This window comes from Gouania willdenowi, chromosome 7 (genome assembly GCF_900634775.1).
Source record: "Gouania willdenowi chromosome 7, fGouWil2.1, whole genome shotgun sequence".
NCBI lineage: Eukaryota > Metazoa > Chordata > Actinopteri > Blenniiformes > Gobiesocidae > Gouania > Gouania willdenowi.
The window spans coordinates 18532860-18677038 of record NC_041050.1 but is presented as its reverse complement, the minus strand read 5'-3'; the positions used below and the strand labels follow the sequence as shown (position 1 = coordinate 18677038).

Below are 144179 nucleotides of genomic sequence, written 5' to 3'. Positions count from 1 at the left end.
AACAGCGTATGGATTTTAATGGACTGTGACTGTTATCCAGGGACAGGTCAGAAAAGCTATTGCACGGTATGTTCTTGTAAATAAGAAGCCTGTCGCCACTACTGCTGAGTCACTGCTAACAGCAGCTTGTTAGCCTGATATGTTTAGCATTGTGTAGCTGAGAAACATGCTGTGAAATTGTTTTTCCACATTCATTTCTATAAGCATTTTCAACAGCAGAATGTGCACCTGGAATACACACAGCTTACTTTACATTACTGTGCTAAGACTGAAAAATTGGACGCTTTAAACAATCGTAGACTGTATAACTATCTCTTGACTCTTTTCTTAAACAATCGGATTATTTGTAATGTTGACACAATCCTCATTTAATAGTTTGTTACCGTTAGCGGTGTTGCATGGCTAACTGTAGCTAACCGTTAGCCTTGCCAGCACTATTCATCAACTTTTTAGTCTTTATTATTCAAATTGATGAATAGTAAAATAACAAAGTTAGCATTGTGTTGGTCTTATATATTAGCACAATAGAAAGAATTTCAACCAAGTAAAATTAAGTAATACTTACTGCCACATTGCGCCCATGAGTGGACCTTTCACTGTATGCTTCAGCACTTCTATTTGACTTTGATGGATGTCAAGTAGCGGAAATTATATTTTTTCAAACCCTTTCTGATTGGTTGGTGAAAAGGTACCGCAAATCCCACTAAGGCAGTTTTGTAGCGCATCTGAAACACCCTCACAGCTGGCCCGACCCTGCTTGGCAGGTCAGCAGAAAGCAAGGGTTCAGTTAATCTTTATGTAGTTAACCAGGAGATGGATGCAAAACAACAACAAAGAAAAACAAAACAGTATTAGTGAGGTCATCACTGCATACAAAAAGGAAATCACTGGCCTGGGTAGATTTAGACCCCAAATATACCCACAGAGCAGCCATTTACCAAATAAAAATTGTATTCATAGCAATAGATTTCATCTAATATTGTTTTATAGTAATTATATTAAAGTTTTGTGAACTTTTGAAAAGCTGTGTTGTATCTCACACATTGTTAATGTGTATGACGTAGCAGGAGAAAGAGACACTGGACACAAATTTGATGGTCAACAGCCATGTGCTACTTTGTGGTATCAGATAAGTGTTATGTAAGAGTGTACAACTCTAAGCCAAGTCCAGAGCCTTCATGTGGACTGAATAAAATGCTAATAGGACAACAACATAAAAAAAAAAAAAACTTTGTTCCAAATACAGTAAATATCAACTCCATGCGAACTGATTTAGCAAGAAAGACACAAATCAAATTAATGTGCAGTTACTTTATGAACATTATTTATTTTATTTGCGTGGAACCATGTGGTAGAATAAAGAACATATGACCAGTTTTGGCATTTGGTCCCTCCATAGCCATTTTTTGGACATTTCTTAAAAACCAGTGTGAACAAAACTCCAGGAATCTTGAGTATATAATATATTTTTGGCAATCCTAGTAATGCGACTATATTAGCTTTTGGCTTGTGCACTTTTTTTTTACTAGCTTATGAGGGGGACGTACTTTGCATAGAAATGTAATGTTTCACCCATAACATTACCTATAATTGGTGAAAAATGTAGGTTTGTCTGATGATTGCATCATTTTTTTTTTTGTAAATTTTATGATTTTTTTTTTGTCAGCTGTTAAAACCATTTGAAGATACAATCAATGAACTTTTGTTTATATACATTGGGTGGAATTTTGCTGCCAATTTGGAGGTTTGGCAAAATGCCAACAGCTTGTAGCAATGTAGAAATGATGAATAAAGGTTTTTCCAAAGTTCCAATGAATGTTTTCTTTGTTTTCTCATTTTTCCAGCTCTTTCTTGGTCCATGCAATCCATACCAATGATGTTACTGGTTTTTTTTTTTTTTCTTTTTATTATTTTGCTAAGAAACAAGTCGTTTGACATTTGTCTAGTTAGGCGAGTGACATTATTGTAATTTTTTCCCTAGTGACTCTTTGTCTGTGCATCTCTCCTGCTCATTAAACATTCCTCCCTTGTTGCACCTGTACTCCCGCTCCAGGTGTGCTGCATCTGCAATGAGTTATTGTTTCTTATACTTCTCTTTTAGAGCGTTAGAGAGAGCATTTATATGCCTCACCTATCACATTTACCACATCATTTGAAGATTTCCTGATAACATGGTGCTTTACAAATCATTTGAAAAAGTTCAAACTCTGTTTGACCAAAATTGGAACCCAAAGAATTTTGCTCAAGGCCCTGCAAACCGCTTGAAATGGACTTGGGTGAACGTATTGGTCTAACCTCAGCTGAAACATTTGAAATTAAGAAACTGTAAGATGGTTCTGACAGTTGTTTGTTCTGAAAAGAATGGGCTTGTAAAAAGCATTTTGCTGCCAAGAGTTAAAATATAAAGACATTTTACTTGTGATATAATTCACATTGAGGAAAAACACAACTTCGGACTTGGCTTGACTGTACAGGTTTCTGAAGCTAGATGCTAATGTAAATGTAAACAGGTTAATTAACAGTGTGCTGAGATTGGATGCCTTACTCCAACCAAAGGGCAACAGTTCATTTCATTCAGTTTCAGTAAAATGTCCCGTTCCGTAACTGGTCACATTTGGCAAACAGAAACCACATTGCAACTATGAGATGACATAAAAAGACCAAACTGTACACTGTGTGCATTTTGCACACTAAACACAAGTTGTTAAATGAACACAGATGTAAGTACATCCAGAATTACGTTGGAGCAGTTCCAAAGTTGTATGTCAACAATGGGAAGCTAACCAGATCTTTGTGTTCCTGTCTAATGGCATAAGGACGGGTTTTCTCCTGTAATTAGGCAAACCTTACAAAGAGCCTACATGTCTTATGCAATCCTCACAGGATACGGTACCAAAGCTTTTCTCAGCGTGAAACCGCTGTAGCTGACGAGATACTTGCTGTGGCATTTTCATAACCGACTTCATCCCTGTGGATTCCTTTTCGTCTGCTGAGCACAAGCATCACAAATATTTCTGCAAATCATCCTGACACAACAGTCAGCGCTTTGTCGTTCTGCTAAGACTGGGCATCAGAGAAAGTCTCTGCTGGACACATGTTTAGCTCTGCTTTGGAAACGCTGCACACAAACCTTGGCTTTGGTCTCAATAAAGCCAACATAGCATCAAGCACATCACGAATTACACTGTGCTTGTTCATAGGCAGAGTGACCTCATTTAAAACAGCAGCAGTGTACTTTATACAGTGAAGACATGGAACACTGCCCAAGGGTAATGTTTTCAACAGCTTCTGCTGTCAAATACATTTTTTCTTCAATGACGTGAAAGAAGTAAAACTGAAAAACAAGTTCATGCTCAAGTTCCTTAAATATTTGAGTGGTTGTATCTTCCTTTTTCCTTTGAAGAATACTTCAATTTTTTTGGCATTCAAAAACTTGGATGGTGTTAAATCCTAGGTGCTCATTACTTGTCGAATTGTTCCTGAAAAATGTATCACACATTATCCCTCTTAATCCAGTGGGTGCTTCTTGCGCAGGTGCTGGGTAGATGTTTTTCTGAGAATCATTTCCAAATCACGTTTTTGCTACTGTATGTTCCATGTCGTTGAAGGTTGAAGGTTCCTCTTTCAGTCATTTTAGTTAGCTAAAGACTCTTTGACATGAATATGGCCTTTCTTTAATCCATTCCACCTGTTGTGATGTTTGACACTGTGCTAATGTCATGCAGGGAAATTAACATTGTAGACTGAAGAACTTGAGTGCTTTTCTTTAGTTTTCATCACTTACCTTTCAGATGAGGAGAACAGAAGCATTTGGTTCACATAGAGTAGTTAACTATATTTCCCGTCCAGTCGTGATTGAAATATTTTTACTGTTCCTAATTGTGCTTGACAAAGTACTTAAAAAAATGCCAATTTACAGTAGATCCAATGCATTTTCCTTTTTTCTAAAAAATTACACTAATGACCAGCAAATCTGTTGTGATTGTGGTGTTAAACATTTTTTAGGTGAAAAAGAAAAGTTCCATATCAGAGCATTTTGTTGTCAAACCTAACAAAAAGACTTTCCACTGTCAAATAAAAAATACTGATTTCTATTAACCCTGCCCCTTTTATTTGAATGTGTGTTTTTCTTTGCTGGACCTGTTGAAAACAAAAAAAACAATCTAATTGGAATTGAAAAGTAAAAAAAAATGTTTTTTCCCCTCAATCGGAGATTACAATGTAAGTGCTGTGAAATTAGTTTTGGAGTTGTTTGACAACCTCAGACTTTAACAGAAGTCAACCTGGATAAAATTCTGCATTAACAGTAAAGAAAAAAAAAAAAGCTCAGCCCTTAACTTACCTTTCCAGACAAGTCTGCCCACATCAGCTGGTTTAGCACCTTATTATTATAACTCCTTAAACGGGCGTAATATTCAGTAACAACAAGTGTCACAATGTGTATTACATTCTGTGTGATTTACTTTCCTTCTACAGTCTGTCAGCCACCTGTTTCACATTTTTTGTCTCTACAAAAGATGGAGAGATTTGTCATTTTTGCCTTTCCTTCTCTTCGCAGTCGTGCCTTTGTTTGTGTGTCTTTTTTGTTCTGCTCCATTAACTGTTGGAGTGAGGCTGGGAAGAAGGCCAGAGAGGCCAGGCCTTCATGAGGTTGTGATTTGAGCGTGACTGTCCCACTCAGTCCTGGGACTTTCGAAGCATTTTTACTGCTGTTGCACACTGCAAAGCCATCACTGTGAAGCATAAATTCCAGTTTTTACTTTGGCCTTACGAAAACCTGAAACAGCTTTATTCAAAAATATTGAGTCTATCTTTGATCTGTTGTTTATTTAACACTAGGTACCATAACGTTACTGATAATCATGCCTTTGTATGATATTATTTGTATCTACTATATTCAGTTTGGCTCATTTATACCAGTATGACACTTAAAGCTGAGTTGATAGAAACTCTTTATGTATTTGAAAAATGACAATATCCTATAATGGGAAATTTGTAGCTAAAATTAGCCTTAACTTGAAATGTATTAAAGCAATTTCCCATTTCAGCATGGCAGAAGCAAAACTCTTTGTGTGATGATGATGAGCAGCTTATTTCCAACAGAATCTCAGATCTTTTGTAGGAACAAGCAGAAAAAGTCAGGGCCTTATGGAGGTAATGCAGTTTCTTTAATTCCTGTGGTGACAGGTAACAGAGGTAACTGCAAAATCGGTTTCCCCTACTTATCTCAAGATTGTGTCTTAAGAAAAGGTACATAAATGACAACACATGCACATTTTATGAAAGCCATAGCAATGACGCCAACATTGAGTGCTGGGATAGTTGATGAGTTTAATACAAAAGTCTGTAATGTCATTGATGAAGTGGCTCCAATCAAAACTAAGACAAAACCAAACACACAGAAAACACATTGGAAGAAGATTGGGATCATGCAGAATTTGAAATCTGATTGAAGAAGAGCTGAGCGTAAATGGAGAAAAACAAAACTCCAAATTCATCTAGAACTGTACAAAATAAGTCTGCGTAAATTCAATGATAGCTTGTTCAAAGCGAGGCAGCAATACTTTTCTGAAATTATTTCTAAAAACATCCCTCACACATTGTTTTCTGTAATTGAAAAGCTCACACCTCTGCTATCCCTTTGCTTCCACACTCCTCCCAATGACTGAGGTTACCCCTGGTAGATGAAAACACTGACTTCCTGGGTCCCTGTTGGGTAAACGCAGCTTTAGCCAATCAGGACGCAGAAGACAATGCACTTTCATACGCTATAAAAAAAATGCATCCAAAATTGCACTGTAAAAAAAATCAGCAAAGCACAGAGGCCGCCAAAAGTGAACCGCGATATAGCGAGGGACTACTGTATTTAGTGTTTTCAATGAGTTTACACCTCTTGACATTTGACCTCATTTTCCCTCCACGATCAGACATCGTCCTGCATACAAACCATGATTCCTCCGTCCTGTTATTCAAGCTGTGAGAGCATCACTTTCCCCACATTATCCAAAGCTCGTTTCTGAACTTTCAGTTCTCCGTGATGTTCAGTGGCTGTTACAGTTAATTCATTCCGCTGTAGGGGTGACTGTCAGTATTATTCTACCTCCTGACACCTGCTTTCACTGGAATCAAGAATCAATTCTCATTTACAGTGAAAACCTGGCCAAGACGCAGATTCAGGGCAAATACAAAATAACAACTGGACATATGATAAACATCATAATAACAAAAAGAGTGATGTATTTTGATTTATTTCTTGTAACTAACTATTCTTTCAGATACCGTAAAACTGAGTATGAGAGGATTTATAGCATCAAAAATTTATGACAACGGAACTTTTTCTTTCACCATCATGGGCCTATTCTGGGGTGTTCTATAATTGCTGCCTTATCCCTAAGAAAGTGTGACTGACAGCAGTAGAGGGGAGTAACACGAGAATGGGCCTCATGGCAGTTATTATTTTATTACCTAATCTGAACCTGGAAGGAGGCCTGGGTGGTTGGATAGGACAAACTCTTCTATCGAGCTCCAGCTGTAGGTTGATTATTACAGTTTGCCCTGTGTTTGTTTTTGAACTGTCGCCGTAACGATAGCTTTTTGTAGTTTCAATTGTATACTTAAAGCTGCTATCGGGAGTTTCTGAGAAATGTCTCAATGTCCCGCCCTAAACAGCCTCACTTCCTCCCACTGCCTCTGCCAATCTACAAGAAGCCACGCCTCTTCTTTTATGCACGCGCATCTCGGAACATAACAAGGTCGCATCGGGTCACATTGATATAGGTCTATGGGTGAGGTAAGAGCCAAAATCATGTTTACCTGTTTGCTGTTGTGACGCACGGCCTTGTTTTTGTGCACAGTTCCACATTCACTTTGATTGACAGTCTGAAAAACAGGGAGTCAAAGCCTATTGGCTGGGCGCAGTTGGCGATTGTTTCCATTTGTATAGAGGTCTATTGGATGAAGGAGGGGCTTGCTGTATATACATTAATATATATGAATGACCATCGGCAGTAGACGATAGTAAATGACTAGTAAGGTTTTTTTTTTTTTTCGCATTTCAAAGGAATCATACATAAACATAGATTTCTCAGGATATCAGCTTTAAGTTTTTAACATACTTTAACTGTTGAATTATTTTAAAATATCTTGTTTTGTTTTGCCTGTATCCCTTGTGGCTTTGTTTACCGAGACAGAGAGAAGTCTAACTTGACTTTTTATGGAAGCTAGTGCATTCGTCACATAAGGGAAACTATATTTCTGAACAAAGGATTATCTTGTCAGAGCAAGTGGTCTGCTGGCACTGACGTAGCGTTTTAGCGTAACTTCATCAGGTTTGCTTAATGAGTCATTTCTCCCTTAGGGAAGAACATAACAATAATCTATCCAAAGTAGTAACTGTAAGGAGTCCCAATGTGTCTGTGCTTGTGCAGTAATGTGTGGCCGGCTTTGAGTTTCTACATGCGTTTACACGTTAGCATGCCCCAGGGTCTCTGTAGTGTTATCATTTATTGTGTAACCGCACAGAAAGCGTGACTGTAAGTGACTCAGCAGAAATACTCACCTCCAGCTTGAGCTACTATAAAATTTTATGTTTTTTTTTTTTTTTTTTAATAGGCCGGAGGGTGTAAATGATGATACACCCTCCGGGGGGTGGCATGTTGAGATGTGATTAAAATTGGAGGGATTAGTAGGGCAACTAGAGGTGGGAGTGCCGCCCCCACGCCACTACATAGTAACACAGGTGGCGGCCCCCTCCACCCCCAGCCCCACCATCCAGCCCCCCAAGGGTTGGGTATGGGTGTGTGGTGCATTTTGTGAGTGAGCCAGACCAGCTGGGAGTGGGGTGAAGTGAACATGTAGGAGGCCTGTCCGGTGTGAGCCGGGCCCGTCCGCATGGCGGGCCACGCGAGAGGGTAGATGGTGCAGACGGGCAAGTGGCACTGCGGGCCCCGGAGCAGCACAGCCGGAGACCCCCCCCCCACGGCACCCCCCAGACCGCGTAACATAAAATTTTATGTTAATGTTTTTGATTAGTTCATTGTTAAACTGCTGAGTGATTCACAGAAAGTAATTCAGAGCTTATCGCACTCTCTCATTCAAACTGTTGGCGTGTGGCGTTCTATATCAAAGTGAGAAGATATAATAGGAAGAAGATATTGCTAGATAGATAGACATGCAATCTAAATATACTATCTAATATTTTGCCTAATTTACAATTTTACGTCATCTTCCAAGAAATGAAAGATTCAAAAACAGAACTGTCCAAAATGAGAATCATCTTTATTTAAAATCAGTATGTGTAATAACAGTGAACAAAAACTGACAAGAGCTTCATATTTGCTGCAAACTTCCATCCACCTTTGAGATCTGCATAGCTTAAATTATATCCCAGCTGAATCAGATCAAGGCAGGGTGCATCTACACAGTTAGAATAAATTAGTGTTGTTCAGATGGCCCCGATACCCAGTATCGGCCAATACGTATACATGCTGATATCGCTCTGTTTAAAAAAAGATATGACCTGTTTTTCTTCTTTATACTCACTTGGATGTAAAAATGACTGCTATCATGACTGATTAAACCTTTGTGAAACAGGAAAAAAATACCAGCGCAGAGTAAATACAGGATAACTTTTTTCGTTTTTTTTTTAATTGTCTACCTGGTCATTGCCCGATACTGTATCTCTGAAGCTAAGCAGGTGTGGGCCTGGTTAGTAGTTGGATGGGAGACCACTGAGAATTCCTGGTGCCACAGTGGGGGACAGTCGCTCCAGAGGTATCTGTCATTGTGTCCTTGGCAAAACACTTCACCCACATTGCCTAGTATGAATATAGTGTGTGAGTGAGTGTTGGTGGTGGTCTGAGGGGCTGATGACGCACTTAGGCAGCCATCATTGCAGCTGTGGCTACAATAGTAGCTTACCACCACTAAGTGTGGAAGGAAAAAATACTGCCTTAATTCTGTAAAGCACTTTGAGTGTCTATGATAAAAATATATAATAAAATCCAATGCATTATTATTATTATGGGTGACAAATGAACACACTTTTCTGAAACCTGAATTTTGGCTCTTAAATGCCAACCCGTAACCATACGTGTTTCTGTGATCAGGAGTCAGGGCAGCAGTGAGAGTCGGAGGAGGGTTGGACGTCAATTGAATTTGAACGATTCTTATAAGAGAAAAAAAAAGTTGAGCTAACCATTGTTAAAATTGACTATCATTCATGGTTTCTTTATAAGATACTATTATTAAATGTCTTCATATTAAAAAATTTGATTCATAAAATATATTCAGGTCAACTTGTCAGCTGCCTGGACAAATCGTTTCAGAACATCTAATTACAATTTAATCTAAATCTAACAACAACACAAGCAAGTACGTAAGTGATGAGACAAATCAGATATAAATAAAACTGGGACACTCACATTAACACTAAAAAAGACAGTTTGACCAAAATGCACAATTTCTAAATCATTAACAAATAAGAATAATTCTATTTTACATATTAAACATAATACACATTAAACAATTCATATACATATACCTAATAAATCAAATAAAGCAGACACAATAGACCCCTAAATGATAAATAATAATGACTCAATCAGTATTCTTGAACATAATTTGTATTGCTTTATATCAACAGTAAATGTTATCTTTAACTAACATTTACCAATCACTGATCGATTAATTTCTAAATGTTGACCCTGACGCCCACAGCTTTAGGGTCTGTTATATCCTATTGACTTGATATTGTTGTTGATTAATTTTCTGTTCATCTGTAATAAATTGATTGATTGATTCAGCAAAGCACGCTGAAATCTCTGTAATCTCATGTACTGAATACGAGAGTATCTAAAAACTCTAACACCATGAACCTCTCCATTAATTTTAATCCTATGAACTTTACTAGGAATTTCTCACAGGGTGGTTTTCAACTCGTATATGAATTTGAATATCAATATTATATATTTTCTTTTCAAAACCTGAGTGTGTGACGCTGCAGCTACTTGAACATGTTACTGTGCTCCCAGTGGTGTTAACCTGGTGCACAATATCAAACAAACAATACGGAACAATTTCTAGAACCCAGTACAAAATAGCAGCAGTATTATATTAGTAACAGTTCATGGTCCTAATAATAATAATAATAATAATAATAATAATGATAATAATAAAAACTCAATTGATTACATCACAGAAAAATTATTTCCTCTGTGTAGCAGAGAGTAGGGAGCTCCCTTTTCTCAATTAACTAGGTAAGGCCACTTCCTGCCTAGTGGAGACTCTGAGACCTAAAAGACCTCAGTAACATGTCTCTGCTGTATCTAGTTTACTAAAAGAAGAACAGCAACATATCATAATCTAAAGGGAATGACACATGGTACAACACAGAATCCTGACGATTCATCTTGTGACATTCTAATATCATGAGATATTGTGTGTGTGTGTGTGTGTGTGTGTGTGTGTGTGTGTGTGTGTGTGTGTCCATAGCTATGGCTTGAAATACATTGTTTCATAGATAAATATGAATACTATAATTTGTCATGCATGTGTCACACTAATGTTCGTTTATCAAATCAGATGACTTTTGAACCATACACAATCATAATGGAATTGAATTGACACTTTAATAGCGTGTCACCATTTCAAACCTTAGCAACAAAGTTGATATTTTAAAAGCAATGCAGAGATCTCTAAAGGCTCACTTGGAAACATTATGTTGCTTTGGTCTCTTTAAATTCCTAGAAATAGTCATTTTGAAGTAAGAAATGCTCAGTGACTGGATCTAACACTGCAACTAATGGCTAACAACCCTCAAAGACATGAAAAATCAGACCCTAGATATATGTAGTAATAGTGATAGAGCTTTGCAGGCAGAAATGCAAATAAACAAAGCCTTAGTTTGTATAACGTAAAAAAGAAGAACGCTAACTCAGGCAAAACTTCAAAATAAAAAGTGAGATACACTCACTTACCTGATGAGATCATACACTATGTCTTATTACTGATACCATGAGGAAGAAAGTTTTCTAAGGAAATATTGAAAATACACATTGCATTACACAGCAATGTGGGGTTTTACACAATAAAAGAGAAGTGGTCATTGTTTAATGTGTGGTAGTCTACAAAGACAATAATGTTCTTTTACTGTCATCGGCTTCACCAATGCTAATGTTTTAGGGAGGAGTGTATTACTATTTTTGTTTCAGGAACAATGTCTTTGTGTGTTTTAGGTCTGTGAATGCAGTCTCTCTAACCTCCGGATTAATAGATTTCTATTTTTTAGAGCTTCACAGGCAGTAAAGGACAGACCCCTCATGCAACATTGAAAGGTGACATTCAGTTTCTGTAACCCTACATGCAGCAACCAGCCATGTGTTTGTGTTTGTGTGTGTAGGTTTAGGCTATACTTTGTGGGCATCAGCTGTACATTGAGTAGCTGTACATTGGTGCCTCAACAGAGCTGCCAAGCCTCACGCTTTGAGTGTGACAGTCACGCAATTTGACGCATTCTCACACCACACGCCACACTTGACATTTCTCACACCCTCATTCAGTACTCTTTTTTTTTCATGATAATGAACTTCGGTCCTCATGGCTTGACGTAGCTCGAGTAACTCTGATTGACTGACCGAGATAACCAATCCCAGACCAATCTATCTCCTTGTGCCTAAATCTAACCAACCACGGCAGGCATCACACAATAATAAACCAATCAGAAGCAACGTAAGGCGGGTCTTGACAAGCCATCACATCTCTCACAACAAACACCGACTCGTTGACATGCTTTGTCTATGTCTAAACAAAAAAGCAATGACTTGTTTGCTTTCTTTAGTTGTGTCACAAAATGAGCAGCGTTGAAAATGAAAATGCAATTTTGATTATTTATTACCAATTTTATTTATGAGTCAAATAATGCAGCTACAACCTCCAATGCATTCGCCTTCCTGCTAATGAATTTTAATTTTAAAATTTTTCATTTCAAATTGAATTTTGATACCTATTTGCTGGGCCATCTTTTGAAAATTAAAATGCAGTTTGCTTTATTTATTATTAATTTTATCTATGAGTTTAATATTCTGAAAATGAATAAGCATTTCTGTTCGTCCATTTTAAAATGAATTATGGTACAGATATGCTTCCATAGGATGGTTGAAACAACATGTCCATCCCCTATCTGGTAATACCTGGTGACTACTTAATTAGGGGCCAGGCATCATATCATCTACTGGGAACCCATTGTCATCCTGCATACTCTTTGATGATATCATACTTCACCAGATTTTGCACAAAGGTCCAGTCTAATGCCAGGAGCCAATAGTCGTAAAGGTGACACAACAGCAAGCCTCTAAAGTTCAAATGTTTGAAAATTCACAACACATTAACCAAATGTGCTACAGATTGGCAGCTTTCACAAAAAAGTAGAGCCAACTGTGTGGAAACCTTTGCACATTTAAACCTTTTGCACATTTTGAAGTCCATTGCCAAGTTAGGTTTCTCTAAAACTGTGAAACTTATTGAATCCATCTCCTTTCACAGTTTGTGATCAATTGACACTAAACCTATGACAGCATATCTTCAGACTGTCTAACACAAATGGTTCACAGATTTTTGCACAGTGCATTCAAAATATTTGACAAGAAATGGCAATGTAAACCTATGCAAAACAATGTAGAGTCATGATAGATTATGAATTTGATCCAAAAACAGATTTTTATTGTTTATTTTTACAGCGTTTTGAATTTGACTTTAGAGGTGCATTCTCACTCCTCCCTGCTCCCTTCCCCCTCCCCCTCCACCTAGGTGTAACACTGCTCTCCCTTTTTATATCCTCCCTATAATAAAATGTTTTTTTACCCTTCCATAGGGAGGGCTGGTGATGGTCACAATTAAGCAATAAAATAAATGTATTTATTTCATTGCAATAACAAAACATGCATTGCTGTCTCATAATGATTGCACTTCTTGTAGTGTTGACCTTTGACAGCATGTGCAGACAAGTGAAAAAAAAAAAGGTGCGTTCACGCCGAACGCGACTGAAGTGACTGAAGCGACTAGATTACATTAAAATCAATGTATATGAAGCAACCTCAAGTTATCCCCCCACAAGCAACATGACTGATTGGAGCAACTAGGTCGAGTGCGACCTCTGTCATGTTCTGTTAATTATTTAACCTTTGGGGTCCAAGTTCAGTTATTCTGTGTCTTTGTTTATTTTGAGTCTAGTCTTGCGTTAACTCTTGTCTGTGTTTCAGGGATTCCTGTTTGTGGCTCCACCCCCCAGTGATGTCTGTGTGCTTGGTTGGTGAGTGATTAGCTCCCTCATGTTTTCACCCAGGTGTGGCCCATTCCCAATCAGGCCTCCTCCACTATTTAACTGAGTGCTTGGTCACAGTATGACTGCGGGATCATTGTTAATGTTAAGGTGTGTGTATGCTGTCTTCCCTCCTCGTGTCCTGCTGCATCTGGTCTTTGCTCCCTGTTCCTCCTGCCCTTTTGGATTTAAGTTTTGTTTTTGGATTTTGCTTTGAAGAATAAAAACATGGACTAGTTCCAGGAACGTTATGCTTCTATCCTGCCTCCATCTCTCTCTGCATTTGGGTCCACACCCACACCGGACCGTAACAACCTCGTCGCTCATAGTTGAAAAATCTGAACTTTTTAAGCAACTTCAAGTGACAATCCCTCGTCTTTCACTGTGTGTAGAGCAGACCAACGTTGAAACAACGTTGAAATGACGTGATGGCCTGGCGTTGAGAAGACGTCTTTGGCGGGTGCAGAATGAAAGTTTTTACGTCGTTTTCGGACGTCGTCTATTCTAGACATCCCAAAAATACGGGTAAGAAAGATGGCCCATTGTGGCTTCGATCCCCAGACCTCATGCTTTAAGGCGCAATTCCTTACCGATTCAGCTTCCGTAACTGCAAAAACTAATGGGATCACAGCATATGAACATCGGAATGACCAAGGTGTGCTGCACCGTCGATTAATCTTTTCTATCCACATAATTTTTTAGTTTACCAAATTAATTTTCTGAAACACTATGACAAAATACAGCCTTAAAATACATTTTAATAACTGTTTTGCACTGTAAGAGCATACAATACCATTAATTTTGGGGGTATTGTAATGTTTATATTCAATTTTGACGTTCATGTTCAGTGCGCATTTGTTAAATTAACTCAACGACCTCCGAAAAAGCATAAATGTTAAAGTACACTTGGATATATACTTAGTGACTGTGGATAATACTGAATAATAATTTTCAATAAACGGAAGCACATACATGTGTCTGTGACTGAGTGTGGAATTGCAAGGCTGTTTAAACTTCATTTGTGAAATTGCCTCAAACGTTGAATGTGATATCAAGGTCCGGATGAGGTCGTGGTCGTGACGTCAGATGCCGACCTATTTTGGACGTCATATAGACGTGCAGGTGAGGTCCAGACCGACCGACGCGTTATGAACGTGATCTGAAGGTCCGTGGACGTTGAATGTTTAGTGGGGAGGCTGCAGCCCCTCCCTGCTCCCTCCCGTTTCAGTGCAGAGGGCTGTACAACTTCCTCAATTTATCGGGGCAAAATTAAAGGTTAACTTCTTGAAAACCACAGTAGCTAATGATCATAACACATTCTGAGTGAACTCATCCTTTAATATCTCCGTAAGTTGATCATTTAAACCGTGAAAGTGGAGCAAACAGGAACAGAAGTGATCAACCCTCTCTCTGTTTCTCTCTCTTCCCTGTGAAGTGATGGAGTGACCAAAAAGCACCACTATGTGCAAGCAACTCATCAGGGTTGATTGAAGTGACTGCAGTCGCTACAATCGCGTTTGGCATGAACGCACCATTATGCTAACAATTATCATCAGTCAATGCAAAAATGGCATTTTAAACATCCGTGTTTTTTTTATTTATGGAGCCAATAAATTATTGGTTAAAACCAATTACATCTCCATGCAGTCTAGATGCAATTTTCTTTTTTTAAAAAAATTTGTCTAAATAAATTATTTTTTGACAGGCATTTGAAATCTTCCTTTAAACAAAAACATCTGCTGTCTTGCCCACAGGTGATTGGCTTAGTCAAATAGTGAAGCTACAGGTGACATTTCCATGTATAGCTCAGTGACATACAGGAATAAGAAAATGAAACTGCAACAATTGAAAGTAATCAGGCTTTAAATGGCAAAACTCTACTAGGTATGGTAAATCTATTGGGATTAATGGTTTTTTTGCGTGATTAGAAGTTATAATAATTGACACTTTTATTGTTGCATTTATTTCATAGTTGTTATGAGGAGGAAGAGATCCCAATAAAGATTTTATGAGAACTCATTTTAATGCTTCACATGTAGCTGCAAAGCGAAGCGCAGTACCCACATTTGGCAACCTGACAAGGGTACAAATGTACAAGTGTTGCACAAGTGTTTGCTGTATTTCAGTGTCTGTCAGTGTCAATAATTTATAAGCTGAGCTGAATTGTGTTGAAAAATCGGAAACTTTGTCAGCACGTACCTGCAGAGTCTAAACCAGCTAAAAGTTGCTCTTATGTAATCGTGTGCATGTGTACAGGGTGTGCGGGCAGAATGTGTGCTGGTGTGGCTTGGCTACATGTATACATGTGTCTCTTGCTGCACATGGAAGCCATATAAGAAGCAATACATTCACACCCCCCTCACTACCCCAGGCACCTTTTACCACACGTTATTTACAGCCACATAGGAACTCTGTGGCTACATTATGCTTATTTACACTCACTCTAGCAGCACTTTAAGAAAAGAAGCCATGCATCACATGCACACACACACTTCTAAAAGGCGCAAGAGAGTGCTGTAAAAGAGAGAACAGGGGGATACATAACACACTTGTGTTGAGCGTCCTCATTTTGAGTTGCCCTTAGGTCTTGTGAATGTAAGGAATTCACAGCAAGGGGTGGAGGGGAAATAAAGACTGTTTGCAAGCGCAGCAATTGCTGTTGTACAGATGGAGAGACGTGTGATACACACACAGCAGGAGACGTCTCTGAACCAAACTTAAACATCCTCACAACTGCTGCATAGTGAGAGTACAGTGTACACAAACACACACACACCCAAAACCTTTTATCTCATGTTTATCAACACCAGATCATTCGTATGCTGGGATTGGTCAAACACAAATGTTTCATAAATCAAATGCTGGTCATGACGTACTAGCAAATGTGCACTCAAATTTGCATCTGTTTTCATGCAAGTTTGATAAATGAGGGCTGATGAGTTCTGCAATAGCATGACTTCTACTCTTCACCCTATTTCCAAAATGAAGAGTGGCTTTTTCAAAAAATGCACATATCAACATAATAATTTAATAATCTAGGAAAATGTAGAAAATGTATATTTATTGAAATTTAAAGTTTTATATTTAACAGTCGACATAACATGCTGTTACAACAATCATACGCACACACAGACTTGTACTTATATCCATGGAACATTTTTGGTTAAACTTAATATTGACATGTTTTGTGACATTTTAGATCTTATCAAAAGAAAAACCTACTGAAACTGCCCCGTTAAAGGGAAAAAAAAAAACATTAAAAATAAAAAAAATAAAAAAATTGAACTACACTTTTTCTCTAGTCAGAAACTGTACGTAATTTGTTAAACTACAACAATATTTTCATACAACGAAAGAAAAAAATACATGTAATCAGATTCAAAACACAGCTGTTCAATAGGAACCATTGGGAGAGGTTTACACATCTCTAGATCTGACTTGTTGACACTGGAACGACATTAAGCCCCACTTAATGCAGTCAACAAACATACCCCAGTCAACACCCATACGGTGGCAAGTCTCTTTCAAAACTCTAATACAGTTATGACCATTTCATGCACTGAAGAGCCAATGTAAACAAAGCCAGTGTAAGAGGCTGCTAATAAAATCAGGTCATTAAACATAATCTCCACTGACTTCCAATGTCCTTTTGGAAGGGAAAAGTAACAGTGAGAAGATAAATAGCCTGTAAGGATCAATAAAATATAGTATAATTGAGGTTTGGGGCTCGTGTTTTTCCTTCAAGTTTCTTCCTTTCCTTGCATGCTGGCTTGTGTTCAGTGAAAAAGTGTGGTGGAAAATCAAATGAAAACACAAGGCTCTTTCATAGAACACCTCGGGAAGTTTACTTTTCCTGTGTGTGTGTGTGTCTGCATGTGTGCGTGCGTCTCCAAGTGGGCAGTTCAGAGTACATTTCTACGGAAACTTTGCAGGGGGTAAAAGAAAGGAGCGTTTTACCTCATAAATCTCATCTTTTCTGCAGTGCTTTAAATTACACAGCACAGTTGTTTTGCAATCTTGACAGGAACCAGGAGACGGGATTGACACTAATGACTTACACTAAAACATAGTGAAGAAACTATCTCATATGTAGTGTGTGTGTGGTGTATAATAGAAAAGCTACTTTAAGGAAGATTGAACTGGAAACTGTGTTAAAGAGTTATTTATGTAATTACTATATACATTTATACTGTACTCTGCTAGCCTGTGGACAACCAAGTGCCTTGCCTGTGCTTAGACATATTATCAGTAGAAACAGTGACGTGCCATGAGCACTAGGGTTGGGTAGGCAGGGCGTTGCAAATCAAGACCACCAATGTCAACACCAATGACATTTCCATATGTTTCTGCTGGCAAGTGTTAATCTAACAAAATCAACATCTTAAAACACCATTAAAGAAACATAAACAATTATTTAATATAGCCTCCATACTCTCCCAACAAGATATATCTCATGACACGGCAGCGCATCCATTGTTTGTGTTGGAAACACAGAAACACGGAGAAAATGACAACAACAACAACAACTCGGAACAACCTCTGTGAGGAGCATCCACAAAGACAATCCTTCCTTTTGTACCGTTCACTGTGGAAAGTACGAATCATTTTCTGACCTTACCTTTGCTGAAGGTCTGGTAGCTCAGGTGTTTGCCTCCCATCTTTTAAAAGCTGTTGATTTTCCTCAAAAGAAAGTTTCTTTATCATCTCTAGCGCTGTCATCCTCCCTGTAGTGTTATCCCGCCCACTAGCTTGGGAACGTAGCTGCGGCCACATTGTATCAATTCACTAATGCACTGTGAACTTGCGTATAGCATTTAGCATAGCGCGGTTTGGTCCAAAGGCAGCATAGAGAGCTGCCTTTTTACGTAAATGGTTTTCATCTTGGAGAACTGACTGCGCATGCGCAAACACATAAAAACACTCTATGGGGCCTAATGTGCTTTTGGGAGGGGGTGTGGCCTCCTCCTGCCTTACAGCGGAGTGAGACTGTTCAGCGTCTCTGCCGTACCAGGAAATAGCGATGTTTAGTCATTTAGACTATGAAAAGCACAAAATGCTGACACTTTCAAACTTATAGGTACTGTAGGCTATTGGAAATAGAAAAATAAATAATATACAATTATATTATAATTAAAGCAAATAATCAAAATATCAATTCAAACTTGGGTAGGCACTGCCTACCTTGCCTAACCTGACTGCACGTCACTGAGTAGAATATTCACAATACTGTTAAGTGCTTGCATTACCACCTTCATTTCTAATGGAGCAGAGCATCAGAGTAGGATAGTATTTCTTGTCAGTGTTACTCACTATGCATTGTACTCTTGTTTCTTTGTCTACTGTGACAATTTCAAAAAAATGTATGTGAAAATGTTCGACCACGTAACTAAAACTAATAACCAAAATAGCAATGTAATCCTAGTAAGAGACCCCATCGTATAGAAATTACAATAGTTATCAAGGTTACGTGGAGGTTAAACTGTTAAACATCATCTTCTACAGTTAAAGCATGGAAAAATGATATTGCATATGAACACTTGGCTGCCACAACAAGCCAATTATCCCTGTAGTCTAGGGATGTAACGATTCACTCGACTCCCGATATGATTCGATTCATGATACTGGGTTCACGATACAATTATCTAATGATTTATTTTACAAAATGGGACTGTAGACAAATGATGACTGAAATACTGTACTATTTTCCTTTTATATTTCATTGTCAAAAGAATCCCTTGATAAACTAACAATGCATTTTAACTAAAAATAAATCTTGAATGAAATAAATAAAGGAGCAATAGAACTGAAGAAGAAGCCTATTAATTTAAATTCTGGTTGTATAGTAAACAATGCAAAACTACATAATAGTTCCTTTTATTTTTAAAAGTGCAACTGAAAATGTATTTTTTGCCTTAACAATTGGACTTTAAAAAAAAAAGAAAAAAACAAAAACAGTCTGCACTGTATTTACGTCAGATATTCGTTTGGACCAGCAGAGGGCGCTGGTACCCCAGTGGTCGGTTGGCATGCAGCTAATCTCGCAGGGAAGAAGAGATGCTATGCTAGCAGACAGAGCTAATAGAAAAACGTGACTTTTACAGATATACACATAATATTACAGATATTCTTTTGGTGCTAAAGGGGTAAGGAATCATTTATGAACATGTTTAAGAGTAGAGGGTGGCCAGAAAGAAAGTAGTAGCAGATTCTGCCCACCGCCAACACTTTTGGATGAGAAGGATAAATATATAGCTGTTTAAAAAAAGTACTGCGATTCAATTTTAAGAGTATCGATGTGAACCGTGATACCTATGAATTGATTTTTAACTGCCTTACGATTAATCGTTACATCCCTACTGTAGTCACTTTTTTAAATCTTATGCTTGTAACCCAGAAAAGTCAGAATAATCTTGAGGCCCCGCTTTCACATTCTATGTTTGTTCTAAAAATCAAGATGGAGTTATTGCCCTTCTGCTCCTCCTCTGATAAGTAGAAAGTCCAGTCTTCCACATCCTGCCTATTTCAGACCATCGACTCTGTGGTATTAAAGTGTACACCAAAGACGAAGAAAGATCACCCTATTTAGACCTATTAAATCAGATGCATTAACTATTGAAATTGTGGTTCTTATAGCTCATGGTACGGCTGACTACTTTTGGAACTTTAACTACTATTCTGCTGGGGAAGTTATAAAAAAAAAAAAAACTGGTTGGTCCTTTTAATGAATAACAAATGAAGATGAACCAATCCAATCCACTTTATTCATAAAGCACATTTAAACAACAAATCATTTAAAAAGTGCTGCACATGAGATCATAGTCACAGAGCTTTAACAATATCAGTTCATTGACCCTTTCACAAACCATTGGCACTAGTCAAATATCAAATTGGTGACCAATTATGCTGATCAAAAAGACAAGACAACATAGAATAGAGCAGATTACATGTTTCTCTAATTTCTAAGGGAATGAGGAGAATTACAGAGCCGACAGTTTGCTCTGTGTGCTTTCTTAGACCATTAAATCAGAATGGGTTTGGTAGTGTGAGAAAGCATGTTTTAGATTCCTCTTGCTCCACCACAGATGATTGTAACTGGTAGCTTGTTATCAGACTTTTTGCAGGACTGTATGATGACACATTGCTTAGAAACTGTTATTTTGGAGCAGGACTATCAGATATAATTGCTACAGCCAGTTATTTTATATCCTGTAGACTGCCAAACTGCCAGGGGCAGGAACACTGTGTGATGTCAGTTTTTTTCAGAAGTCTTTTATCCAATCAAGACCAATGGCAAAACATCTTTATGAGTCTCTGTGGACTCCCGTGTCCCTGTCACTCATCAGATTGATTTGTTATTTCCTTTTAACAGTTTTGTTTTTACTACTGTTGTGCTCTGGAACCGATTGACTTTAAGATGTATTTTGGCCTTTTCATTTTTATATTATATTCATTTCAGGACATTAAAATGTGTTAACATTAATATGGTATATATCATCGTTGGTCTTACAATATCCTACAACTATTGAGGTTGGTATATTGACTTTAAAATGGTGTTTGTTGTTTAGTGTAAAGGCTTTCGTGCTTCTGCTTGGACACACCCTAAGGACTGAACGCTGCTTAGCAGAGGTGTTAATTGTGCTGAATGAATACCATCTGTACCAAAAAAACAAAAACAAATAAGAACAAACATTATGCTTTCTCCCTTCCATATCTAAAAATCAAATATTTTACCTAACATTTCTATTATCATACATTTCTTAAATACTTTTACAAATAACAACAACTTTGTCGTGTTGTTTTGTTCTTGTTTTAAATGCTGTAAAGTTAATTTTATCCACATATAGGGCAAAGTATAGCAATGTATGATATGTAGGTTGTTTAATGCATCGAGACTATTGCATTTATAATGTTTATAAAACAATCTACTTGCTCAGTGTTTATAGGAGAAAAAAAAAAGTTGTTTATTGTTGGCCACTACCTTGGTAAGCTGCAGTAAGAAAAACACAATCCATAGAAAAATATGTGCATATTTTACACAGAACATAAACTAATTTGAAGTACTTTTTTGAGCAATTTTATACCTAAAAATAGATTTGATTGGTAGCAGCCATGTTCGGCAGGATGTTACGTGACGTCGTTGATTCTGGTACAATGTTTACATTGGCTGATGCCTTTGATCTTTCTCTTTAGTTTAACATTGTGTTTTTATGTGTACAGATGACATAAGGATCCGTGTTGGAGCAAATTTTGATGTGTCTGGAGTTGTTTTTGGGAGCTCATCGCAGCAGCCACAGCTGGCAGTCAGCTGCACTGTTTACATAGGACACACGATGGAGATGATTCTGCATGACATGAATCAAAGGGAGAGAGAGAGTGAACTTACGGAGGATGAGTATGGGAGGACAGTGAAGTAATTTAGTCAAGGAAAATCTGCGGCAACTGCCAGCCCTCATTGCAACGGTTTGACGTCAAAACAAGCGTCTGAGGTAAGCTTAGTAGCTGCCACCATGTCTCATGGATGACAAGGTGTTTTCTACTCTTGTCTGTTCTAGAAGGACTTTTAAAGAATGTTACCTGACTAAATATCTAGTACTATTGTCAAACAAGCCTGGTAAAAGCAATTGTTCAATAAATCCATCACAATGCAGCCAAGTAGCCAAGTATGAAATTGATTTAATTCTTCTGGACAGTTATGATTTTTAACAGGAAGCACAATTTTCATTGTCTGTGAATGCCTCAGCAGTCAGAAGTAATACAGTGTGTTTGTCAAGCTGGATGACAAGTTGTGAGGTCAGACCTTTAACTGGATAATGTGGTAAAGTTCCGCTCAGAAAACAAAAGCTTTCTGTACACAGTGTTTTCTCATTGTTCTATTCCAGAAGCTGCTATAGAACACTGAATGTAATTATGCTATGGGCATGCTATCAGCAGGGCACTCCAACCAATAAGCATCAAACAAACAAGGAAAGTAACTCCAGCAAGATGCACAAACACTTCCACTCAAGTGTTGACATATGGACAGGTATGCATCACACACACACTTACATCTGACTAACACCCTCAGCTAACAATATTTATTTTTTTACCAATCTAGTCTCTGAACATTGTAGCCTCTTGTAGTCCAATTCATTTATAATTTATATAAAACACAATTTTCATGCCAAAACTGTGTGCAGTTAGTGCAGTGTCGGTGTCATATTGAACGTACCCTAAAGCTGTTGTTAGGATCAGCCAATAGAATGTGTATATGTCTATGGCCTGCTCCAGAGCTCTGTTGATTCACATGACATCACTCACATTGCTGCATCACGACAAAGCGAGAGCGCTAATTTCAGATGGAGGGCCAGAAGTGAAGCTTGAGAATCTGCCGTCTGAAATCATCAAAATGCCCATGTTTTGTGGAGTTTACAGCTGCTCCAATCGTTCTAACGGAGAAAAAGAAAAGAGATTTTATAGAGTACTGAATATTGCCATTCACAAAGGTGAGAAATGTAAAAAGCTCATAGAACAACGCAGTAAAAAGTAGATTTTAAACCTACGTCTGCGGTCGGGAGGAGCAGAGTCTGCTGATGCCCGTGTCTGTAGAGACCACTTGGTCAGCGGTATATTAGCAAGCTAACTTTGTTTTTGTGGCTGTGTTTATATAGCATTAGGTTGTCGTTAAATGCTCATTTACTATTATTTACCTTCTTTCTTTCACCCCTACTGCACACTGCGCACATAAAGCTGAACACCCTAATGTTATTTCAATACATGTCATAAAGTGTTATTGAGTAGTAGTATATATGTACGTGACAAACAAACCTCATGTATCCTTGACTTTCAGGCTAACGTCGTCGTTAAGATGTTTAGCATGTTTGTTTACATTATGGCCGTCACTGCTGAGGAGGTTGTGGACCCACCTGCTCACTAAAAAGTTATATGCCTCCATATATGCTGTTTGGTGTAGTAGGATCATCTTTAAATGTTGAGTGGTGTTTTATTTATCTGTTGTAAATGTTGGTGTGCAGACTTTGGTGAGGGGGGAGTTTGTGCCCCCCGCAGTTTTCTTAATGCCCCGCCATTTAATACTGCCTGGCGCCAACTCTGAGATAGTGGCTAATGGTTACCTACAATGGCAAGTTAGAAGAGCAACTTTCAGGACAGTCAAAAGTGACATTTCCTACTGAGGAGTTGCAACACTGGCCCTGGGCCTCATCATATTATCAGTGAAGGTCTTTATGGCATTTTGGTCCTAATTTTGGTTAAAATTAAAAGATGCAGCAATATTTAAAGTCATTATTGTTTTTCTTACTTACATCAACAGAAGAATGCAGCTGACTTTTGTCATGCAAGTGATTGTGCAGCATTTATTTATTTATTTATTTAAAACAACTGATTTTATAAGCCAAATAGTGTTTATAATTTATAAATCAGTCAATAAAAAAAGACATTGACAAACTAGTGTTAATGCACAAAAGATACTGAAAATCTGCTTATTCAAATTGATATTCAATTTGTTTTGTTTTATGTGCTGCTGTTGATGTGGATGACAACAAAAAAAACTGTTTATTCAGTGGAATATCAACCCTTTAGTTTAGAGTCAATTAAATTTATTTTCATAGGGTTTCTTCCCGCAGCATCTTGTTTGTAAGTGTGCTTCTGTTTCAATTTAATTGAGCTGACCAACTCCTGTGAAAATACACCTCAACCTATGGTATGTAAAAATAATGATCACAATATCCTTTATGGCCCATGGTTTTGGCTCTGATAACGAACAAAATGCCTTATGTAACACAGAAAACCCTTTATAAAAAAGTCCATATTGGTTTTCACACATTTTTACGAGTGTAATGTAACTCATTCTTTTTTTCCTAGTTTGAATGGAGTTTGCTTTTGTAATTAAAATTTGTTGGCTAGGCTCAGGAGGTTTATGCAGCAATGTTGATGCTACAAGGTTGCTGTTTTAGCTTTGGGACTGGCAAATATTTAGTTTGTTTATAGATTTGTGTTTCTTATGTCCGTGATCAATAGGTTAATAGATTATTTATTTGAATCCTGAAATGAATACAAGCATGTGCGCTGGCTGGGTCACTATCTGTACAGATTAATTTATTTTTGACCCATTAGAGTGTATTTTCTTCTGCCTTTAATGAGCTCATATTGTAGTTGTGGGTTTAGGAAGTGTCGGAGTGTGGTTTAGGACAGCTGGTCAAGTGGTCATGTGACAGTTACTGAAGAAAGAGGAAGAAAGAAGCAAAAATGGGTAAGAAGACGTGAGAAAAAGGAGAAGTAAAATAAGAGAAATGCAAAGTTTGTCCCACTCCATGGGACAAACAGAGGGACTCATGATCATGATTATTGGTCAAATATTTTCAAAGTATGAAAACCCAGTTATGAAGAGTTTTAACATAATACTAACATTAAAAAAAACTATTAAGCTAACATTTGGCTATTGATACAATTTGAAGTTGGTTTTCCTAACACGTTTTTTGAAAACCACTGACATGTTTTACAAACCCATATAGAGAATTTTTTAAATTTCTAGCAAAGTAAAGCTAAAGTTGTTGGGTTTTTTTTAGCTTTGTTCCAGCCTTACTTTCAAGCTAAAAGTTATTTGTTGAATTGGCAAAGGGTCATGTTGAATGTAGTTAGTTACTCATGCCTATAGGTCCTCCACTAATAAATACTCAGACACTGTATAGACAAGAAATAACATTTTATTCACAAGACTGATTATTTTTCAAATTTAAATGAACACACACACAAGGAAGCACAATGTTTATTGGACAGTGATTATGGGTTACAAAGCAGTGGATGCACTCAGGCAGCAGCGGGGGCAGCTACCTGTAAGTGGCGGCAGCGGTTGTCAGGGTCCTCAAGTGAAGACGGGAGCATCCGAGCAAATGGCCTGAATTAAATAGATGGTGCGGCTAATGTCTGTGTTTCTGGGTTATTCAGATTAAAGAGAGTTAAAACAACCTGTGCATGCCTGGAAGTCCCTTTTGTGTCCAAGTGTGCAACAATTATTACAACTGCACTGATTAAAAAAGGAAAAAAAAAACAACAGAAAACCCCCCCAACGCTGCTGAAAACACAACGTATAGGGTGACATCAATCCGTAGGGGATCAAAATTACAATGTTGGGGGCCCCTACGCTCAACAGCGCTGGCGGGGACTCTGGTCCTAATGCTTGGCCACCCCAATTCTAGTGGAAAAGGGAACCTGGCTGATTTAGTCACAGTGTGGGAACAACTTACTCAGCCTCACTCTTCCTGAAAGAGATGTACGACAAGCCAACACATTCCACACAACAAATATATTTTATTGCAGTCCTTTACGACAAAGATGGTACAAGTGGGCCATGCAATGTAAATAGTCAAAAACTTAAAACAAAACAAAGAGGCCTTTAAGGCACACAAACACAGAATGTAGCAGAGAGGAGTGAGCCAGAGAGTAAGAGACCACAAGTCAGACTGATGCCAAGTTTAAATAGTGTCCACTTACGAGACCTGTAGCGAAGAAACAGGTGTAGTAGTAGACAAACACCTACATATCTGCATGAGTTTAACCTCAAACTTTTGAACTAACCAAATTATCCATGGAAATTTTAAGTAATTATAAATTCTATCTCCAACTACGGGTATTTGGATCTTATTTTTGCTTCTTTTTTGGGGGTTGACAAATGATTATTCCAGTTTTGTAGACATGTTTTTGGTTTATATGATGTCTTAACTTAAAGGAGCATAGGGCAGGATCTAGAAATCAGACTCCATAGTGACACCACGGTGGTTAGTGTAACTGCAGCCATCAGCCAAGCTGCCGCGAGGGCGCACATCAATTGTTTGTTTATCACCGAAGCACAACTGATACTGTGGATAGAGGATGGACACCCGACCAAACCCTTAAGGGACCCAACGGCACCGAACGAGTCGAGTTCGAACAGATATTTTATAACTGGTTTCCAGGTTTGGTCACATAGTGTCGTTTGTGCACAGCGTTCTTCCATTCCTGCTGCAGCAGCTGTAGCCATGAAGAATGCAACCTTATCTGTAACAGTGAGAGCTGTGATCCGTGGTGCAGGGAGAATGGAGCAGAGGACAGTTATAAACAAATACATTGTTGAAAAATTCCTTTTTCTGCACAATAACATGGATTATCCTTATCTTTGATACATGGGTTATGTAAATACACTGACTTTAAGTATGTTGAGAGAAAAAGTTTGGAATAGGATGTAGCTCTCCAAAATGGTTCAATGTTTTGTTCTGAAAATACAATTATCAATGGTAACTTACTTGCTTACTGAATCCTATTAGTCTGCATGCTTTATTGCAATGCCCCGTGTTTGTACTAACTTCTGGACATAGCTTTGGCTGAATAAGTCTGTCCCAGAAAATAACATTTCCCTTGGGCAAAGAAAAGAAACAAGTGTATGAAAAAAGAGGATTAAGTTAATGTACATTTGCAGGGTTAAGTTATTTATTTTTGCACTGAGCAGTGTGCACTACCCAGAGCTACGGTAGCTGGTGAGGGATCGACAGGGCTGGACATCAACGCCACTGGCAGGGAAAAGTTGTCATGTGGCAAGTTAATACATAATATTTTTTTATGAAAACAAATCACAGACGCCAGGTTACCAATGGCAACTTGCCGGTGAGTGAGCGTGATCATTTCCTTGTTAATCCTCACTCTGCCTTAGTTTAGATGCACCTCACTCCTGATGCTGCACATCATGTAACAAAGTTGGCCAAGGCATACATGATTAGGAGGTCATTGCTCATTGCTCACAAAAGCTAGAAAGCAAACAATCTAAGGAATGACTCTTCTCCTGTTGAGTAAGATGCCATCAAAATGTAAATATTTTCCAAACAATAGTTTTATATTGTTCCTACGTATCTGATTTAGTCATTATATACATGAATTTTGAAGCTTTTTAAAGACCTGTTCTATTTAATAAATGTATTCATTTAATTGATTAAAGAAACCAGGTTCATGTTGATGTTTTATACCAAGTTTCTGCCAAGTTCTTGATTTAACTTTTTGTTCTTTTTATTTTTTCAGAACGAGGCCTGTTCCGCCTTAGTTTAGTGTTTTAAATGTTTAATATAAGACGTCTGGTGCAAATAACACAACTACTATTACTACAGCGGCTAATGAGTGCAACATTTATATGTAACTTGATAGCATTGCTAATGCTTGTGCTTAGATAAGATTGAGGTGGTATGAGGGGCCCCAAAACTAAATTTACTGAGGGCCCCTTCAGAGGCTTGGGCCAGCTCTGCAAAGCACAAATGCAAGCATATTTCCTTTTATAAATCACAGTCCACCTGGAATTTTGTGCATGTGAATTTATTTAGTATATCACTGCCTCAACAAACTCACATTCTACCATATACAGCCAATGGAAATTATTGAATGGATTTTGCATATAAATAAGCCTGCAGACAAATGACCTTTTACACTTCATCACAATCCATCCATCCAATTTCCGACCCGTTTGCTCCTTTTCAGGGTTGCAGGGGTCTGCTAGTGCCAATCCCAGCTGTTAATGGGTGCTAGGCAGGGGTACACCCTGGACAGGGATGTAGATGTGCTTGTATATTATTTGGTGGTCACATTAGTGGCATCTAGTGTCACAGAGCAATATCTGGCAGAGATAAAGAAAAAAGTGGTATTGAACTGTTAGAATGTGTCTGCAGTGAGTAGATGCAGGGCACACAACACTGCCTCCATTCTGAGGATGGCCAGTATGTGTGGCGTAGGATCTTGTCAAATATTGAAAATACCGGCTGTCTTACTTGAAATTAATAACTTCATGGAGCATATTGCTTCCTCTTGAATTTCTTCATATGACTGTGGGTCTATAATGGTGTTCACAAATGCAGGCCACAATAAAGTGCAGGTATTCTATGCTCTGTGGGTTGGTGGAGGAAGTGCCCAAGGGATTAGCCACCTGTGAGGTATAACAGAAGAGTAATAATGAATCAGGGTTTTAGGGTTGACATTTTTAACAAGTGGATGGCAATACAATAAAAAGCAGAAGCTGTTTATAAGAATGCCTTAAGTTTTAAGGGAAAACTATGAGAAAATGAGGCAAACCTGTGTAGAGACAAGTGGGAAGTTGGAATTCATACTCATTCACTCTGCACTTACGCACTGAGAAAACAAAGGATGCAGTAAAAAAAGAAAGGACTAAGACACAGGGTGAAACAGGTCACATACTAACTGGCAAACAATATAATTAGACTACTAAAACAAGACCAACTGAAGCTAAACTGAACTGAAAATAAACAGAAAAACCCAACCCAATAACCTTGACATTATTTTTGTTTTATCCAATCCAAGGTTTAGGACTGTTTCTATTTCCTACCTCACCATGGGTTGCATAGTGCTGAAGCTTGGACTGCTGTTCCCTTCAGATCTGGGGATTAGGTTAGAGTTCAATCCCGATTATCTTTCTCCGAAGTCAGGTTTATTGCTTTGCTCTGTTGTCATTAGTAAGTGTGTACATAAATGTGACCATCAAACTATTTTCTGAATATTTCCGTCTCAGCCTGTATCATGGCTTCGACTATTGCATGGCTGGGCCAATATCAGGGCTGAATGAGCTGCTTTGTGTAAAGCAGAAGATATTCCACACAATTTCAATCAAACCAGCCCGTTGGCAGGAGACCACCCCCAAAACTCCCATGCAGCGCTGTCGTTGGAAATGTTTCCTGATCTCAAGCTTGTGGAAACAGCTTTCCTCAGAGATAATTGAGCTATTATTTTTGGCCGCTGTGAGATTTGGATATGCAATACCCAGAGGTCTTCAAGCCAGAGACCAGAAGTGTAACTACATCCATTTTGCACGTGTTTTTACTTTATCACAAACTCCATGAAATACACACATAAGAACATCCCTGTATTTGCATTAATGGCGGCAGCACCCGAGCCCGATGGGTTCTACAAGTTTCTTTCAACCATTGTTTACTCACTTTTCTGGTTTAAGTGGTACCGGTGATGAATTTCCATTGCAAGCTCTATCATAATATGCAAGATCATATTCAATATTGGATGTTTTGTGGGGGTATTTTAGCCAGGAGGTAATTAAACCAGCTCACCACCATGCTGCAGAACAGACCTGTCAGAGTAGTTGTGACACAATTCATGACCTGACTACATGGTGATTCTGGTTGCGTCCGTGAATGCCAACTTCAGTGGCTGAAGTTTAAGAGTAAATACAAAGTTCAGCCATGGGAAACAAAACTTGTAGTTCACAATACACAATCTTTTAATGGAGCTTGCAATCAAAAACCACAACAGGTATCCTTTAAAGGCGGACATACACTGCGCTGTTTTTGGCCCATTTTTAGACAATTTTTCAGTCGTGCATCTATTTTTGGGATCGGGCCGAGTTTCGGCCAAATTGTGTTGTGCATTGTGTAGTATACATGGGGTCACGAGAAGCAATTAACACCTCGCCACCAGCTCCCAATCAGAAATTGTATGGTCGCAAGAAAGTCAAACCTGTGAAGGGTATCGCATTGTTGAAGCAGTGCCACAGACCGGCTTACCTCAAACTCTCACACTGCACACTACTCTACACCGCAGGGCCACTGTAGAATTGACGGACCGTACAGCTCACCAATATCCAGCCAGTTCCTGGTCCATCACATTGACGTCTTTTTTTTTTTTTTTTTTTTTTTTTGAAGCTCTTTTTGCCGAGATGTTTAAGTGTCTATCCACATCTGGGTTCTTCTTCGGTTTTAATGGCGATACTTCAGAGTTCTTCTTTTTTTTCTAATTTTTATGTTGCATTTCCGGAAAACAAGACCCGGCCCCTGTGTATGAACGTATAGTGTGAGCAGTCAGATCACCTCAGAGTGTTGGTCCATATAGTGAGAACCATAATTTGAGTTGGAGCTTAATGCAAAAATTGAAAAAAATGACACAGTGTACGCCCGCCTTAAGGTTTGAAATGCTCAGGATCTCATTCCCATTATCTTCACCCAGTTGTTTGAGGATTATTTTGGTGAATGTATCCAATTTCGGATATTAAGCAATTTCCCCCTGGTGTTAATAAAGGTTTTCTGATTCTGAAACATAAAACTTTAGGTTATTTGCTTAACCCTGGTTTTATGAGTAATGTCTCACTATGGGATGCACCCTCCATCTGCAGCCCTCAGAAGCATTTTTTTTCGATCTGCCAATCCTGATTGGCCGGTGAAACGTGTCCATGCCAGGGAAAGTCCTACCTCCTATAAAAAGAGGAGGCGGACAGACACCCTCCATTCAAAATAAGCACCTCTTCTCACTCATTCGAGCAAAAAGGGTTGTCTGGTGAGACATCTCAATCATATTACTAACGTAAAGTGGCGCTGTGCCGCACTGCACTCTAACCAACACTGTCCGTGCGCCATGACGCACAGGACTCCATGTGAGACTACCCACAGCTGGAATTCCCTCATGTGGAGGTGTCCATGGTGGATCACGAGGATAGCCGAAGCCATCAACGCGAGTAAGCGAAGACATAAGCTGAACTGAACAGATTTGCCTGGTTGATACAGTGTGGGGAATGTCCTGAACGTCTTCACCCGCTCCCCTAAAAGGCGCACGCTGAAAGGCATTGAGCCAGGAAAACTATTTCTTGTGCAGGGGACAACATGCTCTTTTCTGCATTTATCACGAACCCCAAATCGGATAGGTAAAGAAAGACAATACACGTGTGCATTCTGGCCTCCTTCTCCGATTGTGCCAAAAGCAGCCAATCGTCCAGATATGTGACCAGGTGAATGCCCCACCTTCTCAGAGGGGCTACCGCGGCTTCTGTGCATTGTACGAACACCCTCAGGCTCAGAAAGAGGCTGAAAGGGAGGACGGAGTATTCGTAACATCTTCCCCGGAAAGCGAACCTTAAGTACTTTCTGTGGGGAATATATAACGTTGAAATACGCGTCCTTGAGATTGACGTGATGTGAACCAATCGCATGTCGGAGTAACCCCGGCGGACAGAAACATTTCACCAGCCAATCAGGTATGGCAGATGAGAAAAATGCTTCTGAGGGCTACAGATGGAGGGTGCATCCCATAGTGAGACATCTCACAAAATAGAACATAAATTTGTTCTGGTGAGTTAAGGAAGTCATAACCATGTTTGCTTATGATGATGGAATACTTTGCAATGAATCTTGAAGTTTTGACATACCATGCATTGTTTTTATTATGCTTCAAACAAGTGGTTCTTAAACTTTGTGGGCTTGGGTCCCAAATGTCCACGTACAAAGTCGCCCATCCATTAATGCTATAAGTGATATCTGTGGTGTTCTCAGTTGAAGTCCCGCGGCCCTTGAAGAAAAAAAAAAAGCTTTTGTTGCCCATTAGGTGGCACTGTTTTAACTTCATTTTGTATTTTGTAAAATACAAAATAACATTGGGCAAAATTTGTTGTTTACATTTTCAGTGCAAATATTAACCAATGTCAACCTGTCCACAGATAACAGCACATAGAGCTGTTTTACACAGCGGTGCTGTGGCCTTGGTTCCATTATTATAAGTTTTACAGCCACTGGAGAGCACATAGGTTCCTCAGTAAAACCCACACAACAAGAATGCTCTTTATTTGCAGATGCACGTGTTCAGCTGAGTGGTTCAGGGTTCACTGTTGCATTATGCACCGACATGCACATAGAAAACATTGCCCAAAACAGACTGGCATTAAAGTTATTGGCTCCACGTGTTATACTCCACTGTGGTGGAGTTACTTGGCTGTATCCCTGTGCACACGGAGCACATAGTTATACAATTTGCACAAAGCTACAGATATGTTTAAAGCAAAAACAGCACTTTTTGGATTGATAGAGGGCAATTTTGTCACGCACATCTCACTCGACATGGTATACTGAAGTCATGCAGCGTCCCGTAAATCCAAAACAAGATTTGGTCTATTCTATGCCTCAGGTTAATGGTTTGACTTGGGAGGTTTATGATGCCCGGCCTCCCACGTTGATTTTAATAGACTTTATCTTTCGCTTTGGCTAAAACTGCAGTTAAAGGTGTTAAAAATGCTTGAAAACATTGACGAAGAGCGGTACAGCTTATGTGGAGGAATATAGCATAATCATCTTTCAGTTGGTACATTTAAATTCTCTAGTGAATAATAATTATAAGTAATAAATGTAATATATTTCTACAATTTTATTAATTCAGAGTAAGAGCTAGCCAAGCATCATATTTTCCAGATTTCCAGAAGTATAAGATTTTCACAGGGCAATCCAGTAAAGTCGCTTTGGAATATGAGTTGCATATTTGGCTGTCTTTATTTGTCTCAGTTTGCATCAAGGCTTTGCTTTTCAAAGCTCCAAAGTGACAGGAAAAACAGAGTCAATATAAAAACTATATTTGATGAGCATGAATTTTTCTCTGGCTCACACGTCAGCGAATCACTTACCTTCCATTGTCACAGATTTATGTCTTTGCGAGGCTCGGTTCCTTCAAGCTAGCAGATGCACTGCCACCTTTTCCCTGTTGAACATGTGAAAGTCCTCTATATTCTGCTCCACCTCTGCTTAGCAATCATTTTACAACTTTTAGGGTAATTTCTTTATTGTAATCTCGCTGCTGCTCCATAATCGTGCAAATAATAATATTACCTCCCAATTACAGAATAACTCTATTGTAATGTGCAAAGTTGTGTACAGTATATGACACTACTTACATAGTGACACTTTTAACTGTTTTACAAAGTGAAAGCAACTTGGTGTCTAGTGTTGGCAACTCCCAATAAGAGGTCATTGGCTGTTCCAAAAATAGTTTAGTTGCTAGATGACTTCATTGCTTAATTTGATCATTTGCATGTTGCCAATTAATGACCAGTGGAGCAAAGAAGAGCCAAGATGGAGGTGAGACAAAATAAATAAATCAAAATTAAACAAACCCTAAAATGTTAAAAACTACAAATATACACTTATTTGTCATTTTCATGTCATGGTAATAATACTCCTTCAGTGGATTGTCAGGTCCATGGTTATTTTTCGTTTATTGTCCTTTTTTATGGTATTGAATTGGGCAATGATTGCCCAATTCAATACCATAAAAAAGGACAATAAACGAAAAGTCCTCAACTACACTAGAAAAGGTCGCTTTAATTATTGCTAGTTTTTTTTTTTTTTAAAATGAGGTGCTAGATGGGCCTGAAAAAGTTGCTAAATATAGTAACAACAAAAAAATGCTAAGTTGGCAACATTGAGGGAAGCCTATCACCCTAGTCTTCTTTTTACAACATTAATGCTGCAGTAACAACGAGCAACGCTATCAGTCATCACTTACTGTACACCATATTGCTGGTTAGTAACCCAGAGTCTGGTTTTGCAATCGGTCCTACTTTAATGTCTTTTTAAAATACATCTTTTAGTAAGGCACTTACAAAATAATTCTATCCTTCACAGGGACATACAATTCATGTTTTACACGCTAGATCGTACAGGCTAAAAATCTAAAAATCCGCACAATGCATGGCTTAACGCTAATCGATGCAGAATCACACATAAAAAAAAAATAACAAAATCCCTATAACTATAAAGTCAAGGTTCTCATCAGGATTTTTTCACAGCATAGGGGGATCACGTGCCATGCGAGCGAGTGCTGTTGTCGCAGAAAATTTTGAAATGCATAACTCTCAGAGGGCCAAATTTAGTGAAGTAAGGCTAAAGTTGTTTTGTTTTTTTTGCTTTGTTTATTTTTTTCTTTGTTCCAGCCTTACTTTAAAGCTAAAAGTGATTTGTTGAATTGGTGAAGGTCATGATGAATGTAGTTATGGAGTTATTCATGCTTGGTATAGGTCTTCCACTAATAAATACTCACACACTGCATCGACAAGAAATAGCAGTAATATTTGAACACACACACACACACAGAAGATGCGCGCACGCAAAGACACACACGGAGGATGTACAAAGTAGAGCTTTAATTGGGGAAAAAAAAAAAAAAAACCTGGTCCGAGAGAACACGGCCGCGAACCTGTTCGACAAGAATGAAGCCGATGTCTCTTTAAGCCTGAGCACGTTTCAACCGGATGGTATTCACATCCGTGCACGTGCATGTGGAATGATCTGTTGCAGGCAACATGTGGGGCAGCTAAGTGGCTGCAGTTGTCCTTGGGGTCTTCAGGTAAAGACAGGGGCATCCGAGCCGATCGCCTGTATTAAATAGACGGTGCGGCTGATGTAGTTGTTTCTCGGTAATGCAGATTAAAAAGAGAGTTAAAACAACCCGTGCACGCCTGGAAGTTCCTTTTGTGTCCCAGTGTGCAACAATTATTACGACGGTACCGATTAAAAAGGGAAAAACAACAGAAATTCCTCCCTACGTTCAGATTTCAGTGACGCCATTCCGTAGGGGAGCCAAATTACAACGTCGGAGGCCCTTACGCTCGACAGCGCTTGCAAGAACCCTGCATGTTAAAGTAAGCAGACACATTTGTAAAACATATGCAAAGTTGGTTAGGTTATAAAATATACATTTAGACTGCAGGAAATGAAACCCTTATTCGATTATATTTGTTTATTGCCCATATGCAATCTGTATCCAATCCATTAAAGACCTTAAGGTTATCAACATGCAATAAATGTCACAATTCTGCATTCCAGGTGTAATGCATTTATTGTGAAATATGAACAAGCACACAAACAAATTATCTTTTTGTAAAGACCTACTGTCTAAGTGTTGCCTATGTTAACCAAAGTGTTCAGTGTAGATTTGAATTGTTTATCACAATGTGTGTCACAGTTTTTTTAACAAACAAAAGCCTCTAGAATATTGTCATCAAACGTCACCGTGCAAAGACTATCAAAGAAACAACTAAATACATATTTGTCTGCATTATTTTTGGTATTTTTCTCAAATCATTTGTCCAAAAATCAAGTTAAATCACAAGGCAATGTGATAATTTCACTCAATTTTATGTCTAAACACTGTTAACTAGTCTTTAATTTGAAGATAGCTTCAATAAAAAAAAGGTCAGCAGTTAATGAACATTTACTCCTGTTCCATCTCAAGACCTAATATTTTTTTAATACTTTTTAATACTCCTCCTCTAGTGTGTGTGTGTATTTTTTTAAAATTTATTTTATGGTCCAAAAGTTTGTTGCTTATTCTCTGAAATATGTCATTTCTACCAAAGTAAGTACTAAGTACAAACTCAAGTGAAAGTCAAAAGTGGTGAATAAACTCCTCCATTTACGACGTAACACAAGCTCAACTACTGCAGTCATTGACAGAGCTTGAGTAAATTACATCCTGAAATGCTGCCACTGCGGCAACATTTTCCCCTTTCTTCTTTTTCATACAAAGATCCTGACTTTATTATACTATATACATTCAGCATCTGCTTTCCATTTGCATTATGGGGAGATGATGGTGACCGTGGTTATTGTCAGCAAAGCTTCTCGCTCTGCATTTCAATTTAGTTTCCATTTAGTAGAAATGCATTCACTCCATACTTTAGTCAAATTTTTTCTGCATCTGATTGAGTTTGATCCTAAAGGATAACAGATCTGGTAGAAGCAAAAGTTTCTACTTGGGAGAATGTCAACATCAAAGAGACCATAATGGCCACGTTTACATGGGAGCTTTAGTTCCTCTTTAAAGCGGAATAAAAGTTAATTCCTATTTACCGTGACCTTGTAAACACTTAATTCCTAATGCTAATTTAATTCAGAATTAAACTTAATCCTGAATTAGGTGGATGGTTTATTCCGTTTTTTAATTCCGAATTAAATAATTCCTCTTTCTTGTAAACAGTTAACAAACCCTTAAAGCTGCTTTAACTTCATTCCGGTCATTCTGCGCATGTGCGACTTGCGGTAATGACGCGCTGGGTGATGACATAATCCAACATGGCGGCCCGGAGTAGAGCCGACACTATTTAATGAGCCTTAAGACATGAATATAATGAAAAAAGGGAATGGACCGAGGCATAAACATGCACACATTCACACGGACACATGGACTTATGACACACATGAAGATCAGCAAACGGAACAGGCTTCATCGGACGGGTGATAGACCCGCAGACATACAGTAGTAAATGCGTCCCCATACTGCTGCACAGGCTGTAATATCACCAAGTTTATCATTGTAACAGTTGTTAGAGCTACAATCTTTACCAGGAAGCAACTATTTATTCCTGGTTATTGTTTTCCAGAGTTTTACTGGGATTTTGTGTGCTTTTCCGTGGACCACAGTGTGTTATTGTTGAGCTGCTGCTTTAAAACTACAATTAAAAATAAAGGTGAAAACAGTTCTCATGTGTGGTGTTCTGTGTTACTGCCGTGGTGTTGTGGTGTTGTGTGTTTTTTCCGATAGACGTGAATGACGTGATCCGCCCCGTGTCCAATCAGAGCCTTCCCAACCCCCAGACCTAAAGTGGAATTAACTAAAGCCAAATAAACCGGTTTTCCATGTAAACCTCAATACGGGAATTACTATTACTATGTAAACACGAAGCAGAACACTTTATTTATGAATGATTTAATCTTTGTGTTCCCAGGTATTCCTGCTCGTGATGTCAGTGTGTTTAGGGTGTTTTGCACCCAGATGTGGCCCCTTCCCAATCAAGCGTCCTTCACTATTTATGAGTATTTGGACACTGGATATTTGCTGTGTCATTGTTGATGGTGTCTTGCTCCTGCTTCAGTCCTGTGGTGTTTTTCACCTGTGCCTGCCTAGTTTTTGTCCTTTTTTTTTAGTTTTATGAATTGAATTACCATTATATTCCTGCTTCTGCCTACTGGCCTCTCCAAAATACACCTCAACCTTTACACATATCTTCTATAAATACATATTTTCATGTGTATGACATCATTGGAATACTTAAAAATCACACGTTCCGAATCTGTAAATAACTCAAAACACCATCGGTAAGACTAATTCCTCGTTTTGTTGCGAAATAATTCAGGTTCACTAATATATGATAGGCCCCCATTATCGAGTGTTTATATATATACAGCCAGGTTTAAGATCTTTATACCTTTGATAATTTTGATACTACTCTCTCTTTCTTTCTGTTTATGCATTAGTTTTCAGTGGTAGGTGTGAGTGGACTTTTGATATGAACATATGGCTTTATTGATAAAGGGGTTTATGCTGTCACTTGTGGTGCGTTCGGTCTTATCTCACCTGTGAGCCATGGATGATCAGGTAGGATATTTTACCAGGGACAGCCACCAGAAAGCTGTCTGTCTGGACGGGTGCTCCCTTGCTGACACCATCAAACATGTTGGGATTTAAAAAGCCAGATGCTAAGTGCATTCTTTTTCAAATATATTATGTCATGGGATTCTTTCTGCGAGGAGTTTGCATGTTCTCTCAGTGCTTGCATGGGTTTTTCTCAGGGTACTCCGGCTTTCTCCCACAATCCAAAAACATGACTGTTAGGTTGATCTTTAAGTTGCCCGTAAGAGTGAATGGGAGTGTGAGTGGTTGTCTGTATGTGTTGCCCTGCGATGGAGCCCCGCCTGGTGCCCAATGAGAGCTGGAGATAGGCACCAGCAGACCCCCTTGACCCCTGAAAAGGAGCAAGCGGGTCAGAAAATGGATGGATGGATGGAGTCTATTCTTAAAAGTAGATAGTCAGGTTTGGAAGTGTACTTACATGAAATAATCTTTTAAATGTGTTAAAGCTTGATCACTAAAAGCTGCGCAAGTTATCAGAATAGTTTTAAAGTCTATTCTATATTTCACAGGAACCCAGTTAAGAGAAGCCAATGCTGGAGAAATTTCTCTAGTGCCTAAACCTGTTAGAACTCTTGCTGCTGCATTTCAGACTAACTGGAAATTTCTCAATGAAAATAACCTCTTGATTTTTAAAACAATAAATACAAGGATACAAGTTTATTGTTCATTACCATATGGCATTGTCTTTACTTTAACCTGTGTGATCTGTGTATGGTGGACAAAGTTTGTAAGGGGTGTGTGTTTTTTTAACCTTGTAAAAGCACATTGAGCTGTATTTTATGTATGAAAAGTGCTTTTTATAAATAAAGATTGATTAGAAAAATTAATTTGGTCATTCCAAGGCATCCTTCCTTTGTAACAGAGCAACTAATACTGTATGTACTAATCATGTGGAACTCAATCACAACAGCACAATTTTCTCAATGATGACTGTGTAACTGTACCTCAGACTCTTAAAAACCTGTGGGGGTAATTTTCTGTGAACTCTGCTCCAGAGGAAGCCAAAGAAGATCACAGCTCATCTGAACCCCCCCCCAACCCCCACCCCACACACTCCCCCCTCCCGGCAGGTCCTGGATTATGTGAGCTGATGATTTCAACATTCTCCGATGTCTGTTACAGTTTAACAGCCAAGCCGTCTGGTTACTATATAGTAGAAAATACCCACTGAGTACAACGTAAACCTTGTGGCCAATAATAAAACTGAAGCCAAGTTAAAATAAAACACTGTGGTTTGTCTCTGAATTCATTGTGGCTCTAAATCTCAAGGACGTAAAAAAAGGAATTTGTCATTTCTACAAAAAGTAGAACATTATTACTTTTTGAATATAATGTTTGAAAACCTTTAATCTAAGTCAGGGGTTCAGAAGCTTTTTTTTTTTTACTATATATTGAACATTCATGTGAAATCATGTTTGTGTTTAGCAGTGTTTGGAATAACAACGTTAGGTAACAGCGTTTTTTTTTTTTTTCAGGAATGGGGTAATCTAACTAATTACTTTTTATGCCGTTAACGTTACTGAACGTTAAATGCGATGCGTCACATGCATTGATTGAATAAACTGTTAACCGAAAGCACCCCTGGCTTCATACGCAGCTGTAGTGAGGAGGTGGGTTAAAAAAGAGGTGAGCAATAATGATTGGCTAAGGCGGGTCATGTTTCATGGTAGCCAATCAGAGCCAGTGTTTTTACACATGTGCCAGCACACGCGCCACACACACACAACCACTACATATTTGATGAAGCAGCAGAGATGGCGAGCATTGAGCAATCTGATGAAAAGTTGGCATTTTTAAGGTGACGATACAAACTCTACTTTAAATTAATTGTGGTCAAAGGCAAGAACGTGTATGTGAAGTGTTCATTATATCCAGGAGTGAAGACTTTGTCGACATCCATTGTAAGCAACTCAAATTTAATGAAGCACCTCACAACGACACACGCATCTAAAAAAATCTGAATTCTTTGACCTATAGCAACTTTTTTTTTTTTTAACAGTAACGCAAACAGTTACTTTCCTTGGTAATGAGTTACTTTTATTATTGAGTAATTCAGTTACTAACTCAGTTACTTTTTGGATCAAGTAGTAACTATAACTAATTACTTTTTTAAAGTAACCTTCCCAACAATGGCGTTTAGCATGCGTTTGTACCATTTTTCCAGGTTTTACTGAAGTTTTAGTTTTTAATTAGTTGTTTTGTTTGTACATGGTTGGTAGTGAAACACGTGGCCTTAGCTAACCCAAAAATAAAACAATCACACAGTCCTGACAACCATTGTAGGATTTCAAAAACGGAAAACTTCTCTCCATCAAACAAAATGTGAAATTCACTTAAAAATGACAGTCTGTACTTTTTACACTTGGGATCTACTTTTTAAACAGCCGACTCATCGAGATGTACGATTGCGAATGAGTATCACAAAATTATTTTGAAAAAGACACATATAGAATATTGTCTATTTAAAAACATGTCATTTGTTTATAATTTCAATTAAAATTTAAACGGAAATTGAGAAAACACTGTAAATGTTTATAAGGTAGCTTTGCATTGTGCATTTATCAGTTTAGAACACTCACAGTGGAACTTGGCTTATCTTTGTTACATTTGTTTGTTGTCTGTGGAATACATAAACCATATCTGAGATAATTGCAAAAAATTATTACACTGATTACAGTATATTGCATAATTGTGGCCATCACCAGCCTTCCTAAGGAAGGGTATGGAAAACAAAAAAAACAGTGTCAGTTGTACTCCTAGAGTAATACGTGTTTCTATTATTGTGCAGTAGAATGAAATTTGCTGTGACAGTGTAACAGCATATATGTTTATAGAGAATAACGTAGAGAAATATCCCCCATACTCAGAAACTATTAGAATGAGAGTGAAAAGAGGGAGTAGATGTGTGCTTCAAAGTTTGACAGAGCTTTTTGCTGGGAGCAAACAGTTGTAGAACACAACAAGAGCTGAGAAAGAGCTGTGAAGAGAAAAGGATGTAGAGTCACTGAATACACAGGATAGTCTCTTAAAGCAGATCATTTTTACAGCAGGTACTTTAACTATACAAAGCAATGATGCTGTGTCCCTGTTGTCGGTGAGCAGAGCTTGTATGTTGTGGAGTAAAACGATTTGGTAAAGTGTAAATAAAAGGGCACAGAGGTGTGATCCACACCCACTACTTCAGTGATTGACCGGTTGGTGCGAAATTGGGTCCACTGAGGTTTTATGGGAACGCTTCCATTGTATGGACAGAAAAATAAATCCTTCTATAACAAAAGATCCTGCCTATAGATTATTTATTTATTTGATTCATTTGAGAAGCATATCAATAAAACAAAGATTACAGAAGGAAAATAATACAAAGTTGCCACTCAAAAGGAGGAGGTGGAAGTTCAAAGAACTTATAAGAAATCCTACCCCTCTTTCCTCATTTTACAGTGCTGTATTTAAACAATTCATATCCACAAAACAAAAACAAAAAAACTGAGAAGCATAACACAAATATTTTATCGTTTGTGGTATTTACAAAATAAAATATATAAAAGGAAACTGGAGGACAAGAGTACAACGTATTATACTCTAGTTGTGTTATCATTTAGGGAAAGTAAGGTTAAAATTCCTTAAAGTTGCCATATGGTGCACAAAATAATCTACTGTATGAAAATTCCTATTGGTTAAATAAATTATACCTCAACTGTATAAAATATAAAATATATTGATATTTTTATTATGGATGTAGGCATTTAACTGAACCAAAGTTTCCATCTTTCAGTCTAAAAATGTAATCTTGTGGTTTCCATTGATATGTTGAGTATATCACTCTATATACAGTACAGTATACTTACTATACTTAACACTGTAAACACTTAGTCAACATTGCTTTTCGAGAGGCGGACTCCGAGAAAACTCTCTGCCATGAGCTGCATTCTTGCTTTGAATACTTTCTGGTGTGCCTTTGTTTGCTCATGTAGGACCTTCAAGTTAAGGTTTTCTTGTCTTGCAAGTGAGGACTTCATCAATCATTCATCAGCCTGGTGTTTCATGACACCAACGCGGTGGTCGAGGGAGAATGTGAGAAGTTGCAGAGATAGGAAATGGGTCATTTCAGCCTCGCGCTGTCATGTTTGTTGTGAAATCAGAAAATTGATCTTATGGAAGTTTTTCACTCTATTGGAAGATGGATAGACCTGTGATGTGACTCAAGATAAAGACCAAGTATGGGACATATAACCTAGGGCTTAAAGTTTCTAAGAGACAATGATTTCATAGTTAAAAAGGTTTTAAAGTTTTACAAGCTTCAAGCTATACCTCAACCAGACAGTGAAAGATTAGAACGTCAGTCTTTAGCCTTCATGCTTCAACAAAGGTTGATATTTCATATCAACCTTTCCTACATTTCACCATTTCAAAACAAATTGAAACGGAGGGCTATACTGACAGAAAAAAGACTCCACCCCAAAAATATTAAAACCTATATTTTGATTCATTATGAAGCCCAACAAGGAAACCAAGAGATAGGAAACAAATTAGACGATAGATACCCTGTATTTGTTTTTAGTGTATTTTGCAGGTGATTTAGGACCCATTATTATAAAAGATGCCAACAGAAAGCTAACACAAGAGGAAGGTTAACTTTTATTAGGTTATTTATTTCAGACTCAGTAATTGTGATTAATTGTAATTGAACTTTTTAATTGAGATTGTATCTGAGGACAAAAAAGAATTGTAATTTAATTGTAATTGAACATGGATAATTGAAAATAATTGTAACTGAAAATTACAACCCTGGTGCTAGTTATACAGGTATGTTGAAGATGTAGCCTAATGAACTATTGCGGATTATGGTTCTGGAGTTTGACAGACGTTTGTTAGGGTCACTGGCACTTTGATTTCTACTAGTGGGAGCCATTGAAACTAAATATTATTGATTCATTTTAATTGAATTGGACTTTATTTATATAGCGTCAATCACAACAACTCCCTCGTTTTTCCTTTGTGGACTGTTGCTAATATTTCCTGAGCCATTGTGTCTACTAGTTCAGGTGTTTTGTTTCGAATTTCCATGTACAGCTTAAGTCCTGGGCTTCTGGATTTCTGGTTTGGATTATTCAACAGATTGTCTGCATGTCTAACTGTTGTCTGCATCAAATGCTAGGTTTTGGATCCCAGAAGCATATTGAGGTCTGTTAAAATTTGCATGAACCATTCAAATACATAACAACTTCAACTTGTGCAAATTTGTGAAAGCCACGGCGTATAATATAATAAACATCTTGGCAGAAAGTCACGCTGGCTAATTTCATAGAATGCAACACCGCTCCAGACAATTGCAGTGAGGCAACAAGTCTGTGCGCCTTTCTCTATATTTGGACGAGAAATACTCATCTTTAGACATATTTTCAGGGTTAGGGTTAGCATATTTTATCATCATTTTGTTTTATTTTTCTTGCCATGATGAGAGGTGGGGATCTCTCTAATCTGCCTCCCCTGCACGTTCCTGCTATGGTAGTTTATTGGAATCCAATAACAAGCACTCTTTATGTTGTTTCCGTGCACAGTTACGCATTCACTTTGATTGGCAGTCTCAAAAACAGGAAGTCGAAGCCTATTGGCTGGCCGCACTCGGCGTTTATTTCCATTTGTATAAGGGTCTATAGAATGAATACATTAATGTATATGAATGACCACTGGCAGTAGACCATAGTAAAAGACTAGTTTGGTATTTTTTCACATTTCAAAAGAATCATACATACACATGGATTTATCAGAAACTCCGGATATCAGCTTTAACTGCAAAAGGGTCAGAAAGATCTAGAAGCGATCCTATGAGACGTAACCCATGTAAAACCTTGCATTATTTATTCACATTTACAATGATGTTTGAATAAGCAAAAAACAACGTTGTTCGAGTGGTTGGGTTTCAGTGACATTGCACACGTTCCCGTAACTATGTTTGTTGTGTAGGTTTGCTAATAGCTTTCAAACCCAGGTTGTGCTTCTTATCTTTTGCTGTTTTGTTAATTGATTTGGGTTGTGTTGCTCTGGTGACCCCAGTGCAACTTTTAATTCACAAGTGCTTTTTCTCAGTTAATTTGCTTCCATGAGTGTCTCTTAGAGTGGAAATAAAAAATTCCCTCCATGTGTTTTTCACAGATGGTGCACCATTTTTGTTTTATATCGAGCATAATAATCAGTGTTAATTTCGTCGACTACATTTTTTTTAAGTGACCACAGACTGTGACTAATTTAAAATAAATACATGCGGATGAAAACTATATCAACATTGATTGATATTTTCATCAACAAATAAAAACAAAACTATAATTTTGTCATGAGGTGAAATCCAGTCATAAATCATGTTTTTTAAATGGAATATTAAAAAAAAAAAAAAAAAAAAAATGGATCATCTCTTATCCTGTATATATTAGTCGACTGTACCTGTAACAGATTTAGTTTACTAAAATCTTAATACTATTTAGTTGACTGATATAGTCCCCCTGACTAAATTTTGACAAAAACTAACTTGCATTTCAATGACGAGTTTGACTAAAACTAAACCAAAATTTCCTGTCAAAATGAACACTGATCAATAATATAATGCAGCATGTTTTAGGTGTTTTTCCAAAAATTTTAGGTTAGCATGTTAGATTACATAGTGTTCTACCAACGTCATGCAGCGTCTCTGGTTTACCTCAGTTTTGTTGGGAACATGAGATATAGTATGTAACTGCCTTTATTCTATCACTGGTACAAAACATACCCTTGTAACACATTTATAGAAGGCCTGCTGTGCATTTTAGCTTTTCTTTTCACACGATCCTTTCTCAGGGATAATTTAAACATATCTTACTATACACTTTTGATTGCCTCCACTACACATTGCTCACTGCAGAGGCACCCTGCAGGTCATCACTGCGGGTGAGAGAACCACAAGCAGTCTTGCCAAGCCATTGTAATCTTAAAACAACTTCTGCATTCCTCTCACTGTCGAACGTGTTCTGAGCCAGACTTGGAAAGTTACCAACCTGAGGCCCATGATATCCCAAAATCTTCTTGAAGTTGAGATAGCAGCAGCTCTACTGTCATCCTAAATGTAAAGAGCAGCACAGACTACACCTGGAAGCATTTAGAAATATGCTACATTACTGACAACAAGCAGATTGAGATGCAAAAAAGTTTTTGGCAAGTAAAATGAGGTTTGGCCAGTAGTTTTAGACAGGGTTCTGTGAACTGTCCATTATTTCTAGGAATGAGCACACATCAGCAATGACTCTAAGGTTGAAACCACTGTAGCAAAACCAGAAGGCTTTATTCCAAAAAATATGAAAGTAATCATCACCTCAGCGCTTGCTGTAATCTAATTTTTTCCAACCTTTTGCAGTCACAGCACATGATAAAACCAATTTACATAGAATCACAATCCTCAATACACACTACTACCAGTGGGATTATTGTGCTACACACTGCTCCCTAGTGACAGGGAGGACAGTGTGCATATCATGCCTACAATCAGGAAATTGAAAAAAAGAAATTCAGGATGAATATTTTTCAGGGGTATCATGCAATATATGATAGACATATTGTTAGGGTTGTTAAGTTGGACCCATAAACAAACACAACACCCAAAGTGTGGGTCGACGTGAATTTATTTAACAAAAAGTGTCCTCTTGGCTTGGCTTGATCCTGGGAGTGGCTCCAGAGCAGGCTCGGGTACTAGAGGAATAAAAGTCCAGAATCAAAAATAAAACTTGGCAAAAGGCATAGACTTCAGGATATCTCTAGAGCAGAAGTACCGCAGCATAGACGGAACAATCCAACGATGAGTGGAGGTGAGTCTGAGACTTTTGTATTGCAGTGATGAGTAATTGGAACCAGGTGTGCCTGCTCGGAGTCCACGCCCCACCAGGACCAAGCCTAAAAGAAAAACAAAGAGCCACAAGAGGGAGACAAAAACAGGCACATATGGCCAAAAACATAACAGGACCCCCCCCCCCCCTCAACGGACGCCTCCTGGCGTCCTACCAGGCCTGTCAGGGAACCGGCGATAGAAGTCCCTCAGTAGACCAGGGTCCAGGATAAGGCGACGAGAAACCCACGACCGCTCCTCAGGGCCATAACCTTCCCAATCAACAAGAAATTGGAATCCACGCCCCCGGCGACGCACATCCAGGATCCGACCAACCGTGAAGGCAGGGTGACCCTCAACGAGCCGGGAGGGAGGCGGGGGGACAAGGACTGGACATGACGTGCTTGATCAAGGAAACGTGGAACACAGGATGAACTCGTAGAGCAGCGGGCAATTTAAGTTTGACAGAGACGGGGTTCACAATCTTCTCAATCTCGTATGGTCCCACATACCTCGGAGCCAGTTTCTTGCAGTCCACTTGGAGGGGCAGATCACGGGAAGAGAGCCACACCCTCTGTCCCGTTTGGTAGACCGGTGCTGCCGTGCGACGGCGGTTGGCAGTTTGCTGGCTACGAGCTGCAGAACGTGTGAGGGCAGAACGGACGGTATTCCAAACGGCTCGGCACCGACGAAGATGGGCCTGAACAGATGGGACAGCCACCTCCCGTTCTTGTGCAGGAAACAGAGGCGGCTGGAAACCAAGAGAAGCCATGAAAGGAGAGAGTCCAGTAGCAGAACTTGACATGGAATTGTGTGCATATTCAACCCAAGGAAGAAAAGTGGACCAAGCAGTAGGATGGCGGGCTGTCACACAACGAAGGGCAGTTTCGAGACATTGGTTTGCCCTCTCTGCCTGACCGTTTGACTGTGGATGAAAACCTGAGGAAAGGCTGGCTGATGCTCCAATGGCCTGACAGAATGCTCTCCATACTTGTGAAGAGAATTGAGGTCCACGATCCGATACGATGTCCACAGGGATCCCGTGTAAACGAAAAACATGTTGGACTAACAAGTTAGCCGTCTCCAAGGCAGATGGGAGTTTGGGAAGGGGGACAAAATGGACTCCCTTGGAGAAACGATCGATAATGGTTAGGATGCTGACCGGAGGTAAGAAAGGTTCTTGTGGTCAGTCCAAATGATAAAAAGGATTGCTGCGCCCCCTCCAACCAGTGTCTCCATTCTTGGGGGGCTGAAACTACAGCCAATAGCTCACGGTTACCTATGTCATAGTTTATCTCCGCCTCAGAAAGCCTCTTCGAAAAAAAAGCACATGGGTGTAGCTTGTTGGTCTCAGCAGAGCGTTGGGACAGAATGGCACCCACACCTAGATCGGATGCATCCACCTCCAGAACAAACTGTCGACTGGGGTCTGGATGGATGAGTACAGGTGCAGTGGTGAACCTCCGTTTGAGCAGGTCAAACGCACTCTGAGCATCAGAGGTCCAGATGAAGGGAATGGAGCTTGAGGTAAGGCGAGTGAGTGGGGTGGCAACTCTCCTGAAATCCTTGATAAATCGCATATAAAAATTAGCAAAGCCCAAGAATCTTTGTAAGTTCTTTCGGGATGTGGGGGTAGGCCACTCAGCCACAGCCTGAATCTTGGCTGGATCCGCTCTCAATTTGCCCTGTTCAATAATGAAGCCCAGAAAACTAACAGTGGGTCTGTGAAACTCACACTTCTCCGCCTTGACAAATAATTTGTTCTCCAAAAGTCTTCTCAGAACAAGACGGACATGCTGAATGTGCTCCTGGATGTCCCGGGAGAATATGAGGATGTCATCGATGTATACAAAAATGAATTTGTTCAGCATGTCACGCAAAACTTCGTTGACCAGGGCCTGGAAGACAGCGGGAGCATTAGTAAGCCCGAAAGGCATTACCTGGTATTCAAAATGTCCCAATGGCGTATTGAAGGCAGTCTTCCATTCATCGCCACTCCTGATACGCACCAGATGATAGGCGTTGCGTAGATCCAGCTTGGAAAAAACAGTGGCCCTGTGCAGAGGCTCAAAAGCAGAATCAATTAAAGGCAGTGGGTACTTGTTCTTTATCGTAACATCATTAAGCCCTCGGTAATCGATGCAAGGGCGCAAGGTCTTATCCCTCTTTCCTACAAAGAAAAAGCCAGCAGCAACAGGTGAGGAGGGCCGAATAAGACCGTTGGCTAATGAGTCATGAATGTATCTCTCCATAGCCTCCCGCTCAGGTCCAGACAGCTTGTATAAACGACTAGAGGGTAAAGGAGCACCAGGGAGAAGATCAATAGCACAATCATATGGTCTGTGTGGAGGAAGTGAAAGTGCCTAATCTTTACAGAAAACCTCAGCCAAATCATGGTATTCAGATGGTACATTGGAAAGATCAGGGGGTTGTGTCACATTTGTGATATGGGTATGCACAGGAGAGATAGCTGAACGCAGACAGTTGGAGTGACAAAACACGCTCCAGGTAATTGAGCCCGTAGACCACTCAAACTGTGGATTATGCAAGGATAGCCATGGTATTCCAAGAACAATAGGAGCTAGAGGAGAAGGGAGAACATAGAGCCTAATAGTCTCCTTGTGATTTCCTGACAGAATGAGCATAATAGGGATTGTGCAATGAGTAACATGAGCTATTAGATGCCCATCCACAGCCTTAATTGTCCTGGGTTTGTCTATGGGCTCGGTGGGAATGCCAGTCTGTTTCACAAAATCTGCATCAACAAAATTCTCATCAGATCCGGAGTCTATTAAGGATATCACAGAAAATGGCTCACCATTGTACAAGACTGAAGAATGCAGCTGGATACGTTGTGGTGGGGGTTTCACGGAGGTGTTATGGCTCATCAGGACCCCCTGACTCACTGATGAGCCACATCTTTTGGCAGAAGGCTACATTGGCTCCGAACGTGATCCGAGCCCCCACAGTAGAAGCACAAACGGGACTGCAGGCGACGCTGACGTTCGGCAGGATCAAGACGCAGACGTCCCAGCTGCATTGGTTCCTCAGTGGTGGAAGATTGCGCCTTGCTTGATTCCATCTCAAACTTAGGGGAAGCGGGTGATTGGGGATGAAAACTACTACGGGAACTTGACGCTCTCTCCCTACGTCTCTCTCTCAAACGATTGTCCAGGCGAACAGCTAAAGAGATTAATGACTCCAAGTCTGAGCATTCATCTCGAGCTGCCAGTTCATCCTTAACGCTCTCACATAGCCCATAAAAAAATGCCCCCTGAAGTGCTGTGTCGTCCCACCCACTAGCTGCTGCCACAATCCTAAAATTCAATGAATACTGTGCCACAGAGGAAGTTCCCTGCTTGAGAGAAAATAGGCGCTGGCTTCTCTCTTTACTTTGGATTGGATGGTCAAAATATGTTTCATTTCGGTTATAAACTGCTGATACGACTGCAAAATCTCAGATTCGCTGTTCCATATAGCTGTAGCCTTTCCGGATAGTAACCCAATTACATAAGCAATACGTGATCTATCAGAAGCATAGGTCTGGTGCTGCTGTTCGAAGACTAGATCACACTTTAACAAAAAGCTCCCACAGGAACCAAGTTCCCCAGAGTATGGTTGAGGTGTAGGAATATATGGCTCACGTGCTGTTCGGAGAGTAGCAGGTTGAGGTGAGTCAGAGGCCTGAGCAGGTGGATTAGAGGTGGTCGGTGTGGCAGCAGGTGAGGCCAAATGAGCAGTGACTTGGATCAGCTGGGTTTGCAATTGCGTTACTCGGAAAGTTCTCCTAACGCATCAATCACCTCCTTCAATCCCTGGTCATGGCCTCCAAGAGTCTGTCCATGCACAGTAAGGACCTTGACAATGGATGCTGGGTTGGTTGGATCCATAGTGGTTGGATTGTTCTGTTAGGGTTGTTAAGTTGGACCCATAAACAAACACAACACCCAAAGTGTGGGTCAACGTGAATTTATTTAACAAAAATTGTCCTCTTGGCTTGGCTTGATCCTGGGAGTGGCTCCAGAGCAGGCTCGGGTACTAGAGGAATAAAAGTCCAGAATCAAAAATAAAACTTGGCAAAAGGCATAGACTTCAGGATATCTCTAGAGCAGAAGTACCACAGCATAGACGGAACAATCCAACGACGAGTGGAGGTGAGTCTGAGGCTTTTGTATTGCAGTGATGAGTAATTGGAACCAGGTGTGCCTGCTCGGAGTCCACGCCCCACCAGGACCAAGCCTAAAAGAAAAACAAAGAGCCACAAGAGGGAGACAAAAACAGGCACATATGGCCAAAAACACAACACATATACTGAATTTACAGTTTAATGAGAAATAGTAAGCATTGTGTATAAAATCTGTGTATTGTTTGCACTTGGGATATTCAAATTCAAAACCAAATGAACCCAATCCTCATAGAAGAAGTATTTAATCTAATAAACAGCTTCTCTAAAATATCAGACTTTGCCATTAACTGGTCAAAAATCACCAATCCTCCCTTTAACAAAAAATGAATGGAACCCTGCACGGCAAAACCCACAATACTCCTCCCCCACAAATACAATTAAATATCTAGGCTTAAATATATCACCAAACTTAAATTAATTAATTAAACTAAACTTGGATCCGCTGTTGGATAAAGTCACAGAAGATCTGCGGAGATGGAACAATCTCACCATCTCACTTCTTGGCAGAATAGCCTCAGTTAAAATGAAAATCTTACCTAAAATAAACTATCTGTTCTCTATGATCCCACTGAAACCACCAACGCAATGGTTCCAAAGATTAGATTCTGCAATTACAAAATTCTATGCCAGGAATCAAAAACCCAAAATAAGCCTTTCAACCCTACAAAAAAATAAAAGCGAGGGTGGTTTAGAAGCCCCTAATTTCATGCATTAATACTTAGCAAACCAAATATTACATTTAACAGAATGGCTAAAACCAGAGAGGGCTGGTGATTGTCACAGTTAGGCAATAAAATAAATTCATTTTTTGAATTGCAATAACAAAACATGCATTGCTGTCCTAAAAAGATTGCACTTCTTGTTGTGTTGACCTTTGACAGCATGTGCAAACAAAGAAAAAAACAAAAAACAAATGAATAAACAAATAAATAAACGGTGTGGTTATTATCATTATTTTTTTCACTGATTTAAAACCAAAACAGAAATATTAATTGAAAATTATTGTTCTGTTTGTCTGATATTTGAATATTTACGGGGGAAATCAGGGCAATATCTGTTTTTTTGTTTTTTTCTGTATTTTCCGTTTTTTGTTTTAAATGAGAGAAAAAAACACAATTTATTTGGTTTTTTGATTGGTCGAAGGCAGATCACATGCCAGTTTTCAACCGCTTAATCAGGTTTTAAAACATCTGTATTTTTTACCACAGTAATTCCAATAATTCCACCGGTGGCTCATGGCAGGTGTTGGCCTGTAAAGTTTCACCTCTCAGCCGATACTCACAGATTATTGTTTTTTTTTTTAATGATTTCATTAAGTTTAACACAAACGGAATAGCAGACGGAATCACTGAATCGACCAATGAAAACGGAATCCACTGTTGAACAAGAAAGTCACATAATGTGAATAAAATGCCACGATCATGAGGCAAAGGACATTTGTTATGGGGAAATGTTTCCGGGGACCGCTCATTCGGTGCACCACCCGCACCTCTCTTGGTCCCGAGCTTAACAAGATGTCAAACCGTCCACCCTAAACACTGTCTAACACTGGCAAAGAACTAGGAAACTCATCACTCACTCCAAAATACAGAGCTGACCAGTTTCCGCTTTTATGTGTCTGTGAAGCTATGCCCGTTTCTCGTGAAGCGCTCAGTGTTTAAGCAACATCTCATCAGTGCTACAGAAGATCTGTGGAAAAAGTTGTTTGTTGTTGTGGATGATTCCACGGATGACGGGGATTATAGAGTCTTAAACATCATAGGTTAATGATAACTAGGTATATCTTCTAATACTGTGAAATAATCTGGCCCCTAGTGGTGAAATAACTGATAATTTCATGTTTCCATTTATTTTTGTCTAATCATTACGGTTTGAAATGATGTCATCAGGATAATATAAATGAGGTTAATTTAAATTAAGTTGATCAATACTTAATCAATAATATATATTTAATCAACAATACCCCCTCAAGGGTTGTGTCAAAATTGTATAATAGTTTACAGAACCAGTGATTGTAATTCACTCTATGTAAAAGCCAAATGGGAATTTGAACTTGGTATAACTGTGTCAGAGAGTGATTGTTATTATATGTGTAAATCACAACACACATCTTCAAGCTCCAGAAGGTGGAGAGAATTTGGGTGGAAGAATTTGATGCATTCTTTCGTTACTCCACAGATTAAAAACAAACTTTTAAGTTCACCTCAAAGCTGTTGGAGGCAACATGGAACTCCGAATGCTAACCACTCACATATTTTCTGGCTCTGCACAAAGATATAAACTTTCCGGGACAAAGGTATTCAGACTCTTAATGAGATTTTAAACTGCAATATTCCCAAAGACCATCGGATAGTTTACTTAGGCCTGATTCCTGAAGGCATCATTCAAAAGAAGGACGTCTATCTGCTTAAAATCCTGATTCTGGCTGGCAAAAAGGCTATCACCATGAACTGGCTGAGAAGTGACCCCCCCTACAGAAGCAAACTGGTTGGTTATAGCAGGAGAGATTCTTTCTATGGAAAAATTGACTCATTATTCAACGAACAAAGCAAAGACTTATAATCAGTGCTTAGATAAATGAATTAACTTAAAAAAAAAAAAAAGGTGATTGTTTGTAACAACTTGTATGAATATTAATGTGATTATTATTATCTATTTTATTTCCTCACAGGAGGTCAAAACTAATATTTTCGAAATTTAAAAACATTTTCGAAAACACGGAAAATGGCTCTCTGCTGATTCATCCAATCTGTGTGTGTGTGCGTGTGTGTGTGTGTGTGTGTGTGTGTGTGTGTGTGTGTGTGTGTGTGCTGGCACGCCGCCTAAGCCAATCATAATCGCTCACCTTGTTTTTAACCCGCCTCCTCACAACAGCTGAGTAAGAAGCCAGGGATGCTTCCGGATAAAAGTTTATTCAATCAATGCATGTAACATTTACCGCATTTAACGTTCAGTAACGATAACGGCGTTGTAACGGCGTAAAAAGTCATTAGTTAGATTACCCCGTTACTGAAAAACAAACGCCGTTACTTTAAACGCCGTTATTCCAAACACTGTTGATTACAATCAAATTCAGCCCCCAGATTTATCAACACCCGGTCATTTTTTACGCAGGAATTGGTCAGATACGAATGTTTCATAAATCACACGTGAGTCCTACTTGAGTAAACATCTTTGAATGGATAAATCACATCTTTTTTCTTCTTTACATGTTGGTCCATCTTTTTTTAATTTGTCTTCTGCTTCTTTTTGCTCTCTTCATATGACTTTCTCACTGACACCCTACATTGTTGTGTTTCAACTCCTCATGTTCAGATTTGTTAATGTTGCCCTCTTGTAATGACCAGGTTTCAAGTTTTGTTATGAAACTTTTATTTTTCCTATTTCTTAGTTTGAGGTACTTCAACAGTTTTTGGTGCCCACACAGACCGTTGACTCCGCCCAAAGTATTCCTGCACAGACTGAATACACTGAGAGATGACTTAATTACCAACCTCCGTCTCAAGCAGTACAGAAATAATTTTTACATAGCAAAAATGAGAGTGTAAGTTTCAACATTTGAGCTGAAACTGGACGGAATATTATTATTAATATTACTATTACTGGCCTGTTGGAATTCCTATTTAACCATATTTATGTTGCTTTCAGTCTCTCCACTATCCTGAGCCACTGTAATACGATCTTGTTCTGGTGATTGTTTGTAAAGCTAAAACAAAAACTTCTCCAGCTGAAAGGGTTTGTGTGTTTGTTTTCTTTTACACAAGTTCCTTGATAGCCAGAGATCCCGGTTCCTTGTGCCAGCCGTCTCAACTCAGAGCCCAACAAACAAACTCCCTGTGACAACACGGCTCCACACTGGAAATGGAAATATCAACACTCGGTCCTGGTTTACGTATTTTCACAATGTTTATTAGCCACCACTGGTGCTTTTTTACTGTGCTTTTTCGTCACTATTCTGCAAAGGTCATCTATTTTCCTGCAATAAAATGGTTAAAACAGTACAGTAGTAATCTTCACAGCACCACATAAAAACACTTATTATTTTATTTTGTCGACTTATTAGCCAATGCTTGATTTGTAGGATTTGATTGAGATTGCAGATTAACATTTGATCTGTAATTGGGCTCAACTTCCTGCAATTTTTCCAAATCAGATACAAATGCTAGCACACAGGCACACACACATACACACACACACACACACACGGAAACCTGGCAGGCACACAGCAGCACTTTATTACTCTGGTGCTGATCCCAGGACAGATATCAGATTGTGGCTCCTGCTCCCTCAAAAAGAACATCTTTCAGGTAGAAAAAACAAAAATAAGCTCTCAAAATGACACAGAGTCAGGCTTTTCTTGCACTTCTTTGCCAGTGGGTCCAGTATTGGTTGAGCCCTATCACATACCCGTACACATAACCCATTCATTAGATCAAAATTAGTCTTTTCTGTGTAATTGCTGCAGCAGAGTGTTCTGCCAAGTGGTTGTTTAATCTGGAGGGCTTTTCTGTGTATTCCCTTTAATAGAAATTTAATCCCAGCTTTCCTCTTTTCCAGAGCCTTGTCTCGAACACCACTTCGAAACTACAGACAAGAAACATTAGTAACTCAAGCTGAGGCTTCGTCTCGTATTTGGCCTGCCCGTTTTCCAATGACTCCATCAACACTTTGAAAGAATTGGTTATAGTGAAAACATCAGCTGAGTAGTAATAGCGGTTTTAGACTTGTAGCTGAGAGTAAGGCCCGTTCTTGTTTGTGGCTTTAAATTGAATAAGGCTTATTAATGGTAGCAGCCATGCTGCCTCTTATTGCTGCCAGCATCCAACTAGACCTCTGAGAGCTTTGTTTCAAATATCACACTGGCTCCATTAGCAACTAGCAAACAGACTCCTATTTGTCTTCACTACATTACAAAATGTGAAGACTGTGGGCACCAGAACCCCTTTGTAGGGCTAAGAACTTGGTTTAAAAACTTTAGATAACTGGATATCCAATTTAATGCAATGAAAGAACATGTCAAATGTAAAACCTTAGTGCGGTACTTAAATACAGACACCAGAAAACAGAATGTTCCCACAATAATTAAAAACTCTAGAGTTTAAAGAAACTAAAAAGATTAAAGTTGTGTTTTTGTATTCTTCATTAGAACCCTTCACAGTATTTGTATGTCATAAGTTTCTTCAAAGGTTTTATTTATTTTAAGCAATAGTGCATCATTTGACCATGGCCATCACCACGATTTTTCATTTTTTTTTATGATTATGCAAATGTTGCAGTAATTTGGGTGCTACCTCACTATTGTTGCGTTCTATGTGTTAGTCTGTAAGTCAAACTCAAAACTTCAGAAGGACCAAATGTGTGCAGCTCAGTAGTTCCACAGTATTCTCCCAATGTGTACATTGATGTTCATGTTTTTTTTTTTGGTTCATTTAATGGTCATTTTGTACATTTTGATGAGTTTATTTTTTTGGTGTGATTTTGTCTTGGTTCTGTTGCTCATTAAATAAGTTTCAATCGGGTCATGGGAACGTCTTTAGTTCATTTGAGTCAGCCGGTCTTGTTTAATTTAGGTTTCATAGTTGTTCATGGCGTAATTTATCATTTGTTAGTTGTTGAAGTTTGAACTTGTTTAGTTACTTCCTGTCTGTGCTTCCAGGTTGTTCTGTTTGTGTCTTCACACCTGCTGTTATCAGTGTGTTGTGATGTGAGAGTGATTACGTTCCCTCCTGTTTTAAAACCGGAAACTTTCATGTTTGTAATTTGTGATCACAAACTACGGTAAAAAGACAAAAAAAGAAGTGTATTCCATTTAAAGGTTTTTTTTTTTTTCATTTTTACAACTCATGTGCTTGAGCTTGGAAGCTTTTACCATCTGGACATATACATTTGATTTTACGAGTGAAGGAGCTTTCAATATAAAACAGTACCTCTGCTGTAATAACTGTCTTCTCTTTCGACAGGAATGTACAGACAATAAGATTTTGCAAAAACTTCTCATTGAGGCATTTTCAAATAGATTGATACACATACACACACACACATATGTGGAGCTACAAGGGAGTCTGTATAAGACAGAGCATAAATGCTACCACATGCTAAAATCCAGCATGAAGTGAGATACACATTGCAGACTTTTTGTATAGACCAGGGCTAATCAACTGGAGGCCCGCGGGCCAAAACCGGCCGTCTCTTCAAACTCAACCGAGCCGTGGTCCATCTATCCATAGTTAGTGAATAAATTGTTTCATGTCGGCTAAAACACACACACTTCATGGCACTCTGTGACAGTTAAAGGTGCTTCAGATAAACAGAAGGCATGGCACATTCAAATGAAAAGCGACGATGTCCGACGGCACTTCAAGACGACCCACGCCGACTGTGACAACGACTATCCACCGAGTTCAGATGCTCGGCAGACAAAACTGAAAACACTTGCTTTAAACTACCAAGGAAGCTCTGCAATCTTCTCCAGCACTTGCACGCTGCAGCCGAGGGGCAACCATAGCTTCTCTCTGAGTAGCATGACATACTCACAAAAAAGAAGCAGTCATTTACCAATGCATGTCATGTCATTTACCAATGCAGAAACAGCGAAGGAATGCTTAACTGCCGTTGTCGACCAGCTGGTAACAGACAACAAAGTGAAACAACAGGTAATATCTTCTATTAAGGGAATTCCTCTGTTGGATATGACATTTGAGAGAAGGGTGGATGTTTTAGCCACAGACGTTTTCAGTTTTTAACCAGCAGGTGCTGTCATTATTATTTAATTAAACTTGAAGCTGTTTGTGTTTTTTATTACTTGTACAAAAAGGGGAGATACTAAAATATCCGGAAACATTTCGGAGACAGAGTAAATTCTCCCTCCTACTGCATATGCACAGGCTGTAATATCAACAAGTTTACCATTGTACTGGTTGTTAGAGCTACTATCTTTACCAGGGTGCAAATATTTATTCCTGGTTATTGTTTTTTGGAGTTTAATAGAGTTTTATTTACCGGTGATTAGTTCCAACTGCATATTTACAAGTTAATACATAGAATTGTATTATTCTGCATAGTTCCTGTTATGAACATATATACATAGGCTACATCTTGAATGAGGTAACCTTTTAAATTAAAAAAAAATGAATAAATAATTAAAAAAAAATACAACTGGATGTGTTTCCAAGTAATGGAAACTAGTTGCCGGTAAATAAAGCCCATTAAAACTGTGGAACACCATAACCAGGAATAAATATTTGCTCCCTGGTAAAGATAGTATCTCTAACAACTGGTACAAACTTGGTGACATTACAGCCTGTGCATGCAGTGGTAGTACGAGGCAGAGATGACTCTGTTCCCGGTAGGTCTCTGAAATGCTTCCGGGTTTTAGTATCTCCCTACAAAAAGCAAACTGGTGCAGTTACAGTTATTTAAACCGGAAGCTGGTCAAGTTTTTCAGTTGTAGTTTTTTTTTTTTATTATTATTATTTCTTGCATAGAAAGCAAGCAGGGGTTTTTTTGTGACTAGGCCCTTTTTTAAAAAAATTAAAGCTGAAGCTAGTTATTTTTAAAAAGCCAACAGGTGTACGCCTTTGTGACTATGCTTTTTTTTTTTTTTTATAAGTTAAATCTGAAGCTAGTTTTGTTGTTGTTGTTTTTTCAATTCTTTGCGCAAAAAGCCTGATGGTGCTGTTACTGTTATGTAATTTATTTCTTGCACTTTTTAACCAGCAGGTGCTGTGATTATTATTTAATTAAACTTGAAGCTGCTTGCATTTTTAATTTCTTGCACAAAAATCCAACTGGTGCTGTTTATAGAATTGAAAGAGTTCAATAAAAATATTGAAAATGTGATGGTGCTTTGTGTCAATTCACTACGAGAGCACCTGTACCAGGAATGTCCGGCCCACAAACCATAGCCTTCCGACAATATGGCCCACAGCAAAGTGTAGTTGAATAGCCCTGGTATTGACGATCATGGAACTTTATGAATTAAATCTCTAGTCATTTGAGTGTGTGTTTATGTTCACTTTAAAACCAAAAAGAAAGCATCAGTTGACTAAGAGCTGACTGTTTTACTGTCCAATCTTGATTGTACAAAGCAATTATAAGAGTGATTAGGGATGCAGTTGGCAGAAATCTGCAAGACTCTGCTTGGCTCACTTGAAATCATGGAGGACTGCAGCCAAAGAGTTTAAGTTCTTTACAGAGTCACTCACACACTGAATGAGTTTGATCACAATGCACAATAGTTCTGTGGGAGAATTATGTAAGATGCATGACCAGTCAGAAAATGTGTTTTCCAGAAACTGTCATCATCAACCAATGCTTCCTGTTTCAAGTTGCTTCTGTGGTCAGGCTATTCTATCCATTCATGTGTATGGGTTCTCCAACTGTTATATGACTGTCAGAGCGGCGCTTGACATTTCTAAGAGAAACCATTCTCTTATTAAAATGATCCCCACATCACGTTCCAGAACCACAATGAGATGATACAGTCACATCCAGCACAGGCTGGTTGTGTCCAATGGAAATACCAGGGCTTTGAGTTGGGTTTGAATGTGCAGGGGAGCGTGTGTATCTGTAGAACAGTTTCTGTGAGTGATAATACTCTCTTAAGTGTTTGTCTTTGACAACAATCCTACATTTAAACTTCCTGGCTGTAGATAAGTCAAATTAATGCCCAGAGTGAATTTCTGAAGTGTTTTAAAGCAGATTCTCACGTGTACACAAATGGTGTGTATTTTTAGCTATTTTAAGGTAAATGCTACAGCACAGGCAGCTCTGCCCGATTACAGAAGCAGGGTTTCCATTACAGATTTTCGCAAAAAAAAAAGCGATATTTCTAAATGTTGACAAAGTATAGTTACACTTTGAACGTGATTCCATTGAAGGTTTTTTTGGGCAGGTGCCCCGTAACTCCCGTGAAATCTCATTCCACGAGACTTTGCTGCAGGAAGATGGAAGCTCCAAACCTCCATATTAAACTCTATTCTTTTGTTGTTTGCTATCCAATGTGTCAGTAATATGTTTTAAGTATAATGCTAAAAAAATGTCCTGGTCTCCTCTTCTGTTTACACGTACTGTGCCGTGTTTTTTTTTTTTAGAGAGAAGTGGTCCATATCGCTTTTCAATATCGAAACATATGAAAGTGTAAAAACCTTTTCACGATATTTGAGTGTTTCTCTGAAAATTCTGGTGTTTCCATTACCAGTTTTTATTGCACTGTTTTTTTAATTTATTTTGTGCATTTCCAAGGGTAATGGAAACAGAGCTAAAGAGTTCTCTGGGCATTCAGCTCCACATTGTCACTTCTTTTTCTCATTTGTTCTGCTCATGCTGATTGTATAAAAGCTGCCCTGCTTTGCTTATGTTCAGGGTTTAATTACTCCCTCTACACATTTAGAGGTACTTGGAACTTGATCTGCATTAAAAAAAAAAAAAAAAAAAAACTCATCTAAACCATCAACATCAAGTTTGCTGGTCATGTCACTTGAAGTGTTTGTGTCAGGTTAAGACTCATCCAAAAGACTCTTTAGCTTAACTTAGCAAATAGCTCAGGCTAAGCAGGCTTGATCTGAGCTGCACAATCTACGAGATGTGACTTCTCTCAAGGTTGACGCATAAACTCACTCTTAATGCAGTCCCAAAATACAAACAGTAGTTAAAACGAAAATGCTATACACCCTATATGATGTAGGGAAAAAGGAGAGGGGAAAACATTACAGGAAAATGAAACATAACTTCCTTTTCCTCAAACCTTGTAATGGCTAAACAAACACTAGCCTAACAATTGAGCATGTCTACAAATGCTTTGATTTGTGGGTGACTGTGGCTCAGATACTGCGATCGTCTTCCAATCAGGAAGTTGTTCAACTGACAAAGTTTGAGGTAACAAGCAACTGGTTTTTGGCTAAAACTGATGTTCCTTTAATGTGCCCTTGCAATTTAACTCACTAACGTACTTTGTTCCGAATGATATTGTTAAAAGTGCTGTGCAGACTTCCTGCTATTAAATTTGACTAGTGAGCAGTTATAAACATTTCATATGTAATGCACATGTTTTTAATCGTGTTGCATGGCCTTTAATGGCGTTATTTGTTTTTGCATTTTTTTTTCTGTTCGTATAGAATCTCTAAAGGAGGAAAAAATAACAGAGGAATGCTGCAATTTTAAGATAGCAACATTCACAATTATGTGGTTCTAAAATTAACCATTAAAGTAAAAAACTTCTGATGAATTATGGCCAGGCCTGCAGAATGTCACACTGAATAGCACGTAACCACATTTCCGAAAATTCAGTGAAAGGACTCGGTTCCACCGAGTAAAATAAATGAATTGGTGCAACGTAAAATCGTTGAATTGCCTTTGAAACAATATATAACACAACTATGTTCTGATAAATTTAGATATTACCAAAAAAAATACCGGATAAGGGGGTCCCCTCCCGGTCTCTGAGAGGCTCTTGACATCCACTCATAGAATATCCATGTCAAAAAACAGCATCAATGGAGTAATTGTCATTTGAGGGGCCCCCTGGTTTCCCCGTGGCACATACAGAGTAATGGGCCCCATTCATATATTGGTATGCACCAACTGTCGCAATATTTAACTCACAAATAAATGAAAAAAATGACTTTCATGGAAATTGCCTAAAAAAGGGGGGTAGGGCCCTAATCAAATTGTGCGAGGCATAATTGTAATCTACGTTGAATTACCTTTAAAACAATTTATCACACGACTATGTTCCCATAAATTTGAAAATGACAGGAAATGGGGGGTGGGCCCCCGGGCCCCCCACCCTATTTTTTTTTTTTAAAAAAAGGCTCAGAGCATCTTATCATATTCATTCCAAACTGCATTCCGATCTAACTAGAACTAACGGAGGAGTAGTCATTTTGAAAAATGGGGCCCCTGGGGTCCCCCTGGCGCCCCCATGACATGTACAAGGTAAAGGGCCCCATTTATATATTGGTATGTGCTAATGATTTGGTACCACCAATCGAAATCGACTTTCGTCTTTTTTTTTTATTCGGAACTCTTTGGGGTTCCCCTGGGCCCCAAATAAAAAATTGGGCACCGAGTGTCACATCCATGGATTATACCTACAAAATTTCAGCCCGATCCATTCACGAATAACAGAGGAAAATTGAGTTTAACTAGTATAAAGACGAAGAAAAAGAAGACGAAGAAAATGAGTGGTGTTTTGCGTTAAAAAGGAGCCAGACAAAGGGTCAGTCTGTGGTATCTCTGCCCCCAGTCAGGTGTGGATATAACGCCTCTATCGCACGCACTCGACTTCCCCAGCCTCTTCCAATTGACACAGGAGTCAGGATGACTTTTACTACTTTTTTTTTTGATAATTTGCATCAGATTTTGATGACGGCAAACGCTAGTACAATAGGATTAATATTTTATGGAATTTTGCTATTATTATCCTAACATTGCCTCTTTATTTAAAACCCCACCAAGCACAATGTTCTGTTTAGCTGGGACTAAAACAAAATCCTCTGTTCCTTTCTAGTCAAAGTGAAAACTTACTTGAATCCTTTAGTATGTGGTTATTGAGTCTTATTCAAAGTAAAAGAAGACTTTTTTTTTTGTCAAACAATTGCTGACTGGCGTAAAAGCATTTCCACAACACAACATGCTCTTTGTCTCAAAGAAAATTACCCATCGTTCTAGGATAATAATTCATCAATAATATTATTAGTATAAGATGTTCTGTACTTACTCGTACATTCGGGAGCCCATTACTCACAACCGTTAATCCCACACTTTCCTTTCTGCATTACCGTACGTAACATAGATGTCACAGTAGAAAAACCGGCTCCAACTGACTGACAATTTACAACCCAACAATTCAACAAAAAAATCAGGACTGTTGTTAATTTTTGTAACAAGCTTTATAGTTCTTTGGGGGTTTCATTTGAAATTGCTGTTGCAATGCTAAATAGAACACATGGTCCTAGGAACACAAAGTACGTGGTGTTTCATTAGAAAAGCTTGGCACATTTTAAAGGTCATACACCGCTGGACAATATTTTTGTACTCTGTGGTATCAAATTAGCCTTTAATTCATAACATTTATTTCTTTTTTTTCAATGAATGCATTTCTTCTTTAATCCTAAAACTCTTTTTTGACATTTTTTTCCTGTGCATAGGCCACTAAAGGTTACTAGGTCACTAAAGGTACCAAATATATGTATCTTTAAAAAAATGTAATTACACTAATGTGAACAAGTGCTGATTGCAGAGTGAAGGATAAAGAGTGGCTTTCTGACGCACGGGACAGGAAAACATTAAAAATGATGTAATGCCATTGTGAGGCCAAGGACACCACAATAATACCCTGTTACATAGAGTAGCATGCACGGTAAGGACTGTCTTTTGACTCCAATTTGGAGGACCCTACATTAATAATAGATCTCTCACAATCACTCCTATAGTCAACAGACTCAACATAAAACTCTGAAGTCAGTTTTTCAGATGAAAGCCCTGTGCCACTGCCAGAACAAAACATTTGAATTAATCATGTAATTTTCTGCTGACAGACTTAAGTCTCCGTGGAATTAAACGTCAGTTTTCCGGCTGAGGGACAACATAAAATTGATAAACCACTGAGCTGTGCAGTCATTGTACAAACCTGGAACATTTTACCAATCTTTCAGAGAACCTTCCAGAAAAAAAGTCCAACATCTATCACTCATCCCGAACTTTTACTAAAAATTAATGCAGATTCAAGCTTAGAAATAAATGATGGTTGAAATGTGTAGCCAATCAGATCATTTAAAAATAACTGTGCTGTGTCACATGTTACTGCTATTTTTGAGCAAAAATGAAGGCGGGGCCGTCAAAGTTATCAACCTACAATGCCTTGTATACTAATCTAGATGGTGGCTCCCAGCATCTTCAACTAAAGGCCCATCAAAAAAATAGATTATGTTTCTCTCTAAGGTATTTCATTAAGCACAGATCTTCTATCAAATGCAACTGGAAACAACTAGGATCCCAGATGGCCTATGTGTATTATGGATTTTAATATATTATTGATATACTGGCATGATACAAGATCATAACTAGAAATGTTGAATATTGCCTTTTAGTCAATATCCGATATGCTGATATTGGCCAAAACTAAATTTATGATATTAACCAATACCGATTCATATATATATATATATATATATATATTACTTTTTTAGCTCAATAGAAATAACAAGTTAAGTCAACTTTTATGGTGACGGCCCAGTGGATGTATTTCAGAAATAAACATAATTTGTGCAAAATATGAATACATCTTCAGTAATGGGAAAAGTGCCGTATTGGTTTTTAATATATTGCCTCAAACATCAGCTGTTTTGGCTTCAGTAGTTTACAAGAATAATTATTCGAGGATTTAAACAGTTGTAGGAGCAACACAAAAAACAAGGAGTCTTTGATGATGAATATTAGAAAAATAACCTTTCAATATTGTAATTCTATTGTAATAACAACATATCACATGTAACATGTTATGTAGTATATATATATATATGTATATATATATATACATATATATATCATATTTTTTGACATATAGGATTCTATTTTTTCATTTAAAGTTGAGCGTGCGGCCAATACGGTTGTGCGTGAGTCAGCAAGTCAATGAGTCAGCACACGTGTCCAGTGAAAGCTGCTGTCGGGATGCAGCTACAGTGGGAGGACTGAACTGTAACAGCCACTGCATATCACGGTGAACTGAACGTTCAAAAACAAGCTTCGGATAATGTGAGAAAAGAGAAGGCACTCACAGCCTTAAGAACAGGACGAATGCGTTGTGCTCCCTGTGCAGGACGGCATCCGAGTGGAGGGAAACTGGGAGTGAGTGACTGCAGAAGTCATACATCTGTTGAAAATTGTTTTTTATTTTCTGTGCCTAAAATAAGGTTTGCTTGAAAAAAAAAGCAAATGCCGGCATTAAATGGAAGTTTGTGGATCCTATATAAAGTACAAGAAGGTTTAAAATGTCAAATATCTCAGCCAGTTTTAAATGGTGGGAAATAATAAACGGCATAAAGTTGACAAATCACCGCGTTAGGTTTGTTCACGCACAGAATGCTGAGGCCGACGGAGAAACTTACAAATTTGACACAAAAAAAAAGTTTGTAATAGAAGGAAATCATAAATAGCATAAAGTTGCCAAATCACTACATTGGGTTTGTTCAGAAGCGATGGCATCCAGATTCTGACTCAGAGTCCGGACTTGACGCAATCGATCCAGGGACGACAGGGCACAGTAAGAAGAATGGACGGAGCCCTGTATCAGTCTGGTTCCAGTAAAAACTGACCATTAAAAGCTGTAAATAGACTGATTTGCAGACGTGGGCCTGTGAGGTTGTGGCTTCATGTGGAAAAGGAATCTCATCAGAATACACGGAAATAAAGGGAAATCTCTTAAATTGAACAGGAGCATAGCAGCCTACCTATCTGCCCATTCTGATTGGCCGAGTCATTTGAAGAGCACCCTCATCAGCCAATAGAGTGCTACCTATATGTGACAGTGCAGCCTCCACGTGGATTTTTCTTGGAAATTTGCACAATTATTTGGACGCGGCCAATACAGCGGTGCGCTCTTTAGCCCGGAAAACACAATACATGTGGTGCAAGTCGATAAACATAGCTAGCACATATGGATTAGCTTCGGGTTTAGCCGTAAACTAGTTAAATATGTACAATTCAGGAAACAACTATCTATATTACCAGAAAATTACTCTAAAAACTGAAAACACATACAGACATTGCTCTAGCACACAGAACACACAGAATGAACGCATTATGTGAGTATATTCCAGGTCCATTTTGACAGGAAATGACCTACTATTAAAAGGTCAGAGCAGGAAACCCTAATAATATTCTTTTCCACCACTTGATAGCACTGTAACATCATACACAAAGTAAAATCAGTAACACAAAACTTGTGGCAAAGCAGAAAATATTGGTAAAACCAATATTGATGTTAAATGATTACAGTTTATCGGCCAATAATATCAGTGGGCCAATAAGATCGCCCCATCTTTAAGTCAAACCAACCATAGCTGTCCTCCACAAACTAAGCATGCAGCTTGCCAACATTCTGAAATTTTCAGTGAGGCACACAGTCAGCTAAGTGAGGAAAGTAGGCTTCACAACAATCTCTGTAATGGATCGGGCGATATTTTTAGTTTTATGCAATTATTATCGGCCGTAATGTCTTCATTCGCCAATGAAATCAATGACGTCATTGTCATGATGCAACTTTTTGTAGATGCTCCCATTGCATTGTTTTATCTGCCTCATTGACTACCTCCTCATAAGGCAAGGCAAATTTATTTGTGTAGCACATTTCATACACAAGGCAACTCAATGTGCTTGACATAATCAAAAAGTGCAACAGACAACAGCTTAAAATCAATAGGAACATTAAAGTCGGAAACAAAACATTTAAAATCATCAGTAAAAACATTTAAAACCATCAACAAACATCAATAACATGACCAAAAATCTCCCTCTCAATCATATAGAGTATAGGAAAAGAGTGCCTTTAACTTTGATTTAAAAATGTGATGCTGACTTCAGCTCTGCTGGCAGTTTGTTCCACTTCTTTGCAGCATAACAACTAATGCAGCATCACCATGTTTACTGTGAGCTCTGGGCTCCACTATCTGACCTGTGTCCATAGATCTGAGACTCCTGCTGGGTTCGTACCTGACTAACATCTCACTGATGTATTCTGAACCAAACCCTTTCACAGATTTATACACCAGCAGCAGAGCTTTAATAACTTTAATCATAAGATCGGATTGGTGATTGCTTTTTTTTTTAAAACTCACTAATCGGTTATTGGTGATCGCCCAAAAAATCCTAATTGTGTAAACCATAGTGGGAAGTGTGTTTTTCTTTCTCCTATTTGTAAATTGAGTGTATTTTATCTCTCTATTGTATCGTAATGCTTTATAGCAAATACATAAGCACAAAAAACACATTTTATATGTATGCTTTTCTATTTGAGGGCCACAGAGCATACTTTTTTTGACCCGTCACATCCTACCTGAAAGATCAGTGGTTGCACATTTGCTTACTGCAAAGGTAAAAATGCTTCACTTTCAAAAGCACTATTACAAGTGCTCGGCCACCTCTAATCCCCTCATTTATCCCAGACTCTATCTTTGACTTCACTTGAAGTCAAAAAAAGGCAGAGTTCCTCATTCTAACTTTAATCGGCATGTAGAAAACCAAACACACACAAACAACACTAAAAAGGGGATGTGTTAGCAAATGCAGAGGTTAAACAAATCAACTCATCTGATCAGAGATAAAGCCCTTGCAGGACAGCAGCCATCACTCCCTTATAATGGAAGGACACATTGTCAAACACATCTGCAACAAGGAAACACAATCGCTCCCTAATTCTTTCCTGAATTTGCAAATCTGGCCTTGGACTAAGACAAATAAGCTGTGGTCGACACAGGAAGAAAGGGGAAAAGCTCTAAAATGAATGGATTTGAAAAGCCTCCAGCAGTAATAGCGCACAATAAGTTTTCCAAAAGCATCAAAACAAAAACTCCAACTGATGTGCAGCTGTTGCATTGTGTTTTGTATGGTCGCTGAGACAGCAGAACTGCTCGCAGAGTCGTTGGAGGTTGTTTTTTTCGTGTGTTCCTCAGCTCTGTTTTACAACCCTCCCTACTCTCAGGAGTGCTTCCCTTTGCTCTCAGCAGGCGGTTGGCTCTGTGGGCGGAATCAAAGACTCTGCTCACTTTATTATATAAGAGCACTGTTCTCATCTCCTCTGAACTGTCATTTGACACCACAGCAGTGCACAAACAAACCTGAACTTATATCATGTGCACCAATTCTGGAAATACTAATATAATTACTGTTTAAAAACATTATGGCCCTCATTTCTCAACATCGCATAAAAACGGTCAAACCTGACTGCACATTGAGTCGAAAGACAGGACCAACGTGTGATTTATGAAACATTCGTATTTGACCAAGCGTGCAAATGATTTAGTGTTGATAAATGCGGCGGCTGATTTGATCGTCATTAACATGTCACACCCTCAAATATTCCAGGTTCGGAGGCCTTGCCAACTGGGGTCGAACAAACACAGGCATGGAAATAAACGTTTCTGAGACAAAAATCAGCTGTGGTGACGGTAGTGTGAAAACTCTTTCTAAATGTTCTGTGGAAGAGAATAACGGAGACAGTGAACAGCGTTTCCATATTGGAATGGACTCTGGCTCATGTTTGAATGAAATGCCCAATAACTTATTTAATCAATGGCTAATGGCGGTTTAAATTACATTTTACGCATCCACAGCCTAAAAGCATAAATCCCTGCTATTTGATCAAGACAATTATTTACATTTCGGTCAAGAAATAGTAGATGAGTCAGGCTGGTGAGTTGATAAATGAGGGCCAATGTCACAAAATAATGTAATACATCTAATATTAAATGTTACAGATTTAAAAATGACCAAAGCAGGCCTTTTAGTTATTTACAGAAGTTACCATGTGCACAGTGATGTGTATAGGTACACCTGATTATGTCTGGAAATTGAGGGCTTCTTTTTACACGTGTAAAATGTCAGTTTTATCTAGTAAAAAGAATAGTGAATTATGGATACCTAAAAAAAATAGTGACACATTAAAAGATATAAGCTTGAAGTAGAGTCAGCTCAAATGGTCATATTTGGAAGGAAATGTACACAGTACATTACACAGAAATGCATACAGTTATAATGAAGGTAAAAAGGTGCAGCAGATAACTTGACTGTTAACACTATATAGGAGAAGTGTATATGTGCAGGTGAAATACACTTGCCAATAAACTGCGTATGTCACCAACCTTTCTGAAACTGTGAGCTACTTCATGCCCTGAATAGACCAAATGACTACCAGTTTGAAAAGCATTTCTCGAATACTAAATGTTCACAATTTCATTTCAATTAGAGGGTAAGATAACAATGCAGGCTAGCAGTAACTTACACAAGTAGCAAATGTTTAAGTTTCAACATGCAACACTTCTAATTTAAATGCAGTTCAATTTTCTTTACATTTCATAGAAAATGATAATCTTCCTATTTTACTAGCTACTAACTGTCACAGGCAGGCAGTCAGAATCAGGCTGAGGTACACCGGAAGCAGGTTGAGATAAAACCCAGAAATCAAAAGGAGGGTCAAAAACAGGCAGAGTCAGAATAGCAATAGGAAGACTGTGGAATCACTGGTGAGGAATTGACACAGAAAATCTGGCAAACAGAAACTGAAGGAGCTGAACTAAATAGACTGACTAACAACTGATTAGTGGCAGCTGGGAACCCAGAGGAAACTGATGTGGCAGGCTGAACTGAGGGTGAAGCAGCCTGGAATGACAAAGAAATTATAGAAACCAAGTGTCAAAATAAAAAGGGATGGATTTTGGGATGTAGATAAATAAAAGATTTGTTCAAATCATCATTAGGCATTGGTTGAGTTAGTTATTGAGATTTTTTATCAAACTTCAGATGAAGTACATTCCCATATGGAAACTCTGTTGACTGCCTCTGTTATTCTCTTCCACTGAGCAATTTTATGAGCTCCTTTGGCTCAAGTGTTCACAATGCTAAAAAAAAACACATCTTTGTTTTGCTCTACTTCAGATGAAGATGCCAATTTCCATCTTGGAAAACTTTATTTTTTTGCCCGTGATTGTTTGACCTAAGTGGGTGAGACCTCCGAATATGTTATTGATGATCAAATTAGCTTGTCCATTTTAACTACAACTCATCATATGTATGCTGGAATTGACATTCAACTTTTTGGTTGAATGTGGGTTCAATCACTAAAACTGAATGCAACAGAACCAGTGTTTCCCAAACGGTGTGCCGTGAGGCAAGTCCAGATTTTGTGACAACCATACTGTTCCGACGGTCTGCCTGAGTACTCCGAGCGCGGTGACATCATTTTTGGCACACGCACCTCGTGACGTCTCTCGCCCATCAAGCATAAACCAGGCTTAATTCTGGGTGCATGTGCCGCTCCAAGCGTATGTCGGTGCGCTCATACTGCTCCGTGTGCACGCACAATTCTTTGGGGCGCACCTCAACAGGTGAGCGCAATCGCACTGATGAGAAAGTCATTCTATAAACGGCCTTTGGCTGTGCACAACGGAGCTGAGATCCCCTGAAACGTGCACTGCACAATACACATGAGAAAAGGACTGAAACCAATTGACGGGCTACTGGTGACTGGTCTGTTAAAATGTGATCTCATCATTGTATAAATCATTTGCTCTGTAAATTTGCTGAAAAGAAGAAGGCCAAGCAAACTTATCACATCAACCTGCTAAAGGAGTGGAAAGTGACGTTGTGATCCACAGCCGGACGCGGGAGGAGCATTTAGCCCAGGGGTGTCCAATTTCGGTCCTCGAGGGCCACTATCCAGCATGTTTTAGATGTTTCCCTCTTCCAACACACCTGATTCAAATGATTAGGATCGTTATCAGGCTTCTGCAGAGCTGGATGAGGAGTTGATCATTTGAATCAGGTGTGTTGGAAGAGGGAAACATCTAAAAGATGCTGGATAGTGGCCCTCGAGGACCGGAATTGGACACCCCTGATTTAGCCCATCTGAGGAAAGTCTTGGGGAAGATCTAGGGCGCAGGGCTCAAGAAATGTGAGTGGGCCCAAGAAGAGGTGCGCTACCTGTTTTACCAACTGGGACAAAATCAGGTGCGACTCGAAGTCGACAAGGTGGAGGCACTGCAAAACTGTCCCAGACCCAGAACAAAGAAGGAGGTGAGGGCTTTCTTGGGCCTTGCTGGGTGGTACAGACACATTGTTCCACAGTTTGCCACCATTGCTTCTCCACTCACCGCACTAACTACTAAAGACCAAAAAAATTCGGTTTCGGTTAAAATAAATATTTAAAGATAGTAATATAATACTAATACTTAATCACCTGCAGCAGTATTTAACTCTATTAAGTACTAACTACGTCTGTCATATGTCTTTATATTTGTGAGTTTGAATCCTGGGAAGTAAATCAGATTTTAAATGAAGCTCATTGGTGACTAGAGCTCCTGAGAGCACCTTATATGGTCAATGCGGGCGACCTGGTGGTGACCTCTTCAAGTCTGGTATAAGTGTACGATAGTAGATGTGTTTCCAAACTGAGTGGTCAACCCCTGCAATAGTTTGAATGGTATTCAGCTGTTATGATGGAAGTGAGAAAAAAAGAAAAAGCTTTACAATGTCGATGTCCTGCTTTTCTCACTCCATGCCTTTAGAGTGAGAGTAGAAGAGCAAACAATCCATGTGGGATCTGATGATATTTCTAATGATGGAGGCAGTTCACCTGAAGACTACATATGGGTGTTGAAAAGGATCTTTACCACAATTAATTCATTGACTTTCCGTCGTCCTGTCATCATCACTGGCAGGATAAGTGGCGATGCCTGCAGACATGAGCCACAGCGTAGAGTCAGTAATAAACTGAGTAACATGTTTAAGTACCTGCAGCATCACACACTCAGAATGTTTTACAGTGTTTCCATTTGGTTTTCAAAAATAAAGCTCTTGTGAAAAGAACTTTTATAATATTTATAATCAAGGTCATAGCTTTGATATTTATATACTAGTTAAAAAGGCCCTGTGTGAAATTCCAAGTAAAGTTCATAAAAAGCTAAATTCATGGACAGGTTCAGACTATTTCATTCAGAAAAACCTCTGGTTAGGTAGCTCATTTAAAACATGTCAACTTTTTTGACCATGCCTCTTAAAAGAATTGGAATCGGGAATCATTAGAATTCGGGATAATAAAAAGGAATCAAAATTAAAACGGGAATTGTTCAAATTCAACCATTGCCCATATTTATCACCTGACAAGACGGAAAAACACAGGATGTTTTGTTAATAATAGTCTTCTTTATTCTTATCATTGATGGCTGCATTCCTCCACTTGTAAAATCCAGTTCAAGGTGGAAGTAATCCGAGTAATCAGATTACATTTCTCAGATTGCATCATGTGAAGGATTACTTTACAAATTACATCTTTGGGCATGTAATCGTAACAGATTACATTTTGAAAGTATCCTTCCCAACACTGATTAGCAGGCATAAGCTTTTGAGATGTGGATGAATAAAATATTTGTTCAAATCATCATTAGGCATTGGTTACGTTAGTTATGGAGAATTTTTTTCAAACCTCAGATGACGTATATTCCTGTATGGAAACTCTGTTGACTGCCTCTGTAAATTCTCTTCCACAGAGCAATTTTATGAGCTTCTTTGGCTCCAGTTTTCACAATGCTAAATAAAAACACATCTTTGATTTGCTCAACTTCAGATGAAGATGCCGATTTCCGTCTTGGAAAAAGTTTTTTTTTTTGCCCGTTTGACCTCAGTGGGTGAGACCTCCGAACATGTTAATGATGATCAAAGTCAACTGCCCAATTTAACTACACCTCATCATTTGCATGCTGGAATTGACATTCTACTTTTTGGTTGAATGTGGGTTCAATCACTAAAACCGATTGCAACAGACTTGGCCGACCCTGTCAAAGAAACGGTTAACTGAGCTGAACTTCATATTTTTGAACTGTAGCAAGCAAAATCCCACAAAAGTATGAAAAGAACATGCACATTTTGCAAAGAGTCCAGGACTTAATCCCACAAGGGTAATCTACACTAACTAGTAAAGCTGTTTAATGGCCCTAGTGTTATATAAGTAACTCTTTTTCGTAGCAATAATCGTGTTGATGGCAGCAATAATAAGCAATAAAAATGGCCAGTTTTTTCAAGTCATTTAATGTTTGAATTATGGCTATTACCTTGTTCCTAAAAGAAAATGGCCAGTATTACTATTTCTATTATTTTTGTATTTAACGTCTGGAGAAAAATAGGAACAAAAACTGGCGTTAAATGATCAAGTTCATTTGATCACAAAATTTAAAAATAGAAGATGTATATAATTAAATGATTACAGCAAATCATATTTTGCAAAGAGTCCAGGGCTTAATCCCACAGGGGTCATCTACAATAACTGGTAAAGCTGTTTAGTGGCCCCAGTGTTATATAAGTAACTCTTTTTCATAGTGATAATCGTGGAGCATGGCAGCAATAATAATGGCTCAAAGGGTGAAGGGACGGTAAAGTTGAGAGGACATATGAGCAACATGAGCTCTGCACCTGTGTGCTCATGCCAGACTTGGACAACTGCTAGAGTCAGTAAGCATTAAAGTGGCAAATAAATCACATGCACTCACACTCATTGCATAGCATGATCACAGTGTGATACAGGGAGCTTCTTACACACCTTTTACTAGCAAAGAATTTACAGTCAGTCAGTGACTTTGAGGTCCAACTATCAGTCATTTGTTAGAGGAGAAACCATTTAAATTTCACTTTAAAAAGAAGCAATAAAAAAATTAAAACTTTCTTAGGTATAATGCATCTAAGAAGAGACAGACAGGAAACAAAGCAAAGCTTTGAATCAACAATTAGGCCAACACTAAAGATATAGAAATAGATATAGGACGTGTTTGGTCTTTGCTCAGAATTGTCTGAAATGGACACTGTCATACTCAGGACTAACTCCACATAATCAGCATCTGCCATTGTATATAAACAGTATGACCATTAAATCCATCACAATAAAGAACCATTCAATGACATTTAACAATCTTTGTGTGGCACTAACTGAAAGTGTCTTGTGCTTTTATTACATTATTATAGTGCAAATATGATGATGAAAATTGTTTAATTTTTTTCTAATTACTTTCTATACTTAAGTATTTTTAGGGATGTCCCGATACAACTTTTTCACTTCCGATATGAATCCGATATTGCAGCCTTGCATATTGGCCGATACCGATATAAATCCGAAGCAATATCAGAACGAATCATACATACTTTTATTACTTATTTTGTAGTGTGGAATGTTAGAAAAGGCTTGATCAAGTGATGTTACTTAAACAGAAAACAACAGTCAGCAACAGTAGGGTACTTTGTTGGAGTGTGAACCACAGTCATCTATGGATAGAAGTGCTGGATCGGAACATTTTATCGGAGCGCTTATATCGGTGATTTTAGATGCAGTCAGATCAAATCCGATATTCATTTTCAGGCTGATATTGGACCGATACCCAATATCAATATCAGATCGGGACACCTCTAGTTTTTTTTATGAAAATACTTGAGTACTTTCACTGAAGTAATATTTTGGCTGAGCTACTTATATTAGAGTAGTTTTTGACAAGGAGTATCTGTACTTTCACTCAATAAATGAAGTGACCAGGTACGTCACATCCCGTGACGTGTAACTGTGGAAAAAGTGTTTCCACTGCGCTTTTGCAATATATTTATAATTTCAAAACATTGCGAGATTTAAGTTTTTTTTTTTTTTCAAAATTCAAGCGATTTCATTAGTTTCTAATGCGTTATTTAGATCTTGTGCAGTTTCAAGGGTAATGGAAATGCAGCTTGTGTTTTAAGCAGCAAATTGTAAGCATTTTGAATCTCCTTGTAGACAATCTGTGTCCATTGTGTACTTCATTGTGCAACATTTGGGGTTTTAATGTAAACAATCCTCATGGTATCTTCTCTGGTGCCCTACGTGCCCTCAATAATACATTTTTTTAATGTTTTAAGATTTTTCTTTTTCATCTTCCTTAGCTTTTGTCGTGATTGAATGTGTTGTCATTGCAATGATTCTCCATACTCTTTGTGATCAGCGGATTTACAACCGTCACAACATGGAGAAACTCGGCTAGGGTCTCAGTGGCCCTTGACCTCCTATCCACATCCCTCAGTGAGCTCCCATGCAGACAGAACACATAAGACAACACTCTCACACAACCAGAATGACCCCAATGCACTAAGCCTCGCTGCAGATGTCTGAACGCTGAGCTCCACCGGACCTCCCCATCCCCACACAAGTTCCTTAAATGCCGAGCACAAGACTTATTGACCCGGGGGTCTTGAACTCAACAACTTCAAACTATTTTTGCACAAGAACCTCTTGCCCTTAGAAGACCTGAATCAGTTTTTTAAAGTTATTTAATGTTTGAATTATGGCTATTACCTTGTTCCTAAAAGAAAATGTATTACTATTTATATTATTTTTGTATTTAATGTCTGGAAAAAAAAGGAACAAAAACTGGTATTAAATGATCAAGTTCATTTGATCACAGAATTCTAAAAATAGCAGATGCATATAATGTATATAATGAAATGATTGCGGAAAATATTGAAAAGATGAAACACCTGAAAGAATAATATAAGAAGTAGAGTGAGAAGTATTCTTAAGGAGCTCAAAAAAAAAGGGGCATGTATTATAGCATTTGTTTAGAAATAATTCCCAACAGCATCAATAATGTGGTTAGGGCATGGGCAATATGGACCGAAACGGTGATTCTAAATGGTGATGTATGAAATAAATCTCTAAATTTTTAACTCACTAATAATGTCTTACCAGTTCTGGGTTAAATTTGCTGATGCAAAATGCCACACAGGCACATTTACTAACAAACAACTGCACAATATGTTTCACTTTTGGCTTTTTCTCTTGAAAGGGACAGCACGTGTGGGTGAGTTCTGTAGTGTGGCTTGAAGGTCTAGGTTATAACGCACACAGAAATACATCTAACTGTGCTTTTTATGAGAAGTAGCAAAAGCAGCGACTTCTAAAACAAGTATTTTAATACAAAATAAGCTATAAGACAAAAATATAATTTTATGCGATATTGTAATTTTCTCTATCGCCAAAACAGAAAACCAGATATCTAGAGTCTCGATATATTGCCCAGCTCTACATGTGACATAATGAGTATCTTATTTGAACTGTTTCTATTACAAAAAGATCTGGATTGCTTGAAAATAACCTTCACCATAAAACAAAAATGAAGGCCCCGTCTGAAAAGTCTCGTTCGTAGGATTCTAAGTTGTGTAATAATGACTGTCCTGTCAGGGATGGACCTCAAAGTAATGCCTGGGTCACACAGTATGTGGAGGGTGTTTTAAGTCGGAGGTACTGTTCGGGGCAGTTCACAGACACAATGCTAGTTTTCACCTGCATAAACAGATTTTTAAATATCTGCATTTTTTTTTTTACCAGACAAAGGGCTTTTGGCAGCACAAGTAATTTTTCAAAGATATTAATGTGTTCATTATTTCTTGACTTCATTGGAAAAGTGTTTATTCTGCAGATCATGAGCTTTCTTTCATGTTGTCCACTTGAGGAGACTGGGCTTCACCTTCTGTTTTGACACTTTAATCTTCACACTTCTTTGTTGGAGGTACTTTACAAAGGAGTGTCTGGTGCGACGACAACCCTGCGCTGGTGGAATGCCAGTGATGACATCATTACAAACCTGGGAAAAGTGCTGCGCCCCCGGAAGATTAAACATTTAATTGCCCTTAAAGTTTAGATGCAGTTAAAATTTGTGCCACACATTTTCTTTCCTTCTTCCTTGCTTAATTAATGGAGAATTTTATAAACCTTCAACAATTTCCTTCTCTTTCCATTTCACCATTCATTGATGTCCATCCATATGTCAGCCATTTACCAGTTAATCATGGTAAATGTAATAAAAATCATTCTAGAAAAGAAAGAAAAGACGTTAACAGTTGTTTACATGCAGGTTTTGAAAAACAACAAAGATTAGGAAACAAAGGAATCTCCTTAAGTGAAAGCGTTTCAACAATTACAACAGTCACACTGGTAAACTCAAAAAGATTACTTAACAATGAGCCAGCTCAACAGCAACACATCAACAGATGGCCCATCTGAGGTCAGTCACACAAGGCACACGTGCCCATTGATACGCACACACTGTACTGAATGACGGCATCCGAATGCCAACTCCTGACGGCCATGAGACTGCTGTGTCTAAGGAAAGGCTTTCGCAAAACAAAAACTGCATTTCTGTCAACAACAAAAACAGACAAAACAAGTTTTTTCAGCCTTGTGGATAGTTTTCCACCACTGACTTTAACCTATTGTAAGGTTGGCTATGGCACACACCATTACCACTGATAGGCTAAACAAAAACTAAACTTGAATCATAATGATAATTACTATTAGGTTTTAATTGTTCAAGTAAAAAGTTAAACCATAAAATAATACAGAATATCCCATTACCACAACATAAAACACAATTCCTAACTTGTAATTCAATAAGCCGGGAAGTGTTAACGCTATGAATGGAAATATTCCCTTTTACACGTCTGTTTTAAAAAAAAGAGCAAGGTACAAATCTCAAATTTAACTCAAATTTTAGCCATTTAGATTTTCAATCTGGACTTCTTGTTACTTAATACCTGTTTATTTCACTAAGTATGACTTTTGTTTAAAGGGAGGGAGTGTGAATTTGATTTTCTCGAGTAGATAGAATGAACTCAATGAACCTTTTGTTTAAACAGCAAAAACGCTCAGCTAGTAATAACTAAAGCAGTGTTGCAGGGTTTAGGAAAATGCATTCGCTTGTTTTAAGGTTTGCATGTGTGTGGACACAGTAGGTGATAGAGTGAGTGTGTTGAGAGAGTTACAAGGCCAACATCCTGGTGTGACCAGCAACAGGTGCTGAGTGGTAAACCAGTGGGCTAATGCACAACCAAGAAAATATGGACACTGAATGACAAGAGTAAGCTTCAGCTGAGGTATTCCCCTAATAATATTTCACAAAAGCTTCCCTTTTTTACCCCCTCAAATGAATGCTGAATGAATCCTTTGTGTACAAACAAACAAAGCCAATCTAGTAATCAGGAGGACTATATGTGTGATCTGTGTGACTAAGTAAGGACTGATAGTTTGGCTGGCAACAGTGTGCAGGAGTGTTTATTTATAGAAACATTACAAGTTTCCATGTTAGTTTCCAGCACATAGCTCTCTTTCAACCACTGCACTCCATCATCATCACAAGCACTAAAGCTCCTCTTGTCGGCAGCTACTCATAAAACACTGCATGGACTCAAGTTCTTAGTGTGGTCAGTCACATTATTGGCCATTCCCATCAATTTTTGTCAATTAAATCAGCAGTTGTGAAGTTAGCTAAGGTTATACTTTAGGTCCAATGCTCAATATTCGTGTTAATAAAATAACAACACGTCAATTGAAAATTCAATTCAATTCAACTTTATTTACATATACAACAAAGTCATCTCAAAGTGTTTAACAAAAAAATAGTAAGAAAGAAATAACCTAACAAGATCCACATGAACAAGCATTTAGCGATAATGGGAAGAAAAAGCTCCCTGTTTTTTATAGGAAGAAATCTTCAGCGGAACCAGGTTCAGAGGTGGCAGCCATCTGCTTCAACTGGTTGGGTTAGTGAACAGAAGGGCAAACAGAATAAGATAGAAGGATTTATGCAAGAAGAATAGTTTGAATCCAGTGTGGTAGCCTTTGCAATTCACTGCTAGCCATCGGGCAATAGAGGGCCACATTAGGTCTAAATGGGAGCAGGCGTTAGTTAATTGAATTGATTTGAAAGGACTGAAAGTATTGAGTTTAATTGAGAAAACTGGTCAATTTTGTGGTAAAGTTATCACTAAAATTATAAACAGGTCTTACTGAATGACTAGCAAAGCTCTGACTGTTTACTATGAATGAGATCAAGTCAATTAAGACTTCAGAATGAAAAAGAAAAGGTCCTAAGTAGGGCTGGGCGATTTTTGCCTACTTAAAAAAAAAATCGAGTTTTGATTTGATTTTTTTTTTTTTCAATACACTTAAAAATGACGGCAGACATCAGAATTTTGCCAAAAGTGAAACTTTATTGCTGTGATTGTCCTCAAGAGTTAAAATGCATAGAACAATCCCAAAATATAAAAAAAGTAATGAGGCTCTTCAAACAAATTCGAGCTTTAACCCAGGTTTAAGCAAAAGTGCAACAGCAACTTCACAGTAGCTTCAATTTTCTGATTAAGAAATCAGATAACTACATCATGTTCCAACATATAACATTACAATTAAAAAATTATAAACTCTTCCCTTAACATCTCAGCCATGGTGCAATAAAAAAATCAAAACATGCCTGTAACACACAATAGCCTACTCAAAGGGTAACAAATGTAAACAAAGAGAAACCCACAAGGACGGAACGCGAAATAGTCCGAAAAAACTGTGGTAGAAAAACATAAAAAATACAAAAAAATTTTAATTTTTTTTTTAAACTTTTTAAAATCGCCCTAGTCCTGAGCAAGACCAAACATTATATTAGATATTCACATCATGGTCCTACAAAGTATAATGCAACATCCAACAACAACAAAACATATCTAAATCACAATTAACCATGTGCCCAAATAAAACACACATGATACATTTTTATTCTTTTTATTTATTCTTTATATATCTTTATTTATTTTTTTTAGCCTAGTCTGTGGGAAGATTCTCCCTGGCCAGCACAGCAATACAATCCCACCAGCGTGTCCTACAGCATCCTTGGTGTCTCCTCTCTACTGAAGCACATCTCCAGAGGGAGGCATCCATGAGGGATCCTTGATAGGTACCAGAACCACCAGCTGGGTCATCTCAACATGCTCTACTGTGAATGACCAAGCTCCTCATTTATCACCAAAGGCTGAGCCCGGCCACACTATCGAGAATACTCCATTCAGCCGCTTGCACTTGTGATTTAGTTCTTTTGGTCATCACCCAAACTCATCACCATGAATAAAGATTGGTTAAAAAAAAGCATTGTGATGATAGAATTACAGATTATTTTCTGCAGTAAGGCTATTGGCAGATGTGTGAAAAGTACTGATGTATCCACCTCAAGTAGAAGTACTGTTACCTGATTGAAATTGTACTCAAGTACAAGTACAAGTAAGTAATACATAAAATACTCAGTACAGTAAAAAGTAGCTCAACTAAATAATACTAGTTACTTTACTTCACTTCTGCGTTTATTTTTGGTAATCAATCTTGCCACGGGTTCCCTTGCATACAGTAAACATCTCATGTATGAACTTAAAAAGTAAGAGACCAAATAATACAGGTTAGAACTTAATTTATTTGCCACAAAGGCATCTATTATTATTATTATTATTATTATTATTATTATTATTATTATTATTATTTTTTTTTTTTTTTTTTTTTTAAAAAAAAAGTATAGCTAGCTTAATGAACTGAGAAAATAACATAATTCAATTCTGTTCATAAATACGTTTACGGTAATCTAGTTGGATGGCTATGATGTGATGCGTTTGATTGTTGTCTGGTGATTTCATTTTTTGTAGTTTTACAATGTCCGTTGGTCATTTTAAAACAAAAAATAATAATTTACTCAGTAGCGGTTGGGTGTACAAATGTAATGAATTACTGATTTAGAACTATACTCAAAAAAAGTACAATACCCATGAAAGCAACTCAAATGCAGTAACGTGAGTACTTGGAATCTGTTACTTAGCCTCTGGTAATTGGTTATGAAAAATCACAGAGTTCGAAGCTAAGAGGTATTTGAGAAGGTTGGAGTCACACTTGGCATCAGCATTAGTATGTTAGTCCCGAGCTGAGGCTGTCATTAATAAATAGATACACATCCTCCCGCACATTAAATCATCTTTATTTAATTATCTCTGATGAGACATTTTCTCATTTGTATTTGTCCCCACATAAATAAATGAATCCACTTATCAACTTTTTCTTAATTCCTAGGTTGACAGCTACATTCTCCTGTCATCGTCTGAACATAATTGATGGGATCTCACCATTCTTTGCTCTGGATTCACATTCAAAGCAAAGCAAACACATTACTTACAACTTTCAATGCCTTTCTTGTCATTTTTTTTTTTAACATTAAGTTCAAATCTTCCTGCAAAAAACGATGACATTATAAAACACGAATGTACCTAAGACACATTTTCATGTAGAAACATGTTAAAGTGTGCTTTTCTTTAGTGAAACCAGTTCTTTTCAGTATCGCGTGAATCGTGCGAGCTAGAAGGTGATAATGAGGTGCTGAAAAGGCTCACGTTCACACAGCCATGAGATTCTGAAGCCAAAGAACATAGCAAAACCCACACCTTACACACAAAAAGATCACGATATTGGAAAATATAGGAAAACATGTGGCCTCGTAATTCAATTCACTCTTGCTTTCCATTATAGTTTCTAAGAGAGGAAAATAAACAGTGAGAGACCTGAAACCTCCAGGGGCTCTAAGCAGACTGGTAAAGAGGATCCATAACTACAAGGAGAATTATGTTTTTATACACCTGAATCAGGATGGAACATAAAGTCAGATATATTCATCACCCACACCACCAACTGTGCAGCTAGCACATGTTCCTCCCTGCACCTTAATGTTTCATCCCAAAAGTTTAGAGCATTGCTCCTCATTCATGCCACATCCTACACCAGGCATTTTTACAAGAGTTTTTGTTCTGATTGCTACAGTTAGCATTAGGTCTAAATAGTTCAAGAGTACTTACAACATAAATGGGTCTTTTTATTGAGGTTCTGTTTTAGCTACAGAATCTTGTTGCAACCAGGGTGAGAGTTTTGCCAGGCAGATTGTAGAAAGTCTTAAATGAGGAAACACACAAATGTGGTTTTACTGTGAATGTGCTACCATCTAGTGTTGGAATGGAAACGTGTCAGCTACTGATTGTTTAGCAGGAGAACTTTGGATGACAATGTCCAAATTAAATTATGTTTAACAAGTACAGTGCCCGTCGGAAGTATGCATTCATGTGGGAGCATAAGGGGTAAAATTGCGGGTGCAAAATGTGGGTGCAATTTTTCTGGTTTAATTCTATGGGACGTGTATGATAAATGTGTTTGTTGTTTGTATTTTTACTCCCCTTTATATTTTTTTGTTTGGTGTATTTTTCTGTAATGTATGTTTTTTGGAGTCGTGTATTTTTTAGGGATGTAACGATTAATCGTAAGGCAGTTAAAAATCGATTCATAGGTATCACGATTGACATCGATACTTTGAAAATTGAATCGCAGTACTTTTTTTAAACAGCAAGTTGTATATATTTATCTCTTCTCTTGTCCAGCAGTGTACCAGCGGGCAAAATCTTTCTACTATTTACTTTCTGGCCGCCTTCTACTCTTAAACATGTTAATAAATGAAGGTTAAAATGTATGTAACCCATTGGTTAATAATAAATGGGTCAGTTTTTCTCATACCTACTGTTGCTGACTGTTGTTCTCTGTTTGAGTAACATCACTTGATCAAGCCTTTTCTAAGATTCCACACTAAAAAAAATAAGTAATAAAAGTATGTATGATTCATGCTGATATCGGATCGGATCGATATCGACCAATACCCAAGGCTGCAATATCGGTATTGTATTGGAAGTGAAAAAGTTCTTTCGGGACATCCCTAATTGTTTACTCTATGCTTAACTTATCGTATCTATCATGCAAAATTATCAATTATGACATCATCTAGACTTCTAGTAACTTTTGGGACAGACGAAAACGACTTTTCTTACTGAGAATTTGGCAACATTGCCTTCACAAATGTCTTTGCCCTAACCTCAGAAAAGTGGGAGAATAAAGAAAAAGTTGTTTTTTGTCTTTAAAAACTCAATGACAGAACACGAAACTCTAACACAATTATTATTTTTGTAAAAGGTCTATCGACTTAATAATCTATACTTTGATTTTTTTTTGTAAATGTACCTGTTTATCTTGATTTCTCAGTTGAATACAGAAAAGAAACATTGGATCCTCCCTAAATGGCTGTGTGCTCAGCCCAATGCTCACAAGATATACCAGCCATAATAAATCCAATTTTAGATGCTGCGCAGCAATGGTTAGGGCCAGGCTGTAGGTTCAATTTCTGATAAATCAAAACTCTGTGTGGATTGTTTGTGAACATTTTTTTTTAAGATGAGCTGTAGCAATTTCAGTAACAATTGAGCAAAAATTGTGGAAGGAGATATGTTCACTAAGTTATACAGTTTCAGATACAATAGAGTATTAGACTTCATAATTTGCAATAGTGTGAGAGACTTTCTTGGCTGGCCTCGGAATGCCTTGGAATTCCCAGCGAGGAGCTGATCAAGTGGTTGGAAAAAGTGAAGTCTGGTCTTCTCTGCTTAGGATGCTGCCCCTACAACTCAACCATGGATTAAAAAGATGGATGGATAGATAATTTGAAATAGCTTTGAAATATTTGTTCTGGAGTATGGCTATATTTTGGTGAAAGTTGCAAAATTGTTGTAGCACCAACTTTAGGATAAGTTGAAAAAAAAAAAAGAAAAGTAGAGGTGTGGCTTCTGGTAGATTGGCAGAAGCAGGGGGAGGAAGTGGAGCTGTTGAGGGCTTGACATTGAGACGTCCTCTCAGAAACTCCAAATAGCGGCTTTAAGAAAACGCTTTATTATGCACCACTATCGTTTTAATTTTATTTTAAAATCATGAATTGCCACAAAGCATCATGAGTTGATGACGTGTTACGGTTTTTCAGCAGCTCGTTATTTGCAATGAAGCCCCATTGAGGTTGCTTTGTTTGCGTTGGTAATTAGACATACGAACAAACAGAAAGTGTCAGATTCTCCCTTACAAGCTGAAATCGGAGTATTTGTCAGACGAGGAAAGAGGAGGATGAAAAACAGATTAGAAAGAAAGTGTGATGATCCAGGCACTTCCTGTCCCAGTCAAATATGAAGTGATGCATCTGTGCTGCGCTGTGACCACTTTATATCATGTTGTCAATTTAGGTAAGGATTTATTTATGACACAAACAAACTTTAATCCCCTTTTTGTACATTGCAGCTACAACATCCGCACAATAAAATCACATTTCCTCTCACTTCTGATTTGGCTGAGATCACTGCTCCTCTCTGGGCTAAACACAAAGATCATGTTGGCTAAATTACTTTAGCTAAATAACCATCTCCTCTGAAATCATCTCTGTACCATCTTCTTCTTCTTAGTTTCTCTACTGTCCACAAGGCAAGCAAGCCAGGAATCCATTTAGAGCCATTACATTACTCGCATAAGACCATGGGAGTAACAAGACCTTTAAAAGCTTTAGCATGCACGTGTGGTGTCATTTTACGTCCAACAGGATGTTTGATTTTAACTTTCAGAGAAGTTATATCATAGGTGTATTTTTATAAAAATAAAAAAATAATAATAGATTCATTGTAATGTGTATTATGTCTTATGTTGTGTTTTTTTATGTAATCCAACAACATATAAACTGACAGAAAATAGGAGGATGCAGGGGCTATGCCTTTTTGCAAACGCCTTGAAACATAATCTTGTCCCTGTGATGCCCCCTTTCCACACACACACACACACACACACACACACACACACACACACACACACACACACACACACACACACACACACACACACACACACACACATAGCAGGCATACACAGAGTTATTATTGTCTGCTTGGTTCTCAATTTAGTTCTGGAGACTTTCCTTTGCTGCAGTTGAAGACAGAGGTAAGAACGTTAAATCAGACTGAAACACAAAAAGCAAAATTGTGTTTGTGCGTGTGTGAGAGTGTGCATGTGTGTGTGGAGTTTGTTGGGTTGTGTGAAACCCAATAGAGTAGCAGCATGTGAGTCTGGAAGCTACTTGCCCCAGTTATGTCTAGGCCCCGGAATCAACTGCTGTGTTGAACTTGGATCCTTTCATTTGTTGAGTTTCCATATGTTCTTACTGTGTCTGCATTGGTTTATTCTGGGTTCTTTGTCTCACAGTCTCTAAATCATGTATAATAAACTCACCGGAAACTGCATTTGCACCTTGCAACACACCTTCCTGTCTTTTAATACATTTATTTTAAATCATTTATTTTTATTAGGGCTGCGTGGAATTTAATTGAATTTATTGTTTTAGCAATTGGCTCCAGAAAGAAGATTTATTATGTTATTATTTATTTTGTGTGTGCGTGTGCGTGTGTGTATTCTTAAATGTAACCTTGCCAAAATTCTCTAAATTTCAGAACGTTAAGAGTAGTATTAATTAGTAGTACTTACTTCCCTTTTAGGTCCTCTTGAAGTCAGTTTAAAGTAACTCAGATGGAGAAAACTGCTCATCATGTGGGCGGGACTTTTTGTCACCGTCTATCCAATCAGGAAGCGCCTTCCTATGTTATTATGGGATACTAAACATGGCGGCTCCCTTGGAGAGAGCGCTGGAAATAGATGAGTTTCACTTGTTTTTTTTATTAGTCTGAAACTGTAGAGGGAGGAAATAGGCTAGCTTTTAACATTGAATTTACATCCCGGTGGTGATGTGTGTATTATAATGTTTTTTTTCGTTTTTATTTAAGTCTTCATATCGCCTTTTTTTTTTGGATCGGTTTAGAAACAATGCATATATTGGCACGCGGCTCGTTTACTAGCTCCACATACGACAAAAGCACTTGTCTGTGGTAAGTCTAGCTGTGTGTCATTTAATACAGTCTTGCAGGGCATGTACAGTGTGTATGTTTATGTATAAATGTCATCTGTGTCAGGCACAGCTTTTCTATTTGGTGGCAGAACTTTCAAATGTATGTAATAATCTACAAGTGCGGGGCGATATGCCTGAAAAGTGTATCACGATATAAGTGTTTCATATTGGTCGATAATGATAATTATTTTTATTAATATTTTTTTACCTATTCAAAATAAGGACCAAAAGAAAAAAGGCAATCAAAATCTTTAACATTTAAAAAGAGGTTAAGAAAACTATGAAAGAAAAATAAAACCTCAATAAAATATATATAGCAAAAAAAAAGTGTGCTGTTTAGGTTTGTAAATAATAATGATATTCAGTGCACATCTGAGGTAGAACTAACATATCTGAAGTGAAATGAACAGCAGGGTATTTATATTTACAGTATTAAGAAAATATTATGGGGGCATTTTTGGCATTTATTTCCTATAATAATAAAATTAGTCTCCTAAAAAAACTAAACAAACAAAAAAGCACATGAAAAGTAAAAATTACTATTACTGTTTTTACTGTTTAATGTCAACCACTGCTGCTGTATCTTGTTTATTTTATATCTGGTAATACGTGACATAAGTTATGGTCAATTTATATATTTTTCTGATTTCCTCTAATTAAACCAGATCAGACTTGATGATTTAATCAATAATTACTGAGAGCAGCATTAACAGAATATTTAGGTGTTATAATCACAATAGTTACATTACTGTCTAATGGGACCAGCTTTGTCTGTGATCACGTGAAATATAATTTATAAAACAATTGCGTTTCACAAGTTGGGATGGATGAATAGTAGAGATGTAACGATTAATCATAAGGCAGTTAAAAATCGATTCATAGGTGTCACAATTCACATCTCATTCACAGCTCTGAAAATTTAATTGCAGTCCTTTTTTAAACAGCAGAGGGTGCTATATATCCTCATCTAAAAGTTTAGATTCATTTTCAGTTGCACTTTTAAAAAGAAAAGGAACTGTTATGTAGTTTTGCATTGTTTACCATAGAACCGGAATTTAAATTAATAGGCTTCTTCTTCATTCGTATTATTCCTTTATTTATTTCATTCAAGATTTATTTTTAGTTAAATTGCATTGTTTTGAATAGTTTATCAAGGGATTTTTTTGACAATTAAATATAAAAGGACAATAGTACAGTTTTTTCTAGTTTTTTTTCCCCCAGAAAATTAAGGAATATTTGTCTACATTTCCATTTTGTAAAATAAACCGTAAGAGAATCGTATTGTGAACCCAGTATCGTGAATCGAATCGTATCGGGAGTTGAGTGAATCGTTACATCCCGAATGAATAGTGACATTTTTTTAGGATAGACATTTATTTCACTCGTGCACATGTTAGCTTTTATCCTTCCATACAAATGTTTAATTTCACCATGATATAAATCAGTGGCTCTGCATGGTTTGATGGCAGTAAGCCGTGTACATTTTACTTCGCTTAGCTTAGTTAGCTTTAGTCCAGTTTCCAGTTGATAATTGTTGCTGGTAGCGTGCATCTGTCACCGTGTTTGCAGTGATATGTTTATTTATTTTTTTAATCACTGAAAATGTATCACATTATTTCAGTTGAATCCGGTTCGCTCAGTTAAGTCTACGAAGGATGGAGGGATTGCTCAACACATTGTAACATAATTTTCACAAGTTTAAAGTATTGAACCAGAGGTGTTATCATTACAAATCCCTCATAATTATGTAAATGAGTTATTGCTATTAGAGTAGATAAGAAATCATAATGTAATTGTGCAAGTAGCTATCATTTAAAGATCATTAGGAATTATAATAAGGATAATGGTGATGCTCTCACATGGTTTATATATACAGCTTAATAATAAAAAAAAAAACAAGAATAAGAAATAACAGAGCTAGAACAGTACAATGTTTTCAAAATAGGGAAATATTTATTAACATTATACTTTTCATAATTACACTTACACAGTTCAGGGCAGTGGGTCTATAATGTGTTCATTAAGAGATACAATCACAAAAAATCTATATCTCCAATGTTCTTTTTTGTTCGTGGGGTGTTAGAGGCTATCCCATGCTATCACTCAAGGCAGGTTTCCTGAAAATCACAAGCTAACACCAACATACTGTCTGGCACACTTAGGATTGTGATGCAATATTGTTTTGCTAACTATAAATCAAATTTGTTAAAGTGTTCTTTTGTTTTGCTTTCATAGGTCAAGAAGATAAAAATTAAGGACTTGACCCCAATGCCCTCCTGTTTTCCATCCTACCAGTTAGTTTATTACAGTGCTGTCTGTCACAGCGAACCTTCTCCATCATGCCCAGTGAGGATAAATCTTCCCAACAGCCCCGGCAGAGAGTAAAGGCCAAAAGGTCTCGCTCAAAGGGAAAAGGCCCAAATAAGAGTCGGAGTGCTGGGCCAGGAGACACATTACAAAATCAAAATGACCACCTCGTACCCACAGTGCTTCATCCTCCTCCCAAAAAGCCAGTGGAAGAGAGGCCCAAAGTGTCAGTTGCTAAGGTACAGGAAGAGTCATCCCTAGCCATCTGTCTTCAGGTGATTTTTCCTTACCTGCTGGCTGGGATGGGCATGGTGATGGCCGGCATGGTCCTGCACAGCGTCCAGGTAAGTCCAGTCAATTGTGTTGTATTGAAAAGGAATCATTGACTGGTTTGATATTCCAGGCAGCTTTTAAAAAACAAAAAAAATGGCATAAAGTTGCAAAACCACCACATTAGGTTTATCAGGAGCGATTGCAGCTCTGAGGCTGATAGAGAAGCTCACGTAACTGACAGATAGAAAGAGAGAGCACTGCAACAGCCTGGATACAGTAAAAAATCAGCCAGTTTGTAATAGTAGGCAATAATAAATTGCATAAATTTGCCAAATCACCACATTAGGTTTGTTCAGGAGCGATCGGTGCTGCTGGACTCTGAGGCTGATAGAGAAGCTCACATAAGGGGAAAACTGTTGGACGAAGAGGGGGCGGAGCATCAGAACAGCCTGGATATAGTAAAATCAGCCAGTTTGTAATAGAAAAGAACATTAAACACTATAAAGTTACCAAATCACCATGTCAGAGCAGTGCATTAGTCTGGTTACAGAAAAACTGACTATAAAAAGTTAGAAATAAACTGATATGCAGACGTCGGGCTGGGAGGAGGTGAGTTCATGTGGAGATAGAAACTAATCAAAATACACAGAAATACAAGGAAATCTCTATTAACACAGAACCTGCCTGTTCTGATTGGCCGAGTTATTTGAAGGGCACCCTCATCAGCCAATAGAGTGCGACCTATGTGCAAAGCAGCCTTTACTTGGATTTTTCTTGGAAAATTGCAAAAATCTTGGAATGTGGCCAATACAGCTGTGGGTTTTATAGCCTGAACAATACAGTACTTGTTTTCTGGTATATTACTATTAGACTGTTGCCTATTTTCTTTTTCTTTCTTTCTTTTTTGCCTTCTTTCAGTGGAAGGAAGAACAATCTAAAGAAGGAGCAAAAGACATTGTAAATATTTACATACTGGACTATCTGTTATTTTACACATCAAAGCTAATTAATTTCAGGTGCCCCAATGCGGTCAGCCTGTCTTTCCTCTGCACTGCATTTTTCTGACTTAGTTGTGTCAAGGTTGGACTATACCTCATCCCTGATAGGTGTATTCCTTCTTTTATCAGTCTGTTTGTTTTTTTCTCAGCATGAATAAGCAGGTGCCATGTCTCCTGTCTCTAATGTTTTCCCTTTTTATTTGTGGGCCAGTCACATCTCACAAGTGTATTTTGTTCCTGCTGGGCTGCAGCCTGGGCGTTGAACCCCTGCAGGGTTTGATCCAAGCTCCGCTGCCATTACCCGTCCCTGCTTTAACATTTAGCTGCAGAGATAACTGAGGGTGCTTTCACACATATAGTCCGGTGGACTTGGTGCGATTCAGGCGTTGAATCTGTAAAATTGTTGCATTTTCATTTGGTCCGGTCCGCTTTCGCACATTCTATTTGCCAAGCGCACCAAACTTTCTGAACAACGTCACGCAGGTGAAATGGTCGGTCACCGATTGGACAGAATACTTCAACCTCCAACGATGACGATGTGGCACTGCCCTGTCACTAATGACAGTCGTGCCGTCACGTCCTATATTTGGTTTTTCTTGCTATATTTTCCAAAGGAAATCCTAAAACAATCCCAGCAGAAATGTAATTTATAATCATTCAAAATAACCCATAATCACATGATGCCACAACCTGTGCTAATGCTCTACATAAACACAGAGGTGACTCCGCTCCATCTCCATCTGTCAGCGCTCAGAGCCATCATGTTACCGGTAATTTACCTGTAAGGATGTGTAATATGTGAAGATATAATATATATGCAGATAAAACAGAGCAGTCAAATGAGAAGCCATCGCTAATCAAGTGAACAGTTTGGGATAACAGAGATGAGTAAAATAAATAAATAATGTGGAAGAAATACGGAAGGGAGTGAGGTGCGGAGTCTAGTGCGGAGCAAAGAGGCATGTGTGAAAGCACCATTAAGCTCCTGGATGACTGCCTTTCTAATCAGCAGCAGTAGAAATGCACATTGCCGAAATTCATCTATACGTATGCTGGATTTGGGATGGATAAGACATAGAACATAGATTGCTCGCTTTACTTACTTTAGTATGAAGGACAGACTGATTTGCTCCATGTGATGTCTCCTTACCATAGACTGTCCTCCATAGTTCCCACTCAACGTGTTTGAAGCCAAAATATAGCCGTCTTGCAAATTTGACGTCATTTGGAGCCAGTGTCTGCGCAGTAGGGTCCTGCGGGAGGAGCCCTGATAACACGCCCTGCCCGTTAGAGCATACTGCCCAATCGTAATATATGACGTCAAATCCCGTATCTCAACCTCAAATAACGTATTTAAAACAGACTTCACAGAAAAATTTGTACTTGAATGATCACCGCAGAGTTTAGGTTTGGAAAAAAATTATGTGTCGAGTATTTTAACTTTTTAGTTTGACCCAAATCCCATTTGTTAACATTGAGGAGGCGGGGTTTATGACCTATACTGCAGCTTCTCTTTTGGAGGAGCCTGTCAATTCCATTCTTTTTACGGTCTATGCTCCTTACCAACATCCTCTGTACCCGGCCATGTGCCATTGTCCTTATTTGAACTTGTGTGTCTCTGTGTGGTGGATGGGGTTTGTGCAGGTTTGGTGTATTTTGAACTTTGTAAAAGCACTTTCAGCTGCAATTTCTTTGTATGAAAAGTGCTTTTTACAAATAAATAAAGATTGATTGATAACTCTTTGTTCTTTTTGCTGTATAGCACAGGCTTTACGGCGTGGAGCTGTTAGGGAGAGGAGCAGTGTGATGTTTCCTTTATGTGTTGCAGTGAGTGCAGCGTGGGGTGTTGGTGTAAGCGTGTTCGGTTTGTGCGTGTTTTTGTGACTTGGTTTGGCTTGGCCACACAGCCCGGGGAGTGGCTCTGGCCTGGAACATGGTGGTGCCCAGTGCCACAATGTTGACTCTCAAACAATAATCACTCCTTTACGTTATCTGTTTTTACCGTTAACTGTGAGCTTTCCTATGCACAGGCTACTGAGGTCATTGTGCATGAAGCTGAAACATAATGAAATACTTTAAGAAATGTAATTTTGAAGTTTTGCTTGTTCACTACAGGCTGACACAATTGAGCCACACAAACACTGCACTGTGCACTTACAGGCCCCCTGTGTGGTGAAAACGCATGTTTAAAACATGAACACTGGCATTGAACACTGCAAAACACCTTCTTCCATGAAGCAAAGTTCGTTTTTTAATCCCTTATCGTAGCGCATGGTGTTCCGTACTGTCCTCCAACTAGATTGTGCTGCAAAAACTGGCTAGGGATGCACCGAAATGAAAAAAGAAAACAATGGCCAAAAACTGAAACACTGAAGAAAAAAAAAAACATCATTGAAATAATTATTCCCTTTGCATTTATGGCTCTAAATGTGTGCTAAGCTCACTAGAATTAAAACATTGCAATTGTATAAATTGATATTAAGGCTTCAATGAATAACTCAAATAGAAATTTAAAAATATTTGTTTTGCACTGACTTTCCAACAATGCATAATATAAAATAATACAATGAAACAATGTTTAACAATGTTTAACTTGACCCCACTCATACATTTGATAATGTAAAGTATTTTATGTGTAAGCAGTAGACATTTTTAGGGATTCAAATTAAAAAAGTTCCAACCCTTTGTGATTGAAGGTTTTTTAAATGCATTCATGCTAGTGTTATTTTAATATCTAATAGGAATAGGAATATCAATCTCCATCTGTGTGATGAATGGTTTCATTTTGCAACCCCCATTAAAACTGTGATACACAGTGCTCAGCATACATCACATACAAGATTGTGCTACAACTACAGCAACTGGACCAATAGTATGGATGGGGAAATGACTCAGGATACAGAAGTCGTGCACTGACACGTCAGATGTAGAGCAAGATGCCACATGGTAGCAGCAAAGGTGGGAGGGGGATGAATAAGCACACGCAGAATGAAAAAGCAGGAGAGATTGGTGAAGTGGCACGCTGGTAATCTCTCTCCTGAGTTTGTTCAGAGGAGCAGACAGAGGGTATTCTTCCATTCTACGTCACAGCAGAGCCAGACAGAGGGACCCCGACTACCCTGATACTGACAGCAGGGAAGGAGGACTTTTTTCGTGAACATGGCTAAAAAGGAGAGGACTCTGACGAGTTTAATATTTTTTTGATGACCCTGATGCATTTGGACAGTCTTGAATTATTTTTTTCTGCTTTTCTTCACACAATGTCAAGGATACAGCTCTGTTTTACTCGGGTTGGATTGAATGACTGGGTTAACCAAACAAATTGAATTATTTTGTTTCTGGATCATCGTGACCAGAAGTGGATTTCTTGATTCTCTGTATTTTAGTTCAGTCTCTTTGAGAGAACTTGCACTCTGCCTTCATATGCTGCTGCCCATAGGTTTTTTTTTTTTTTTTTACCCTGCCTAGAAATTACATGGACAGAAACTAAGAAGAATAGGTAGGCAGATGTGAAGCATGAGCACCAATGGATCAGAAATGATCCTGATTTTGTTTCCCATTGCTGCTGACAAATGAACACTACATCACTGCTGACTCACCACTGGGACAAAGATGCTATGCTCTGTTACCTTCAAGTCAAAGTCAAAGGAGTTACCCGTGACTTTCCCAAGGCTGTAGAAAACACCTTATTTGCAGTGCTGCGGAATTACCTTCATATGCAGTTCTCTTTAAAAAAAAAAATCCCCCTATTAATAATAGAGGAAACAGGTACTTTAAAACAATCCTGCAACACAGTTTTTTTTAACAAGGCCTTTGTGACTGTGACTGCTTCCATAATTCACCCCTGAGGTGTTTATGCCAACAACTAAAAGATTGCTTTTCTCTTCACCAAGGGCAGGCAAAAAACAATGCAAGTTTATGTAGACCCATCTTAAGTTTCTTCGTATAACCCTGGTATTTAAATAAATACCTCAACGAAGTACTTGAAACATGGTGGTGACTCGGCTGGAGGTGGAGCTTTGTTACCAGGGGAAGAAGCTTCGGGGTGTGTCATGGAAGTTGATTCGATCAGAACATGGATTTCTCCCTGAAAGCTCTTGGCTTATTGCTGCACAGATTATTGTCCCATACCTGGTGTCAGGACTTGGAATGGTCTCAGCTGGTATTGTAATGGACCTCATACAAGTATGAACATCCTATGTTATATGAAATAGTAACTTTTCTGTCTTTCAACCATAGATGGAGAATTGAGACAAATTGACTAGAACAATTGGTAAAGTCCACATCATTGTCCAAAACTATTTAAGTTAGGGCTTTTTAAATTGCTTCCGTCTTGGAAAGCTGACGGGGTTGGGTTGGGCAGGCGGCGGGGGGTGCAGAATTTTTATAACAGTGACAACCAAAAGGGACCTAAGCGCAAGTTTCTTAGTTCTGCTTTAATTCATTCTGATTCAATTCAACTTTATTTATGTTGCGCAAAATTACAACAAAGTAATCTGAAAGCACTCAACAAAAAAATAGAGTCCATAGTAAGAAAGAAAGAACCCAACAAGATCCACATGAACAAGCATTTAGCGACAGGGAAGAAAAAAACTACCTCTATACATAGGAAGAAATCTCCAGCGGAACCAGGTTCAGAGGTGGCAGCCATCCCCTTCGACTGGTTGGGTTAGTGAACAGTAGGGCAAACAGAATTGAATAGAAGGATAGTCCATCCAAGTGTCCCAGACAAGATGAGCCATGAACCAATGATCTGTCTATCTGGGTGTTCCAGACTAGTTGAGCCGCGGGTATTCTAGCGGCAGCATTCTGAATTAACTGGAGACTTTTTAGTGAGTTACTGGGACATCCTGACAGTATGGAGTTACAATAATCTAATCTAGATGTAACAAATGCATGGATTAGTTTTTCAGCATCATTCTGGGCTAGGGTCGTCCCGATACTAGAATTTCAAACTCGATATCGATACTCAGGGAAAAGCTCAATACTCAATGCCATTTTTGATACCACTGAACAAAAAAAGTCAAAAGTTTAGAAGCATTATTTCCTTTAATAAAGCTGAGAATACAAACTATGAACAATATACAAAGTATTTTTAAATTAAGTGAAATGTAGTGCAACATTTAGCAACACTTGTAAACAACAAAAACTATTACACTTTTTTGAGAAAGTATAACAAAATTTAGCAAATTTTCCCTTCTCATTTTTGACTAAAACTGCTTGCGCAGGCCCCCCAGCAGCAGCACTAGCCATTATTTTATTTATTTATTTATTTATTTATTTATTTATTTATTTATTTATTCAGTTTATTTCCGACATGGTTATTCACTTTTTTTTTTTTTTTTTCTTTTTTGTACATGCCGAAAAAGGAGACGAGAGAAGCAGTTTGCTTATCCGGGTCCCGTCCCCTGTTTTACCATCGCAAATTTACATGGGTTTACATGTCTCTCTGGTCAAAACATTCGTGATTTCTTCTGAACCGTCTGTAGTCAGTTTTGTCCTCTATCTTTGTTCGTGTTGGCCTTGTTCCCTGCCAGACGTTGTTAGCATTCCTCCAGTTCAAGAACAGTTCCTCTTTCGAAGGTGTTTGGAAGTTTTTTCCCTTTTCATCCATAATGTCACCTTGTTTTGTCTCTACATCAAGGGTAATCCAGCTGTTGTTAGTTCTATTGGCAGTGTTGTATTTTCCACTGTCTGATGATGGGATCAGATCCAACTTGTATAAACACATTATTATATCCTAGTTCACAAGCAAGGTAGTATTTTAATGTAATATATCTTAGTTCATAAGCGTGTTTCTAACTGCTGTTGTTAGTTTTATTGGCAGTGTTGTATTTTCCACTGTTAGATTTAACTTGTATAAACACATTATTATATCTTAGTTCATAAGCAAGGTAGTAATTTCATTGTACAAGAAAACGTGTTTCTAACTGCACATATGACAATAAACACTTTGAATTTAAATTTAATGTAATCCTTAATCACCCCACCACCTAGCAATTGAAATGAATAAATGACAGACCTTTTTTACTCTTGGTTTCCACATTTAATTCAGTCTCCGTAAAATAATCACAGTCTGAGTTTTGTTTCCAGTGTTTATATAGATCTGGGTCCATATCCATGATTACCATCAGTAATGTTGTTGTTTAGGTGGATCCTTCGTATTTTCCCAAGTTGTCCATCGTTTTGATGAGAACTGGTTTTCCGTCTTCTTCTTCCAGGATGTAAATCCTGCAGTTTTTTGACCACGTCTTCACAATCTTTCCTCCTTTTTTTATTTGGCGTGCCTTCCATGCAATGCTTGCATTTTGTTTCGTCAGGTTTTCATTGATGTACACCTTCGTTCCCTTGAGTTTATTTCCTTGCTTGAGTATTTCTCCTTTGAATTTGATATTCGTGAAGGTTATTTTACAGCTCTGTTATCATTTTTCTTTGGCAGGAGATGGCAGGAGTTGATGTTGTCAGGGTTCAGGACAATGTCCTTCGACTTCAGGTAGTCAATGACCTGTTGTTCAATCGATTTTGTTTCTTCGTCACTCGCGTAGCTCCTGGGTTTTATCTTTAGGCCTGTGATGATGACATCTTTCTCTCTTTCCTTTTGTTCCAGCTGTTCAACCCTCGCGTTCAACAATTTTATCTCTTCAGCATTTCTTTCATTCTTTTCTTTCAGTACCTTTGTTTCGCTTTGTAATTTTTCCAGTGAGTTTTCCAGCGTCTTTTCCAACGACTTTATCTCGGCAGACCCTCGCGTATCATCTCCTTGACCTCTTCCAAACCCGAATTGGGTTCTGAAGGGCCTCCCTGCGGTTTTTTCACCATTTTCCTTCAGTCTTGGGCCCAGTTTTTCAGGCTGTTCAGGCTGTTCAGCTGTAGCCAGCTGTAGCCAAGGTCGTGTTATCGGAGCAAATGAAAACACGTCTGCTCTCTCCAAAGACCAGAGACTGCAGCCTTGCCAACATCAGCTAACTCAGTGTTATGACGCGGGCCCTATCAAATCTGTTTTATTTTTTTCAAAGGTCCATGTTTTCCACTTACATTTTTTTAAATTCTGTTTTTTTAGAAATATATATATATATTTATTTTATTTTTTCAGAAAAAATATATATACAGTAATACAAAAAAAATACTAATAAATAAAAAAAAACAATTAACAAAAATGTGTCACAATTATTTATGTCACATAAAAACTTAATTTAAATGATCCTGATGACATCATTCCAGACCATATTGATTACACAAAATAAATTGAAACAAGGATGCACCACGAGGGGTCAGAATATTTTATAGTATCAGAAGTTGCCATTAACCGTTCGATGTTTCAGACTCTACAATCCCTGGCATCGTGGTCTTGTTCGCAACAAGAGAAGACATTTATCCACAGATCTTCTGTAACTCTGGGCACTGATGGCTCTGTGTTTAAGAGTCAGTGATGATTTGTTTTTTGGCAATTTTAGACAGTGTTTAATGCAGCCAGGGCAGGAGGGGGTAGGGCGGTGCACCTTATAAGCGCTCCCCGGAACATTTCCCCATGAAAACACATTCCTTGCCTCACAGTGACGGCGTTTCATGTTGATTCTGTCCATTTTTGCGTTTTACCATTTACATTGGTCGATTTCGTGATTTATAGGGCCCTATTAGTGTTCAGCTACAGCTGAAGGGAGGGGCTGCACGTATGTCTGTTTGTGTCTGCAGCAGCGAATGAAGTTGTGTCAAATTAAACAGGCGAGGGAAAAAAACTGGAGATGAACCATAGATATATTAAGAGATGAACATGGTTAGTATTGGTACTTTTGCAAGTGAGTATCGTATCCGATACTCTCTTATTGGTATCAATACTTTATTCAGTATCATGTTTTTTGACAACACTACTCTGGGCCAAGATATTCCTGATTTTAGAGATATTACGGAGGTGGAAGAAGGCTGTCCTTGTGATTTGTTTAATATGAGAGTTAAATGATAAGTCAGTATCCAAGGTAAAGTTTTCCGATAATGAGTGTAGTTTGCGGGAAGAGAGTGTTAGGAGTGAGAGTGCGCCTGTTATACTGACCGGGAATGTTCGGCGGGTGGATCACATCTGGCTGTGGTGGAGTTTCAGTCCTCAGAGTTAACTGGTGGTCCTCAGGTTACAGAAAGCTGCGGGAACGTCTCTGTTACCGGCTCCGGTTGGTCACTGATGTCTGTGGGTGATCCTCCGTCATCAGCTGGCATTGAAGCGCTGCTGCAGTAGTATGCCTCTGGACTGCAGCTTTGAGGAGGTTTTGACAGGCTACAGTGGAGGTTTTTGGCCGGTGGGAATTTAATCCAGGTGGTGGTGGAGGCGTTTTCCTGGCGGTTGTTTCGGTCGATTTAATTGGACTGAGTTTTCCCCCCGTTTCTGTCGTCTATGTCAACAACCTCAACTCACAATGGCAGGCGTGGTGTGGAACAGGACAGTCCTGGACCCGGATTCTCCCAGGGAACTGTGGGATATTTTGGATGAAGGGTGACAGCGATACTGATTGCTGTAAACAGTGACCGTATACTTGGTGAGTAATTCATCTTTCTTTTTTAGCTCGTTAGAAAGGCGACAAATCTCTTCCCGTAGTTTGGTAATTTTTTTTGTTGGCGTTTAGTAACAAAATATTTTTCTCTGATGGCAGGTGAGGAGCACCGTCTCCACCGTCTGTAGATGCAGCCATCTTGCGGTACTCACGGAACGAAAGCGGCTCCATCGTCCCCCGCAGCTAACAATCACAGCAGCTAACTATCACAGCAGTTTACTATACCTGGAGCTAACTATCACATCAACTAACTATAACAGTAGCTAACTATGAAAGCAGTTAACTATCACAACAGCTAACTATCACAGCAGCTAACTATCACCAAATGAAACTGAAAATTTTGGCTGCAGGATGATGAGAAAAAAGTTGTATTGTCTTGTTCCTGTGTAATAAAACCAACAGCATTAGGATTACCTTAATAAAAGAATGGTTTAAGTAGGAAGTCAGAACAAGCTTTCAGAGCTCCGTTTAAATGTTTATGTCATTTAGGTATGTTAATCAATCTTTTTGATTGATGAGTAAGTGGTTGAGTGGGCTCGCCTCACTTAAACAGTTTGTCACTGAGACACTGATTAATGAATGCATCTGAAATTTGTGTGAATGTACATAATATACTAGAATATTGATTGAAAAACCATTACACAACTAGATGTGGGATAACAGTGGAAAATCCCGAAATGATCTCGGCTTATAAAATTAATTTATATTCACAAGTAAAGTAAGGCTCACACTGATTCTGACCTTTTGTGATATGCAGGATATTAAGTTTTGGGACTTTTAACACTGCAATGTCTTGGGATGTGATTACATGGGTAAGATAGTTCTAAATGTCAATTTAAACCAGGAGAAATGAAACAAATTCATAGATGGAATTGTTATTATATGTGTTGAGTAAAAGAAAATTAAATGTTTTTTAAAGCATTGGGCATGCTTCTGCTCACATATACAGTAGTTAGAAAGCACAGGTCAAGACTGATGGAAAGTTGTATTTTTATAGACTTTTAAAAGTCAAATAGTATTATTATTGAAAATAATAACTTCACTACTTTTCTTTTTAATTTTGACCTAGTAGCAAAACAAAGTTACTGTAAAAAAAAAAACACCTAATTGTTTAAAGCATTTTAAAGACCGTATTGTTCAAAGATTTTTTCGTACTGAGTGAAGGGGGTAAATCCCAGATTTAGGATATGTTGTTGTCTAGCCCATCACTCCGAGCAGTGTCATAGAAGAGGAGCATGTCCCAAGATAGCCTCTCCGTTTGACAGCCATCAGCCAGACATACCAGTCAAGGAGCTGAGAGAACCAACTATAAATAGAAGCACACATATATACATGCTGCTGCACTGTGGGAGCATTAGCTGGCTGCTGTTGTACCATCACCTCTCATGGACAATTAGTGCATGGTCAATAAATGTTTGCAAACGGCGTAAAAGGGAAAAAGCGCCATGGTCAAAAACTCTTTGTTTATACTAATTGTCTTAAAAAATTTAAGAGAAACAATAAGTATTTTAATCTATTTTATTCTTAAAACAGGCATTGACAACTTTTGTTAACACATATGGCCACACTGTTGCCCAATTGTTGGCAATCTGGCACTGCAATACCTTTATCCACCAAATGTTATTTAATACACAGTAGAGTCTCATACGTGGTATAAAATTAGATTGTAAATATTGTTTAGATTAATTTATAGCAGTGTTTCTGAAATGGGGGTATGTGTACCCCTAGGGGCATGTGATGGAACTACAGGGGGTGTGAGAGAGAGAGAGCTAACGAGAATGAGTGTGACAATATCTCGATACGGCGATATATCACAATATTTTTCCGCACGATCGATTATCGATATGCTCCCGCTAAGTATCTATTTTTTTTGATTAATTAATTAATTAATTAATTAATTTTATTTAATTTTTTAAGTTTTTTTAATTTTTTTTTCAAAACCTTTTCTGCTTTTTCACTAAAATGTGCAGGTACATCTTCACAGAAATGTTGTCACTGTTTGTTAAAGGAACCGATATATTGTTTACTGAAATCTTGCACTGTAATGGTGTCACTGGTCAGAAGTATCCTATTTTTTGTTTACAGAAAGCACTATTGGAGATACTTATTAATAATTATATTGGTATGTTGACACTTATTTACAGAAATGTTGCACTAAAATAGTGTCATTGTTCATAGGACACTTTTTCAATTTATTGTCTTTCAGAGATATAAAATAAAAATTTTATTTTTTCACTTAAACTTTTTTTTTCTTGTTATGTCATAGATTATCGTAGATTGATTTCTGACCAATATATTGATAATCGCAGTATCGTGAGATAATCGTTATTGTGAGCTTTGTATCGCTTATCGTATCGTGAGGTACCCAGAGGGTCCCACCCCTAAGCGAGAACCTTGGGATTTGGACCCCATGTTGGGTCGCCTGGAGTTCAAAGGAGGTTGCCTAATATTGTGTTTTTTAATTAAAACACAATCTTAAACAACTGTATTTCTATACATTAATTTTGTGAAATATTAATCTAGTTCAACTAAAATGCAGTAGGCATATATATATAAACTAAATATATAGTTTCTTTCCACTTATTTACAAAATAAGATTCTTTAAGATGTGTATTATCACTTGTTCATTCCATCATTATGCTCTATACTTGTTTTTAAAATAGTTTTCTAAGCAAAATGTTGCAGTCGGACAAAGGGGGTACTTGGATTCAGAAATAAGAGAAAGGGGGTACTTGAGCCAAAAATGTTTGAGAACCCATGATATATAGTATAGTACTAATGGTTATTTTTATTTTGAAATCAGAGCAGCCATGGCAAAGGACATGGATTGCAAAGATTTTTAAAAATAAGATAGAGAAGAATCAGTTTGCAAGAAGAAGCACAACGGCTCTCATGTTTTGAGATAGTTTGAGTTTAAAACTTTTGATGTGCCGCATAAAAATGTAAATTGCAGTAAAAGCCGAAAACAAGGTTTTGACTCGAGCATCCACATGTGCTGTCTTTTGAGAGAAAAAGTGGCACAGCTGAACCAAAACTCAGTAATTATTGGCGCCACCATTTTTGTTGATTTATTTATTATTTTAAATGTGGCATGCTTGCTGCAAGTGTTTCCAGAAGGCTAGTGGGGAAGACTGCTTCATGAAAACCTTTCACTGTCTGGAACTGATGTCCGTTTTTGTTGACTTTTTTTGCCTTTCATCCCCATATGTTCTCAGTTGGATTTATATGTAGTACATACTAATGTACATAAATATATGGATGTGTACATATTTCTGCCCAGAGATATACTGTAGATATATGTATGTATGTATGGATATGTATATAATTAGGATATATCTACATATTTGACTGGAAAAGCCAGAATAACACTGTAGAATTGGCAATGTCTTGTATTGTGGCCCTGAATGAACTTTCCGCTGAAGTGAGCCTGTACTTGTGCTCTACTTCTTTTGCTGACTGCCTCCATCCTCTTTGGTCTCTGACATGATTCGGCTCTTAATTTGTCCACTCGTCTTGTATATGCAGTAATGTTTCTTTAATGTTAGTCCGTAAAACTCAAGGTAGTGTCTGAACTGAGCGTCTGTTCAACTCACTGAACCTTTGCCGTGTGGCATCAGATGATGCTCAAAGATGTTGAAAGAAGATAAGTAGGCTACTGGGTTGGACTAGAATATATGATGAAGTTATTGAACTCTGGTTCAGAGAGTACAACTAAAAACATGCAGAAGACGAATATGTTTGTTTAAATGTGAAATATATCGTTCATGTATGGTCAGTGCACTAATATAATTCCCCTGCCTTTCTGCTTTTCTGCTGTTTTTCCAGCACTGGGAGGTTTTCAAGGTCATTACAGAAGTTTTTATCCTGGTTCCTGCACTGGTTGGACTCAAAGGAAACTTGGAGATGACCCTTGCAGCTCGTCTATCTACTGCTGTAAGAAAAGTCTAAAAAATGTTTTTAAATGAAACTTTTGTTTGATTGCCTAACTCATTCAAATTGTGGACATAGGGTTAGTTTGGGCTCATCCCTTGCAAAGTTGTGGTTGTCTTTTGTTTGGGAAAGAAAGTTAAAAAGGTCTAAAGTAGTCAGAAAAACATGCATCAGACTGAAAGTTTTAGTAAATACTGCTCAAATGTTGTCCTTTAAAGCCAGAATTGAGAGAAAAGCAATGCTCGATTATGTCAGCTAAGTCACTAGCCCTAGAATATAACAAGTAAAGATGGAGTTTACCAACATTGGTGTCCTAAATAACTGTCCAACCTTTCTTACCTCAAAGGACAACCATGATATGACATGACAAATTGTATTTACCTTGAAAATGTAAAACAAATAAGAGAAAGAAACTCGGTGGTAGATGGGTGGACTAAAGAAATTCAATATGTCTTACAGATGGAATATTTTAAGTTATGCTGTTCAAAAACAGGAAAACAGAAGTATGTTTTCTTCTTTTTTTGTAAACAAGGTCTGTTATCCCCAGAAAATATACCCGAAGGAAAGATTTACACTGTAGTAAGTTTGTAATATATGCTTTAAAGACAATTTAAAACAGATAAAAGCATTTTTGAATCCAGAGGACCACAAAAGGGATATTGGGGGTTAGGTGATGGAGGGCACAAATGAAGTGGAGGAGGCAGCAAGCTGAGCATGATGTTCCAGCAAAAAGTTTTTTAATTGTAGAACAAAAACCAACAAAGTACAAACAAAGATGAATAAAATTCTAACCAAAAATTGACAGAAAGGTACATCATAGTAAACCATCTATCAGCACCTACTAAATGTTCCAATACTCCTTAAAGACTAACTAAACTCCTGCTTTCTGCTGACCTGCACTAGGAAGGAAATTCAAAAAATGAATACATAGCATACATGTGTCTGTAAATACACACATAGCTTGATGAGCCCTCTGATTAGCGCAGAATCTGATCTTTATAGAAGCATAGAGTCAAAAAATCACCACTACAGCAGGCTGCTTCACACAGAACACTTCCTCATTTAGGCTGTCAATCAATGCTCACCAAGGGCTCTGATTGAATGAAAGACTCCTCCCGCCTCTCAGCTTTCATAGGAGGTGCGGGGCCAACAGTGACAGTTGATGACACAGGGAATCCAATAGCAAAGGGAATCCAATAGCAAAATTAAATTGTTATAGCCGGCGTTAAATACCCAAATACTTATGTATTCAGCAGAAAAAAGTGGGTTTGGGGTTTAGTTACTCTTAAAGTAGTGGACGGAGGTAAACAGAGAATTAGGGGCACCCATGTAAAGACTAATAAGAGGAAAACTGACTCACTTTTCAATCACCAACTCACTGACAAGACGAGGCTATTGTAAACGCACAGGACCCAAGAACCACAGACCAACAAGCACTAAAACATTACAAACACAAGCAAATAAAACCGCACATCTGTTTAAACCCAAGTTTGATTTTATAAGAATGGAAAGAACCAATTGCTCCATGTAATCAACTGATCATGTATTTAAAAAAATTGCAGCGGTCATTATTTTACAAAAATATGTTTTATTTTTTTATTCTTTAAATGTTATGTGAAGACACAGGCAGTTATGCAATTTGAGTTGGTGGCTACAAAGAAGTATTGTGTAGTTAGGATTTAGTCAGAAACAGGAAATAGGGTTGTATTAAAGGAAGCAACTGATATGAAGCAAGAACAGGATGTAATTTGATAGCATTAACCATAATTATATTACCTCCAACCAAGTGGTGAACGGAGGCAGAGATGTGTCAATGCCATTTGGAAGCACAGAAGAAGCTCGGAGTGATATAGTGAAAAGACATTAACTCATTCACTGCCAGCCATTTTCAGAACGGCTAGAATAGTTTATACTTTGACAATCTGAAATCTGATTCTGAAAGACTAGACTCCCTACTTTCATCAGATTTTTATTTTGTTTCTAGCTTGCTTCGTTGTTCATTAATCAGCAGTTAAATAGGCAAGTTTCACACAAATCACCAGTTTCTGACAAAAAGCTGAGAAAAAAGGCTTTTTCTAAAAAAAAACCTGTCAGTGACTTTGAGGCAATTTTTTTTTTTTTTTTGCTTTATGGACACCTCAACATTGGTTTCCTTCTATAAAACGACAAAAACAACACTGAGACCAGGCTTCTGATGGCAAAATTATTATTTTTTGCTATCAGTTGAATGGATTTCTTACTGTTTTTGGCCGTCCTCCAAGTCTCTCCCCCCGTCAGTCTCCACACACGCAACTTCCTCCTCGTCCCAGACATGTCGAGTGTCACCGCTTTCCCCAGTTTGTTGATCGTTTTCTCTCATTATCGCCACACTCTCAATAGTTCACTTAGTTCCACTCATGCTCTGGTCGAGTGTGCACTGCTGTGAGCTGCTGGGAGCTTCACTATCAACTCTCGTAGCGCCATTGTCTGTCTCGTAAACTCCTTTCCTCTTCCTCTGACCTCTGCCCATCATGGCTAATCTCTCATCCAAAGGTGTGCTGCTACCACCTACATGGCACCAGTTGGTCATTAAATCATAGTACAAGCCTGATATTCATGAGAGAACTCAGTCACACTGTCTCCTAGCAACCCTGTTGAAAAACACAATTTACATATTTTTACGTCAATGGCAGCGAGCGTTTGGATTTGAAAAGTTTTTTTTTTTTACGTCATTGGCAAGGAGTGAGTTAAGACAACAAATAAAAACTTTTATTTCCAATTTGGTTTTCTCGTTAGATAGAAAACCAATGCCATTTGTTAAAATAAAAATTCAGCAGACATTGATTCATGGCAAAGATGTTGACATTTGATCCAACTCAACTCCAACGGTCTTTATGGCAATCTGTCAGTTCCGTAGGTGACACACCCAACCAGATATAATCAAAGACATGTTGCATCTTCTAGCAGGGAAACTGTGAACACGATTGAGCCTGAAACAAAGCTGTGAAGGACTTTCCAACCTGAGAATGCATTAATAAAAGTAAAAAGGAGGTAGTAATGCACATTAGTTGATACACAAACTGTAATCCATCACACAATATGATTAGAGAACTACTGTACTTGTATATATATATATGTTTAGAAATGGATAATATACTAGTTTCATGAAAAATCTGACCTGACAAAGCTACTTAAATCAAGGTTATGAAATAGAACTTGCACACAACAAACAGCATTTAACCTTATATTTAATTAGCAGAACCCAAAGCTATTAACGTAAACAGACGCACACACACACTGACATCTTTATTTTAACATTTTCTTCTGATGCTTTATGATCCACGTCACTCCACCTTTGTCTGTGCTTTTAGTGTTGGTCTGGGTCAGCATGGGCATACGGTATATACAGTGGGGCAAAAAAGTATTTGGCAGCACCCGATTGTGCAAGTTGTCCCACTTAAAACGATGAGAGTTCTGTCATTTTCATCATAGCTACACTTCAACTGTGAGAGACAGAATGTGAAAAAAAAATCCAGGAAATCACAGGATTTTTAAAGAATTTTTTTGTATAATGGTGCAGTAGGAATGTGCAATATTTTATCCTTTATGATTTATCATCAGAAATATTCTCACCGGTAAGAATGTAATCCCACAATATAAACGATAAATTCCCATGTCAGAAATTTGCGAGGGCCACGGGCCATTTGTCCCTCAATTTAGCCAAGAATGCCCATAAAATTTTTGTTCCACAGGCCAAAACGGCCCCTGTAGGTTGTCAATGTATTATTCTCTGGAATGCTGTTTACGGGGGCTCCGCAGCAAGCCTCCGCAGCCGCACCACGCCTCGCGCCTCCAGCTCTCACACCCACAGACGGCGGTGCTCGTCACGGCTACCTGAAGCTGCCGAGCTGCGATACATCATGGACCGCTACTTGCTTACAACCAGACAACCATCCAACAAAGTGAACCAATCCAAATTCCTCCGTCAGATCCACCCAAAATTTCATAAACACGGGGACAGAGATGAACCCGTAGCAACGATTATGAACTGGAAACTCAACTAAAGCTAACTATGCTAAGGTTTTCCATCGACACACAGACTGGGCTAAGAGCTAACGCTAACCACTCCATATAAGGAATAGGCCAAATAAAAAGAACACGTCTTATTGTCATAAATCCACAGAGAGCTATTGATTTGTTTATGGTCAGATTTAACACTTGTATGAAAGGATAAAAGCTAAACATATGTGAAATAAATGTTAGCACATTCACTATTCATTCGTCCAAAATTATATTTCACGTGTTCACAGACAAAGCTGGTCCCATTAGACTAATGTAACTATTGAGATCATTACACCTAAATATACTTATATTATTTATTAACCATAACTTTATGTAACTTATAAGATGAATGAAACAAGATTCAGCAACAGTAAAAACACTAATGGAGTTTTTTGTGCTTTTCATGTGCTTTTTTTTTTTTTTTTTCTTTTTAGAAAATAATTTCATTTTAAGTGAGGAAATAGATTAATTTCGTACAATAACACTAATAGAGTGATCCACATTCACTGATATATTTCATAAAATATCAGCTCATGAGCTCTTTGAGTCAGCAACTATTGTGGCCTTTTTTATGTGTTGATGTATTCAAATGTATTTGTGTTTGTAAGGAACACTTTAAGTTGGGGATTGTTTTATTTATTTATAGTTTTTTATTTATCGTGATTTTAATCGTTATTGTGATAAATACCAGAAATTATCGGGTTATTTTTTTTAGTTCATATTGCCCATCCCTATGGTGCAGGAAATTAATATCTGGTCAATAACAAAAGTTCAACTCAATATTTAATGCAACCTTGGTTGGCAATGACAGAGGTCAAACGTTTCCTGTAGGTCTTCACCAGGTTTACACACACTGTCGCTGGTATTTTGGCCCATTGTTCCATGCAGATCTTCTGTTCTTCTTTTGTGGTTGTCACTGGGGAACATGGATTTTCAACTCCCTCCACAGATTTTTTTTTGGGTTGAGGTCTGAAGGCTGGCTGGGCCACTTCAGGACCTTGAAAGGCTTTTTTTCGGAGTCACTCCTTTGTTGCTCTCACTGATGGAAGGAAGTTTTTGGCCAAAATCTCATGATACACGGTCCCATTAATCTTTTCCTTTATATAGATCAGTCGTCCTGTCCCTTTGCTGAAAAGCAGCCCCAAGGCTGGATCATCCAGATTATCACTGGCAAAATTTAGACGGGCCTGGACATGTGCTGGCTTAAGCAGGGAGACCTTTCAGGCGCTGCAGGATTTTGATTTACAACTAAATTCTTTAAAAATTCATACAATATGATTTCCTGGATTTTTCTCACATTCTGTTTTTCACAGTTGAGGTGTGCCTATGATAGAAATTACAGACCGCATCTTTTTAAGTGGGACAACTTGAACAATCAGTGGCTACCAAATACTTTGTTGCACCACTGACATGCAGCAAGTGCAATGTTCTTTCGCAATTTGAGCTACAATCGAGCGTTTGAAGGGCCGAACCCAACAAGTCATGATTTGCGCCTTTAAAAATATCAATGAGGCTTAGCTGCTTCTGAGCTTTTAGCAGTTTGTCATTTTTTTTCCTTCTTTGCATCACTTTAAACTAGAAATTGCTGCAACGTTGGGATGACATGATATAATTACTACTGCTTTTATTGACTTGCCATGTTACAGCTGACCCAAAAAATAAACACCTACTTTGAGGAATGGTACTGTGCTTTTCTCACTAACAATATGGTGTAATTTATTCATGTTTGCAGGCTAACACTGGACAAATGGATGACCCTGATAAACAATGGACTATGGTGTGCAGCAACCTGGCGCTAATACAGGTGATTTTTTACTATGTGGCTGCATTGAATAAACCACTCGAAACTAGAACTTTGTACAGTACTAGAAACACAATGTAATGGCTTATCATAATTCTTCTATTGTTCAACTGAGTAATATTTAAGACATTGTACTGTTTAAGAGTTTGACGTGTTTCTTAGAGCTTCTCTGCTGTTTTCAGGTCCAGGCCACAGTGGTTGGTTTCCTTGCAGCCGTGGGGGCAATTTGTCTGGGATCTATCTCCAGAGGAGGTGTTGAACTAGACCAGGCAGCTGTCCTTTGTGCCAGCAGCATCATCACTGCCTTTGTTGCCGCCCTGTCATTAGGTGAGTAAAGGATGCATTTATAAAGAAAAAGTTAAAAAAAAATTTGCAAATGAATTAAAACCATGTTGTACATGAGAATGCAGCTTCTTTGTACTTGTCTTGGTTCTAGTTTGAATGCAGAATTGTTTTTTTGTTTTTTTTATCAAATGTCTTTTCATTAAAAGTGCGACCATGGCGTAGGTGGTAGTGGTAGAGAGTTTGTCTTCTGATTAAGAGGTTGGGGGTTCGAACCCAGTCTATATCTGTCTGTGTCAAAGTGTCCTTGGGCAAGACACTCAACCCTAAGTTGCTACCAGTGGTCGACTCGCGCCTTAAAGGAGACATATCATGCTTTTTTACATATAAATCATACAGTTGTGGTCTATATAAAGCGAAACTGCCATGCTTGGGTCTGAATTCCTCATTATTATAGCTCCACAGGCCCCTTTTTTACCCCTTTTCTGATGTGCTTCTGAGAGCAACTCGTTTTGGTGCGGTCTCTTTAAATGCAAATGAGACACTTCTTACCCCGCCCCCTCTCCAGGTTGCAGAGGTGACACTCGGTTCAACTCCACCCTGTTCGGCCATTTTTGTAGTTTGACAGAAGAGATATGGTTATGTAGCGGCGCAGAAACTTTTTATTCAGAGGTTATTTACAAAATGTCAACAACGGAAGACTTGTCCATTCAGCCTTACATGTTCGAGCCAGAGTCAGACCCGGCGGAGCGAGATGAAAATGAAGATGATGAACCTGCAGAACAACGTCTTCATATGGATGTTTACAAGTGAGCTAACACAAGCGCCGAGCTAAAGCTAGCGCCAAGCTAACGTCACGAAATGCATTTTAATAGTCTTTTCGGAGACAAAAACGGCAAAATGAAATGACTAATGAAAACTTTAGACTTAAATTAAACCACGTAGGCCATATTATCAAGGATCTAAAACGAGCACACAGCACTAACATATGAAGACGGTGCAACTGCTAATGCTAACAAAACAATGACAGGGACGTCTTATCACACTTTTTAGCGTTATTTACAGCTTACCGAAGTGCTCTGTTCGTCGTCTCCAAAGATAGAAGGAATTGACCCCTCAATCAGACGAAGTCGTTCAGCAAATCCTTCTTTTTATACTGGCAGAGGTTGCAGAAGCAGTCATCCTTGAAGTGCTTCGCGCACACAAAAATGACCTTACCCACAGATGTGGGTACATTTCCATAAAAAATAAAACTCAACCAGGCACTTTGAAAAGGTTCTGATGCTGGGAGACAGTGTAATGAAGCGTGTGGGTTACTACATCCAACAACCGAACATTTTGACGTAACTTCGGCATCCTTGAGCTTGGACTACAAAATCGCAGCGAGAAATAAAAATGGCGGATTGCTCGAAGTGTTGGGCCTGGAGTCGATGTCCTAATTTGGCAGTTCCGCTGCAAATACTGTGACGTTATTGTTAAAACAACGTAATAGAGAATCGAAAAATCGAAACAGATTGAAAAGTATGACCAAAACAGAATATAAAGATAACAACGGAGCACCTGAAGAGACTAATTTGAACTTTTCTGTACTTCTAAACACTCTAAATATACAACAAAATGCATTTAAGGGCTAAAAAAGGGGATTTAGCATGATATGTCCCCTTTAAATTCACCCATTCACATTGGTGTGTGAATGTGAATGGGTGAATGAGCTGATATGTAAAGTGCTTTGGGACTACTTCAATGTAGGGATAGAGCACTATATAAATCACGTCCATTCATCATTTATCTTAAATATAGTAAGAAGATAAACTGGTTGTTCACAGTTGAATCTTTAACATTTTTTTCTTGTAAGAGCATTTTTTTCTTCTTAGAATCTGACTCCCTTCTGACGAGCTCTCCCATTAAACTTTCAGGGAATAACAAATTTGTTAGTGAAGCCTTTAAGAGTGAGTTTTATCTTTAATTTAAAGAGAAATAGCTTACCAATTAGTCAGGCTTTGAATGAGGTCAGTTCTGGAGACTTACAACATCAAAGAACCTTTCTACAGGCTACTAGAAATGCAAAAGTATTGACAATATTTTGTCGTGGATGTGATGGTCTGACCAACAGGATGTTTACCCTACTCTGCTGCACTAGAGCTCTAGAAATGCTGAGATTGCAACAGTTGACAATCACAGTCCAAAAGACCTTTCTGTGTCAATTCAAACTAATGCATGGGTTTCCCTGAATAATTCAGTTTTCCTTCACCGTCCCTTATGCTCTGGTAGTTACATTGTGCATGAGGTGCGTGATTTTGTAAATGTGGATCTACCTGATTTTCAATGACCATACAATGATTGTCTTACTAAGCATTGAAATTGTTTTACCACACTAGTTATTCACGTCATTGTTCTTTTTTAAAAATCTGAAATATGTTGAGCAGAGTAAAACACAATCATTAATTGCTCTTATTTGAATGAACACATTGCATCTCAGGTCGAATGAATACAGTTCACTGCTATAAATAGCGATGTCACTAAATTATCACTATCGTCTCCTCCTCCGCTTCAGCAGGCTGGTAAAAATTGGCTTTTCTATAAACATATTCATTTTGCTCGATTGCTATGTAGAGCTGGTTGTTTTGGAGCCTTTTTTTGTTTGGTACTTTAGCAATAAATAGTGAGGATGCAGGCGGCATCTTCACTATTTTTTTTTTTTCCATCGTCGCGAACTCCTCCTACACTGTTTGTTCGATTTTGACAAATAAGCTATCAAAAAATTCAGAAAGTTCTTGAGATTTATGCTTGTACTTTTATCATTTGTAACTTTTCAACTTTTTGACTTATTAAATTTTTTCTTTCCCATTCATTTCTATTGGAAATTTCAGCTTTTTCAACTTAGAGCCTTTCAGCCCCAGCCACTGATTTTGACTATTCAACATGTTCAGCTACTACCTTCAACCCATTTCAAGCATTTCAAACTTTTCAACCTTATTGCTAATATTCAGCTATTTCTAGGTGAATGCTTAGCTAATGCTAGACTAATGTTATTGCTAGGCAAATGCTAATCCTATTGATAGGTGAATGCTAATGCTAGGCTAATGTTATTACTTGGTGAATGCTGATGCTTTGTTGGTGCTAATGCTAGATTAATGATAATGCCAGTTGTTATGTTAATATTGATGCTAGCTATTGCTGATGTTAGCAAATTCTAATGCTAGCTATTGCTAATGCTGATGCTAGCAAATTCTAATGCTAATGCAGTGCGACACTGGCCAGCACCTGCATCCTCACTTGCATTTTCTTTAGGAAATGCAAATATTCTAGTTGTGACTGTTCTCCTGTCTCATGCCTGAGTTTCTCTCTCCCTCTGCAGGCTTGGTGATGATTGGAGTGATCATTGGCTCCAGGAAGGTGGGCATTAACCCTGACAATGTAGCCACACCTATTGCTGCCAGTTTGGGTGATCTGATCACGCTGTCCCTGCTAGCCACTGTCAGCAGCACACTTTACAAATATATAGGTGAGAAAACCAACAGATAGAGTGGATATAAAAAGTCTATACACCCCTGTTCAAATGCCAGGTTTTTGTGATGTAAAAAAATGACACCAAGATACATAATTTCACAACTTTTTTTACCTTTAATGTGACCAATAACCTGTAAAATGCAATTGAAAAGCAAACTGAAACCTTTATAGGGGAAAAATAAAAAAATAAAAAACTTGCATAAATATGCACACTCCCTTAAACGAGAGTTACGTATGTAACTACGGTTCTATGAATCCTGGATGACCGCCAGAGGCGGTGCTTAAAGCACTGGATGTTCCATCTCGTGCATGCGCAGGTCGAGTAATTATATCAACAAAGTCACCTGTGACCCCTGGATGACCCGGAGAGTCTATATCTACCGGTGTCATCAGGTGATCTGTTCCTGTCAAAATCTTCTCGCGAGGACACAAGGATCCTGAGTGACAGGATGCTCTGGCGGTCATCCAGGATTCATAGAACCGTAGTTACATATGTAACTCTTGTTCTATTTCATCCTTACTGACCGCCAGAGGCGGTGCTTAAAGCACTGGATGACTTATACCAGAAAGGTCACAAAAGAATCCTCACCTACTCAAGGCCTGAAGCTGTGCACAGCAAAGCCATTGCCATGGGCTGGACACCAGCAACGTTCACCTTGTAGAAACGTCTAAAGGTGCATGATGAGGACCAGGTAGCTGCAACACAGATGTCCTGCAGGGGAACGCCCCTCAAGGCGGCCCATGACGCGGCCATGCCTCTAGTAGAATGTCACTTTATGCCCTGAGGCACCGGGATGTTCAGTGCACTATCGGCATACTGAATGACCTCCACTACCCAGTGAGAGAGTCTCTGTTTAGAAGGTGCGGTTCCCGTTCTACAGCCTCCATGGCAGACGAAAAGGCAGTCTGTCGTTCGTATGCTAGCTGTCGCCTCCATGTAAGCCTTAAGCGCCCGCACGGGGCTTAACAGTGTTGATGGCTCGCCATTCCCCCCAGAGGAGCCCGGAGGACTGAAGGCAGCCAACTCGATAGGCTGGTTCACATGATGAGGGGGCAGCCGCTTGGGCAAAAACAAAGGATTTGGCCTGAGACTCACCCCAGAGCCATCAGCCTTCCAGCGGAGACATGCCTGGCTCACTGACAGCTCATGCAGCTCCCCCACACGTTTCGCCGTTGCCACAGCAAGAAGAAAGGCCATCTTGAGAGACAGCCACTTCAAATCAGTGTGTCCCAGCGGCTCAAAGGGCAGCTGGGAATAGGGACTGAAGGACAACTTGCAAGTCCCATGATGGCGACCCATAGACCCGACGTGGTCTGAGTCTCTGAGTCCCTTTCAGAAACTGCGTGACCAGATAATGTGATCCCACTGTCTGGCCATCCACCTTTGTATGATTGGCCGAGATAGCAGCCACATACACCCTGAGGGTGGAAGTAGTCCTGTTTTTGTCAAAAACTGACTGCAGGAAACGCAGTATTGCCACCACTGAACATGCTCCCGGCACCTGATTGTGAGTGTGACACCACTCCACAAATAGCCTCCACCTGTTAGCGTAAAATGCCCTGGTGGATGGTGCTCGACAGTTCAAAATTGTGTGGGCAACCGCCCTATCGCAGGACGCCAAAAGTGGGTCCACGACTATAGGGGCCACAAGAAGAGCCTCAGACGACCCGGACTCGGGTGCCATATGCGGCCGTTGACCTGAGACAGGAGGTCTCTCCTCTCCGGAGGACGCCACGGTGTCCCCCGCAGGAGTTTGAGCAACAGCGGGAACCATGGTCTTCCTGGCCAGCATGGGGCAACCAGAAGCAGGCGGAGACCACCTTGCTAGGCCCTGTGAAGCGTTGCTGGTATGAGGGGGAGTGGAGGAAATGCATAAAGTAGGCCGTCTGGCCAGGTATGCGCCAGGGCATCCCGCCCTAGGGGGCTGGTCTCCTCTCTCAGAGAGAACCAGAGAGGGCAGTGAGTCGTCGCCTCTGAGGCAAAGAGGTCCACTGCTGCTCTGCCAAACGTGGCTCATATCACAGCCACCACCTCTGGGTGAAGTCTCCACTCCCCGGATGGAGGCTTCTGACGGGAGAGGAGATCCGCGGCAGTGTTCCCGAGACCAGGAACATGCATTGCCCGGAGGCACCGGAAGTTGGGGTAAGCTCACATGAGAAGCCGGTGTGCCACCCGCAGACACGTCAGAGATCTGGTGCTGCCCTGGTGGTTGATGTGGTACACAGCTAAGGTATTGTCTGACCGGACGAGAACATGCCGATCTTTCAGAACAGGGAGAAAGTGCCTGAGTGCCAGGAATACCGCCTGAAGTTCCAACACATTTATGTGCTGCCGCTTCTGCTGGGCACTCCACAGGCCCCTGACAGTCCTGGACTGCCACACAGCTCCCCAACCCATAAGAGAGGCGTCCGTCTCGACAACCTCCCGGCGGGAGGCTACCCTCCCCATGGGTACACCCGACATTAAGTATTCCCTCCTCCAGGGTCGGAGGGAAAGGAGACACTGGGCAGACACCCTGACCACCTTGTGCCGGTGGCGGCTGGGGTCTAAATTCAGGCTGTTCATCCAAACCTGAAACGGGCGCAGTGCTAGAAGCCCCAGTGGTACGACCATGGATGCCGAGGCCAACATCCCCATGAGTCGCAGGACCAGGCCATACTGCAGGAGGGCGCCATGCTGGAAACGCCGTAGAAGGCCTAGGATGGCGGAGACTCGCTCTGGAGAGAGGGAGGCCCACATTACTGATGAATCCAGCACAAGCCCCAAGTACCTCACCACCTGGCTGGGTACGAGGTTGCTCTTGGCATAATTCACCTTGAGGCCTAGATTGCCTATGTGACTGAAAAGAGCAGCAGTGTCCCTCAACACTTGTTCCAGAGTCGGGGAAATGACGAGCCAGTCGTCCAGATAGGGGAGTATTGAAACTCTGCTGGCCTGTAACGGTGACAGAGCAGCTGCCACACACCGGGTAAATATTCGAGGGGCCAGGGATAGCCCAAACGGCAGAACCCTGAACTGATAAACCTTGTCCATGAACATGAAACGAAGGAACGGTCTGTGATGAGCGGCAATGGGAACATGAAACTAAGCGTCTTTCAGATCCACCGTCACCAGCCAGTCTCCTGCTGAGACAGTCCGAAGGACATCTGCTACACACAGCATATGGAAGGGGAGAACTTTGAGAAACCGGTTCAACCCCCTCAAGTCCAGGATCAGGCGAAATCCGCCCTCTTTTTTGGGCACAAGAAAATAAGTGAAATAAAACCCGCTGAGGCAATCCTCCGGTTCCACTAGCTCGATGGCACCCTTCCCCAGGAGGGTGACTACCTCGTGACGTAGCACAAGGGATTTTACGGAATCTCTGACCACAGTGCCTTTGATCCCGTGAATGTAGGGGGCCGGCGTCAGAACTGTAATGTGTAACCTCTGGAGAGTGTGGACAACACCCAAGGGTCTGTGGTCTGTTCTTCCCAGCAGAGGAGCTGCTCTTGGGAAAAGAGTCCGACGACCGGCCCCTGAGGTTCAGGTTCCGCACCCCTTGCCCCTTGGGGCTCTGGGGGGGGCGGCGACTTGGTGCAGAACCCCTTGGCCCCTGAGCAGATGGACGTGTGGCTGCACGGCGTTGCCGATTCCCTGGCACTGTGATGTGCAGGGAATCTGCCCAGACGGACGAGCAGTCGGCCGTAGGTACGGGCAATCTGCACCCATACCTGCCATATGTCCCTGCCTAGGAGGGGCAGGGGGAGCCTGGCGCAAACTGGCAAACTGCTGCCTTGCTTGGCCAACCTGCACGCTACGCTCCAAGGCCTGCAATGCCGCTGGGCCAAAGGTCCGGCCCGGCACAACCGGAAGAGAACACAATGTTCTGCGACATGGCTCAGATAGAGGGGACTCTGCGAGCCAGACCTGGCGCCGAGCCAGCGTTATTGTTGACATTAGCATGCCTAGCTCCCTGGTCATAAACGCGAATGTCTGCAATGAGGCATCGCTGAGGGACTGAGCTGCAGGCTCCCCCCCGGAATCCTGCGAGGTACTCGACAAAGCCAGTACGAGGTGTGACAGAGAATTACCTAACCGTCCCATTCGGGCAGCAATGTTATAACTGCGAGTCAGAAGATCGTCAGTCAATCTGCACTGAGGCCGGGGGCAGCGTGCATCCGGTCTCACAGCCTCATCTGGGGAAACTATCAGGGCTGCAATGGCAGGCTCTACTGGAGCTAGCTGTTCCAAGCCATAGCTGCCAGCATCATGCATGGCTGCCAGAGCCCTGCCATCGCTTGTATGATGGGAGAGAACCCTCGAGTCAGGCCAGCATCTGTGGAGCTCCGCCATGTACGGGTCAGAGGGAGGCACCACAAAGGCCGAGGTGTTGGGTGCCTGCCTGAAAAAAGCATTTGCCGTTCGGGTAGGAACCGGGGCTTTATCCAACCCAAGGCGTGCCAAGGCCGTGCGCATTGCCAGCTGCACCGTGCCACGGCTGGACTCTGAACCTAGAGAAGAGGTCCTACTAGAACCCTCTGAAAATGCATGAGAAGCCTGTGAGGCAAGCTCCCCATTGCCATCCCCGTCAGCGTCACCAAACAGGGTACATGATGCTGCCGTGGACAGCACATCCTCCTCCTGAAGGTGGGATGGACCTGCAACAGGGTTAGCCGCGAAGGCTGGCGCACCGGGCTCTGCCTGTGGGTTAAGCAAGATGGCCTTAATCTGAGCAAACTTGGTGGTGAGAGCATCAACCTTCCTCGTCTTCCGAGGAGGATCATCCAGACGCTGTGCCGGCACGCTTAGCAACGCCGGTGGCTCTACCTGAAGAGGACAGGTCTATTGTGCCCTCAGCCTCAGTCGCAGTGCATGAGGCATAAAACTGCAGTTCATGCACGGATTACCGGACACCCCTCTCTTGGGTGGTCATTGCCCAGGCAAGCAGGACACTGATCGTGACCGTCCTCTGCCTAAAGGGGGGCCATGCAGGAGATACACAAATGGCAGTCCATTCTTCTCCAATTCTTCCTAATAGTAATTAATATTTTTTTTTTTTTATTAATAATTATATATAAATAATAATTAAACAAAATATTATTATATGAATAACAATTACACAATTATTATTATTATATGAATAACAATTACACAAATTATTATTATATGAATAACAATTACACAAATTATTATATGAATAATAATTACACAAATTATTATAATATGAATAACAACTATTATGAATAATAGTTATTATGATAATTATATTAATTATATACAATAATATCCAGGGGTCACAGGTGACTTTGTTGATGTAATTACTCGACCTGCGCATGCGCGAGATGGAACATCCAGTGCTTTAAGCACCGCCTCTGGCGGTCAGTAAGGATGAAATAGAACTAATACTTTGTTACAGCACCTTTGGCTTTTATTACAGCACTCGTCTATTTGGGTAAGAGTCTATCAGTGTGGCACATTTTGATGAGGCAATATTTGCTCACTCTTCTTTACAAAACCACTCCAAATCTGACAGATTGCGAGGGCATCTCCTGTGCACAGCCCTCTTCAGGTCACCCCACAGATGTTCAATGGGATTTAGGTCTGGATTCTGGCTGGGCCTTTGTAAAACCTCCATCTTATTCTGGTGAAGCCATTCTTTTGTTGATGTGGCTGTGTGCTTAGGGTCATTGTTGTGTTGAAAGATAAAGTGACGTAATATGATCTTTCATCATACCGGTTACAGGTTTATTATTTTGAATGGTTTCACATTCAAACAAATACAAGTAATGATATTAACATAATTATGACTTGAGTGAAATTATCTATTGCCTTTCCAAAGCAAACATGATACTTAGATCAGACAGCGTGCGATCAAACAATTAATTTAAAAGTTTTTAATGGGAAAAAAAAAATATAATAATGTGTAATTACTTGGTGCACAGTTGTAACAAAATGACCATATTTTCAATAGAAACCTCCAAACAAGTTAAACCAGTGGTTCCCAAACCACTTTGAAGAATGAAAAAATGTCAGGGCCCACAATCGTGACAAAATCTCTACTCATTAGTCATTAGTCTCCTTTTGGATAACACATAGAAAGATATTCACAGTCACACTTACTCATCCAGCCGACATAGACATAATTTAACCAAATGTACTACGGTATCTTGAATGTTAGTTAAAGTGAAACAATGCACAACTTAAGGACCATCATTTAAATGTAGTCATATACAATATTGGTGTAAGATTGCTTCTAAAGAAGTGCTGTTGTGACATATTTTTACGGCTGTGACATAATTTTTTTTTACATTTAAAAAATATAATCAGTATAGAATCCCTGTAGCTTTCATGAAGTTAAACTCTGGGTTTGAATCAAAGATACATTTGTGGGTGTATGGTAATTAATAAATATGATATAGTAAAATGTTCATCGTCAACAAAATCAGTGATAATCAGAATATTGCCCAACAATGTCTTATTGTTTTTAGCTATGATGTTAAAATTTACATTTGTTTGACCGATTCCTTGATATTCCTGTTTTCTTTTAAATATTGTGTATGTTTGGAGGTGGAATTTATTGAATGGAAAAGATCTGACAAATAACCCACTTTATTTTATTATCCACAAGATGGCAGCAGAAGCCCACCGCTGATTCTGTGTGCCACGTACAACTCTGTACTAGTGTTTACCCAGTACTTAAACTGCATACGGTGGTTTCAGGAATCTTAAAATCTACTTTTTTTCATTAATAAATGTCTGCAGCATTGGATTTAAAATACCTCTTTTTCTCATTGTTTATATCTGCTGTTTTATTTCCATTTAAGAAAACTATTTTAAAGTTCCAGTTCAAATGTATTTTAGTTTTCTAAAATACACTCATATTTTTTAAAGGATGTAGGTTAAAAATGTTCTGTATAATATAAATGTTTTTACAGCTTACTCAATTTCTTTTTTTGTAGTTTGATGTTTTATTTCAGCCAGTTGTGTACTTGGTACTGGCAGATCCATTCCAGGATAAAGCAGGTATTGATAATGAAAGGCCCGACGTATTTTTTGTATCTTTGTGCATTTCTTCTGTGATTGTTACATTTCTGGAACTGTCACTTCAACATGTTAAGAAGAACTCACTTAAAATTCACATTTTGCATCATTACTGCCTTTAACCGCTTAACCTGGCCTAAACGTCCTCCTATCGAACCACTGGAAGAGGCGGGCCTGAAGTTTCCCTCTCTTATGGCTGTCTTGTTGCTGGCTCTGGCTTCGGCCAAGAGGGTCGGTGACATCCATGCGCTTTCTGTTCATCCGTTGTGCGCTCAGCTTTTCCCAGGTGATGCGAGGATCATCCTGAGTCCCAACCCGGCTTTTGTGCCGATGGTTGTGGGCTCGTGTTCTACCATTGACCTTTTGGCCTTTTCTGCCTCACAAGGTGAGCAGCGGCCGAATGTGTTATGTCCAGTTCGTGCGATCCGCACTTATGGATATGACGAGGGGCCTCAAGAGGAGCGATTAGCTGTTCGTCTCCTGGGCCAATCCCCATAAGGGGACGCCTGTTACTAAGCAACGCCTGTCACACTGGGTGGTGGAGGCTATTGCTTTGGCTTACTCGTGTCAGGGTCTGCGGACACCTACGGGTCTGCGAGCTCACTCGACTCGGGGTCTTGCCACATCCTGGGCTTTGTTCAGGGGAGTGTCTGTTCAGGACATCTGTGTGAGTTGGACCTCGCCTCTCACGTTTGTCCAGTTTTACTGTCTGGTTTTGCATGACTGTCTTGATGAGCATGTCTGCACTACGAGAGTTTCCATATCCCATAGTAAGACATCTCACAAAATATTATGAAATAGAACTTTGGGTTATGTATATAACCCCGGTCCTCTGAGTAATATGAGTGAGATGTCTCACCAGAATACCCTTCTTGCTCGAACAAGGAAAAGAGGTGCTTATTTTGAAGGGTGCGTGCCTGTCCGAGTCCTCCTTTTATAGGAGGTGGGTTTCCCCCAGCGAACGGACACGCTTCACAGGCCAATCAGGATTGGCAGATTGAAATAAATGCTTCTGAGGAATGCATACAGAGGTTGCATCCCATAGTGAGACATTTCACTCATATTACTCATAGAACCGGGGTTATATACATAACCCAAAGTTTCTTTCCCTGCTGTCAAATTGATTCTGGTTTTTTTTTTTAAATAATGATGTCCATTTTGTTATCTATTGATGCTTTACAGATGTATGGTACCTGTCCCCACTGGTGTGCCTCGTCTTTATCGCTCTGATCCCACTGTGGGTGCTAGTGGCCCGGCAGAGTCCTCAGATCAAAGAAGTTCTGCGCTCTGGATGGCAGCCTGTGATCGTGGCAATGTCCATTAGCAGGTACATTTAATATACTGTATGTAATTTACATAAATGCACTGAGTCAGTAATGTTTCAATGTGGAGAATTGTGTTAAGCCCCTGGTCTAGGGTGCAGGAATATATATCATAAAAGATAAGACACATTAGATCTATAAAAGCAAACAGTCGACTTATTGCCAGCTCTCACTCTCCCTCTAACACAGAAAACACACTAAGTAAGCCAGGTTTTCTTATTAGATTACTTGGTGTTTTACTTTCATCACGCTTGGCAGTGAAAAACAATGCTTTCTATGCTATGTTTCTGTTTTTCTAGCTTTGGGGGCCTCATTCTAGACAAGACAGTGAGTGATCCCAACTTTGAGGGGATGGCTGTTTTCACACCTGTCATTAATGGTAAGCTAATTGGTCTTCCTGACAAATTAAAGACATTTTGCACAAACACCTTGCCAATATTTAGAAAAACATAGCATATGCTGACACTACTGTGTACTTATTCAGACATGTATATGTAGGTTGGTGCAAGTTTTGAGTAATAGGGACAATCGGACACAATTTGTTAAAGTTTGTATACATTCCAGTAATATCACATAACTAATGTGAACATAATATATTCAAGAAGCCCTTTTTGTTTGCGTGAGGTGAGTTACACCTTTACAGATTAGAGGTCTATCACAAGGCTAAAGTTCAGAGCTTAACACATGTATTCATTTCTATAGGCATCCTAGAAACTTTAGTATATCCAAAATACAGCTTTTTGATTCTAAGGGTTAACCTAAGTAAACTTGGAACACTGACATACTAGAGAGAACATGCAAACTGCTCAGAAAAAAGCAGCACCATGAGGGCCTGAGTCAGTCACGTGAAGTTCATGACTGGTGAGACACAGATTCCTCTGGAGTCAAATGTACAAATGTGTCAACCAAAAATAGAAGCTTAGATTTACATTTTGACATGAATTAAAATATGTAGTTTTTTTTTAATTTTTATTTTTTATATCTTGTCTGCACATGCTGTCAAAGGTCAACACTACAAGAAGTGCAATCATTATGAGACAACAATGCATGTTTTGTTATTGCAATAAAATAAATTCATTTATTTTATTGCTTAATTGTGACCATCACCAGCCCTCCCTATGGAAGGGTAAGAAATCTTTTATTAGAGGGAGGATATAAAAAGGGAGAGCAGTGTTACACCTAAGTGGAGAGGGAGGGGGAGGAGAAAGGGAGCAGGGAGGAGAGACTCAAGGTAGGAAATAGAAAGGGTGGGGAGAATAGATTGTTTTACAGTGAGGGTGAGATGTGAAATTGTAGAATATTATTATTAATATTATTATTGCTTATTATGTTGTGTAATCAAGCCAGTATAGTGACAGGTGTGAAGCTTAGCTATAATGGTGGTGGCTGTGGACAGGGGTAATGAGTGAATGGTAGTACCTAAAGCAGGTATTTGGGATTAACGTGTCTAAAGTTAAGCCCAGTATGAGTTTTATCCCATCCCAAGGCGTGCCAGTGAATCGTAGACCAGTATATGTGCAAAAAAAACGCTACTGCAAACCCAGGAACTGCCCCGGGCCCGCAGATGCAGCCAAGCCAGCAGAAAGAGTGGGGGCCAGGGAGCCCCAGGCCACCCCCACGGCCGAGCAACCCCCCAGACGCCCCAAAGATCCCAGGCTGAGAGGCAGCCACTGCCCCCCACACACACATCCAAGGAAGCCCCAATTAGCCGAGCACCCAGCGCATCCCGCCACCGACCCCAACCCCCAACCCCAAGGCCCCCCGCCAGCATTCCGCCCACCCACACCCAAGCACCCAACCCCGAATGTTGACCTTTATTAATCACCAGTGTGCACCTGTTAGCTAATAAGCATATGCTAACTGCTTGCATCAGTGTGACTGTGTGTGTAGCAGGGCACCATCAGTGTGTGTAAATTCAGCAATATTTGACCATTGAAATGTTGAAATTATACAGAATACAAATTTATAGATCAATCTAGTGAACAAATTGATTTTATCTTATTATTGTTATTTGTATTTCAGTTGTCATGGTGACAGTTGAGGCTCCCTGAATGCATGCCACCAGCCTGAATACACATTATTATTCACCTTTGCTTAAAACAATATTGTTTTTTTCTTAAAGCTCCAACTTGTGTGCACGTCCGTAGCAATGTAGTGAGTAGAATTACAAATAAATAGTAAACCTTGTTGAAACTAAAGATTTGATATGTGACTATGATTGTTGCTGAATCCACAAATTACATGTGTGATTCTTCTTTTGGCTCTTGAAATGGTGCAAATACAGCAGTGATAGTCATGCTACTGTTTAAAATATATCAGTGAAGCATTTAGGGTTTGAATAGCCTCATTAAATCCGATGTTTAGCTTAGAGCAGTCAATTCCTTCAGCTTTACTGCGAGAACAAAAGACCCTTAAAAAGAAGCAGGGACAGTGGGTGAAGAAGTTTAATAGAATGGTTTAGATTTTTTTCCAACATTGCTAAGGAAAAATAATAGGAATAAAAGCTTTTTTTGTTTGTGTGTGAAAGTTTCATTTTTACTGTGTGTACATAGAAATTCAGATTGTGGCCTTGTTATATTGTTTCCAAATGGTCCAATGAGAAAAAAGAGAGATTGATAGAAACCACAAACGTCTCCCACACAGTCGTGGGGCTGCTCACATGAGCTGTTAATAATCATAGACTGTCACTGATTCCGATTTTGTGTCTAAATCCCCTCCTTTGTATTTGACTTTGCTGAAAGAAGAATTTCGCAATCTGGGCTGAGTTTGCCATCTTTCTCTCCCTGCTTTTTTTTTATTTATATAAAACCTTCATTAGTAGTTTTTTCCCATGTTCCCTTTTTTGTCATGTATTTTCACAGCAGATATCTGTGTGTGTTCTTGTGGTGATGTAGGAGTTTTTTAAAGGTTGGTTTAATCAGAGTAGATTGGTCTCAAATATTGTTGTTGATCCAAGTGAATGAATTTGGACGTTCCAAAAAGATGTAAGACCTGAAATGTGGTTGAGGAGTGCCTGTCAGTGGACATCATCTGAAAGGATTTACATGGGGATCATGTTGGACAGCTCACCAAACTGCTTGGAGAAACGTTTCAGCAGTTAAAACATGTTTGTTGATTTGTTCTATGCTTTCTGAGCTCTGATAGACTTATCCTTTATTTGATTCTTAGGCAAAAAGACTCCTTGTTTAATTATGTACTTTTTATTGGCATTAAATGGGGCTAATCTTAAATTTGAATTTGCTGGTTAAAGGCTTGAGAAATTATTTGTGGACAGTGAACACTCTTACCTTTGTTTGAGAAATCCTAACCCTCCTGGAGTTTGGGAATCCTATTAAAATGGATTGGTTGTCTCACTGCTTAAAGTTTGGATTGGTTTATTGTGCCTGTTTAGTGATTGTTATGTTCAGATATGGTCACATAGCTTTCATATAGTTTGTGTGTGTGTGTATATATAAAAGCAAACTATATAAAAGCTATGTGACCATATATGAGTGTCTCAATAATATGAAAGTACTTGGTTGTGATGAACATGTCTGGCATAATTTCCATAATTTGTATCAGTGTTTTACTTCATTTCTAACTGATTACTTTCACATTGCTACTCAGTACAAAGGTCTAGCAACCAGTTGAACTATTGTCTTTACAACGTAATTTTTTATAAATAATGAACAACTCTGGGGGAAAAAATGAAAAATTTTCCTAAACCTGTTTCAAACCATTTATTATGAACTTCCAAATTACAGCCATCAGTACCCCTACTAATTTGGGGTAGACACAAATTAATCATACAATACAATGCAAGCTATTGTTTTCCCAAGCTCAATACAATATTTAGAAAAGAGATGTTTATTTATTTATTATTATTATTATTATTATTACTACTCTGTATGATATTTTCAAGTTTCAAACTGAATATAAGAAAATTAAATAAACAATAAAAATGTGCAAGTCTTTTTCTTTTCAAAGTGCAAAAACTTAAACTGCCACTACCAGAATGACAATTCATGCCAGTCTGAGAGCAGAGCCACACATGGTCATCGTTATTGTGACACCCGTCCCTTTTTTTAAAAAATCTATGGAGACTCTATGGCATAGACTGTTTATTTGCTGACCTGTAGGGGCAGCAGCATTCCTCTGCTGCATCGAGTCTATTAGAAGAAAAACAAAAACAACAATGAAGGGTAGAGAGAGTCAACATGTCGAAATGACAATTGACAATACAACGTGGATCCCTGACGAGACATCTCATGAAAAAAAAACAATAAATTATATCACAAGATCTTGTTAGGTGAAATGTCATCCCAACCCTAGTCTAGTATTAATACGTTTGCTCCTTCATGACTATTCTGTCTTAAATACAAAAGAATGTACGAGGTTTAGTTTTCCATCATTCAGCCATAACGTGAACAGTGAGTGACACTGATTAGCTCTCAGTAAAGGAACATTCCATCCCCAAAAAGCTGATGCATGATAGAAAGAAGAAAAAAAAGAGTCAGTTGAAGTTTCCAAACTTTAGTGGTAAGGGTATTTCGAAGCAATCCAATAAAAGAATAGCACTGACAGGAATGTGGTTTGCTAAGGAGGGCCAACAAATGAGATATTTACTGCTTAAATCACTGAAAAGCTTAAAGTTAGTTCTGCCAAAAAAGCATACATGGATCAGTAACACATTTAGGAACCCACATTCTGTACATCTCAGATTATTGGAGCATTCATGGGATGTGCTGGAAAAACAAGTGCAGAAGATTATGGCCCTATTCACCTCAATACCGACAGTATTTACTGTAATGCAAATAGTGCAGCACATTCTCCATGGTTGGATAAGGGTTTTCCAACAGTTAATTTAGCATCCTCTCTACTAAATAGTTTTTGGTTTAAATCCAGGTCTGTAACCAAACTGTGGCCATTTGTCCCTAAGCCTGTGTAGGTTTTTCCATGTAGTCTGGTTTCCTTCCACTGTCCAGCTTTACTTTGGTTTGTGCCACTCATGTGACTCCTTGAAGGATATAATATTTTGTTTAAAAATGTTGCTAAGGGGTCACATTGTCTTTGATTATTTTAACAATCTAACAAAAGTTTGAGCTTCAGTCCATATTCACTTGCTTCACCCACCTCTCCCTCCTTTTCCTCCCTGTGTGTAGGTGTGGGGGGTAACTTGGTAGCCATCCAGGCCAGCAGGATTTCAACCTATCTGCACTTTTGGAGCATCCCTGGTGTGCTACCTTACATGATGCGGCAAAACTGGCCTAACCCATTTGTCACCTTCTTCTACTCAGGTAACACTGCCATGTTCAAGGCAACATTCCACATTGAAAGGAGTAAGGAGAAGTGGCAAACCCGTTATTATTGCACTTATACTATCTTTGCTTGCTTTCTATGTGGGACACTAGGTTTGAATTAGCTGGTTTTTAATGCAATACACATCCTGTCCTCCTTAACCCCTGTGGTTTAAAGGAGCATAGGGCAGGATTTGAGAAAAAATACACATTCATTTTAAGTTTTTCTTAATGCTAATGGGTGATGAAGCACTCTAAAACAAAGTGAATGAGCCCACACACATTTCTACCTATTGCCTTGAAAAGATTGTGATACATTTTGTATACAATGACAAAATGTTAAATGCTGATGGTAAAGTCACATGACGCTGGTGCGCATTCTCGACAGTTTGGAGAGACAGCCCAATACCGGAAATAAAAAAAAAAGAATGAGAAGAAGACGGTTTGGTGACTGAAAGAAGACAAGCACAGTGGACTAAACAACTGTTTGGTTCCACACTATGCGTGCAGAGGCATGTCCGCAGATCTTGCAGTAAACAGTCACTTGAACGGCGAGTAAATATATAAACCGTGTCACAGTTGGAGTGCGGATCAGGCCGTATTTTCTTGCCCAAGTCCGACCCGACAGTGAAAACCTCCTTTTTTTCCTTTCCGAACAACAATTGTCAACACCAGATCAGTGCATGGGTAACAAGCGAAAGTAAAACAAACGGGTGCAGTACACACAAGAGATCCATCGGATCAAATGACACCTGTCATTAGCATGAATGAGATGTCGTCATGAAGGCTTTCATAGACACTTTCTCTATCCCTACCTAACCTTGCCAAAGCCAGGCCCCTAGAATAACATCCTCACAGACACTTCCTTCCAAAACTATCCCTACCTAACCCCTAACCCTACCTAACCCCACTAGATCCCTCCACCTAACCCAAAAAGTGCCAACATAGCTCCAAAGGTGTCATATTTAGCAAACAACAGTTAATGACAGACTTCATGACACCTTATTCATGCTAATAAAAGATAATGACAGCCTTATAAAATAAAGTGTGACCGAATTAATTTATATTTATATATATAAATATAACATTAAAAGCTGTTCCTCATTTGGAAGTTTAATCTTTACATTATTCATTTAGGTTTAAAATGTGAGCCCAGTCTATGGGTTCAGCTTGAAATCCAGAGTTTGAAAAGTAAGAAAGCCTTTTATATATACACAGTGCATCCGAATAGTAATTGAAGTGGTGGGTTTTGGATTAAAGGAGACGAAATCCAAAATAGAGGAGTCGGATTTGAAGACGAGCACAAGACTTTTATTTGACAGTCTACGCAAGAGTTTACAGAAGGACCAGCTGGCTTAGAGTCAATCGTGGTCTCATCATAGTCCCCTCCTTCCTGGGCCCTTGTTTATACCGGAGGTGATAGCTTCAGGCTGCTAGAGCTATTTGTTATCTACGAGCTGTCTATGGGCTGTCTGTGTGAACTTTATTACGCTATATAACAACAAGATGACCAGCAGCTCAGAAAACACAGGGACAAAGAGGACAACAAGACAGGTACACACGTCTAATAGAATATAGACCGTGGATCAGGTGGTAGAGGGTTGTCTTCTGATCGAGAGGTTGGGGATTCGATCCCAGTACCTGACTATGTGTCGAAGTGTCCTTGGGCAAGACACTGAACCCTAAGTTGCTCCCAGTGGTTGACTAGCGCCTTGCATGGCAGTCCTGTCCCACTGGTGTGTGAATGTGAGAGTGATTGGGTGAATGAGCTGATATGTAAAGCGCTTTGGGACTGCTTCAGTGTGGTGATAAAGCACTATATAAATCAAGTCCATTTACCATATACAGGTATATATATATATATATATATATATCAGTATTTGCAGTTCTTCATTTTTGGCATAGTTTTGTCACAGCCACAGAGAAATTATTTTATGTTTTAAGAAAACTGAATAATGTAAAACACTGTATGCCTGTCATGAAACTCTAAATTAAACTTGAAGGTTTCTTGCTTTCACTGATTATTATTGAGGTGTTTCTACAACTTGAGTTTCTTCAAACTGTGCTAAGTTTAGTCTATTACACATCAGTTGTGAAGGCACCCACCCGTAAGTATTCAGTTCACAGGTAACTGTGAATGTCAGACCACAAAGCAAGCCATAAAATCTATAACTGCAACTGAAGGAAAACAATCATTCTCTCTAAACATTTCCCGAACAACATAATAAATATTAACATTCACCACATTTCTGAATTCAACTAAATGAAATAAACTTTAACCTTAAGAAAGATTCAACAAAGAAAAGAGTCGCTAGTAAGAATAATTCACAGACCAAATTTGAAAACAAGTAGATTTTGAAGGGGTTTTTAATAATTCTCAATGGATATGGAAGTGGGTTTTTTTTTTTTAAACATTCATGATCAATATCATCATGAATTAAAGTCCTGCGTCCAGGGTACTGGGTTACGAAAATCAAAAATGTAAGGGTATAGTAAGATATATTATGAATAATAATGTGCTTGTGTTACAAGCAAACCACACAAAAATTATGCATTCTAAGAGACCAAGCGCCCATACTACTGGTATACTATAAGTTGGTACATTTTCAACTGGAAAGAGGTAAACTGATAATGATGCTCAATTCTTTGTCATCATTATCATGTTTGCCAGATTTCAACCCCTGACCCCCCTAGGTGTCATGCATCATCGGCGGCAACTCGCCAGGAGATTTAGCCTTATACCTTTTTTTTTTTTTTTTTTTTTTTTTAATCTACTACTTTTTTTATTTCAGGACATCTCTGAATTATACAACTATACCTTAAATGAAAACCTGGTCCAGAGAGCTCTGGACCTCAGACTGGGGTGAAGGTTCATCTTCCAACTCACAATTAGAACTTTTTCCCTCCCTTTTTAAGCAATTTTGCAAATATTTTAAATAAACCTGTTTCACTCTGACATAGTGGGGCATTGTACGCAATATTTTAAGGGACAAAAATATTGGGAATAAGAGAGTAACTGTCACAGTGTGGTGGTGGTGTGGACCCAAATGCAGGGAAAGATGGAGGCAACAGGCAGGCGTAGCTTTCATAAGAATTCATTTAATTCAAAGGAAACAAAAACAAAAATCCAACAGGGCACAAGGACAATGAAATGTTATGTCTATAACTTCTGTTCCCTGAAGGAGAGGAATTAGGTACAACACATAGTATGGGATATCACGCCCCCGCGTGGCCAACTGAAGAAAACCTCTAATCACGCCTTTAAAGGCAGATGATCTGTAATGATGTAAGCGAGGCTCCGTCTGCCTCATAAATACGCTGTCATCACAGTCATCCTTCAGTTCAGTAGCCGCTCTTCACCGAGCCCAGCTGTGTAGCGGGGCAACGAAGTGCTGTACCTCGTTCCTCTCCTTCAGGGAACAAAAGTTATATACATAACATTTCGTTCCCTTTCAGTCAATTCACTCGGTACAGCACAACTCATGAGCTCAAAAATCATAGAGTTATGAGCTGAAGGGATAATATTAGGCACATACGCCATATTCGGGCGTAATGTGACCTTGGAACCATCAGAAGTGAACTGGGTACAAGAAGGATGCACTGATAAAGCATGAAGTTCACCCACTCTCTTAGCGGAGGTCAAAGCGAGAAGTAGTGCAGTCTTATATGAAACAAATTTCATATCTGCTGACTCCATAGGCTCAAAAGGGGGGCCACAGAGAGCATCCAGCACTACAGTTAAATCCCATGAGGGGATGATGGATTTCACCACAGGCCTCAGCCGGCGAATTCCCTTTAAAAGACACATGGCCAGCGGATGCACACCTGGCGTCACTCCATTGAAACCAACATGACAGGCAGATATAGCCGCCAAATAAACTTTAATAGTGGAAAAGGACAGACTGCACTGTGGTAAGACATGCTTTAGACATGCTCATCTTTTCTTAGTCTACTGGATTAACGATCTAAAGATGGAACAAAGCAGTAAAGTGTAGACGAATTCTGTGAATAATCTGTGTGGAAACTAAATGAACTCATCACCAAGATGAATTTCATTCTTTGCATCTTCAAGGGGTGAACTCCAAGTCGGCGCGAGTGCTGCTGATGTTGGTGGTACCCGGTCACCTAGTCTTCCTCTACGCCATCTCTCTACTGCAGGGAGACGAAGCCCCCATCAGCATTCCTTTCACCGCCTGCTATCTCTTTGCCGCTCTGATTCAGGTGAACGCCCTCACATTAAACAGTCATCCATCCATCTTAATACACATTGATACTCCAGCAGTCTTTCACTCCGTACAAGATGGGTATTTGCTAATAGATCTGTCCCAGAGATGGGCAACCGGGGGCCTGTGGGCCACACGGTCTAATTTTGTGTGGCCCGAAATGTAAATAAACAAAATCAGACACTCACAAAAACCCGAAATTACCAAAAAAAAAATACAAAGACAAAATACTTCAAAAAGCATACAACATTGCAATGAAAATACTAAATATTTTTTGGTAACACTACTTACTGGTAGTTTTATACATAAGGCTCACATTATTCTGTCATTATCCGTCATTAGTATGAACTGTGGTATGAACACACACACACACAGTATTTATAATAATAATATACTAAATGAGTAAAGTAAAACAAAAAACTTAACAATATTTATACAAAAAGTGCACGAAATGACAACAGAAATGCATAAAAATATACTAAAAGGTTCCAAAAACACACAAAATTACTCCAAAAAACATACATTACAGAAAAATACACCAAACAACAACAAACATATGAAAATGACTGAAAATATACAAAACTAAATGTTTATACAAAAATGCACAAAATGACAATAGAAATGCACAAATACATCAAACAAAAAAAAATATAAAAATTAGTATAAAGAAACAACAAACACATTTATCATGCAAATGTCCCATAAAATTAAACTAGGAAAATCGCACACGCTATTTTTCTTTGCACCAGCAAATATACCCCTTTATAACACTACAGAGTACAGAATATGTACACCTCTTTGTACATTCAACCTTCAAACACATTCTCATTTAGCCATAATTGACAACTGTACTTATGCTCCCACATGAATGCATACGTCCAACGGGCACTGTACTAGTTCATGCTAATGACAGGTGTCATGTGGTAATGACAGCGTAATGTTGGCCTTATGTATAAAACTTCAAAGTAAAGTGTTACAGAATTTTCTCCTAAAACACAGAAGATGACTACAAGTATAGACAAAAATCACCAAAAAGACAAAATTACTTGAAACTCACAATATGGCCATGAATATACACTAAAACAATAGAAAAACACAAAATTACACTAAATGACTCACAAGACATATACAAAAAACTGACAAAATAGACTAAATGAAGACAATAAAAATACACAAAAACATTTGTTGTTTCCTTTATTAATGCTCAGGTTGTTCATTGTTCTCAATACAGACATGCATTTTTAAAATGACGCCTTCAATTCAGGCAATCACAGTTTTGTGGCCCCCACTGTGGTAGAAGCTGCCCATCCCTGATCTAGTTAATATATCGAGGTTAAAGACAGTGTTTATCTTGACCAGCACTGTATTAACTAAAGAAGTTTATAGAGCAGGAATAAATTGAGTAAGTTTGCCTTCGTTCCGTTGCTCATATGGTTTTGTATTACAACATTCATTCAGCCTGCAATAACCCCTTCCCCTCTTGGTTTTACTAATTATATGACAATGAACTGGCATTTCAATTTTTTTAAGCTACTTATCTGTAAGTTTTGGAAATATCCTCTTTCTTTTCTAACTTTGTGATTTCTTCCACAACAGTTGCCACTAATAACTAGTTTGCTGCCATTATGTAGAACAATGGTAATAATCATGAATAGAATTTTAGTTTGTGTTTTCTTCAATAGCCTTAAAATAAATCTTGATTGTTTTTGCATTTGTCAGTTTTGGATGTTCCATTTATGTTTACGTCTTCCTTAGCTGTAGGAGTGTTTACTACAAATGTTTGAACCACACCAGGTGGAGTCAGTAGGATGGTATGTTAGTTCATGCGTCGTCCCATCATGAATAACATGATGTGATGTTCCTCAGGTGGGTATCCTGCTCTATGTTGCTGACCTAATCGTGCGTCTGATGTGGCGACGCAGTCTGGACCCTGACAACTTTTCCATCCCGTACCTGACGGCATTGGGAGACCTGCTGGGCACAGGTTTCCTGGCCCTCTGTTTTCACTGCGTCTCATTGGTTCAAAGCAATGGTTTTTGATCAATGAAATATAATTTTTAGGATGAAATTACCTTACTAAGGAATCACATAGTGTACAGGGTTACAGCGTTTTACAGTTAGGATTAATTCAGGTGACGGTTTATTTGTCCATGCTTTTCGTATTCGGATGATTTAGGTCAAAATAAATTTTATTGTTTTTTTCTGCTCTAACACTAAGGTAAGCTTGAGTTTACATTAAATCCTTTGAAACGCACTATAGATCTTACCTAGGATCTTACTGTTTTCCATCTCAGCCTAAACTACTCTGATTATACTGTATCAAAGCTTCTGGACAACATGACCACACATCAGCGTGTCATTTCTTCAACAGGCCTTTACTATAACGTCCTGTTGGTAAAATCTAAACCACTGACTGCAGTGAGCTCTACTCTACATCAACGCTGGACTGGATGAATCAACTGTCTCTCTCACAACACTCTGACTGTTTATGAACTCCTGTCTAAAGAGGAAATACCATTGGTCATTAGACAAAATGACAGTTAGGGTTACTCACATGTTAGTTTAAGTCCACTATGAATGTTTTACTGCATCACCCACATAATGTCTCTTTTTGTACTGTGTGTCAACCAATCTGATATTTTATCTTATCTGTTGGACCTTTGAAATGCTGGAATAGAAAAAATGTTTTTAAGTTAAATAATATGGAAACACTATTAAAATTTATTTTTCCCAGTCTGTACAGGTTGAGAAATACATACAAACCAGCTTGTTTACTTGATTTCTGGATCAAAGACTGAGGATCACACATTTTTATCACGACTGATGAAAAATGTAATTTTTTTCCTACACAGAAAAATATCAACGATCTCTGAAACGGGCCTCCACATTGAGAACCAATGATAATTATTTTTTCTGTGAAGTGGTTTTCCACTCTTTAACATATTGATTACAAAATTGCAACTAGTTAAATTGTTCCGACTAGACAGAATCACGGCTCTGAATAAAGTTTTTGTAATTATAGGAGAAACAGTTTGGTATAGATGCCTTTTATGATTTATGTGGCAGTAGCTCCCTTTAAAGTTTGCTAATTTGCAATTTATCCCCTAATGTATATTTCAGTGTTAAATAAATCCTGTGTTGACAGTAAATATGAATGAATGGTTTAAGAGAATCAAGACGGTAATTCAAAAACAATTGTTGCTCTTTAAAATTTGATAATGAAATAATAGAGCAATGTATTACCAAAGTTACTTTATCAGGTTAATAAGCTGATAAAACCAAACCTTCCACACACATCTTTCAAAACTCAACAAAATGCAAATGTGTTAATCTATAAAAACAAAGTTGGGTAGTTTCTCTACCATTAAAACTTGGCTGCAGTCACTTTAAAAGGAGCCTCAGTGTTGATGTATGCCACCGTCGTGGAGTTGTCCATCCTCACCAGGACATGATGTACCCTGAGAGACGGGAAGAAGTGGATCAGCGAAAGGACCACTGCTGACAGTTCCAAGTAATTCATGTGAGTGCGCTGGAGGATCGCATCTCAGCGACTCCTCACAGACCCGCCCTCGCGGGTCCCACCCCAGCCTGTCAGGTTGGTGTCCGTGGGGACCACCTTCCTGGACGTAACAATGCCCATAGGCACCCCGTCCGTCAGGAAGCCCGGGGCACACCATTGGTGGTGGAGGGCGACCATGGCTCAGGTGGAAGTGGGTCGTCCTCTGATCGAGAGGTTGGGGGTTCGATCCCAGTACCTGACCATGTGTCGAAGTGTCCTTGGGCAAGACACTGAACCCTAAGTTGCTCCCAGTGGTCGACTAGCGCCTTGCATGGCAGTCCTGTCCCACTGGTGTGTGAATGTCAGAGTGATTGGGTGAATGAGCTGATATGTAAGTCCATTTACCATTGGTGCAGAGCCGCGCTCTAGCGTAACCAAGATCCACAGTTGGAAATTCCTCATGTGAAAGCGACTGAGGTGTATTGACTGCGCTGTATGATATTCATTTTATGCAATATACCTTTTCACTTAAATATGTCGTGCTGCCTGGACACATGGTTTCACAATAAATCCAGTCACCTTTGAAGCTCTGCTGTTGGAATGTTTATAGACTTGTGACACTTGACCTCCAATTCCAGCTGTGTACCATAAACGAGTCTAACTTAGGCCTTCCTTCATTGATACATGGGAGTTTTACCACCGTAATAAACATTTGTTGCTTCCTTTCTTTGTTCTAAGGCTAAAGCCTTAGACTCCACCTGTTGGGTTTCAGGTTTCTTGTCAGTTCATATACGTGATTGCTTGGCTGTTTTTGCTCCAGAGCATAATCTGACCGCCATTGCTCTCACAGGCCTCTGTCTCTGTCCTGTTTTTTGATCTTGCTTGTTTTAATAAACTTTGTATTCTTTTGCAAGTCAGTTTCAACAAAGACCTTTTTTCCACACTACACCTTTTTGACCATCTGAACACAATCTGAACTGAACAGATTGACCCAGCTTCCTCAACGCTTCCTCAGCAAAGCAATTGCAGCTTCCGTGCAGTGCACAAACACCCTCGGGCTGAACGGGAGAATTCAGTACTCGTAACTCACCCCCTGGAAAGCAAACCGTAGGTACTTTCTGTGAGGGGGATAAATTGAAACGTGGAAATATGCGTCTTTGAGGTCATCAGACGTGAACTAATCGCGCTGTCGCACCAGACGCTGTAGGGTGTAATGCGTGAGCATCCTGAAGGAGTATTTCCTCAGGTGCTTCTTCAGGGCCCGTAAGTCCAGGATGGGACGGATCTCGGACCCCTCTCATTTGGAGATCAGAAAGAACCTGGAGTAGAAACCCTCCCGAGACAGAGCGGGAAGGACCACTGAGATCGCTCACCTGCGCAGCAAGGACATGATCTCCTCTTGTAATTCATGGGCCAACTCTCCGTGGGCCCAAGAGTGATTCATGCCAGCGAAACAGGGGGAGACAAATGCAAACTGCAGCCTGTAACCCTTTTATATTGTCCGTAACACCCAAGGCTGAGCCGCGAGCACTCTCCTTCTCTCCATCCTCAAGGAGAGAGAGGTCAAGCACTCTTGTTTACCCACTAAAAGTGGAGCCATACATGGAGCGATGGCGCCCTCTCCCGGAGGCAGACCATAAGCGACCGGAGAGCCCAAAAGTGGCGTGACGCGGTCCACTTTCGGAGGCCACCCGCACAGCCGGAGGCTGCCCAACTGTACAACAGTGGAGCCCTCTCGCGGCAGCAGGCCGTACGTCACCAGAGAGCCCGTCCGCAGCACGCTGTAGCCCTCTGCCCATAGCCGCTCGACCAACAACAGAGGGATCTCTCGCACAGCGGAGGAGCCCCCTGCCGGTGGGACAAGGCAAGACCCCCCGGGGCAAGCACACACTGCTCGCTCCAGGGGACAGGGTGACGACAAGGAAACCGCTATTTCTGACCAGGATGGGGGCAGAGCCTCCCTGTGAGTGGGAATAATGGGATCCGTTATCATTCTTCTTATAGTGGCAGATATTGCATTCATATGATGCGCCCATGGCCTGTGAAGTGTGAGCGATGAACACATCACTCTGTTTTGAACATGTGTGTGAGTGCGTGCTTGTGGGCATGCAGGAGGGGACAACAGCCAAACATCCTGCAGAACCAGTGTGTCTCTCCCGAACAGCAGAGGGTCGAGCCTTGGCAGAGGGGAAGACGGGGCGTGAACAGCTTGAGAATGCACGCATGAAAGCAAAGGGGATGAAGCTAGAAAACGAGGGAACGTCAGTTTTGTCATCAGAGGGGAAGAAAGCTGTCAGGCAGTTTTTTCTTCCTCCTCGTCTGTGAGCGCTCAGTAGGCTGTGCTGGAGCAGCAGCAGCCGCCGGAGCTGCAGGGATACCGGGCCAGGTAGGCGGGCCTCGGTCGAGGCTGTTGCGGGGCCGGCCGATGAATGGAATTTCTCGCCGCTTTAAACTGCAGACCCTGGGGAAGAGTCTGGGGAAGAGTCTGAGGAAAAGCCCTTCGTCGCTCCGGTTGAGACGTGAGCGGGGGTTTCCTGGGGAGACGGAGGCAGAGAGCCTCATTGTCTCTCTTTTTCTCCTTGCAGCGCTGCTGCATGGAGGACAAAGCAGAGCCGAAAATCCCCTGGGGAACAACGAGGGTATCCAGAATGTTGCTCTTTTCTACGTCGGGCAGTTTAGCAAGGAGCAGACAGGTCAGACGGGAGACGGTCCACTCTGGACGTAACACGGGTCTCCGAGGAGACACAGCGGGCTGTGTGCGCAAAGAGACACTCCACCGGTGGCATATGAAGCAGTCCGAGGCTTACATCACCTCACAGTTGAGGGATGAGGCACCTGACACAGGGGTTTTCCCGGGGAACTGACGGTCCTTCCAGTGACGAGCTACTTTGTTTGTCTCGTTTGTCTTGTAATTTGTCTCGCAGCGCCGTTCGAAAAGGGGAGCTTCTTCCCTTTGTAGCAGGACCTGGTCGTTTCAGTCACCACGGTGGGCCACGGAATGGCCAGCCAAGCCTCAGCGCATTTACACACTTCCACTGTGTCCAGGCTGGGAGGATAGGAGACGGGCACGGAGTCCTCCAATTCCTCCTGGGAGGCTACAGAGGCGGCATAAAGCCCCCCCGGAGCTGGGGTGATGAAAGGTCTGTCCTCCTTGTCCACACCTGAGCCAAGAGGGTCAGAGGAATCTTCATCAAACTCTCCACAGTCAATCACGTGGACATCCACGTGAAGCGGTGGTATACTAACGGTCACGACAGTGGAACTGTTTCCTGGGCTCGACACCGTCGCTGCCCAAATTTTGTGTATGTAGCTTTGCATATACGTATGACAATAAAGAATAATGTATATTCTATATTAAACCGCAGTGTTTGTTTTACTTGTGAGGTCTTATAGGGTAGGAGGAGCCAGGTTTGTCAGGAGGAGGAGTTTCCGCGATGTGACGTCACAACGCCAGAGCAATCCAACTCGCTCATTTGGAGCTGACTTTACAAAATGTGGACTAACTAGTAACTAATGTTTATTTATATAGCACCTTTCACAGACCGAGGTCACAAAGTGCTTTACATATCCACTCATTCATACTCACATTCACACACCAATTGGTCCTCTGAAGTGGTGCCACCAGGATTCAATTCCATAGTACAGCACAGATCCCCACCCCTGCAGTCACTTCAATCGTCCGTGATGAGTCGCTTGAAACAAAGTGGCACTTTTTGATACTCCATCGCTCCAGTGACACCATAACCAGGGAACTGCGTGTGCGTGGAGCCGCTGAAAGGGAAGAGAATGGGCTGATCACTTTTTCTCTGACCGTACGTTTACAGCACTTATCATAAAGGGTCGCTTGAGATTGCGTTATTTACATTGATTTTGAATGTAATCTAGTTGCTTCAGTTGAGTTCAGTGTTAGGCTTCGAAATCAGTTTGTGACAGATGACGTATATGACAATCAATGGCCTTTATGTTAGCCTTCAATTAATTGGCTCAAAATTTACGTAATTAAGTATTTTTAATACTATATATGTAACTGTATGTACAACCCCAGTCAAAAAAATCTAGAATCACAAGTCTTGGAGAATGTTCATTCAGTTGTTTGATTTTATAGAAAATAATTGGAACGGCACCAAACAAAAGTTCCAGCATCATCACCTTGCCCATGCAGATTTGCATTTCATCACTGAATATGACTTTCATTCAGTCATCCACAGTGCTTTTCCTTAGCCCATTGCAACCTTTTTTCTGTTTAGGAAATTATATTTAAGTTGCTCTGATGACTTGTGACAAGTCCTGGAAGTCATGTGTGAGATGATCCCAAAAGGAAGTGAAAATCTCCACACATTGAACTAAATAAAAATCATGTTGAGGCTGAATCCTATGGAGGACGAGGATTGCCGCAAATAAATACCTCCAAAACCAAGCAGACTGTCCTTGCCATCGCCACACTGCTGGCCAGGTGTCTCATTCTGCTTAACTGGAAACTCCCTCACCCTCCATTCCATCAGAGGTGGGTTAAAGATCTCTTATTGTAAATTAAACCGGAGAAGCTAAGATTATTTCTAATTTTTTAATATTATTGTTATTGTTTTTTTGTTTTGTTTTTTTACTGTGTATTGTTTACATGTACTTTGTATTATTGATATGTCCTTGACCATTACGCACTGATAACTGCTCTCCAAGGGGTGTTACGGGAGGGAGGGAAGAAGGGATTTGGCGGGAAAAACCAAAAGAAAGTTCTCTCTTTTTTCCCTCTGCATTACACTGTATTGAATTGTTACCTGTGAAACTGCCTCCAATAATAACAATGTTTTTAAAAAAGAAAACTGGCAGACAGCTGTCAGACGGGAGGGGGTTTCTGTCCGTCATCCATACTCTGCAGTGAGAACTTCAGACAGGAGAACTTTGACAGGACAGGTCAGACAGTCTGGATCAGATCTGGAGCTGTTCCCTCAGTCTTTAGTTTCCCACCTCATCTCCACAGATGTGTGAAACGTATGTTATGTGTGTAACATATTTATTGTGTTTGACATGGGTTAGGGTTATAGGGTTACCCCTAACCCATATACACTCACAGAAATGAATCATGGTAGAGTTTATTTTTAAGCATATAAATCTATTAGATTTTATTTAAATACTCATATTTTTAAAATGTATGTTTTGAAATGAATTATAATCTGTATAATTCTGTCAATTCTAAAACATATTAAATGTAATTACATAATACATATTAACATGGTTTAAATAATCAAAGCTGTGAAACAAACAAGATTATTTTATTTAAAATGTATGTGATTGGTTTACATACAACTTGCCCAGAAGTGAAATCGGAAAACAGGAAATGACATCATTATTTTCTGCTGGACACCATCATCACACAGACTGTGGGGCCTCAGGCTTAATGGTGAGTAATCCAAGTGAATCCGAGTCATCCTTTGTTTACTTACATCCATCTGTGCAGTTTGTCTCATATTACATTAATATAAATTAATTGATGATCAAATTTATGTAGTTTGTGATGATTGTAAGCAATTTTATATAGACCTGCTGTGTACCGGCGCTCGCTAGCTAACATATGTTGTTATGTAGCTAACATTTATTTATTGTTTGTTGTGTGTTAGTGTACATACGACAATCACGTGATATGTTTATTTTAGTGGTTGTTAAAATAACTTTCCATCCCTGTTTCTGATTAAATAAGCTAAGCTGCATGAAGTTGTTAGGAAGAGCACATGGACTGTCAGCAAAAACAAAATGGCCGCCGGAAGTGCCCCGCAAGCATGATCTGGTTTAAACTGCCCTAAAATTAAAACTATATTAGCTAGAGCGGTGTTTTTTTTTTTTTTTCAGCTGAAAGCTAAGAGACTCACCTTTCAGCACATAACATATGTACAAGAGAGTCGATTGAAATATAATAAAATTTCACTCTGTAGTGTCTAATGTAGCTATTTCAGAAAACATTAAACAACGGGAGTATCCGGTCAATTTTTAAAATAAAACACTGTGACTGACAAATACGATATACGTGTGCTTTTGACTATGTCATATGTCATCCTTCTGTCCTTTGTGCCAGATGTAATCAATTTCCCTCCAGGTGTGTCTTATAACATGTGGCGTTCATGAGAATGGGATGGACATTTGGTCACATTGACCTTGACCACCAATAGTTCATCATTGAGTCCAATGGGTTGTTTGTTTTGAATTAGAAATTCCCTCAAGGCAATGGTGTTAGTGCTGTCACTTATAGGAAGTAAATCCACATGGTCCGGAGGAGCCTGAGGTCAAGGGTCGGGTCCTGGCACCTAAGCGCCTCCAATATGCCAATGACGACAATTCTGCCCCAAACAAGAAGGTGAGGACACGGAAACTATAAAGCAGCAGTTAGTAATCGACACCTGTTTTGGAAATGTTATTTAGAAGGAAAGACTTTTCAGATTATGTCAGTAGGTTTTGATTCTTGATTCTGATCAGCTTGATTCTTGCGTGTGTGTGTGGGGGGGGGTCACTAGGATGCATGTTGTGGACTGTCTGCTTATGAACTCAAACGCCTCGAGAACATCAGAGAGAGGGAAGCCTTCTTGTCTTCCTTGAAGTTGTTGCAAGTAAGTGGACATGTTGACTGGAACTCTAAACAACACAGGATGTAGTGCTGGGCGTTTTGACCAAAAATTGATATCAGTTTTTTTTTTTAAATCATATCGGTTTCACAGTATTTGACTTTTTTTTTTTTTTTTCCAAGCATGACTGGGTGTTATCCTCATTTATAGAGAATAATTACTGCAGTAAATTAGCTTGAAATGACATCTCACTGTCATGAGGGGGGAATATTATAGAAAAACATTAATGCCAACATTAGTATTAGAAAATAGTCTGGCGAAAGCCAGACTAAGTTCAAGATTGATCTGACGGCGGAAAAGAAACCGCCGTCAGATCAGGTTGGCGAAAGCCAGACTAATTAATTAAGGGAAGGAATGAGAATGCTGGACTGTTGCAGTAAAATACTAAATAATAAAATACTCTTTATTGTGCTAGTTGTGCAACTTAAAAAATCATGTTGTTCTTTATCCATAAATAATATTGACACAAATAAACAGAATGGTGATAGTGTTTGTAATGTCATTCCACCGTTTGCTTTTCTTGTCGAAGCTCAACAGTGAGAGAACACACACATCACACATATAGCTTTATTGTGTGTTACCTCGTACCACAGTGTAACTTCACACACACACATAAAGCATGGAATTTTAAAAAATTGTAAAAGTAGTGTAAAATCCTTTAAAAAAGAAAAAAAAAATATGAGACACAACATGCCGTTCTTTAGCGCGACCCTCATTGTGATTTAACAATGCTCAAACACCACTTTTTAATCATATTTAAATAGTTGTTGATCATTGAAAGTACAACTCCATTTATACATAATGTAACTTTTTGACTTTTTGTTTTGTTTTTTCAGGTTTTTAGGGAGTCAATGATCTTCAGGTCATTGTGACCTTGAACTTGTGTCCATCTCATTCTCATGAACGCTATATCTACAGTGCCTTAAGGGGATTTCTTCAAATTAACACACACTTGGCCTCAATGATGAGCTGCTTAGAATTTGGTGCTCAAAGGTCAAGGTTAGGGTGACACAGCTCAATGTTCTCTGTTCCCTCCATCTTTCAGGACATCGAATGCAGTGAGGCCGAGGCAGCCATCGCAGGGACGACCATGGCAATTTACACCGTTCGTGCTGAGGGTGATGGTCCTGGTGGACAGTTTGCAGATGTCGGTGTGGTCCTGGAAGGGGTTGAAGTGCTCCACAACCTGCAGAGCATCAACCATGCATGCGTGATGCTATATGGGTTGATATACGCACTTAACCTAAGCTATCCAAAAAGCTTGAAAAATACATTTGAAGTTTACCAGAAGATCCTGATGGACCTAGAATCTTCCAAGCTTTCCCCCACAATACGAGCACTGAAATTTAAATTCCTCAGGTGACTCTCTTTCTGGGGTGGGGCGGGGATGGAAGGATGAAGTACAGGAGGAGCACGGCCATATACGTTTGCAACCTGGAAGATTTTCAGAGTTTACTTTTAAAAAGTGTTGAATATTGTTGAGCCTGTAGAGTTTGTTCTAGATTTTATAAAAAGCAGGTCCTTTCAATATATCGTTGCAGCAGATACTTGATTCTAGAGTTATTGATACCCACACACTGACCAGCTTAAAAAGCAGCAGTATTGCTCCATAAGAGATGGTGTATACTTGAAGGAGATGAGTTCAAGCTTTGTTCCTGTCAGGTGATGAGTTTAAACTTTGGTTAACCTTCCTAACTTGCTTCTGTTCAATTGAAGTTGGAAAACATTTTTCATGTTTTATCTACAGCAGTAGATGACTTGTTTGAAGAGCTACACTATCTGCTGAGTACAGGTTTAATAAATTTTTTGAATCAACAAGGTGGTCTGATTGTATGCATCATTGAGATATTGTTGAATGGAAAATAATAAAAAATTATTAGATAATCATAAAAATACATAAATCAAATGCATTTTGATTGAATCTAAGCTTAATTGTTATGTAATTCAAACACATACACAATCATCTCAAATAGGTAACCTAATAGAAAAAATTGATTTGATATTAATCATAAAAATACATACATTTTATATATTTTGATTGAATTCAAGCTTAATTAGTATGTATTTCAAACACATACACATTATGAATCTTGAATAGGTAACCTAATTACTATGTAATTCAAACAAATATACTTTATGTATTCTGAATACATAATCCGATTAATATGCATTTAAATTCAATAAATTGTATTAATACTCAATACATAAACCTGGTGAATATGTATTTCAAATGAATAGGCTTTATTACACTGATGCATATGCATCATGTAAAGTTTATTAGATGGAGAAAAAAAATTAAATGGAACTTTGTCATGTAATTATTTCACATAAATCTTAAAAGTTAGGGTTAAATATTTCTGTGAGTGTAACTGTATATATATATATGTGTCTGTAGGTATATATTTATGTATATATACAGTGTATATAAATGATGTAGATATATGTTTATAATTGCCCCCTGTACTGATACCTGTGTGTATATGTATTTTCGTAAATGCTCCCTGTACAGACATCTGTATGTAAATATTTTCAGCAATCAATGAATAGTAAAATGATTCATCAAAATCAAACAAATGTAAATGTTTGTCATTTTTATTCAGAAAATACACCTGTCACATTCACGCTCCAGGATCAAGTTATATATTCATATAACCAGATTGTTTCCAGAATAAATAATGTTAATTTTTCAATATTTATCCACACAATAAGTGATACATACATTGGTAGCTGTAAAATCTCTTAAAAACATTAGAAAATGACATCAAATATAATCATCAAATTCAAAGTTACATACATTGTTTTGATGCCCATTTGTTTCACAAATATATGAATGTGTGTGTGAATGGGTTAATAAAAAATAATCACTCTTATGTCTTTGGAGAAAAAGCACTTTATTAACTTTGGTCTGTTCACTTGCATTAGTTTACAGGACAGCTTTGCCTTTACCAATATGGCGGACACGCTGACGTGTCGGAGCAACGGACCAACCCGCTCAATGAGGAGTCAATGTATTCATGTCTTCGGCTTATGCCCCAAGGTGTGTAATTGTTCTAAAAAGTCATTTTAATGTGATGAAGTGTGTTTGTTCTTGGGGTTCTTTAACCAGCGACGGATTCGTTTCAAGAATGATTTCTGTTTTGAAGCTTCCTTCTCATGCACTTGTTGTTGCAAGTTATGTAAGGCGTCTTGTGTTTGAGTGAGGGTGGCATTCAGGGCGGATATGTTAATATTTTTGGCCTGAAGTTTCCTCTTTGCTTTTTCCAGTTTTGTCTGTAATTGCACCAGCTTTTGTTGGGTCTCGCTGTTATTATTGGAGTGAGTTTCCACTAATTTTTCATTCTCCTCCACCAGTTGGTTGCATCGCTCTTTCTGGGTTTTTAAGTCACTTTCTGTCTTCTTGAAAGTGTCCTTCATTTCTAAAATGTGAAGATGCATCCGTTTTAATTCATGATTATTGTCGCTGATGATCTTCACTTTATTGTTGATCATTTCAGACAAATCAGCTTTTTCTGTAGCCCACTGCGTCTTCTGAGCCTGGAATTTGTCATGTAGCTCCTCCAGTGAAAGTTGGAGGCTGGTTTTTTCTTGACTCTGGCTCAGAAGTTTGGTGTTGATTTGTGCTTCTCGAAGCAGGTTGTCCTCCAACTGCTTGTTTGTCTCCTCTAATTGTTTTTTTGACTCCTCCTGTAAAAGTTTGAGGTTGGAGATGTTCTTGTTCTGCTCTTTAATGATCCAGTTGGTTTCCTTTTCAGTGTTTAGCATCTTTTCCAGGTTCTTTTTATTGATGCTGTCGGTTTCATTTTTTGCCTGATCCACTAAATCTTGGAGGTCATTGATTTGATTCTTCAAGTCTTGAATCATGGAATTTGATTCTTTCTCCCGATTAAGCATCATTTTTCGCTCTTTTTCCCATTGGTCGTTTTGTTTTTGATCCTGTTTTGAAAGAGCAAGTTTAAGGTTGGTGATTTCCTTATCTTTTTCTTCCACTATGGACATGTGACGCTGCTGTACACATCGGATACAGCCTGGATAAGCTCGGTCCAAAATTTGTTTGCATTTAGCCATGTTTGGTTTTTTCTTCCAGTCGGGTGAAGCTTTCAGAGCCACTTGAGCAGCAGCAGCAGCAGCAGCAGACTGTTTTCCACTGGCTGGTTTCTTTGTGTTAAGCTTCTGAGGAGGCTTGCAGTAGGTTGAAGCCCTCTTGTCTCTGTTGTATGAGGGCTCAGGTTCATCCAATTTGGGACGACCCCTATTCCCTAAAGCTTGGTTTGGTTTAGCCATATGGTGGAATGTAGCCTCGATGTTTTCGTCAGATGAGGAGGATCCATCACTGTCAAAATCATCTGCAAAAGTAACTTTCTTTGTTTTTTTCTCCATTTCTAATGATCCACTACTAAGTAGATTATTTGAAGCAAAGAACTCAAGTATTTCAAGCTTTAGAAGTCTGTGTCTGCAGTGAATAGAATCCAAGTTCACAGTGAAAGGAAGTGGCTTTGAACTCCTGTTTTAGAATGTGACCTGTGACATCATTGCCTTTCATCATCTTTGGGTTGTCACATTTTAGAACCCAGTATTTTATTCATTGCAATAAAAAAAAGGGCTGATGACGTCATCGGGAGCTGGTGACACATCAAAGGACTCAGTAGCACTAAGTGTGCCATGGTAACGCGGTATTGCTAAGTACCATACTTACAATTTTGTTTTCTTTAATATTATGATTCATTTTATTTTACATTTTTTGTAATCTGAAGTAGATGGTACCAAGATTCCCACCCTCCAGTACAGTAGGTGGTGATATGCACCTATTCAAGTTCCTTGTGACACGCCATGAACCAAGAAAGAAACAAACATTTATTAAACTAATTTCATCATTATAATGTTGTGGGAAAGAGCACAAGCAGAACCAAACCACCAGAGATCACATTCATTTTCACCAGAAATGACCAAAAACATGTCAGGCTGTCATTAGAAAGGCTTATTTATTGAAACATAAAAGTGAAAAAACACTCCATCATCACTTTTTATATTCACAGTTAACAAATGTTGGGAACTTAGGAAACAGAGAAAACTCAACACTTTAGACTAACCGTGTCTGTTTCACATCACTACTCACTTAGTTTAATCTCTGTGAAAGTACAACACACTTGTTTCTTTGGAGAAGGATTTTGTGTAGTTGGTCATCATGTGTGTGAATGGCTTTCAGTCACAGCTTCTTGTAAATCATGGATGTGGTTCCACACGGTGCTACACACCCTGCTTACAAAAACTAAAACACAGCACTAAACACTCGAGGCTTGGATAAAACATGCAACATGTTTAAAGACTCCAGATTTTAGCTCTTTCAACCCAATCATATTGCACTTATCAAAGTTTGGAGGTGCAGGGACCAACCTGACCACAGCTATGTGCTTGTTTACTCAGCACCAGCAGCATCTATTCACCCAAAGAGACACATCCTAATGACACGAGGGTGAGACTTTTTCTGGAAATTATATTTAAGTTGCTCTGAAAACTTGTGACAAGTCCTGGAAGTCATGTGTGAGATGATCCCTAAAGGAAGTGAAAATCTCCACACATTGAATAAAAATCATGTTGAGCCTGAATCCTATGGAGGACGAGGAGTGCCACAAATAAATACCTCCAAAACCAAGCAGACTGTCCTTGCCATCGCCACACTGCTGGCCAGGTGTCTCATTCTGCTTATTTTTTTTTTCTACTGTGTATTGTTTATATGCTCTTTGTATTATTGATATGTCTTTGACCGTTACGCACTAATAACTGCTCTCCGAGGGATGTTACAGGAGGGTGGGAAGATGGAGGGAAGGAATGATTTGTGGCGAAAAACCAAAAACCAAAAGAAAGTTCTTTCTCTTTTTAACTTTTGCATTACACCTTATTGTATTGTTATCTGTGAAACTGCTTCCAATAAAAAGAGTCATTACAAAAGTAAACAGTGCGAGGGGTTTTCTGTCCGTCATCCATACTCTGCAGTGAGAACTTCAGACAGGAGAACTTTGACAGGACAGGTCAGACAGTCTGGATCAGATCTGGAGCTGTTCCCTCAGTCTTTAGTTTCCCACCTCATCTCCACAGATGTGTGTAACGTATGTTATGTGTGTAACATATTTATTGTGTTTGACATGGGTTAGGGTTATAGGGTTACCCCTAACCCATATACACTCACAGAAATGAATCATGGTAGAGTTTATTTTTAAGCATATAAATCTATTAGATTTTATTTAAATACTCATATTTTTAAAATGTATGTTTTGAAATGAATTATAATCTGTATAATTCTGTCAATTCTAAAACATATTAAATGTAATTACATAATACATATTAACATGGTTTAAATAATCAAAGCTGTGAAACAAACAAGATTATTTTATTTAAAATGTATGTGATTGGTTTACATACAACTTGCCCAGAAGTGAAATCGGAAAACAGGAAATGACATCATTATTTTCTGCTGGACACCATCATCACACAGACTGTGGGGCCTCAGGCTTAATGGTGAGTAATCCAAGTGAATCCGAGTCATCCTTTGTTTACTTACATCCATCTGTGCAGTTTGTCTCATATTACATTAATATAAATTAATTGATGATCAAATTTACGTAGTTTGTGATGATT

General features: G+C 39.1%; 1 protein-coding gene across 5 annotated transcripts; it reads left to right on the top strand.

Moving 5' to 3' along the window:
* The first annotated feature begins 82849 nt into the window (after window positions 1-82849).
* Window positions 82850-130201, top strand: LOC114467500 (solute carrier family 41 member 3-like). 5 transcript variants are annotated; one of them, XM_028453842.1, is made up of 12 exons: window positions 82850-82954; window positions 86148-86563; window positions 99856-99963; window positions 105734-105805; window positions 105985-106129; window positions 109443-109589; window positions 117798-117942; window positions 118237-118316; window positions 123079-123213; window positions 127286-127434; window positions 129303-129420; window positions 129808-130201. In XM_028453842.1, the coding sequence occupies exons 2-12, from the start codon at window positions 86252-86254 to the stop codon at window positions 129888-129890; spliced, it is 1494 nt and encodes a 497-aa protein (XP_028309643.1). In that variant the 5' UTR covers window positions 82850-82954; window positions 86148-86251; the 3' UTR covers window positions 129891-130201. The 5 variants fall into 5 exon arrangements, with proteins under 5 accessions (XP_028309643.1, XP_028309642.1, XP_028309644.1 ...); XM_028453841.1 differs by lacking the exon at window positions 82850-82954 and adding an exon at window positions 83626-83892; XM_028453843.1 differs by lacking the exon at window positions 82850-82954 and adding an exon at window positions 83626-83892 and having other exon boundaries at window positions 129303-130201.
* The last annotated feature ends 13978 nt before the right edge of the window (window positions 130202-144179 follow it).

Bases quoted from the DNA above. Each gene is read 5' to 3' on its own strand.
- LOC114467500 (XM_028453842.1), top strand. From the start codon at position 86,252: ATGCCCAGTGAGGATAAATCTTCCCAACAGCCCCGGCAGAGAGTAAAG. The intron at 123,214-127,285 runs GTAACACTGCCA...TGCATCTTCAAG, and splicing joins TGTCACCTTCTTCTACTCAG to GGGTGAACTCCAAGTCGGCG. The intron at 127,435-129,302 runs GTGAACGCCCTC...GATGTTCCTCAG, and splicing joins TCTTTGCCGCTCTGATTCAG to GTGGGTATCCTGCTCTATGT.